Source organism: Delphinus delphis, chromosome 2, assembly GCF_949987515.2.
Source record: "Delphinus delphis chromosome 2, mDelDel1.2, whole genome shotgun sequence".
Classification (NCBI taxonomy): Eukaryota; Metazoa; Chordata; class Mammalia; order Artiodactyla; family Delphinidae; genus Delphinus; species Delphinus delphis.
The window spans coordinates 170,746,208-170,890,386 of record NC_082684.1 but is presented as its reverse complement, the minus strand read 5'-3'; the positions used below and the strand labels follow the sequence as shown (position 1 = coordinate 170,890,386).

At 43.3% G+C, this 144,179-nt stretch overlaps 1 long non-coding RNA gene across 1 annotated transcript; it reads left to right on the top strand.

The window, feature by feature from the left end:
• The first annotated feature begins 27,617 nt into the window (after positions 1-27,617).
• LOC132421100 (uncharacterized) lies at positions 27,618-121,352 on the top strand. Its single transcript, XR_009518499.1, has 3 exons — positions 27,618-29,956; positions 103,729-103,848; positions 120,589-121,352. It is a non-coding gene; the product is annotated as an uncharacterized lncRNA (long non-coding RNA).
• Positions 121,353-144,179: the final 22,827 nt, after the last annotated feature.

Sequence of the window (144,179 nt, the reverse complement as noted above, 5' to 3'; positions counted from 1 at the left end):
TAAGCATGTTCCAGGATGAATAAGTCCTGGGGCTTCTCTGGCAGTCCAGTGGTTAAGAGTCCGAGCTCTCAACGTAGGGGGCATGGGTTCAATCCCTGGTTGGGGAACTAAGCCTGGGGGTCCCCATCTTTCTCATGGCCTCTTGCTGTGTTGATTGCACCCTTTCTTCTCCAGGCTCTACCGTCCAGTTCTCCGCTGCCTACTGGCCTTTCCCAGCCTCACCCTGATGATTCTCAGCGCAGCCTGTGAGTCTCACTCCTGTGACTGGCTCTGGGCGCCCTGATTTCTTGGTGCTGCTCTATCTCCTTCAGTCAGTTCTGCCAGCGTCTCGAGAACAACTCTCTCAAGCCAGGCACAGTGCTGGGGACCAGGGATGCATGGATGGTTTCTGTCTTTGGGAAGCTCAGGGTCCAAGACCCATAAACAGAGTCTCAAGATCAGTAAAATGCTTTGGAGGACAGGAAGGGAATGGGGGGAAGTTCCAGATCTACGGGGATCTGTGTGTGGGGTTAGCCTGGCAAAGACATAGGGAAGAACTTGCTGGCACAAGGCAGAGCTCTCACTGAGGCGACGGGGTGGTGGATACACAGGAGGTCATAGCAGTTGGGGTTCTGGGGTGAGAGGTGCAGGTGTGAGGTTCTGAGACTCAAGGGGGCCGAGAGGGGCCTGGGGAGCAGCGAGGGCTGTCCCAGGACTCGGGAGCCAAGGAAGGGCTTTCAGAAGGGATAGAGGCTGTTAGTTTTGCTTTTTTTATACCTATTGCTCTGGGGATTGAATCGAGGGATTTGAAGGGGTGGCTTTGGAGCAGGGAAATCTGTCGGGAGATTCTTGGGAAAGTCCAGATGAGCATGAATCTCAACTAGGGCAGTGGTCATAGCAATGGGGAGAAGGGAATTATTGTTATTATTATTTTTTAACATCTTTATTGGAGTATAATTGCTTCACAATGTTATGTCAGTGTCTGCTGTATCACAAAGTGAATCAGCTATTTGTATACATATATCCCCACATCCCCTCCCTCTTCCGTCTCCCTCCCACCCTCCCTATCCCACCCCTCTAGGTGGTCACAAAGCACCGAGCTGATCTCCCTGTGCTATGCGGCTGCTTCCCACTAGCTATCTATATTACATTTGGTAGTGTATATATGTCCATGCCACTCTCTCACTTCCTCCCAGCCCACCCTTCCCCCTCCCCATGTCCTCAAGTCCAGTCTCTACATCTGCGTCTTTATTCCTGTCCTACCCCTAGGTTCTTCAGAACCATTTTTTCTTTTCTTTTTTTTTTTAAAATTCCATATGTACGTGTTAGCATACGGTATTTGTTTTTCTCTTTTTGACTTACTTCACTCTGTATGACAAACTCTAGGTCCATCCACCTCACTACAAATAACTCAATTTCATTTCTTTTTATGGCTGAGTAATATTCCTTTGTATATACGTGCCACATCTGTCGATGGACACTGAGGCTGCTTCCATGTCCTGGCTATTGTAGATAGGTCTGCAGTGAACATTGTGGTACGTGACTCTTTTAATTATGGTATTTTCAGGGTGTATGCCCAGTAGTGGGATTGCTGGGTCATATAGTAGTTCTAATTTTTGTTTTTTAAGGAACCTCCATACTGTGCTCCATAGTGGCTGTATCAATTTACATTCCCACCAACAGTGCAAGAGGGTTCCCTTTTCTCGACACACTCTCCAGCGTTTATTATTTGTAGATTTTTTGATGATGGCCATTCTGACTAGTGTAAGGTGATATCTCATTGTAGTTTTTTTTTATATATAAATTTATTTAGTTTTGACTGTGTTGGATCTTCGTTGCTGCACACGGGCTTTCTTTAGTTGCAGCGAGTGGGGGCTACTCTTCGTTGCGGTGCACAGGCTTCTCATTGTGGTGGTTCCTCTTGTGGAGCACGGGCTCTAGGTGCGCGGGCTCAGTAGTTGTGGCTCACAGACTGTAGAGCACAGGCTCAGTAGTTGTGGCGCACAGGCTTAGTTGCCCCACAGCATGTGGGATCTTCCTGGATCAGGGATCGAACCGTGTTCCCTGCATTGGCAGGCAGATTCTTAACCACTGTGCCACCAGGGAAGTCCCCACATTGTAGTTTTTATTTGCATTTCTCTAATGATTAGTGATGTTGAGCATCCTTTCATGTGTTTGTTGGCAATCTGTACATCTTCTTTGGAGAAATGTCTGTTTAGATCTTCTGCCCATTTTTGGATTGGGTTGTTTGTTTTTTTGATATTGAGCTGCATGAGCTGCTTGTATGTTTTAGAGATTAATCCTTTGTCTGTTGCTTCAGAATATTTTCTCCCATTCTGAGGGTTGTCTTTTGGTCTTGTTTATGGTTTGGTTTGCTGTGCAAAAGCTTTTAAGCTCCATTAGGTCCCATTTGTTTATTTTTGGTTTTATTTCCATTTCTCTAGGAGGTGGGTCAGAAAGGATCTTGCTGTGATGTATGTCATAGAGTGTTCTGCCTGTGTTTTCCTCGAAGAGTTTGATCGTGTCTGGCCTTACATTTAGGTCTTTAATCCACTTTGAGTTTATTTTTGTGTATGATGTTAGGGAGTGTTCTAATTTCATTCTTTTACATGTTGCTGTTTAGTTTTCCCAGCACAGCTTATTGAAAGGATGCTCCACATCACTAATCATTAGAGAAATGCAAATCAAAACTATAATGAGGTATCGCCTCACACCAATCAGAATGGCCATCATCAAAAAATCTACAAACAATAAATGCTGGAGAGGGTGTGGAGAAAAGGGAACACTCTTGCATTGCTGGTGGGAATGGGAATTGGTACAGCCACTGTGGAAACAGTATGGAGGTTCCTTAAAAAACTACAAATAGAACTACCATATGACCCAGCAATCCCACTACTGGGCATATACACTGAGAAAACCATGATTCAAAAAGAATCTTGTACCACAATGTTCATTGCAGCACTATTTACAATAGCCAGGATATGGAAGCAACCTAAGTGTCCAATGACAGATGAATGGATAAAGATGTGGCACGTATATACAATGGAATATTACTCGGCCATAAGAAGAAACGAAACTGAGTTATTTGTAGTGAGGTGGATGGAGGGGAAGGGTAAGCTGGGACGAAGTGAGAGAGTGGAATGGACATATATACGCCACCAAATGTGAAATAGATAGCTAGTGGGAAGCAGCTGCATAGCACAGGGAGATCAGCTCGGTGCTTTGTGACCACCTAGAGGGGTGGGATAAGGAGGGTGGGAGGGAGACGCAAGAGGGTGGGGATGTGGGGATATATGTATACATATAGCTGATTCACTTTGTTATATAGCAGAAACACAACATTGTAAAGCAATTATACTCCAATAAAGATGTTTAAAAAAAAAAAAAGAAGTTGCACTCCTAAAGTCTTAGGTACTAAGGAGATTGAGGGCAATTACAGCATCTGTTGAGCTCCAGTTTTTCATAGCCAAGCACTGGGTCATGTGTAGCCATGAACTCCATGGGAGATAAGCACAGATTATGAGCCTGGTGATCAGACCTGGCTTCCCCATTAGTTGCTGTGTGATCTAGAACAAATTACTTAACCTCTCTGGTCATTCTTCCCTTTAAAGTAGAATTAGTGCAGCTCCTGAGGCCATGTGAATTGGGGTATCACATCTGAATTGGGGGAATCGCTATCTAAATTGGAATATTTTTGTTCTTTATCCCTTCAGTCGGGGGAACAAGTCTGGGGCAGAGCTGCTTTCCTTAATATTTGTTCCCTGTTGCTGTCTGGAGCCCTGCATTTTCTTGTTTTGAAAACAGACACCTCTTATAATAACATGCAAAGCATTTTTGTCTTTAAATATTTTGCCTTCACGTTTCCTCTGAATGACATGAGGGATCTCTATGGTTTTGGTTCTTCATCTGATCTGTATGTAAAGAAGAGTCCCCCAAACCAAATGTCTGTCTGAATGTGTTAAGATGCAGGAGCCCTCAAAGAGGAAATAGAATCTTCTACGACCAATGTTTTCGAGTTAAGAGTTAAGGTTCTAGAAGAAGCTCATGTATCTCCGATTTTCCCTGGTTGTGTTCTCCCTGGTCTTGTACATAGGTTATGGGACTGTGTTGGGGTCAGTCTTAAACCATGAGGGCATTATGAAATGAGAGTGGGGTTTGCTTTACATGGACAAGTCTTGGCCGGAATGTCCCTGTGAACATAAATATCCACAGTGTGGTTTCCATGATGTCCAGCTGTCATTACATCAACAGAATTTTCCCTGGAACATTTGAGGCCAGATTGGTTTCAATCTTTAAATTACCCCAGGTCCCCAAAAGTCTCCAGCTATAGAGGTAAGAGTCCTGATGCTTTAACAATGACCATTTGGCAAGCTTTTCAGGGGGATTAAGTGAAGCTTATTACATTTCTGTAAAGGGCTTGGTAGCTGGTAAGTGATAAACAAAAGTTCCCTTTATGGGCTTATGATAATTTATGGTTTTAAAATAATTTCTTTAAAAAATAAAAAATTTAAAGTAGTCATTCCGCTTCCCTAGCAAGTTCAGAGGGTTTATTTTAGGTTTAGGCACAGTATGTAACTCTATATAAAAGATGAATCAATGAACTACGGTTTAGCAGGGGGTCAGGCCGACACAGTCACCCCAAAGGTATTTGAAAACTGACTTATGAAAAATCCTTAACATGATTACAGTATTTTTTTAGTTGGATGGAGAACAAGTCACAAGAAAGTGTGTAAAATGTTTCCCGGAGAAGCAATAAAATCCATAGGGAAGGGTGTCAAGAGGCTTTTCTTTGTCCTGCCAACGAACAAGAATAAACACTAGGGTCTTCCCTGAATCCAAAGAATAGCTTTTGGAAAATAAAGATTTATTATCTGGGTATAAATGGTGATGAATCACTTGGCGATACGTGCTTTCTGGCACAACGTGTCAAAAGTAACGAGCCGTAGTCTGTTCCAGAGTTCATCTGGCTGTAAGCGTTCTTGATAAAATATGGAATAGAGTGGAACACAATTTGTCTGAGTCTCTGCACAACTCTCTCCCAATTACTGTGCTTCTGTCCCTGTCACCAGTGAAAATAAATGGGCTGATAATTACAGCCCCAGATACATTCTCATCGCTTGCACTTCCCTGGGCCTTGCCAGGCGGTGTGTCTAATGGGGTCACATTATGAGTTATAACTCACATTTTATTGTCTCCTACCGATGTCCCCTTGGCTCTCTGCTCCCCACTGACCTCCATCTCAGTGTGAAGTTCTTGCCATGTGTCTCAGGAGCTCCCTGGGGGACGCCTCACTTGCCCTTAAATAAATCTGCTCCTTGGGGTACTGTTTCTGACGTGGGCATGCAGCATCCTCCTGGGCACATTGGATGTCCCACTGTTTTTGCTGGACTTTATGGACTTTTTTCACTGATACTATCACGTGTTTCTCTGAACACCACCCCTAGTTCACAGGGGCCAAAGTTTCTGGGTGCCAAAGCTCTGTGATGGTCTATGCAAGAGGGGGAGAAACCAAGAGCTCTTCCTTTGTTACTCTGTTGCGTGTGTTGTGCATGTGTGTGTGCAATCTGTAATGCTTACACCAGGGAGCTTTACAAATATTTTGAAGAAACAGCCTATCTAATTTTACTGGCAGCCTTCTCTCTCCCCAAGACCCACCTGAGAACCTTGTGTGCTTCCACCCCTGCTCTCCGTGCCTGGTTCCTTCTCCCCGCCAGAAGGAATTCTCTCCCAGGAGATGCCCAGCTCCCCGTGCAAATAGTGAGTCTGTCCCACCAGTTATCCAGAGAAGTTCAGCAAACATAAGTCCCAGCTGAAGCTCCAGCTGGGACCTGAGTTACATTTTCTTTGAGTGAAATATTTGTAGTCCTTTTGCAAAGGTTTTCATGGTTACCCATGAGCCCCCTTCTTGGAAGGTGGAGAAATGATATTGGCTGTCTGGAAACTGGGGCACTGGGGCACTTCTCCTGGCTGGCTCCCAGGCCGTGTTAATGATTTGTGTGAGACCTTGACCTTGGCTGTGTTGCTTGATCTGTCCAATAGTCAGCTGAACCCACCAATGCTGTTCTGTCTCCAGCTGGCTGTGTTACAAGTGCTGTCTGTGTCCTAGGAAAGCCGCTGGGAAAGACCACAGATATAATGTCCCTGCAGGCAGTTCTGGGGAAATGTGAGGATGGAATGCCTCCTTGACATATTCTGATTTATATTGCTCTTTAACTGAAGTACAATTGATTTACAATGTTGTGTTAATTACTGCTGTACAGCAAAGCGATTCAGTTACACCTACATATACATACATTCTTTTTTTAAATATGGTTTATCATAGGATATTTTATATAGTTCCCTGTGCTATACAGTAGGACCTTGTTGTTTATCCATTACAAATGTAATAGTTTACATCTGCTAACCCCAAACTCCCACTCCATCCCTCCCCCACCCTCCTCCCCCTTGGCAACCACAAGTCTGTTCTCTATGTCCATGATTCTGTTTCAGTTTCATAGATAGTTTCATTTGTGTCATGTTTAGATTCTACAAATAAGTGATATTTGGTGTTTGTCTTTCTCTTTCTGACTTACTTCACTTAGTATGATAATCTCTAGTTGCATCCATGTTGCTGCAGTACATTGCTTTTTAATCAATATTTTTAACATATCTAACTTCAGGAAGTAGTCTTTCTAAAAAATATATGGGTAGGGAAGTTGAGAAAAAAAAGTACAGGAAGTTAAAAGACTCTGAGCCATGCCAAAGTATCTTTCTTACAATCTTCAGTGATCCTTCCTGGAAATGAACTTGAAGCAGAGATTGAAAATGCAGAAGACATTAGCACCTGGGCAGACCGATGCCTGTTTCCTTCTCAGGTCTGGGCAGCATTCCGGGGTGTCAGCACGCACTCACTGTCTCCATCCAGGATGACGTCATGTCATACCATTGGTTTTCACGAGCCATGAAGGACCCGAGTCCAGGTCACAGATGGCTGGTCCCAGCGAGTCATGCTTCCACTTCCAAGATCTTGCTCCGTGAGGATGATTGATGGGTGCTCAGGGAAGTCTGCACTTCACCTTTCCAGAGGTTACCATGGAACTGGCTAAACCAAGCCTAGATAAAAAAAAATCACATGAACCATGTTATAATAGCAATAACAGGGATTTCAGAAAAGAAGTACCCAGAATCCCAATATGCCAATAAGTAACTATCATATTTTTTTCTGGGTTCACTTATAGTACAAGAGGTAAAATAGTATAAGGAAAAGGATGTTTGAGACTTTGAGTGAATGAACGCGCTAAATTGACTAGTTAAACAGTAACTAGAGCTACTTTGGTTGAAAAGCTATAGTTGATATTGGATACCCCTATTCAAAATAATTTTAAAAAGGAATGAGAGAAGTCTATATTATTTTCACATACCCTTAGTTCCCTTTTGCCTAAGAGGAAGAGGTATCTTAACTCCTTTTATTTTTAAAGGAAAACAATCAGTTTATTGCTTAAGAACTCAAAAAAAAAAAAAAGCAATATACACTTACAGTAGAAAATCCGCAAAAATAAGAAAGTAAGAATCACTTGCAATTCCACCCCCAGGGATGAAAGTTATATTCTGTTTGTTTGTTTATTTTTAAATTTTTTTATTTTTTGCTTTTTTTTAATTGAAGTGTAGTTGATTTACAATGTCATGTTAGTTTCAGGTGTACAGCACAGTGATTCAGTTATAGATATACATATATTGTTTTGCAGATTCTTTTCCATTACAGGTTATTAAAAAATATTGAGTATAGTTCCCTGTGCTCTACAGTAGGTCCTTGTTGGTTTCTTTTTATCTTTTATAGTGTCTTCTCTGTGCCTGTGTACTCTAAAAACTAAATTTGGTCATGCTCTACTGACAATATTTATTTCTGCTCTCTTCACTTGATATTACTTCCATAGCATTTCCTCAGTGCCATTAAATATTATTTGAGGGCATCATTTTATTATTATTTTATCATTATTGTGTTTTTATTGAGGTTTAATTGATGTACAATATTATGTAAGTTTCAAGTGTACAGCATAGTGAGTCACAATTTTTAAATTGTGTTTAAAGTTTTAAACATAGTTATTATAAAACATTGGCTATATTTCCCTGTGTTGTACAATATATCCTTGTGGCTTATTTATTTTATACATAGTAGTTTGTACCTCTTAATCTGCTACCCTTCTCTTGCCCCTCCTTCCTCCCCCCTTCCCTCTCCCCACTGGTAACCACTAGTCTGTTCTCTATCTCCGTGAGTTTGTTTCTTTTTTGTTATAGAGGGCTTCATTTTAGATGGCTGTAGAACAGTTCATCACAGATAAAGATTCTCTTATAGCTGAACATTTGATTCCAGTGTTTGGCACCAATGTCACTGCAATGAACAAGTTTGTACATTGATCTTTGCTTGAGTTTCAGATAAATTCCTTAGGGAAGATGCTTAGAAGACATCCTGCTGTGAGCTTGAAAGCTGACATTCTTTGTGGTTTTTAAACTTTTACAATTCTTTTTATTGTCATTTTGGTGGTTATCTTAACTTTTACCACATAATCCTTGACTTTTCAAAGCCTAGTTAATTGTTGGTACTTTTAGCTCTTTTTGAATAAAACAAGGTCCTTATAACACTTTCCTAAATTCATATGCCATCCTTGTTGTATACAAAACATATTTTTTCCTTTTAAATTGTCAAAGCATTCATATTTACTCACATATTTACCCTTTTCAGTGCACAATGATTCTTCCTACGACTATGACTTTATGTGGGATAATTTTTCTGCTGTCTGAAGAACTCCCTTAAGTATTTCTTGCAGGGTAAGTCTGCTGGTGATAAATTCTCTGCTTTTGTTTGCTTGAAAATACCTTTATCTCAGCTTAATTCTTTTTTTTTTGCGGTATGCGGGCCTCTCACCGTTGTGGCCTCTCCCGTTGCGGAGCACAGGCTCCGGACGCGCAGGCTCAGCGGCCATGGCTCACGGGCGCAGCCGCTCCGCGGCACGTGGGATCTTCCCGGACCGGGGCACGAACCCGCGTCCCCGGCATCGGCAGGCGGACTCTCAACCACCGCGCCACCAGGGAAGCCCTCAGCTTAATTCTTGATGGATACTGTCACTGGATATAGTTGGCAGTTATTTCATTCCCTTGTTTCCTGTCTTCCATTTTCTTCTATCAGTCAGTCTGAAAACAATTGCTCCTTTAAAGATAAGTTGTCTGTTTTGGGGCAGATTTTAAGATTTAAATTTGTCTTTCTTTTTTTTTAAGTATTAGTTTTACTAATATGTGCCCAGGTGAGGATTTCTTCTTGCGAATCCTGTTTGGAATTTGTAGGGCTTGACTTTATGGCTTGATATCTTTTGTTCATTTTGGGCAGTATTTAATCAAAGATTTCTTCTCTCCATTTTCTTTCCAGTCTCATTCTGTGGCTCCAGTTACACTGTGTCAGACCGTCACCCAGCACCCTTTATGTTTTCTACCTTCTTTTCTACGTTTTCTATCTTACTTCTTCTGTGGTTCATTCTGGATCTTTTATTCTTAGCTATATTTTATTCATCAAGTCTTCCTTTACCTGTCTAATCTGCTGTTAAACCCATCCTTCAAGTTATTTATTTCATTTTTTATATTTTTTCAGTTCTAGAATTTTAATTTGTTCCTTTTCTCATTTCAAATAGTTTCACCCTCTTTGCTGAAATTCTCAATCTTGTTGTTTATCTCCCTGAAAATTTTTATCATAAAGTCCATGTCTGATAAATACAATATCTAGAATCCTGTAGGTCTGTTTCTCTCCTATTTCTGCTCAGTTTCATTCATGTGACCTTATATACTTCATGTGCAAGGTTATTTTTGATTTTGAATTTACAGAATTACTTGTAGAAATGATATTAGACCAAGAAAAAATTTATTTTATTGAAGTCTAATTGATTTATCATGTCGTGTTAATTTCTACTGTACAGCAAAGTGATTCAGTTATACATATATATATATAAATATATACATTCTTTTTTATACTCTTTTCCATTATGGTTTATCACAGGATATTGAATATATTTCCCTATGTAGGACCTTGTTGTTTATCCATTCTATGTAATAGTCTGCATCTGCTAATCCCAAACTCCCAATCCATCCCTTCCCCACCCTCCCTCCACTTTGGCAGCCACAAGTCTGTTCTCTATGCCTGTGAGTTTCTGTTTCATAGATAAGTTCATTTGTGTCATATTTTAGGTTCCATATATAAGTGATATCATATGGTATTTGTCTTTCTCTGACTTACTTCACTTAGTATGATAATCTCTTGTTGCATCCATGGTGCTGCAAATGGCGTTACTCCATTGTTTTTTATGGCTGAGTAGTATTCCATTTTATATATGTACCATATCTTCTTTATCCATTCATCTGTTGATGGAATATCTAGGTTGTTTCCGTGTCTTGGCTATTGTGAATAGTGCTGCAATGAACATAGGGGTGCAAGTATCTTTTTGAATTATAGTTTTTTCCGGATATATGCCCAGGAGTGGGATTGCAGGATCATATGGTAGTCGTATTTTTAGTGTTTTTGGGAACCTCCATACTGCTCTCCATAGTGGCTGCACCAATTTACATTCAAGCCAACAGTGTAGGAGGGTTCCCTTTTCTCCACACCCTCTCCAGCATTTGTTATTTGTAGGATTTTTAATGATGGCCATTTTTTTTTTTTTCTTGCAGTACGCGGGTCTCTCACTGCTGTGGCCTCTCCCGTTGTGGAGCACAGGCTACGGACGTGCAGGCTCAGCGGCCATGGCTCACGGGCCCAGCCGCTCCGCGGCATGTGGGATCTTCTCGGACCGGGGCACGAACCCGTGTCCCCTGCATCGGCAGGCGGGCTCTTAACCACTGCGCCACCAGGGAAGCCCTCATTGTAGTTTTGATTTGCATTCAAGAATGATTTTCTTTTCCTTTGCCAGTAGCTTGGGTGGCACTAACCATTTGAGATTTCCTTGATACAGTTTGAGGGACTGAGATCATTCAGAGGTGTAGGAGGACCTGTATACCTCCTGATCACCCCTCTCCTAGGCCACAGCTCTGTAAAGTCTTAATCTGAAGAAAGGGCGGGCATTCTCTGGAACTTTTTCCTGGTCGGAGTCTGGACCATAAACCTTTTTCTTGGTCAAAAGCAGTATTCGGTCTCTCAGCTATGGCCGTAGAAGTTGCCAGGCACTTCTAGGGGAAAGCAGTCCTCAGTACCAGCTCATCTCTCCTCACCCAACTCTTGACCCAGTAACTCTTCTCTATCTTGTTAGCTGTCTTTTCTCCCATCATGGCCAGGGGAAGAGCTGGGAGTGCCTGCTGCAGATGGGTCCTTCTACCTCCTCTTGAGTCCAGGAGCGGCACCTGGGGAGGACGCCACAGACAAGCCAACGGCACCGTCATTACTCCAGCACCAAGATGCGAAATCCATTGCATTGTCTGCCGGAAATAATTTATCAACTTATACCTTGAATTTCAAGGGTTTTTTTCTGCCTTAAGATGAAACCTAGTGAGATACCATGCTTGATGGCGCTGTGTTGGTGCTTCTGCGTCTGTCAGCTCTGCTTTAAGTTGTGTGCGAAATTTCTTGTAGGGCTCAGTCCTTTTCCAGCCTCACATTTATTTAGGCAAGAATACCAGGTAACAGCCCTGGCTAACAAAAAGCAGAAAGTGTGAGGCCAAAACCACAGCTCCCATTCTGAAAGCCAGTCATCACCCCAGCTGATCTCAGTTCTGATGTGTTTCAACTCCTCAAAATACCACTGCTTTATTTCCCTCCATGCCCATCAGGCAAGCCTGACCTTCAGATGGTCAGGAAACAGCATGTTCTCAGGGAAGGAAGGATGTGAGCGCAGGTCTGCTTGTGGCTTTTCATCTCTGAGGGCAGCTCAGCACACTCCTCAGAAAACCACACTGGTGAGATCTCAGCCAGGGCTTCACAAAGTTTACAAGTGTTACGGCCCTAGAGACCAGGACTGCCCGCGATTCTGGGGAGGGTGCAGTGTGACTTCTTGTCTCACTTGTGCTGGATGAAATATCAGGTTGTCAATGGGAATGAAAAGAAGAAAAGCAGGTCTTTGCCCTTAAGGCCTTCCGTTGATTGGATGAAGCCTGCCATATCATGGAGAATAATTTGCTGATTCTTATCTGTTCCTTCTTTGGCAATATGGAGTTAGGATGGCGTTTTTCTTTAGTTGCATAGTTTGTGAAAGCTGCATTTTGATATCACAAATTCATTTTTCACTTCGGGCCAACTCTTTACACCCACAAAGCCAGCAATTTTCTTTTAACATTTTGGATATTGGGATAGGAAGGAAATACATTCTGGAGGCAGTTCTCTTTCATCATCAGGCTATGCAGACCGAATAAATGTGGCCCCAAAGGCAGCAGATCATAATCATGCCAAGGAAATAATCCATTCTATTAAAAAGACCTGGGCCATAAATAAACCAACACAGCTCCTGTTGCCTTACAGGTTCGTTTTCAATCTGAGACTCACAAATGTGGATGGAAACTCAGGCCGTGGTGAGTGCTCACGATTGTTTGATGAGGGATTTTTATTAAGTCTTCTAAATTTTAAATAGTGATCTGTGAGGGGAATACAATGATGATACTCTGAGCTAGTTCCCATGGATATGATCATTCTGGCATATGGGGACGTTTTCTGGTGATGTTTTTCTTCTGCATGTCTCATTAATTTTCTTTCTTTCATTTTCCTTTTTTTTTTTTTAAATGAAGCTTATTTTAGTTTAAATGACGTGCTCCCTTGGAAAGAGCATGTGCAAATTATCTTTTGTTGGAAATGAAAGGGCACATTATGAATGCTTTTCCTCTGTAGGGTTTCGAAGAATGCATTTGTGCTTCTGGACAGAGAAATAATTGGCTCTGAACTAAGTACACAGTGAAGATTTAAATGTAATTTTCATGGCAGGGGTCCGTCAGGTACCTTACCTTCCCGACCCAGATGAGGCAGGGCTGCCTGGCTTCCTTCTCTCTCGAGGTGCCATGTATTGCCATGGAACACACATAGAATTCTAAGAAGGTGTCCAATTTGGGGTCACGGTGGCAGTTATCAAATGGACAGTGACCTTATTATTTGATTCTTCCACTCATTTGGGATCCAGTTTTGGAACTAACGACCATAAATACCCTCATGTACCATATCTTAGGAGGACTGGTGACATTAGATGCCTCTGTATTGCATTCAGCATTCATTCAACAAACATTTGTCTCGTGCCCACCTTGTGCCCCTCGTGGTGCAAGGGCTGAAGGTGCAATGCTTAAAGGAAGGTTTTCATAAACATCTGTGGATTTAAAAGCTTGGGGTATATTTTTTGAATGGCTCTATTAGACTGAGCCTTGTCAGAACAGTCCTGGGAGTCCAGATGGCAGAGAGGTCCCTGTGTTAGTCAGCTTGGGCTGCTACCACAAAATCCATACACTGCGGGGCTTAAACAGTGGACACTTACCATTTATTTCTCACGGTTCTGGAGGCTGGAAGTCCAAGATCACATGCCAGCAGATTTGGTTCTCGGCAAGGGCCCGATTCTCAGCTTGTAGACGGTTGCCATCTTGCTGTGAGCTCATGTCGCCTCTTCTTTGTGCGTGAGGAGACAGAGAGAGAAATCTCTTTTGCCTCTTCTTCTTCAGATAAGGGCACTCATCCCGTCATGGGGGCCCCACCCTCATGACCTCATCTAAACCTGTTTTCTCCCGAAGGCCTTGTTTCCATAACACCATCATGTTGTGGGTTAAAGCTTCAACATATGAATTTGAGGGGACACAAGCATTCAGTCCATAACAGTCCCCCTTGGAGAGGGAATCAACCCAGGAGATGCCTCTCAAACAGAGATGTGCTCCATCCCTGCCTGAGCTGGAAGGAAACTCAGGAACAGAGGGAGAATCGCTCTGTGGGGAAACACCTTCCTCTCTCCATCCCTCAGACCCTGCCCACCCTGCCCTGGGCATGCCTGCCAACAACTTCAATCCAAAGACGGGGAGATTATTCTGGGCCATATTCCCAGGCTGAGGCCAGCTGATGGCTAAGTGTTCTCTCCCCGTGTTTAATTGGGTGTATTGGGCCACTCTGTACTCTGAGGTCACACGCGTCAGCTACTCACTAATTTCCCCACACTTCTGCTTCATGCCAGCTCATCCCAGCTCGTCTTTGTGGGTAAATCCTTTCACTTCTCTTTCTCCTTCAGCTCTGTTTCCAAAAGGGGAGAGTTATTCTGTTACGTTAGGACGAAGAAGCCCTTGCAGAAACGTGCAGCTCTCCGACCCTGCAGCAGGAACTGCTGGTCCTCGCAGGTCTGGAGCCCACCCTCCAGTGCTGTCCCTCCTGGTGCCCGTCTCCTGGCTGTAGTCTGGCAGCTTCTCCCTCGAGTCTCCCTGAGTCCTGAATGCGGCCGTGGCCACGTGACTGGTGCCCTTCAGAAAAGCAATGGGATCTGTGCTCTCTTGCTCCTTTCCCAGGAGGCTTCCAAAGAGCATTTCAATATGAATGGGAGTCGTCAGACGGAGTAGTTCCAGATGTTCGCCTGCATCAGGGTGCACTCCGATTTTAAAAGCCCTGTGCCCACGATTTCATTCCCTTCTGCTTACCTCTCTAGTCCTCATTGGCAAAGAGAGACTCGGTGGCTGGAGGGCTTCCTGGGATGCCTGGCGTTCCAGGGTCCAGCCCTCATCACTGTTCCTTGTCTCTCCCAGCGCGGCCCAGGCAGAGGCCGTGGCATTTCTTTATTTCTTTCTTTTTCTTTTTTTTTTTTTTTTACTAAACATGTGCTATATAATCCCTTTTTTGTAGGGGAAAAAACAAGGCATAAATTCACATGAATAGAAGAAAAATCTGAAAGGATGTGTACACAAAGAAGTAGAGCTGTTTTGGGGAGACGATGAAATCATGGGTGCTTCATGTGAGCTTTATGCACCCTTGCATTTTTAAAAAAATTTTATTTATTTTTTTATACAGCAGGTTCTTATTAGTTATCCATTTAATACATATTAGTGTATACATGTCAATCCAAATCTCCCAATTCACCACACCACCACCCCCTGCCACTTTCCCCCCTTGGTGTCCATATGTTTGTTCTCTACATCTGTGTCTCAATTTCTGCCTTGCAAACCAGTTCATCTGTACCATTTTTCTAGGTTCCACATATGTGCGTTAATATACATTTGTTTTTCTCTTTCTGACTTACTTCACTCTGTATGACAGTCTCTAGATTCATCCACGTCTCTACAAATGACCCAATTTCGTTCCTTTTTATGGCTGAGTAATATTCCATTGTAGATATGTACCACATCTTCTTTATCCATTCGTCTGTTGATGGGCATTTAGGTTGCTTCCATGACCTGGCTATTGTAAATAGTGCTGCAATGAACATTGGGGTGCATGTGTCTTTTTGAATTATGGTTTTCTTAGGGTATATGCCCAGGAGTGGGATTGCTGGGTCATATGGTAATTCTATTTTTAGTGTTTTAAGGAACCTCCATACTGTTCTCCACAGTGGCTGTATTAATTTCCATTCCCACCAGCAGTGCAAGAGGGTTCCCTTTTCTCCACACCCTCTCCGGCAGGCCGTGGCATTTCTTGCATGATGGATTTCCAAAGCACATGCCTTGTCCAAGGTCATCAGTAGAGGCTGTGGCAGAGCCTGGTCAGGGGAGCTCAGTGCCTTGATTTTAATTTCACTTCTTTTCACTTCATGACACAGAAAGTTGCTCTGGATAGCAGGAGCCACACTGGGCTGATGACCAGAGGTCTGCCTGCCTGTCTTAGCTCAGTTGCCACTAACCCACTGTGGGTCTGGGGCAGCTTCTCTGGGCCTGTGTTCCCTTTAGAACTGTGATGGTCAGCGGGGCATTGGTGTTCCCTTCCCTGCCTCCCAAGACCCTGCCCTTTTCCCACTGGCTGCAGAACCCTCTAGAAAACTGCTCCCAATGACTGGATTTGCTTACAGAGCCAGATCCTGTTTGTCCTGCCTCTCCTCATATAAGACAAGGGATAAAATATATCACTGCCTTTCCAACAATTTTTATAGCAGGATTCTTCCTTCAGATGATATCATACATGTATAAACACAGAGACACATTCACACACAGACACACAGAGACACACACACAAAACACACGCACAAACACAAGTGCACATACACTGCACAAGCATGCATAGACACTCATGCCTGTGCACACACATACACAGAAGTGCATATACACACATACATACATAAACATGCACACACAGGTATGCGTAAATCTAATGACATATCGTATATAAAATTATTTTGAAAACATAAAGGAATAGCTATGGAAGCTATTACCGGTTATTATGATCCCTTCCTGATTCCCCAGATAAGTGAGGCAGAAACAAGGGAAGTGAAATTAGGAGTTTGGGAGTAACATACACACTACTATCTATGAAATAGATAACCAACAAGGACTTACTGTGTAGCACAGGCAACTCAATATTTTGTAATAATCTATTAGGGAAAAGGATCTGAAGAATACATGTATATAGAAATGAATCACTGTGCTGTGCACCTGAAAGTGACACAATGTAAATCGACTATACTTCAATTTAAAGAAAATAAGTAAGTAAACAGGTGTGTTTATCATGTGTGTTTGTGTTATGTGTCTGTGTTTGCATATGTGTGTATGTGTACGTTTGTTGTGTTTGTATGCACTGTGTGTTTATACATGTATGTTTGTTGTGTGTTATATGTCTGTCTTGTGTATATGTTTGCATATGTGTCTGTATTGGAGGTGGGGTGTCGTAAATTGAGCAGGGAAGGCAACCAGCACGAGTGGGGAATTTAAAGGCAGAAGAGAGAGGTGAACTTCCCCAGTGAGGCAGCTTCTGAGGCTAGAACCGACTTAAAAGACGTCAAAATCCTTTCCTATCTCAGGGTTTGAACCGCCGCCCAGATGGTGCCTTCAGCCTGATCCAAACCAGACAGGTGCCCTCCTGCTTCTCATCCTCCCTCTGCTCTCCCCACCACTCCTCTCTCTGCGGCATCCTCTCTCCTGCCCAGGTCACGACTGCATTTCTTTGTCAGTAGTGGTGGCTTTAAAGCCAGCTCCTGCCACGCGTCCCTGCCCCCGTGCCCAGCCTCGCTGTCCTATTTCACTTGTAGGGAAGGGGGAGCTTCGTTCATCCCAGCAGCCCGCTGTGGGTCGTGGGCCAGCAGCACCAGACCCCCTTCTTTCTGTGGCTCTGGAGCCACCACTCAAAACTCACGACGTGGGAGCAAGCGGTCGGCCACAGGGCAGTGCAAGAAAATGAGCACATCCAGCATCCTCAGAGGAAAGCATCCAGAAGTGGGAGGACACCTGCTTCCGCCCCACCGCACGAAAGGACACAGAGGGCGTGGTGCTCTGATGTCCCTTCCTGCATTTTAACGGGAGGATTGGCTCTGAGAGGGGCTAGGGCTCAGGTGTCAATTTGGGGAGTGGGTCAGCACCACTGCTTCTTCAGCACTCACTCATTCGCTCGTTTGTTTATTGGTGGTGGATGGTAACTGGGAGCCTGCCATGCGCCAGGCACTGTTCTAGGTGGTCAGAACCCCCGGACTCTCCCCTGACTCAGCCTCTGGCCTTGGAGAAAGTGACTGCGTGTTTGGGACCCACAAAACACCGTACCATTTGGGGTCCAGACTGATATAGGAGAGCCCCCGCTTACCTCTCCCCCTCCCTCTCAGCTGCCTTCAGGGTCAGGAGAAGTGTCTGGGTTGCCAGGGCTTCAGGGGTGGTGCCCAGTACCCCCTTGTCAGGGACGGGGCTGGGCTGACTGTCCCCAGATCCTCGGTTCCAGCCAGAATCATTCAACTTCCGTTTTATTTGTTAACAATTTGCAAGACTTTGTTGTGCAAAGAGTTTTACGTTTTGTTTTTAAGATCGAAAACCCATTATTCTGCTTACCTTCAGATTTGGAAGGAGGCTTGCAGTTTTCTAACCCTGAGGCAAAGTCTAATCATGGCAACTCACCTTGTTTCTTTTTTTAAATTTTACTTACTCATTTTCTTTAAATTGAAGTGTAGTCGATTTACATTGTGTCAGTTTCAGGTGCACAGCACAGTGATTCATTTCTATATACATGTATTCTTCAGATCCTTTTCCCTAATAGATTATTACAAAATATTGAGTTGCCTGTGCTACACAGTAAGTCCTTGTTGGTTATCTATTTCATAGATAGTAGTGTGTATGTTACTCCCAAACTCCTAATTTCACTTCCCTTGTTTCTGCCTCACTTATCTGGGGAATCGGGAAGGGATCATAATAACCGGTAATAGCTTCCATAGCTATCCCTTTATGTTTTCAAAATAATTTTATATACAATATGTCATTAGATTTACATTTCCTCTCTCTCACGGTTGTAGTCACAATGGACAAAACAAGGATTGCATTTTCTGGAAGAAAGAAGGAAGGGTGCAGAGCACCTCTAAATGATTGGCTTCTCTGTAATGACAGGGTCAGCTGCAAAGACATATTTTTTCTATAGCACAATCACATAATTTTAAAAAGTCTGTATGGATTTGGGTCTTCAACGTATGAATAATTAAACAGGATGATCAAATAAATATTACAGCAATCTCCCTGTCCCTTCTTCCTTTCCACATGGGCACTTGAGTGGTCCATGCTGTTGACATGCCTGACACATCTGTTTACCACTGAGAAATAAACTGCTTTTCTAACCCAAAGGGACAACCAAACAGTGTCCACTCTTACAAAAAGATGTAAAATGTATACTTTGATTAAAAGAAATTGTTAACCAGGGGATATAGTGGGCTTTTCTACTGACTGCAACCAGTAGCCCTCAAGCAAACGTTGAGACCATGAGAAATTAAAAGTGGTCCACAGAAAATTTAGCCCCAAGCCTCACAGCACTTTGTAACACAATGTTCTGAAGGTGTGTTCTGTACAGAAGCGAAACTTTTTTGATGAATCTGAGTTTCGTGGAGATTTATTTCCTCCATTTTAAAGAATATATTTGCTTGCTAATTTAAAAATTATTATGATGTTCAGATATAAGAAAAGATTGATATCATGTGTCTGTGGTTAAGGTATGAAGGATAAGTGATGAGCACATACTCATCCTCCAGTGTAAGAAACTACAAGGATTTTATGATCGTATTCCTCGCCTTTAGCCCCCAGGGATAAATGCTATTCGATTTTTGTGCTCATCCTTCCCTCGCTTTTTATTATAGTTTTACTACGTAAGTATAAATCTTTAGACTAGATGGCTTCGTTTTTGTGTTTTTGACCATTAATGAATAGTATCCTGCTGTTTTTCTTCTTCTGTGACTAACTTTTTGGTGTTCCATGTTTCACAGATGCATTCTTAGAAAAATCTATTAGGATATGTGACTATATTGGTTAATTTTTAAAATCTTTTCTAAAATTGAAGTATAGTTGATTTACAACTTTGTGTTAATTTCTGCTGTACAGCAAAGTGACTCAGTTATACATACATATACATTCATTTTATATTCTGTTCCATTATGATTTATCATAGGATATTGGATATAGTTCCCTGGGCTATACAGTAGCACCTTGTTGTTCATCCATTCTGTACATAATAGTTTGCATCTGCTAATCCCCAACTCCCAATCCATCCCTCCCCTCCCCCTCCCCTTGGCAACCACAAGTCTGTTCTCTGTGTCTGTGAATCTGTTTCTGTTTTGTAGATAAGTTCATTTGTATCAGATTTCAGATTCCAAATATAAGTGATATCATATGGTATTTGTCTCTCTCTTTCTGACTTACTTCACATAGTATGATAATCTCTAGGTGCATCCATGTTGCTGCAAATGGCACAATTTCATTCTTTTTTATGGCTGAGTAGTGTTTCATTGTGGTATATATACCACATCATCTCTAGATTATTTATATCATCTAATCAATATAAATATTATGTAAATAGTTGCCAGTGCCCAGCAAATTCAAACTTTGCTTTTTGGAACTTTCTGGAATTTTAATTTTTCAAATATTTTTGATCTGCAGTTTGTTGAATCCACAGATGTAGAACCCATGGATACAGAGGGCCAAATTTATTCAGTCTTCCCATCTATGAAATAGCATATCTCTTCATTACTTGGATTTTCTTTAATTTTTCTCAACAGAGTTTTTCAGTTTTCAGTGTATTTCACTTCCCAACTGTTTGTTGTATATATAGAGAAATGGAATTGATTTTTGTTGTTGATCTTGTATTTTGCAACCTTATAAATTCCCTTATGAGTTCTAGTAGGTTTTTGGTGTATTCTTTAGAAGTAGATCATGCATTTGTGAAAAAAATCAGTTTTCTTTCTTTTTTCCCAACTCAGTCCCTTTTTTCCTTGCCTTATTATACTGGCTAGGCACAATATTGAATAGAAGTGGTGAGGATGGACATTCTTGCTTTATTCCTAAATGAACGTATTCCTTCTTTCATAACTGTGTATGATGCTAGCTGCAGATTTTTAGTAGATGCAAGGCATTTTCTTCTAGTCACAATTGGCAGAAAGTTTCTTTTTAATCATGAATAGGTGTTGAATTTTGTCCAATGCTTGTTCTGCGTTACTTTGAGGTGATCATATGGCTTTTCCTTTTAAACTCGTTACGTTGATTACCAGTCTTGAATTCCTGGAATGTATCTCACCTGTTCATGATGTATTATCCTTATATACTGATGGATTTTGTTTGCTAAAATTTTGTTAAGGATTCTTGCAACTATGTTGTGTTAGTTTCCTGTTCCAGCTGTAACAAGTCACCATACATTTCATGGCTTAAAACACAAATGTATCTTCTTACAGTTCTGGAGGTCAGAAGTCCAAAAGCCATTTCACTGGGGTAAAGTCAGTGTGTTGGCGGGGCTGGTTCCTTTCGGAGCCTCTGAAGGGAGAACCCACTTCCTTGATTTTTTTCAGCTTCTTGTGGTCCCTTCCTCCATCTTCAAAGCATCACTCTGATCTCTGCTTCTGTCATCACATCGCCATGTTCTCTAATTCTGACTTCTCCTGCCTGCATCCCTCTTATAAGGACAATTGTGACTGCATCGGGCCAACTGGATAATCTGGGATAATCTCGCATCTCAAGATCCTTCATTTAATCACATCTGCAAAATCCTTTTTCCCATGTGAGGTAACATTCAAGGTTCTGGGGGTTAGGACATGGACATATTTGGTAGGGGGACGTTATTCTGCCTACCACATATATTCATGAGAGTATCTAGTTATATTTGGGAGGAAAGTTTTATATAATTTTGGGATCATGGTAATGCTGACCTCGTAAATTAGTTGAGAAGTGCTCTCTCTTCTTCTGTTTTCTGTTAAGTGTGTGGGTTGATCTGGTATAATTTCTTCTTTTAGCACTTAGTAGAATTTATCTACTAAGTAGAATTAGTAGAATTCTACTAATTATCTACTTAGTAGAATTTATCTACTATCTACTAAGTACATGGGAAGCCGTGTACTCCTCAGCAAATTCTTTCCCAAACCTCTTCTAAGTCAGGCCCTCTTGTTAAACTTTCTGAAACACCCTATACCTTTTCCTTGGAGCACTCAGCACAATTTATAATGACACATGTATCTGTGTGATTACTTGGTTCACGTCTGTCTCTCTACCAGGGTATAAGCAGGGCAGACGCCTGTCTCTTTCACTGCTGAGTTCCCAGAATCTACCACTGAACTTGGCACATGCTAGTTACTCAATACATAGTTTTTGAATGCATGAATGAATGATTGAATGCATTCCTGTTCCACGAGACTTCACTGTAGTCTTATATTCCCTCTCCCTGCTTTTCTTTAAAAAATAAGGATGCTTACTTTTATTTATTTATTTTAATAGTTGTCAATGACCTTTTCCACTTTATTGAGGTATAATTGACAAAATTGTAAGCATTTTTGGATTAAGCTAGCTCATGCTGGTTTCTCTTTCTAGTAACTGAAACTGTCTTAGAAATGGTCAGGTGAAGGCTAGCGCTTTGTGGAAGAGTGAGGCTGATTTCCAGGTTAAGTCTAGATAATGAGAAAGCTCCAGGAGCCTGAGGATGGTGGAAAAATACAGTGGTAGGAAGAAGCCAAGTGTTAGGGGCTGGAGGTTTGTGTCCCCCAGAATCCATAGGTCAGAGCCCTAACCTCCAGATGTGACGGTATTTGGAGGTGGCACCTTTGGGAGGTGATTAGGGTGAGATGAAGTCATGAGGGTGGGACCCCCTGATGGGTTAGCATTGAGGAAAGGCCACGTGAGGATGTGGTAGCTGCCCACAAGCCCGCGAAGGAGCCCTCACCAAGAACTGAATCTGCTAGTACCTTGATCTTGGATTTCCCAGCCTCCAGCTGTGAGAAATAAAGGTCTGTTTTTAAGCCACACAGGCTGTGGTCTTTGTTATGGTTGCCCAGGGCTGACAAAGACAGCAAGTCATATGCTGTCTACTCCGTTTACTCCACTCAAGCCTGCCCAGTCTAGTGTCCACCCTGCAGCTGCTCTGCTGGGCATGCAGATGACAGGGCCAATGAAAGGATGCCTCCAGCATGAAGGAGTGGACCTGCAGCAAGCAGTCTGCAGCTTGACTTCTTTAGACAGTCCCACCTCTTCACTTTTGCTTCTGTAGGTCCCTGCGTGCTGCACTCCCTCACCCTAACTTTTCTCCTTCCTTCCCAAAGACACAGGTACACACATACACAGACCCACAAGTGAAAACACCCACACATCTGCAACCTCGCAAACACACCTTCAAACACAATAAATCGCATGGTCATGAAGAAAGTCTCTTTCATTTATATCACCTAAATTTATTCAAATATGAAGAAAGAAGAATCTTTTACTTAGAAATAAGAAGAAATAAGAACTTTTACTTCCAACTTAATGTTTCCTTTGTGGAAATTCGTAGATATCCCAGACATGGCTCTAACCGCGTCTGACTTAGAGGGATTCATAGGATGACTTCAGTCTAAGTAGAATGTGTCCACGGTGCCTGCAGCCAGACTTGCCTGATTGATCGCTGTTGCTCTGAGATCAGTCATCAACTACCAAATCTTGAAAATTTGCATGGAATCAAAAAATCTCTGGAGAAGAAAGTCGAAGAAAATAAATGTGTCCTTGGATGGCCTTTGCTCACTCAATCGGACAAGTGTAGATTATGTCATTTGAAATACTTTCCAGTCTGCTAGGAAGTGTTCCCACATGGAGCCTGTGAAGGGAATTAAGCCTTCGTATTTTTAGACAACGCTCTGCTGTGTTTGAAATGCCATAGATTTGAAATGAAAGGTTATGACGTCATCTGATCCACTGTGCCACGACAGGCTTCTTTCTTTCAAGTCCATCGTTCAGCCTGCAGTGTTTGGATCTTTTACTGCCTGCAATTGCTTACACATAGCAAATTTGTACAATGCCAGGGTCAAGTTCAATTCATCTTTACATCTGCAGTACCCGGCTTGCTAAAGATGCCTTGTAGATGCTTTATCCACTTTTGCTGAATGGAATTAAACTGATATTTCATGTAAAGCCAAGTCTTTGGCATATTGAATGTTTTTTAGAGTGCTTATCGAATTAACATTTTTTATCTGCAGTATATGAAGCACTGGTTTCTTATTTTTTCATACTTTTTTGATATGCACATAGAAACAGATTCATCCATCTTCACAAATAAGATAAAACACTAAAATCTTTTTTTAATTTAAAAAATTGTTTTATTTTTATTTTTGGCTGCGTTGGGTCTTTGTTGTGGCATGTAGGCTCTTCGTTGTGGCACATGGGCTTCTCTCTAGTTGTGGCGTGCGGGTTTTCTCCCTCTAGTTGTGGCGAGTGGGCTCCAGAGTGCGTGGGCTCAGTAGTCATGGCGCGTGGGCTTAGTTGCCCCGCGGCATGTGGGATCTTAGTTCCCCGACCAGTGATTGAACCCGCGTCCCCTGCATTGCAAGGCGGATTCTTTACCACTGGACCACCAGGGAAGTCCATAAAAATTTTTTTAAAGAAGAAGTAAACTATTATAAAATTCTACCAGCAAAAAAAATAAAACACATGATACAATGGAATGCTTAATAACAGACCTTGTGCTGATTCACTAAAAAAATAGAATCAACTCTATTTTAAAAATGAGAGAGAACTGTGTGCCTTTATGGACTCTGTCTTGTCTCGTTTTTCTAAAAGCAAGTCTTAATAGACACCATAGGCAAACAAACAAAAAAGACTAATGAGAAACTGAAAACTACTGAACTTATAAAATGCTCTTTGTAATATAATATGAACAAATCTTACACAGGAATTAGAAAAGATATAATGGGCTCCTCATAAAAGGAAAGATTGAAATAACCAAGGGATTTTAATTTTGTGCCTCACATGCTCAGAATTTCATCCACAGGGGAAAAAAAGATATTTCTTTCGAAAATAAATACATAAACGTGTGCCCCATACAGAGTATTTTTTAAAGAAATGCTATGGGCAATGCCTGCGTTTAGGTACTATGATTCTTGAAGCCTAATCTTTAACAGGCTTGTGGAAAGAGGACTTCTGTGCCCAAGTCGTTACTTAGCATATTTATTCCTCTCTGGAAACTGTGAAAGAAGAGGTGGAAATCTTTATTAGGCCACACTGAATAAGGCAGATGGTAAAATTACAGATTGCAAAAGCACATAGGAAATCTCCTGGAGCTATTCCACATTCCTCTAAAATCTTCCTTGGTGTAAGAAGACATACAGATGGCCACCAGGCACATGAAAAGATGCTCAACATTGCTAATTATTAGAGAAATGCAAATCAAAACTACAGTGAGGTACCACCTCATACCAGTCAGAACGGCCATCATTAAAAAGTCGACATATAACAAATGCTGGAGAGGCTGGGGAGAAACAGGAAGCCCTCCTACAGGGTTGGTGGGAACGTAAGTTGGTGCAGGCACTATGGAAAACAGTATGGAGGTTCCTCAGAAAACTGAAAATAGAACTACCATATGATCCAGCAATCCCACTGCTGGGCATATATCCAGACAAAACTAAAATTCTAAACAATACTTGCACCCCTGTGATCATAGCAGCACTATTCACAATAGCCAAGACATGGAAACAACCAAATGTCCATCGACAGATGAATGGATAAAGAAGATGTGGTACATATATATGCAATGCCATAAAAAAATGAAATAATGCCACTTGCAGCAACATGGATGCAACTAGAGATTATCATACTGAGTGAAGTGAGTCAAAGAGAGAAAGACAAATACCATATGGTATAACTTATATGTGGAATCTAAAGCATGACACAAATGAACTTATCTATGCAACAGAAACAGAACTACAGACATAGAGAACAGACTTATGGTTGCCAAGGGGGAGGGGGCTGAGGGAGGGATGGAGTGGGAGGTTGGGGTGAGCAGATGTAAGCTTTTATATACATTAATAGAATGGGTAAACATACTGTATAGCACAGAGAACTATATTCAATATCCTATGATAAACCATAGTGGAAAAGAATATAAAAAATGTATATATATATGTAAAACTTTGCTCTACAGCAGTAACTAACACAACATTGTAAATCAACTATACTTCAATTAGACTAAATTAAATAAATAAATAAATAAATAAATCCTTGGTATAACAACACCTTCCTTGGTGGTGGTATAAAATGGTGCCATTAGTTTCAGAGAGAATTCTGTTCTCTGCATCAACAGCTGCATCAGAGCCCCTGGAGGAGACAGCACAGAGGCCGCAAGAACCATTGCCTCACCCCTCTCCTGCAATCTCTGAACTCTTCTTTGTTCTTTGAAACTTTGCTGGTTCAGTCTAAAGTCAGCCTTTTCACTCTTGCTGTGATGCCATTTGAAATTTTTGTTGATCTCTGATCCTGTCCTTGGTTTTAGTTAACAGTGCTTGGGAAATCCCGATCGTTAAATCATTATCTCATTTCCTAACTAATCTGAGTTCACACTGATTATTCTGCCATCATCTTGTTTTTCTTTACAATAAGAAATGTGAAGGGAGGAAATGCCTCAGGGCATTGCTAGGGCTAGCTTTATGGGCCATACTCTCTCGATGCTTTTTTTAATGCCATTTTTGCCATCTTGACACTCTTAATACTTCCTGGGCAAGGGGCCCGCATCCTCATTTTGCACTGAGCTCTTCAAATTATAGAGCTGGTCCTGTGGCCACTGCTCTGGTCTGTTTCTCAGACAAGCAGAAAGCTGGAATTGGATGAAGTACGAAATACTAAAGAAGACTGCCTCGATGTGGCTGAGGACACAGTGTGGGTTTTTGCTGTGTTTGTTCATATTTGTTGAACGTAGCATCTCTGGGGAATCCAGATTCTTCCTGGAAAATGGTAGTGGGGGTCTCTCTAGCTGCAGGCTATTATTCCTTAAGCTGTCCCTGAAGCCTAGTATGCGTTCCTGGCAGCCTGAGAGGAAAAAATAAAAAGAGAGAGATGCAAATGAAAACAGGGCAGTGTAGGAGGCAGCCTGGTGGTGTTCATGTTGCCACACTTTTCCCAAACATTTGGCTACCCCAGAGCACAGGATGTAGCCAAGTATTTTAACCTACTTTGTGTTAAATTCTGATCTATCCAAGTAAATGCAATCCATATGTTTCTGAATCATTTTTGTCTGACTCACCAAAATATTCTTAAAGGCCTTTTGAGGTCTAGAAAAATGTCAGAAGCTCATAGAAGTTTTCTAGGCTTCTTTTTGCTAAAATTAAAAATAGAAGTTTGAGGACTGTTCCAAATATTTGAAAACAAGAAGGTGTAGAATGCAGGTTGGAACTCAAAATGTGGCCAAGTGTTTGCAGTTAACCAGGGTATCTGACTTCATGCTCCACTGCTGTCTTCTCCAGCACAAACTCTTGTCATTTTCTGCACAAACACGGCAGCTCTTTGGAGCCCTCACTGACTTGTGCTTTGGGTAAACCAAGATGAACCAGAGACTTAGAAAACAAACTTATGGTTACCAAAGGGGAAAGGTGGTGGGGGGAGGGATAAATTGGGAGTTTGGGATTGACATATACACACTACTATATTTAAAATAGATAACCAACAAGGACCTCCTGTATAGCGCAGGGAACTCTACTCAATATTCTGTAATAACCTAAATGGGAAAAGAATTTTAAAAAGAGTAGATATATGTATACGTACAACCGATTCACTTTGTAGTACACCTGAAACTAACACAGCATTGCATTTCAACTATCTTCCAATATAAAATAAAAATTAGAAAAGATGAACCAAGTCCCCTCCTTCAAGACTGCCTTCTGTCACAAAGTCTAGTCCTCAGTGGTGCACCTAAACAGAGAGAATGATTTACAGTCTCTGATATAAGATGACAGGCAGTGATCGTTCCATTCCTGCCCCTGGAGTTTTGGTGACCGTGGGTGGGTCTTCATCCTGCTAGTACCGTGATTCCCGGGATCAGGCTTAAAGGGCCCTCTGTGCCACCCAGACTACCGTTTGCTCTTTGCTTCTCACTGTGGTTCCCATGGTGTACCTACCTGACCCACAGGGGACTTTTATTTACCAAAGGTAGAGTCAAACTCTATGCTATTTAAACAAGGTCCTACTGTATAGCACAGGGGACTATATTCAATACCCTGTAATAAACCATAACGGAAAAGAATATGAGAAAGAATATATATATATATATATATATATACGTAGTATATATGTATATGTATACATATATATGTATGTATAACTGAACCGCTTTGCTGTACAGCAGAAATTAACACAACATTGTAAAGCAGCTATACGTCAATAAAATAAATTAAAAAAAAGAAAACCCTCTGTGCTGTTTAACTCAGGTGCCATAGATAGCATGACATTGCCCAGCTATTGTAACATAGTAATGATAGTTTGATAATTTTCCTTTGAAACCATGGTGTGGGTGCAACACATCCAAGAATAAGTTTACAGATATGTTTCACACGTGTTTATATCCCCTCATACTTCTTAGCACAGTCTCTTGCCACAGAAAAAAATCTCTCAGTATGTATTTCTGGTATGAATATAAGACTTGAGTAAATATAGTAAGTGGAAGCACAGATAGATTTTTTAGTGATGATTTCTAAGTGTACACCAGAAAAATTTTCAATACTCTTTTCCAGTCCTCAACACTATTGCAAAATTTTCTGATAAACAGAAATAGATCAAATAATTGAGGAGTATCTAAAATCATATTTTAAAATTTCCTCCGGAAAGGAAGCTCCAGGAAAACAGGGATATTTGTCTGTTTTGATTACTGATGTGTTCCAGGAGTTCAGAATAGTGCCTGGCATATGTGGGTTCTCAAGAAAAGTTTGTTGAATGACTATTTGGAATGAATGGTGGACATTTCTAGAAGCCATGGCTCCTCACTAAAAATGAAGGGTATGATTTGCCACCTACCTTAATCCCCTCTTGCCCTCATCCCAATTAAAAAAAGATATCCTCAAAAAAAAAAAATCTCCCTCTGTTGCAGACCACTATAAGTAGGTCAAGTGCGGTCTCCAGACCTGCATATAGTAGTTTTGGAAAACGTTACAGTTAATAATGAAACATAATTACTTGAATTCTTAATTATTTATAGGAAAGTACAGTCAAGAAGGGATTGAGGCTTTGGGAATGTATTTTATTTTCCAACAGAGCCCAAATTATTTTTTACTGATACATTTCCATTCTTGTCTGAAACAGTTTATTTTATATTTTATACAGAGACATTTGCCGTGGTGTCTGAAGCAACACACGTACATTGTCATGTAATTGATGTGGCCATGGGGATAAGAGTTCTTTCACAATCTTTTGACTGGATCTCCATTATTAGCCTTTTCATTGTTTTTCCCCCCAAAAAGGAAGTTTTAAAATTCAGAACAGAATCACAGGACTGTCAAGAGCTCAACTGGATTTCCCCCCTACATTCTTATTGGTTTTATTAAAATAAATTTCACATCATCTAAGTGTGACCTTTGTCCCTAAAATATGATCATGGGGGGTTGCATTTCAGGAGACAGTGCAACAGAGACCCAGAATTTAGGGCAGGGAATGGAAAGATGTTGTTTAATGGGGACAGGGGGACATTTGAGAAGATGGCAAAAGTCCTGGAGAGGGAGAGTGGTGATGGCTGCCCAGCAATGTGGATGGACCTCATGCTGCTAAGCGTACGTGACCTGTACACCGAAAAATCATTAAAACGGGAAACTTTATGTTATGGGTATTTTACCACGGTTAAGGAAAAAAGGAGAGAAAAACAAGGAACAGAGAGGATGACTTAACTTCAGTTAGAGGGAGAGCTCTCTGACTTTTTCACCTCTCTGGGCCGGATAACTCTCTTGTTTTCTCCGTTCTGCTTTCCCAGATTCTCCACACAAGCCTCCCTTGTAAGCCTCCTCTGCAAGGCTGTCTTCTCATTTTTGTGACCAAACTGAAAACATAGGGAGGGCAGGGCCTGGGTCTGTCTTGTTCACTATTGTGCCTCTAGAGAACAGTGCCAAGCAGGACGGAGAACATAGTCCACACTCAGGAAACAAGGCTTGAAGGAAGGAATGTGGGAGGGCCCTTCCTTCCTCGTGCTGCCAGAAACCACCAGGTAGGGGCAGCACTGTGGTAATGAACACCACCTTGACGTGTGTGGAGGTGGGGCTGAGGGCCTTTCCCCGGGGGGCAGGTCCAGCCTGGGACATACAACGATGGAATGATTTGGTGGAATGATGTCTGTTTTCCATGTTGTCAACCTCCAAGAATTAAAGTGCTACCCTAAACATCATTAACCTTCTTTAATTACTTGCTATGTATTTATTATATATTTACCTGTCTGAATTATTCTTCAATCCATCATTCATTCAATAACTATTTATTAAGTGCTTACCATTCTCAATCCCTCTTGTAGGCACTGAGTGAAAAGACAGACCGGAAGTCCTGGCCCTCATGGAGTGTACGTTCTAGCGAGGGGACAGACAAATACATGAGTGAACAAATAGGATCGTAAATGGTAATAAAAGCTGTGGAGAAGAACGGATGAGAGAGGAGGACAAGCAGTGATGATTTCATGAAGGTCAGTTTCTGAGGTTTTGTCTTGCTCTTTCGTTTGGGACACATTCCCCCGTTTCTTCACTTTCCTTGACCCTCTGTGTTGGCTTCTTTGCATTAAACGAGGCACCTCCCCGGTCTGGAAGGAGTGGCCTTGCGGAGGAGATGAACCTTATTGTTCAGAGCTGCCCTGGCTCTTGGTCGTGTCGTCGTGCTTGTCCAGGCGGCCTATGTTATTCTCAGTGGTTCCCAGTGGTTAAGGGTGTGGCAAGACCTGTCCAGGGAGGATCTGAGTCAGAACCCAGATTCAGGCTGATCGGAAGCCAGACCCTCAGGCAGCAGCTTTTAAAGTATGCAAATATATACAGTCTGGAGGGACCACGAGTGTAAGCCCCAGTGGCCACCAGAGCCAGGTGATCTGGAGGTGTTCAGTGGACGGCAGCCACAAAAATTGGGGCCCCAGAGGAAAGTACAAGTTTCTTTCCAGGAGGAGGTGGTGAGCTTCAGTGAAGCAAGGGGACAGTGCAAGGATGGTGCCTGCAGGGAGCTCCTCAGCAGGCCCCTCAGGCAGATGCTTGAAGATAAGTAAATCAGCCTCTTTCACAGCAATTCTGGGCACCTCTCAGCTGGACCCTGGAGCAGGTGAGTCAGTGCGTGTTACGCTTTAAGAACCATTTCTCAGTTTGCTGTAGCTTGATGGGTCTTGCAGAGAGGAGCCCCACTGGCTTTCAATGATAGGTGTTTTGGGAGCTTATCTTTCAGATGCAGGTCTTAGGAGTTGGGGTGCCTGGTATGGGGTTCAAACCCTTTGCTTCTCAGGGAGAAGCTCAGGGTTTTGAGTTCCCTCCCAGTTGTGGGTCTGCACCAGGTGTGGGGTTTAGGGTGCAGTTGTATCTCAGCCCCTCCTACCTGCATCCAAGTGGGTTTTTGGTCTCGTTTGCCTGAGGTGTAGGAGTCACTCAGCTAGTCTGGGGTTTTTCAGAGGAAATTGTTGGTAGGGAGCTGTGGATTCCGTGCGTCTGTGGGAGGATGTGCGTTCAGGATCCTCCTACGTGACCAACTTGATCGAGACCCAGACCGTGATCAGTGCACAGCCGAGGTCACTGTTTCAATCAGCTGGTCAGCCTCACTGAGAAGCCAGTGTCTTCACACAGCCTTGAAGATGATCCTTGATAATCACCCCTGTGATCACCTGGGAGAAGAACACCCTAGGAAGTAGAGGGAAGAACAAAGGCACAAATCTTGATTTTAAAATATGTTTTTATCTGAACCACTGTTTTTAAGGACTTCATGCTACAAAGCAGTACTTGCTTTTATTTGTCCAGGGACTATATAGCATCTTCTAACTAGACCCTAGCACAGTGAGTGATCAAAATATTAGCTTTCAACTATGCTCTTAGCTTTGATATTACAGGATGTGATATAAAAGTGTGTTCACCCTCATTTTTGTCTTTCTGAGGTCATGAACTTTCATAACATCTTCTCCTAGCCCTCGTCTTCAGGCTGAGGTCCAGTTTTCTTCTGAGTGTCTGTCATGTGCCCTTCATCAAAGGCCAACCCTACTATGTGCCTGTTGATTTTTGTTGTCATTACCCACTTTCAGGATTTTGTGCAGGACTAGGAGCGTAATATCTTATGCTTCTTATTCAGTCCTCACAGTGATGGCGCCAACAGCATCATGTTTGCTTTCTGAGATACTGCATATCATTGAGTTGAATGCTTCGGGAAGAAATACAAATAATTCTGCTCTTCTTATTTATTAACCACTGTCTTCATCAGGAATTATCTCATTGCAATGAATGGAAACCAATTTAGCAATGTCTACATCAGTGGTTCAACCATGAGCAACATTCTCCTCCACCCTGGGGGCATTTGGAAATAGTGGAGGGTGTTTTCAGTTGTCACAGTGACCAAGAGGTGCTCTGTCATTCAGTACCCAGGGGCCAGGGATGCTAAACATCCTGCAGTCTGAAGGATAGTCTTGAACAATAAAGAATTGTTCCATTAAAAATGTTATTAGAGTTCTGTTGAGAAACCCCGATCTGTGAAAGAGTCTGGGGTTTGCCAGAACCCAAGTAAAACTGGGCCTCCCTCTGTCCAGTCTCAGAACAGGGTCTCATGTTAGTCTCTTTCCTCAGAAAGCCTGGGAAAGTAAAACCTTTACAAAAACAACTTGAAGAGTTGCAGAGGAGAATTCCATTTGAACTAATAGCAAAACTTTGTAAAATCATTCCCAGTATCTCATTCAGTATCCCACCTGCCTTCAATCTTATTTTATTCTCTCAACATATCTACAACTTCTCCCCAAAGCAGTTTGTCCTTGAGTGTTTGTCCTCTCCTGTCCTCTACCTTGAGCAGCTCTGTTCTTTCCTAATACCAACTGAGTCTCGTTTTTCTAGCTAATTCAATTCTGTACCAGCTGTATGTACTAGTTGTATGAATGTGTGTGTGTGTGTAACCATGAGGCTGCAAATTCTTCTATTCATCACTTTTACAATGACAGATCTAAGGATGGGATTGGCTGTGACCACAGGTATTCTTTTAAAACCCAATGGCCAGAAGCTGTGTATCACAGGAACTAGGAAGCTGCAAGGTGTCAGTTGTTTCTGTACCACTCTTCCTGGATCCACCCATATCTTCTTCCCTCTGCATTTTCCTATATTCCCTACTTGGCTAACCTGCTTTCTTACTCACCTCCTAGTTTCTGCTCTCCATCACTGCAGTAGATCAGATGTGTTCCCACAAAATTCATATGTTGAAAACCTAACCCCCAGTGTGATGGGATTAGGAGGTGAGGCTTTTGAGAGGTGATTAGGTCATGAGGGTGGAGCCCTCATGAATAGGATTAGTACCCTTATAAAAGTGGCTGCAGAAAGTTCCCTTGTCCCTTCTGCCATGTGAGGACACAGCAAGAAGACAGCCATCTGTGAACCAGGAGGTGGGCCCTCCCAGACACCAAATCTGCCAGCACCTTGATCTTGGATTTCCCAGCCTTCAGAACTGTGAGAAATGACCCAGTTTATAAACCACCCAGTCTATGATATTCTGTTATAGCAGTTCAAATGGCCAAAGATGATAAATTTGCCCAGTATCTGGCTTTTGCCTGCCATGTGGATCTAACTATACATGAACCTTCAGCTCCAACACCATCTGCCTGATTCAGAGTGTTTCTCAGTTCCAGATTCCTGCCTGGGAGGAGTGACAGCCCAGTTGAGAGCAGGTTCTGCCTCCCCCAATCCCTGCATTTGTAGTGGATAGTTGTCCCTTCTGAGCTGTGGGTGAGGCAGATTCCTTAAGAAGGGACTGTTGATGGGGAATAAATAATGGATATCTTTGGTACAGCAACACAAGTCCATGTAGTTCATGGTGACACTTAATCAATATCAGGAAATTCCAGCTTTAGGTTAAGATGATATCTTGAGTTCATTATTCCTCTAAAGGAACTACACTAATCCTGCTAGCAGATTAGTGCAGAGAAGCCTACCCCAATATGCTGCATTCATTTCTGGACCTTTATGATCATAGAGCAAGTTCAAAGCTGAGATGCAGTCTAGTTTTTCCTAGTTTTCACCCAGCTTGGTCAAAATATTAATGCTTAACTTATAATGTCAAGGGTTGTCTTATCATAAACTCTAAGAAAATTTTGGGGATGGTGCAGACTCGTAAAATGAAGATGAGCCAACTTTACTTTGTGGTGGTGCCTTAACTCTGGGGTATTGGCGATATTAATTTTATTAGTATCAAAGCCATTAATTAATATTTATTGAGAGCAAATGAGGTATACTCGGGCTTCCCTGGTGGCGCAGTGGTTGAGAGTCCGCCTGCCGATGCAGGGGACACGGGTTTGTGCCCCGGTCTGGGAGGATCCCACATGCCGCGGAGCGGCTGGGCCCGTGAGCCATGGCCGCTGAGCCTGCGCGTCCGGAGCCTGTGCTCCGCAATGGGAGAGGCCACAACAGTGAGAGGCCCGCGTAGCGCAAAAAACAAAACAAAACAAAACAAAAACAGGTATACTCAATATGGCACGATGTAAAAAACAAAGTTCTTTGCTTCTAATATTTGTTGAATGTTCATCATATGAGACAATGGTCACTTCCATCGTTGAATTGGGAAATGAAAGCAAAACCATTTTTATGTAGATGAAAAGTTAAAGAAAAAAATCTATTTCTGTAGTTATTCTCTTAAATCAAGTTGGAGACTTCAGAAGTGCTGCTCATAAAATAAAACTTATATTTCATTGAAATATAGAAAGATGGAATTGACAGTGACCTTGGACCTAATCATAGTGTCTTGTTTTTAGAGAGGAAGTTGAAGCCTAAGGAAGGGGCTGAGTGACCAGTTCAAAGGTCACATGGCTAACGGGGTCTCTTTCCCTAAGAGCACACTCCCTTGGTGACTCTGGTGTGAGGTGGTTAGATGCTCTTTAGGTAGAGTAGAAAGTTGCGTGGAAAGAGGACCCAACAATATTGCAAACTGGGGAGATTGCTTCCACATTATTTTTGGTGCTTCCTCCATTAGATGTCTTAAGAGTCCAAAAAACACTGGGCTAATGAGCAACTTTATATTATATTTTAAAAATCGTATTGTAGTTTGTCTAAATGGGTTTGAAAATTTATGTACTTAAGTTCTTTTAGGTTTTTATTTTGAACCTTCAATTTCTGTTTTTTTTTCCCCAGAAACATAAAACAAAGTCAAGCAGTTATCTAGGAATTATAAATTATTTAAGCAGGAGCTAGTGTGAAATAGGAGGAATATGTAAATACGAATCAAACCACAGACAAACAGGCTCAGGAATAAAGAATCCCCCAAAAACAAAGGTAGAGAAAGGGCCTTCTGAGTGGAGAACAAAACAGATTTTCTATAGATCAGAAACTTCATTCTATAGTCATCTATCTTTTTTAAAAAATTGAGGCTGTCATAGGTACAGTAAAGTGTAACACTGATCTTAAGTGTTCATCTGGATAAATTTGTAATATATAAAAATATTTTTATGTATATGTACATATTACACATATTTTACATACATGTACATATTTACACATATATGTATATATTTTACATACACACATATCTCCATGTAACCACCACCGAGATCAATACCCCCAACATCCCATGAGATATGCCTTTCCAGTATATACTTCATCCCTGCAAAGGTAACTGCTGTCTGACTGCCAACGTCATTGAAGCATTAAATTTCTTACCTAAAACGAATTAAAGTTTTAAACCAGCAATGTTCCATAATTTATTTGCTGTTCATTAATTTTAATAAATATTTAATGACCACTCTATAATGAGTTTGCACAGGCACTGGAGTCTCAGTGATGAGTCAAAACCATTTCTCAGTATTATAGGTGGTGCTAGGATCAGTCTTACTCTATTTTGAAAGTCTTTTTCTCCTTAATTTTGTTCTAATGGTGTATCTTTATGGAATGTATTACATATACGAACTTGTATTATCCTTTGTAGATTTAATATTGGGTTTGAACCTTTAATACACTTTATTGGGAAGTGGAACAGGTTTGCCTTTGAACACAGAACGACTATGTCAACATCAGGATGCAACTATTTCTTACATAACCTATGGGGAACTCTGGCTGTCAGGACCAAGCAGCTGTAGCCGTAGCACCATTATCAACAAGGGGCAGTACATCCTAGTGAAGGCAAAGTGCCCAGATGGGATAAAGCATGTGATCTTGTTGTGGGTTCTGCCCTGAGTCACTGTGGTGAAGAAGGAGAGGGACCAGGCTGATGGTAGGAAGAGGTAGATGGAACGTCCCAGGGGAACACTGCATGGACAGCACCTGGCTGTATGTGGAAATAAATCTCCACACGTCATTTTATTTTTTGAAATATATTAGTTTTACTGTAAGGACAAAATGGGCAGGTGAATCTTGACTGTTACATCAGAAGTGTACCTGTAGTCCCCATATTAAATGATGACTGGATTCTTACTGAGTGCATTTCTTCAGAAAGGAAGACACTCCAAATGTAACTATTTTTTTTAATATTCTTGTTAATTTATTATTAACAGAGAAGTACATTGGATTGATCATGTTCCTTTTTTTTTTATTCTTAGGTGGTTTTTATTTTTATTTTTTTAACATCTTTATTGGAGTGTAATTGCCTTACAATGGTGTGTTAGTTTCTACTGTATAACAAAGTGAATCAGCTCTACATATACATATATCCCCATATCTCCTCCCACCCTCCCTATCCCACCCCTCTAGGTGGTCACAAAGCACCGAGCTGATCTCCCTGTGCTATGCGGCTGCTTCCCACTAGCTATCTATTTACATTTGGTAGTGTATATGTGTCCATGCCACTCTCTCACTTTGTTCCAGCTTACACTTCCCCCTCCCCGTGTCCTCAAGTCCATTCTCTATGTGTCTTTATTCCTGTCCTGCCCCTAGGTTCTTCAGAACCTTTTTTTTTTTTAGATTCCATATATATGTGTTAACATACGGTATTAGTTTTTCTCTTTCTGACTTACTTCACTCTGTATGACAGACTCTAGGTCCATCCACCTCACTACAAATAACTCAATTTCGTTTCATTTTATGGCTGAGTAATATTCCATGGTATATATGTGCCACATCTTCTTTATCCATTCATCTGTCATTGGACACTTAGGTTGCTTCCATGTCCTGGCTATTGTAAATAGAGCTGCAATGAACATTGTGGTACATGACTCTTTTTGAATTATGGTTTTCTCGGGGTATATGCCCAGTAGTGGGATTGCTGGGTCGTATGGTAGTTCTATTTGTAGTTTTTTAAGGAACCTCCATACTGTTCTCCATAGTGGCTGTACCAATTTACATTCCCACCAACAGTGCAAGAGGGTTCCCTTTTCTCCACACCCTCTCCAGCATTTATTGTTTCTAGATTTTTTGATGATGGCCTTTCTGACTGGTGTGAGGTGATACCTCATTGTAGTTTTGATTTGCATTTTTCTAATGATTAGTGATGTTGAGCATCCTTTCATGTGTTTGTTGGCAATCTGTATATCTTCTTTACTCCAAAGGTAACTATTAATTACAGGTACTATTCTGGGCAGGTGTTCCTGGATATCTCAGCCCTATCATAGACAGTCAGCTCTGTTAGCACTGAATTTAGATGTTTTTAGAAAGTAGAAAAACACATTTTCAGTTTTTTGTTATATGAAAAGAAAAAGAGATGTCTACTTCCATTCTTTCTGAAGAAAACAATGAGCACAGCTGAAGACAAACTCATTTGTCTCCATGGTAAATGGCTTCTGGAAAGTGGGAGTTGATGCATAAAGCTGTACGGGATCTCTGAAAGTGATCAACAGACTTGCCATTTATCATTTACCAAAAAGGCTTGGGAAGGAAATAGTGGAGGAATTCACAGACTAATGTTCCAAGGAGCTGTTGAGAGTTTGCTGTCTCTCTTTTTTTTCTTGGAGCGAATGGGAGGCTGCCCAGATGAACGTTTATTTCAGACAGTTAATAGAGGGAGTCATGATTGACCTGTTTTCATGTTATCCTTTCTTGGTTTGACATAGAAAATCTCCTGGAATTGGGCTAATTTACAAATGAAGGGGTTTATTTTCCCTTTGGTTTGTGGACATAATTGTCCCCATTAACTTTAATGGGACTTCTGGGGCCCTTTCTGAAGGGAGAAGGATGGCTTAGCATGCAGAGCTGGTTCTCGGCTATTAAATCCATAGGGAAGAAATGCAGGGTGCATTTCCACACCCAAAGTCTCCACTGTGAAGAAAACAGAAGCTGTTTGAAAGCATTCACATTTTGCTCTATCGATGCCTTAAAAAGAAATAAAATGAAAGCCCGATGTGCACAAGAACAATTTATGTGGCCATTGAAAAGATTAAGGATCATCTTAAAAACACCACGAACATTTCGTCGTGAGTAATGGGGATGCATGTAGCCATAAATGCGCACCAACGATGGGGAGCCCAGCTTCTGCATCTTGTAACCAATGTAAGGCCATATCCAAAAGATCAGGTTGACCGATAAAAACTTCCATAAAACTCAGAGAGTGGCAATCTAATCTGCTGAGAAGTGAATATGAGATATTATCAGGGAAGTAGTTCACAGTGAGGGTCTCTGTTTTTCTCTTTTGAAGAATATACATCAAAAGTGCTATATGCATCTGGACAAGATAATGGAGTTTCATTTAATTATGAAATTGGCTTTATTAATGATGTAGGCATCACATGACATTGTGTACTATGTGAAAATGACAAAGGGCTCAGGGAGAAGAGAACTCTACTTGGCTTTTAATTCATTTCTGCAAATGTTAATCGTCTTGTTCATTGCCAGGCCAGGTTAGACACAATAGCTTTTGTTTAATGAAACAATGAGTGAGTGGGTGCTTACGACGTGCAGTGCACTATCCTAATCAGGACAGTCAAGTGTGATCCTTGCTTTCAAGAAAACACAGTCTAATAGATACACATATACAACTAGAGTGTCCTTTTTCCATCTCTACTGTTTTAAATCCAAATACAAAGCATATTATCCTAAGTGCAGTATTTTAAAGAAGAATCGATTAGATATAATGGGAGAATGCAGAAGGGAGTGATGAATTCTGTCTGAAGGTGATCTGGGGAGGCTTCCCAGAGGAAATACCAGTTGACTTAAGACATCTTGTGATAGGGAGGAAAAGGAAAACATGAGCAGAGGATCAGAGACGAGAAGATGCACATCCTTTTCAGAATATAGCAAATAGTCTAAGCTTTGTGGGCACAGCTAATTGGGTCTGTGTGGGGGAACAAGGGTAGGTAGAGGCAGGTGGAGGATGGTAGAGGCATAAGTTCCAGTCAAATTGCAAAGGATCTTGAATATCACATGAAGGACTATGGCTGTTTTTCTCTTTTTTAAATGATGGAATAATTGATATTTTTTAAAGGAAATAAGGTGATGTCAGGATTTAATCTGAGTTTTAGAAGGATGACTCTAACATCAGTGTAGAGAACATGTTGAGAGGGGAAAAACAAGACTGTAGACAATAATGTTCATTATAGTGGCAATTATAATAACTTTGGTGATGATGAGGATGATTTGAACAAGAGTAGGATTATTGGCAACAGGGATGGGAAAGTATTCTGCCCAACTATTCATCCACCCTTATACCCATCCATCCATCCATCCATCCATCCATCCATCCATCCATCCATCCACCTATCTATCCATCCATCCACCTATCCATCCATTCATCCATCCATCCATCCATGCATGCATGCATGCATCCATCCATCCATTTGCTCGATCAACAGGTATTTATGAAGTGCTATAGCCAATACCAATGCTTCCTAAACAGCCATTTTCTCTCCTTCATTTTCCCAGCCAAACTTGCTTTCTTTCTGATATTGGGTGACCATGTACTTTTAGAGAGGCTGAGCTTTTTCTCAGTTCCAGGCAGTTGATCTCAATGAGTCTAAATGATTCATTCATTCATTCAGTATTTATTGGGTACCTTTTAGGGTACACGCACCGTTTTCAGAACTGGGGCTACAGGAGTGAGATGGATAATTATGATTCCTACCTCCAGTTAAGATGCTCGCACTCTGTCGTTGGAGATATTTACCTTGACTAGATAGACTGCATCAGAATTCACTTGTTATGTTCACCCATACCTTAAGCTTTTCTCCTGAGTGCATATTTGCAGTTAGGCAGGACCGTAGTGACCATTTCTGGCCAATGCGCTGTGGATGGAACTTCACTTCTGGACAAGTGTTTTCCGCTTCAGTTATTCTGAATGAATAGACCCCATGCTCTTGTTGGTACAGGTATAAGAATCACTGTTAGCTGGGATCTCTGAGTCTGCATGGAAGACAAGTGTCCTGGAGGGTCACCATTACCTGAGCAGATTTTGCTTGAAAGAGCAATAAGCCTTTGTTTACAAATAATTAAGATTTGGGGAGTTGATTGTTACTGTAACATAACCTAGCCTAATCTGACTAATAGGGTGATTAATGCTGGCATTCAGGTGTGAGCTGAGTGCCATAGGAGCCCCAGGAAGGGAGTAACTCACTGTCTGAGGGAGTCAAAAGGATAACTTTGGAGGTGATAACTTAATCTGGATCAGGAAAGATGACCAGGAGTTAGCTAGGCAGATAGGCAAGTGAGAGACTCCCATGTAGTGGAAACATCCTGGGCAACGGCTTGGGGACTTGAAATAGATGTTGGGAGAACCATGCATGGATTTCTTTAGCTGCATGTAGAGTGCGTGGCTAGGAGAATGGCCTCTGTCAGCCCAGGAGTTCAGTTCATTACCACCCAGCGCCTTCCCAGCAGCTGGGTATAGATGGTGGAAGACAGCAAGAGTCCCGAGTAAAAGGAGCTAATCAAATGTCAGAGCTTAATCATGAAAATTAGGAGAATTAAGGCTTTCCTTTCCACTTCAGATTTTCAGCCTTTGCTGTCACTAAATACCATTAAATGAAGTGATACAACCTATTAGGGTCTTTCAGACAGTTCTCTCTGGACTCATGGAGATCTCTTTAGGGAGATTAAACTTTGGAACCAATGGTGTAAATAGGAATTATCCAGGCAGAATTAACAAGAGTAGGTGGATGCCATTTGAGTTGTATATATTTATAGTCTATAAAAGGAAACCTAAAAATACCCTTAGAACAGTGATATGTTCTGTGGCAGATTTAGTTCTATAGAAAGGGACAGTTACACCATTCACCAAGCATAATTATTTTTAAAATGTCTTCTCTAGGCCTCACAAACTTTATAATAAAGAAGTACATGCTGTCATGCAAATTGTTAGATGTCTCAAGGAAATGAATTGGCTAGAAAGTACTCTTTAGTCACTTTGCAAAACTAAGGAGAACTTTGCTCTTCCATCTTTTATTTTTCATGGTATTGATTAATTTATTTTTGAGTTGACCACAAGCTAGGTGTAATCTAAAAAGTAATATACAAATGCAACAAATTGGGTTATCCCTCTTTTTTTTTTCTCATAAAAAACAAACCATCAAACATGGGAACTAATAAGTGATTTCCCAACACTCAAGATTACAAACTTTTGTACTTGAAAGCAGGAATGTGCTGGTAATTTTTATATTTCTCCCAGAGCCTAGTGCAAGCCAGTAAAATAAGTTAATTTATTTAATCCCAACAAATATTCACCAGTGCCTCCTCTGAGCCGTGCAGTGTTCTAAGTGCTGGGGGTACATACAATGGTCAACAAACTGGACAGAAATGGTGCCTTAAGAAAGTTGCAATTGAGTGGGGGGAAAGAGATGAAAGATAAATGTAAATAATGTGGCTATAAAAATGTAAATAATGTCAGATGGTGGTGAGGGCTATGGAAAACCATACATCAGGGAAGGGGTAGGGTTTACTGGGGGTTGTTTGCTGTTATATGCAGAGTGGTTGGGGAGGCTTCACCTTGATAAGGTGACATTTGTACAGAGACTTGAAGAAAATGAGCTAAAGACCATGTGGATGTCTGGGGAAAGAGACACTCAGGCAGAAGGAGCAGTTGTGCAGAGACCTTGAGATGGCATGTGCTTCGCATGTTGTAGCAACAGCAAGGAGGCCAGGGGGATGGGAGTGGAGTGAGCAAGTGGCAGAATAATGGGATATAAGATCAGAGCGGTCTTGGGATCAGATCCTATAGGGCTTGTAAGTCTCTCTAGGAACTTTGGTTTTTATGCTGAGTGTTAAGGGGAGCCACTGAAGGCTTCAAGAGGAGTGTGTGCTCTGGCTCTTATGGGCTGAAATGTGTCCCCCTGAAATTCACAAGTTGAAGTCCAAACCCCCAGTACCTCAGAATGTGACTGTATTTGGAGATGGGGCCTTTAAGACCAAATTTAGGTAAAATTGGGTCATATGGGTGGACCCTAATCTAATAGGACCGGTGCCCTTATAACAGGAGGGGATTAGGACACAGACATGCGCAGAGGGAAGACGATGTGAAGACACAGGAAGAAGACAGCCACCCACAGGCCAAGGAGAGAAGCTTCAGGAGGAGCCAACCCTGCCCACACCTTGATCTTGGAGTTCTGGCCTCCAAAACTGTGAAGAAATAAATATCTGTGTTTAAGCCCCCCAGACACTTGTCCTTTGTTATGGCAGCCTGAGCAGACTAAGGCACTGACCTTCCTTTTCAAACAAGGTCATTCTATCCTCTGCGTGAGTGCAGAATGTAATGGGCAGGGCAAAAGCTGGAAGAACAGGTAGATGCTATTTTGATTATCCAGGTGAGATTTGCTGGTGCTTGGTTCTGAGAGGTAGAAATGGAGGAGGTATGAGGTGGTTAGATTTGGGATCTATGTTGAAGGTAGAACAGATGGAATTTGCTCTTGGCTGAGGTACTGGATGTGAGACCAAGAGAGGACACAGGATGGTCTCTAAGGTTTGGGGTGTGAGCAGTTGGGGTGTGAGCAATTAGGAAAACGACATTACTGTTTTCTGAGATGGGAAGGACAGGGCGAGGAGGGGGTTGGGAGGGCAGTGTGGGAATCAGGACTAAGGTCTGGTTGTGTGACTCTGACATGCCTGTTAGAGACCCAGTAAATGCATTGCCAGTGCCAGGTAATAGGAAATAGAGTTTCAAGAGCCTTTGTCTACCGAGTACCCAGTAGGCGATTGTACAGTGCCCATTGGATAAGTGAATGGATGAAACTGAAGATGAGGATTCTAGCTTTGCTCCTTTTTGGTCTTTGGAAAAGCACATTATCTCCCTCTTTGCATCTGAAAACAATTTAAATCCTACTGCAGAATTATCTTGCTTCAAGCTATATTTTTACACATTATGATGTGATGGCAGCTCAGGGGTTCATGTTGTAAAAATATGTTGCATTACTGTTTTGAGGGAATTTTCCAAATGTAGTAAAATAGGACACATAATTTGAATAACAAAACATTGGATGTCTTATCATTTCTGGAACATGGTCCTTCTCTCCCACTAAGCTTTTAGTTCATCTTGTCCCCTTGGGTCTGTCCACATCAGAGCCTCCAAGGGAAGTACCCTTCAAGTGTTACCCTGTGCTGACAAGGCTAATGGTGGCCACTTACATGACTCTGCCCATAACATTGTGAAAATTTGCTTCAAAATAATGCATAGTGTCCTCTAAAGGAGTTAGAACAGGCTAGAGAAATTTCAAAATTCTACCCAGCTGACACACTGTGACACAAATATTTTATGGATGAATTTTTTTCCAGCTGTGATTTTTTTCCCTTGATACTATTTGAATACCATTTAAAACTTACAGAAAACTTCCAAGAATAGTGCAGGAAACTCCTGAATACCCTTTACCCAGAATCACCAATTATTTACCTTTTATCCTCCTCTCTTTCTTTGTACACACATACACACATTTTTTTTCTGAATTATATGAAAGTTGGAGACATCATCCCCTTTTAAATACTTTGTCATGCATTTCCTTAAAATATAAATATTCTGTTATAAAATCATACTATCATGATCAAAATCAAGACATTTACCATTAATAAAATGCTGTTATTAAGTCTACAGTCCGTATTTAGTTTTTTCATAGATGACAATAATGTCCTTTCTAGCCATTTCTTTTCTGATCATTTTTTTTAAATTGAAGTATAATTGACTTACAGTGTTGTATTAGTTTCAGGCATGCAGCAAAGTGATTCAGTTATACATACATATATATTTATTTTTTTCAGATTCTTTTCCCTTATAGGTTATTACAAAATACTGAGTATAGTTCCCTGTGCTATACAGTAGGTCCCTGTTGGTTATCTATTTTATGTATAGTAATGTGTATATGTTAACACCAAACTCCTAATTTATCTCTCTCCCCTTCCCCCTTTGGTAACCATAAGTTTGTTTTCTATGTCTGTGGGTTTTCTGATCATTTTTAATCTGATGATCCAAGATCACAGATTACCTTTGTTCTAGCTTGTTTTCCTTTAATCTAGTTTCTCAGCCTGCCTTTATGTTCTTGATCTTGACATTTTTGAAAAGTAGAGGCCATTTATTTTGTGGAATGGCTTTCTATTTGACTTGTCTGCTATTTCCTCGTAACTAGATTTGGGTTCTGCATTTGGCAGGAATAACATGGAAGTACTGTGTCCTTCTTGGTGCATCGTATCAGGAGGCACAGGTCTGTTTGTTTTAATTTTGGTGATGGTGACTTTGCTCACTTGGTAAGCATAGCATTTCCCAGGTGTCTTCCTTGTAAAGGTACTATTGCGCCCTTTGTAGTGTCTGAGAGATTTGTAGGGAGATACCGTGAGACATGTAAATATCCTGCTTCTCATTAAGCTTTCCCCTGCTGGTTTTAGTATCCCTCCATGAGTTTCTGTCTCTAGGTTGAATGACTTTTATTGGTTATCTTTGATGAGTTTCTGTCTCCTGATTGATTAAAGTGTATGACATCTCTTGAACTCAACATTTGCAGGATTATTTCTTCCTAGATCTGTGTGTAGAGCTCAATGAATCATAACTGAAGTACACATGTAGTCACAGCCTTCATTACTTATAAAGTTCATGATTAATTAAAATATCTGACAAGGTGTCATAAAATGAATGGACCCCCTGGGAAGCCAAAGGGGTCTGTTGCAAGCCTTATTTAAAATTTGAAGACCGTCTTACAGCGTTGACAGTTCTGTATATGTAGGATGTGTATGACCTACCTATATTCTGGATGGTATAAAAGAAGTTATTAAAAGTTATAAAATCAATTCCTGATATGGGTTTGCTTTGTTTTCTTTGATCTTTTCCACTCAATAGTAGAATGAGCAATATTCCATTTAAGTTTTAGTAAATTGAAGTGCTGCATAGCTAAATGTAAAAATGCCACTTTCTAAGCAATTTTAAGAAACTTTACTTCTTATGACAACACAGAAATTACATAAATGCTGTCACCGCCCACATGCATATATGATGCCCTTTTCCTCCTCTTCCTGTTACATAAGTTTTATATTATAGGGAGCACACATTGCACTTTTTTTCCTCCTTGGTTTTTTTCCTAAATAACAACTATGCCATACCATGAAAACCAAATTGAGGCGCAAATTATTTATGTGTTTAAATGATAATTCCGGCAAAACAGTGAAGATTATTGACCCAAGTATATTGAATCAATTCACAAACAATGTCTTATAAGTAATAAAATTACTTTGTAAATATTCAACAAAATGAAAAAAAAATCTCAGTTCTTAGTTCTCCTGTGTGTCTCCCTGGCTTCCAGGTTACCACGTTTTATCAGGCGGCTGTAACATTTCATGTTAATTCTGCCCTAGCATGGGGCCAAATGGTTGGAGCTCTCCTGGCCTTGGCCATCTAGGATCTGTTCACCAAGGGCTGGCCCTACCCCCAGCCTCTGTTCAGCCCACCTAGGTACCCACACAGACTCGGGCTTGCGTGAGAGGTCTGAGGAAAGGAAAGAACAGAGCAGGGACTCACCTACCTGGGTGGTGAGTACAGAGCCACGGAATGCTCTCACTGTGCTGTCTGCCCGGGGTTTTTGCAGGACCACAGGCTGAGTGAGGCAGAACCGGGTTTTTGTTTGCATGCTGTCGCGGGGTTTGTAAGCCAGTGTCGAGCGTCACTTCCAGCGAGGAACGTCAGAGACTGAGAATTTTAATGTGCTCTTCTATTGCAAGACTGAACTCACAGTCTGTTAGCAGACAGCAAGAGACAAGTTATTAGACTCTGATCTTTGTTGTATGCATTTAAAATGGGAACTCCTGGGTTACAGTTGGATTATAGTGGAAAGGATGGGGGATGCAGAAACAGACCAGAGTAGGGGAGCGTTTCATTATGAGGACGGCCCAGAGTTAAATCCTTTCGTAGGATGTGAGATCCAGTAAATGTTCAAGGGGAGTGCAGATACACAGGCCTTCACACCTTGTTCTCGGGCTGGGATTATCATTTTAAGGAACCTGTAGCTTCCTTAATGCGGACTGAATGTCATGGTACCACAAACGGCTTCCTTCCCGGTGTGTTCTGAGCTTACCGCGCTTTAACGTGTAGGAGCAGCAAATCCAGCACCACATGAGTGAAATAATTCTTTTATAATATTTGGCCAAAGGCCGGGATGTTGAATAGTCCATACGATGTATATGCTCTCTTGACATATGTGTTTATCTACTTGGTAACATGTACAGCAGTGTTCTTAAAGCATTCAAATATTCACTGCTCTTTAGAGGAACGAAGAGTTCAGTCACGCAATAATTTCTTTATGCAAAATCAAGCAAAGCATCTATAGATTCAAAGTGAGATCCTTGCCCTCTTTGGGAGATCGCTCACGGAGCCAGCAGTGTCTGGCTGCCTGTGTTGGTTGCCTCCACCGATACTGTTCCCCTTCAATGCCTGTTTATTGAACTAGTGGGCTAATAGGTCACCGTTTTGTTAAGTGGAAGGGTTTATGGGCAGCTGGATGGTCAATAACATTGACCATTCATAAATCAAATAATTAAGTCAAAGGAAGCCCACACAAGGTAAGCTGACAGTCGCATAGAAAGTAACTTCCCACAGACACTTAACTGTACCATTTATTTTGCTAGACTCCAGGGTATTCTGGGATTAGTTTGGAGTGGTAGCTTTGGATTTTGGAATGTGGAGTAATACACATCACAGCTGTAACTAGGCATTTGTGTTGCTTCTGCCACTAGAGTGACATGGGGCTGTCACATTTAGTGAGCTGGTCATTCCCCAGGGGTACTCCACAGGGTACTTCTGAAGTTGCCAGGACTCAGACAGGAAAACCGAAACCACTACCGTATACCTTACGTTCCTACAGAGCTTTAGAAGTTTTAAAGAAGAGTTCTTAGACTTCCCTGGTGGTGCAGTGGTTAAGAACCCAAGACACAGGTTCGAGCCCTGGTCTCGGAAGATCCCACATGCCATGGAGCAACTAAGCCCACGGGCCACAACTGCTGAGCCCATCTGCCGCAACTACTGAAGCCCATGCACCTAGAGCCCGTGCTCCGCAACAGGAGAAGCCACCACCCACGTGGAGAAGCCCATGCACCACAACGAAGAGTAGCCTCTGCTCACTGCAACTAGAGAAAGCCCACGTGCAGCGATGAAGGCCTATTGCAACCAAAAATAAATAAATAAATTTATTAAAAAAAAAAAAAAAGAAGAAGAGTTCTCTGCTGGCCGTATCTGCTGGGGAGGGCAGGAATGTTCTCACAGTCTTTTCTCACCTTCTCTCCATGGCAAGACCAAGGGCAAGGAAGCAAAAAAACCATTACTGAACAGAGGGAATCGTTGCTGTCAGTGGGGCTTGGAGAACACAGACCTTTAATTGTAGCAAAGGGAACATCACTCCATACGCTCTTGATAAAAACTGATTGTGTCTCGGAATTCCCCGGTAAAAGATGTCTGAGGGAGACTCAGAAGCCAGTAGCAGTTCACCTGCCAATAGATTTAACAATGAAGTTATTAATTCACATCAAATAACATATAGTTTAGAATAGAACATCGCTGAAAACAATCACAAACATCTATCTTCCCCCAAATTTAGATAGCATATAAGCTATCATAAAATTATCCACAATTTTCTTACTATGGTCCAGTAAAATTTAAAAATCGAAACAAACAAGAATATTTTTTTTAATTGTCCATAATCCCATGACTCAGAAAAAAATCATTGGTTGTTGTTCTTTATGGTTTTATTTCCAAGGACATCTGTGTTTCTCTGACGCAGACTAGCAACCGTGTGAGCCGTGTGATTCCGCTTCGGCTAATTTCTCTTGCTAGTAAGGAGCTATCCAGATTTCTAGTTACTTCCAATGATCTCCCTGCTGAGGGTGGCTCAATGGAAGGTAGGAGGATGGTACCATTTTTGGCCAAATGGTAGGAAAGAAAATGAGAATAATAAAGGTATTGGTACTTAAAGATGATCTCTTTCAGCCAGAGATAAACTGCTGCCTATAATATGACACAACAAACCTAGGACAAAGCTAGAACACAACCAGGGCCCGAGACTTCATATCCTTCATTGTTTGTTCTTCATCCTCTTGGCCGACACCGGGAATTCTGGCAATGGCGGACGTGTTCTTCAACTTGGCTCAGTCTCTCTTTGTCTTCATCTCAACTCAAAGCAGTAACTTTCTTGCTTCCTATGCTGGTCCTCAGAGGAATGGATTTTCTGCATGGGAGCATTTCCACTTAAGTCTTTGGTGGTTTTTTTTTTTTTTTTTTTTTTTTGCGGTACGCGGGTCTCTCACTGTTGCGGCCTCTCGCGTTGCGGAGCACAGGCTCCCGACGCGCAGGCTCAGTGGCCATGGTTCACGGGCCCAGCTGCTCTGCGGCATGTGGGATCCTCCCGGACCGGGGCACAAACCCGTGTCCCCTGCATCGGCAGGTGGACTCTCAACCACTGCGCCACCAGGGAAGCCCGAGTCTTTGGTGTTTTAAGCAGAGTTTTAGTTGAAAATGTAGCCTGTGTTTGTATTTTGGCATTTAGTGTTCAATTCAGCTTAATTCTCATAATAACAAATGAGCGGCAGAGGGGTCATTTGAGAGGACAAGACTAAAGGGGCAGGTAGAAAAGAGACCATCACCCACTGGAGGTCAGGTGGCCATAGACAGGGTGAAGGGCAAGCAGGTGAGAGGCATTCATAGGGATGGTGTGAGGGTAGAAGTCAAGGACATGCAGAAATAAGAGGGATCAAGAAGCTCAGTGAAAGGGTCTGGGCTCAAGAGAATCCGGGTCCAGACATTTCTTCCATCTAATTTTGTAATTTAAAAATCGTGGTAGGGGGCTTCCCTGGTGGCGCAGTGGTTGAGAGTCCGCCTGCCGCTGCAGGGGACGCGGGTTCGTGCCCCGGTCCGGGAGGATCCCACATGCCGCGGAGCGGCTGGGCCCGTGAGCCATGGCCGCCGAGCCTGCGCGTCCGGAGCCTGTGCTCTGCAACGGGAGAGGCCACAACAGTGAGAGGCCCGCGTACCGCAAAGAAAAAAAAAAAATTCGTGGTAGGGTGTGGCAATGCCCTGGCGGTCCAGTGGTTAGGACTCGGTGCTTTCACTGCTGGGGACCCAGGTTCAACCCCTGGTCCGGGAACTGAGATCTTAAAAGCCTCATGGTGCGGCCAAAAACAACAACAACAAAAAATAGCGGTACGGTATTGATTTTTATTGAAATGTAATTTCTTCTTTTTTGAGGCTATTGAAACACACCTAGGACTGACCGTTGTCATCATTTCCCTGGTCAATTAACCTTTATAATGAACAAATCTAAACTTTGTATGATATTTGTAGTCTTCAAGCTTGTTCCTTGAGGTGTAAGTATATTTAATAATATTCGAATTTTATAATAATCCACAGAAATAGGCTGACACTTTAGAATTCAGCATGACTGTGTCAAGAGTGGAAAATATGTTTTCGGTTAAGTTAAGAAGAAAAAGGAGTTCATGGTCAAATGAGTGTTCAAATATAAATAAGAGTTAGAATGAAGAAAAAAATCCAGAGAGGGGTATAAAATGTACTCTGTTGGCAGTGGTGCTAATTATGACTTTGACGGCCAGGAAAAATATTATAGTGTTTCCCATGCCATCCAGAGGCTCATATCACAATTTATGGAGCATATAAAATGTTGTATTTAAACTCCTGGGAAATTTTAAAACTGTATATACCAAGGTAATACTTGAGAAAATAAAGAATCTTGTGTTTTAATTCTACGAGACACTATAAAAGTTGTTAATGTGAAAGAGTTCACGGCTCCTGTCGGTCCCCTTTGCCTCAGCTTCTCCTCCAACCCCGCTTCTTCTGAAGTAAAAAAGGACAAAAGCCACATGCACAGATTCTGGGAAAAGACAGTTTCCCAGGGGTGGAGGGAGTTAGGTGATGTGAATGGAGCATCAACAGGTGTGGGAGGCAAAGATAGGACCAGAAATGGGTGGTTTGGGGGATGAGGTTAGAGGGCAGAAGAGTGAGCGAGCCCTGGGGGTGGAGGAGGCAGAGAAGTCTAAAGGAGAGAAGAGCCCAGCAAGAGCTGCAGGGGTTTTTCTGACCTTCCTTAAACGTCTGAGAGAGAAATGAGGATGTTAATTCCCATCTGGGCCATTCTTCTTTGACTGGGACCCTGATCTACCATGGTATAGTGAGGGTCAGGGCCATATAAGGACTGTTAGATCCAAGGGACAGGAGACTGGCGCCACCCTAACTAGGTCCACGTTGGAGGACAGAAGCCCGCTGGTTCCAATGTATGTTGTCTTATTTAACCCTCATAATAACAGGCATTCCTGGGCCTTTTGAACTGGTGAGGGAAACTGTTCATTTCAGTCACAGGGTTCTTCTTCTTCTTCTTTTAAACGCTTTGGAAACTCTCTCAACGGGAAATGTTCTCTCCAAGCCCAGAATTGTTAATCCTTTTGCAGGCTGACTTTGTGCCTTATTCTAAGAAGAGAACATTGACAGTAAATTCAGTGTCCCCTTAAATTACCCCTTTATTTAAACCTTTAAATGTGTTTCATTTGTTATCGTTGTTTGTTGTTCTTTTTAAGCCAGGATGCTTACCCATCCTTACACCATCTATATTTGGGCATCCATGAGACAAAGAGCTGAAATCAATGCTGGCTATGGCTTTCTCAATTAGTTCAAGGGTTCCAAGGGTCCCTATGTGCCCTAAGCATTGTATGCTAACTCGATAATAATAACTTACACACATATGTAATGTTCACCGACTTTACTGTAAGGAATAAGATACAAACTTGTTTATAAACATTATTAAATTTGTAGTAGCTTTTGCTTCATTCAATGTGTATTAAGAGTATAGTGATTGTCATGACCTTGTTTTGAAAAGCACAAAGGGATTCTAATGTTGAAAAAAGATGGAAGTCAGTGGGGCAGAAAATGTGATTCAGAATAGCACCTAGCTCTCCAGACCCTCCATCACTTTATTTGGTTCCTGACAGAACTTGTTCCCCTTACGGGAACCAGCAAGAATGGACCATGGAATCAAATGACTTGGATATGAATTCCAGCCCTGTTCCTCCATTCCTAGCTATGTAACCCTGGCCAAGTTCCATGGCTTCTGCTTGCCTCAATTTTCTCATCTGTACTATGGGGACAATAATAGGGCTACTTACAGTGTTTACCATAAAGACTAGAATACAGTTAATATCCAACAAATAATGACTATTGTTTTTTAAAGTTAACAGTAACTGCAACTTTTCTTTAAGAGGCCAAGGCTGTGCAGTTTCAGTTTGATTGGACAGAACCCCTGTTTATGGTGAGTGTGCTTTGCCTGACCTCTGTAATGGGGAATTCCATATGTAGAAAAGCCTGCCTTCCCACGAAGGATAAGATGATAAAATGATCCCCAGTAAATGAGGCTGATGAAAATGTTCAGTTTTGCTAAAAATAGAATTACCATATGATCCAGCAGTCCCACTCCTGGGAATATACCTGGACAAAACTATAATTCAAAAAGATACACGCACCCCTATGTTCATAGCAGCACTGTTCACAATAGCCAAGACATGGAAACAACCTAAATGTCCATCAATAGATGAATGGATAAAGAAGATGTGGTACATATAGACAATGCAATACTCCTCAGCCATAAAAAAGAACAAATAATGCCATTTGCAGCAACATGGACGCAACTAGAGATTATCATACTAAGTGAAGTAAGTCAGAAAAAGACAAATATCATATAATATCACTTATATGTGGAATCTAAAATATGGCACAGATGAACTTATCTATGAAACAGAAACAGAACTACAGACATAGAGAACAGACTTGTGGTTGCCAAGGGGGAGGGGGGAGGGGGAGGGATGGATGGACTGGGAGTTTGGGGTTGGTAGATGCAAACTATTACATTTGTAATGGATAAGGAACGAGGTCCTAATGTATAGCACAGAGAACTATATTCAGTATCTTGTGATAAACCATAATAGAAAAGGATATTAACAAAGAATATAATATGTGAATAACTGAGTCACTGCTGTGCAGCAGAAATTAACACAACACTGTAAATCAACTATGCTTCAATTAAAAAAAAAGAAAATGTTTAGTTTTGTTCAGAATGAACAAACCCGGCACGTGTTTAGTAGTTCCTTTTATTTAGATTAAAGGGAAAATAAAGAAACCGAAGGCTTCCAGGTAAACCTGCCTGACAGCCTGGGACCACTGACCAAGGGTGTCTGCCGAGCATCCAGGCTCCCCCTGGGCTGCCTGCCTGCGTGCTTCGACCTTGACGGCAGCTTCTGGAAGACAACCTGGCAGCCTTACAGTCCATTAAGACAGCAGATGCAAGCACACTCGGAAGCCAACTGCTGAAATCAGGTTAACGTCAGCCCCGTTCTGTGGCTGCCCGCTCACAGCCAATGCCAGCTCAACCCAGAACTCTCAAGGTTAGGTCATAGTAAAGCTCCTGCTAATGGACATTTCTCAGTAGGATCTGTGCTAAATAAATGCAGAACTGGGCGGCTGTACGGCTTCTGTTTGGAATAGAAGTTGCCAGCCTATCATTAGGAGATGGGAGTGTGGTCGCGCATAGAAAATAGGAGACAAATGCACAGAAGCAGAGTCGTGTGAACACTAAAGTATCTGAGACTGGATCTGTGTTCATTTCCTAGAAGATGAAATTGTTTCAGTGGACTTAATTGGGTTATGTGGTTGAAATTTTTATGAAACAGTAAGGTTTATTTGTATCTTGCCATTGCGACAGTAGTGTGGGTCCGTGGGGAGAAACAGGAAGGGAGAGTTGAGTAGTTCAAGGATCATTTGTCTTTATCTTTTTTCTCTGCACTCTCTTTTGCTTACTTGCTTACTCAAGTTTGTACTTACACTGAGAAAATCTGCTGTGAGGTTTTCCTCTTGTGATTCAGAGTCAAAATGATTTGAACTTAAATTTTGGGAAGAGGAAAGAATTTGAAGGCCGCCATCTTTATGGTAACAGTACCATTGCCCCTGAGGGGAAATGCCTTTCTGTTAGTCTGAAAGGAAAAATGATGTGCTTTTTCTCCCTCACCACTGCCTTTCTGGTGATTGTGTTCCTCTGATGGGCTGATCCTCTGTTCACCCTCTGCTGTTTTCCTTGGTGGTGCCCCTACTTCTCTGTTTTCTTTGCCCCAGCACCCAGTTCAGTGTAGCCCCACAATGGCCGTGTGCACCTGCTCTAGACTGGGCACATAGCTAAGCATTGGGGTAAATGAGATAAATAACTCTGATCCTTGCCCATAAAGGGTCCATACATAGTTCTAGTGGTATAGGACTTGCCTGCCCCTGGCAGGAAAAGGCACAGCAAAATGAGTGGGGGGAATCCCAAGCAAATGCTCTTTTCTCTGCAGTTCTTGCCTAGAACGTGCCCTAGGTTCATTTGGGTGCACGGCTGGGAATGAAGGTGAATAGAAGCTGGCTTAACTGGGCATTTCCGGAGGGATGGTTTAAGTAGCAGTGCTGCCGATAGTTAAGTGCATGGGCATTGGAATTAGACAGGGCTGGCTTGGAATCCTGGCTTTGCCATGAACCACTGTGTGACCTTGAAAAGTGTACTAACCTCTCTGAACATCAACTTCTGTATATGCCAGAATGGGATAATAATGAGTTCATAGGGCTGTTGAACGACATATTATAAGAAGTGCAAAGTGGGTAGCACATAGCAGGGGCTTAATAAGTGGTAACTGCTATTACTTTCTAGTTGTTTATGTTTGTGGATGAGTTTGGGAATGTCTCTGTGAAGGGTAGGACTGCAGTATTGGGAGGATAGGATAGCCAGAGCAGGCGACACGTGAACTGTGAGTGCCTGGGAGTCAAGGTGGGTCTGAGGAGGTGGGGGCAGGGCCGACCTCTTAGCTTTGGCAGCAGTTGGGTTTCCTCCGGTGGAAAGGAAGTGGCCCCTTCAGCCAGCCAGATAGCCAAGCTCCTAGTGTCAGGGAGCCTTTTAAACGGAGCCTTGCGAGTGTGTGCCACGCAGCCTACGGTAATAAGATTCATGCTTCTTCGCTGGGAATCTTCCCTCCAGACAGCATTTTAAATCTCCTCCTATTTGGTACACAGAACTGAGGTTCAGGACATATGTATTTCCAAGTGTCATTTTTAATTTAATGCATGATTGAACATATTACCACTGGCACAGCTAAATAGTTAAACTAGAATCCATCAATTTGTCCTGAACCGTTGACACGCAAGGTAATGCTATGGTTAAATTAAATTTAAATATAAGAAGGAGAGGCAGCTTGGCTTCCTGGCAGCCCTGGGGCCTGCTTTGTCAGTGAGGCCTGGCTGCAGGAGGAGAAGGACATTTTAAAATACGAGGTGCATCGCTCCCCTCCCCTCCGTATGGCTTCGGGAATGTGCTGATTCTCTTGTGTTTCTGGTTATTCTCCCTGACTGAGTGACAGAGCAGACCAGGTGTCCGGATTCTGGCAGGAAGGCACTGTGCAAATGTAAAAGCAAATCACTGTTAATGGGAAAAACCTGGTTTGCCAATCATAACATTTCAGAACGAGAACAGATTCAGGAGACCCCAGAATGTCAGAGTTGGGGAGACCGGCCAGAACTTCCATCTAGCTCAGAGGGGCCGGGAAACCTCCCAGGGACATCTGAGTTGAGAACCGATCCCTCCAACTCAAAGCAAATGTTCTCTTCTCTGCATTTTACTTCTCTCTATGCGAAGACGTGGCCAAGTGTGCCCCGCTGCTCCTTTCTGTGAGAGCCTGGGCAAGTGCGTGAACCACTTGGAGCTCCATTTGCTTGTCTGTAAAATGGGCATAAAATCACTAGCTGTCTCATAGAGACATATAGATTGGAGTATAGTTGATTTACAGTTACTTTTATTATTGACCCGACATTTTCTCTGAACTGTTTCTCTGGCAGTGGGGATGCTCAGGCCCCCGAGTGTGTCCTCTGTAGCCTGGTCCTCTCGTGTCCCCTTGTGGAAGGACCTGAGATGCCCTGTGCATCAGTCTCCTGGGGCTGCTGTAAGGAGCTACTGAAAGGTTGGTGGGTTAAAACCATAGACATTATTCTCACATAGCTCTGGAGGCCGGAAGTCCAAAGTCAAGGGCTCGGCCGGGCCGGGCTCCCTCTGAAGGCTTTGGGGGAGGACCCTTCCTCACCGTTTCCAGCTTCAGGAGGTTCCCAGAAATCCTCGGCGCATGCCTGCAGCACTCCAGTCTCTGCCTGTGTCTTCAAATGGCCGCCTTCTCTTCTCCATGTGTCTGTCATCTTATAAGGACATGTATCGTTGGACTTAGGACCTACCTGGGTAACCCAGGATCTCATTTCATCCCTGATCTCATTGTGAGATCCTTACCTTATCTGCAAATAGGGCCATGTTCACATTCACAGTTGCAGAACATGGCCATACATTTTGGGGGGCCACCACTCACCTCATCTAGCTATTGTTGGGGTGAGGCCTGGGTATTAAAGGAATTAGGAGGAATTAAACTAGAAGGAATTAAACCCATAGACTTGGCTTTGGTTGAATGTTGTACTAACCCACCATGGTCTCTAGTACTTAGAGAGGTGGAAATGGTAGAAAGAGAGAAATCTGACTGGAAAGACATCATTCAACTGATCAAAATGAAACATGAATTTTGACTGTAAATAAGGTGGGCCCTCATTCATTCATTCATTCAATTCATTCATTCATTCAACAAATATGGATTGAGCACCTACTCTGCCCCTGGCACTACTGTGTGCTACATACCAGAGAAAGAACGAAGAAAAAGACACTGTTTCTATCCTTATGGAGCCAATAGTGTGGGGAGGAACAGACAGGGAAAATTTTTTAAATTATAAAACAATATAGTGAATCCAAAGCTTGAGCATTCTCAAAGTATTTTGAGTGCAGAGAGGAAGCCTGCAGCCCCATGTGGAGTGTGGTACAGGAAAGAGAGGGGCTGAGTGGTGTGTCAATTCAGGTTTACTGAGGGAGGTGACAGTCACTCAAATCTGACACAAAGTATGTCCATGGTGGAGAGGGTAGGAAGAGGGCAGAGGCTTAGCAGGCACAGGGAACTGACTGCATGAGCAAGGGCACTGGGGCGTGTCAACCAATGTAAAGACCTGAAGCTAATACAGGCTTCTTATGTCGCAGAGAGGGAGGTGGGCGTGCTTGATGAGTCTATAGCTGTAGGCAGATGATGGAGAGCCTCTCTGTGCTAAGTATAGAGCACAGCTCTTGTCCTGCAGGGTATCCTTGAGAGGTCTTCAGAATTATAAGCATTGTAGAGTCAGATTTGCTCTGTGGAGGATGCTCTCGGCTATGTAGACGAGATTTGAGGGAGAGGGAAGGAATGGGGACAGGAGACCATTTAAGGAGGAGTTTGCAGAAACTCACTCAAGACATGATAAAAGCCTGAATTTAGTTACTGAATACTGTGAGAGTACAGGAGAGAGAAAAATTGCCCTCCAGAACCCCAGATTGGATGACTGGGAGAACAGCGATGGTACCAAATGAGTGAGGGGGCATAGGGAAGCAGATTTTGAAGAGGAGAGCCTGATTTCTGCTGTGGGTGTCCACATGTAGGACATCCAGGTAGAGGAACCGGGTGGAGACACCAGTTTGGGGCTTGGGGAGAGGGCTAAGCTGGTGATAGGGATTTGAGAGTTATCAGCATCCGTATCAGCTTCCTAGAGCTGCTCAACAAAGGACCACAAACCACCAAGAGGTCACAAACCACAGTGACTTAAAACCACTGAAATTTGTTCTCTCACAGTTCTGGAGGCAGAAGCCCCCAATCAAGGAATCAGCTAGGTTGGTTCCTACCAGAAGTTCCAGGGAGAAGCTGGTCCCTGCTTCTGTGATAGCTTCTGGCGGTTGCTGGCAATCCTTGGCATCCCTCGGCTTGTAGACTCATCCCTCCGACCTCTGCCTCCATCTTTACATGGACTTCTCCCTTCTGCCTGTCTCTGTGCTTCGTCTTCTTTTATAAGGACACCAGTCATATTGGATTTAGGGGCCACCCTACTCACTATGACCTTATCTTTACTAATTAAATCTGCAAAGATGCTATGTTCAAATAAGCTCACATTCTGAGGTTCCAGGAAGGATGTGAATTTGGGGGCACACTGTTCAACCCAGTGAAGCATCTACGTGGTATTTAAAACAAGGGAGTAGATGAGGTTATTCAAAGACACAGGTAGAAAGTTGAGGACAAAACACATACTTTTGAGGGCAATGTGGACGGAGGAACCCGAGGATGAGAGAAAGAGAGCTGGAGGACAGAACTGGGAGAGGATGCATGACAGGGGCCAAATGGAAAGTATCAAGAGGACGATGGGAGTAGATGTTTATTAGTGGACAGGGCTGTCATCTGGAATTGACACTAAGGGGAAAGGAAACTGGCCAAGAGTAAAAGACCCATGGCCAAAGCTGAGGACCCTTTCCAGGTGTAGACCATGACTCTGCAGACGCGCTGTTCAACCTTCCTTATCGTGGGCTTTCCCCATTTGAGTTCAGGAGCCGAGAAGGGGCTGAGACCAGTGATGCAAGGATGAGGGTTTGGTGGGTAAATGGGCAAGAGGGACTGGGTGTAAAAGAATTAAGTCAAAGAGAGGAGAGGAGCTCAGGTAATCGCCCATGGAATTGGGGGGAAGAGGACTAGGAGCCTCTGATTGATGGGGAGAGAAAGGTAGCGATTGATTAGATGACGAAATGCAGCAAATAGTGCCTGAATACGGGGTGTTAAACAGTGATTAACAAGGACTTACATTTTCTCATTTCAAACGAGATAACTTCACATTTCATGAATTCTCCATCAGCTTCACTTTGGTGAAAGGGAAGCACATAAGCTCGGTGAAGGTGTTAGGGGTGAAGAGATGTAGCTAAATGGAAGTTTAGCAGCATAAGGAAACTGTGTGAATCCCCAAGGATTATTGATGGCTGGGAAAAGCTTTTCCTGGAACGGAACTGATTTATCCAGAGTCACACAGATGATCAGTGGCAGAGCAGGGTCTCCGTTAATATCAATCATCCTGACTCACACGGACCATCCATTCCCAAACTTGATGACTGTTTCTTCTCAGTACACCTGCCACCATCCCTCCTTTTCCACCACTTCCACCTTAGCTCACAGCCACATCACCTGGGCTGGACTTCACTGGGAAAGGTGTAGGTGTTGTTCACACTTCCAATCCCCTCTCTCCCCGATCGTGTTTCATAAATCATAGAATGATGGCGTTTCCAGAGAAGAATAATGAGACTTTCAACGGGTTAGAATGTTTCTATAGATACTATACCTTTCCCCTGTTACAGTGTGCTTCATTACTGATTTTCTTTCACTCGTTTGCCTGGTGCCAGGAAGTATAAACAGAGCAGCTTCTCATTACATACCTTACAGAGAGAAAGGAAGTGTCACAGAGAAAGGAGCCTAGAAACCACTCTGATCACACTCTTGTGGACCAGATCCCCTGCTTCTCCTCTCCAGCTGTACTTGTCCTACACATTTCAGCCCCAACTCCTGTCCTGTATCCTTTGTGAATTCTTCCCTCACTATTTCAGGCCTCCATCAGCTTTTTTTTTTTTCTTCTGACTTCTTCTGGCTTTTGTTAACTGTACTGTTCATGAGGCATATTTTATAGAATCCTTTGCATTAGTTATTTTTTTGTATTTCTTTTCCTCCTGGCTAGATTGAAGAATTCTTGCGGGAGCCAACTTGGCATGGCGGTCATCTGCAAGAAAGAGTAAGAAAACCTGAGTACAAACCTAGTTTCACAAGTTATTGACTCTGTGATTTTGTTGTTTACTCAGTGGTTGTGAGATGTACCCTGGTCTCTCCCAGCTTCATCACAAGCCTCCTGAGGTCAGGTGAGGTAGCCCACGAGAACGTGCTGCTCCGGTAACGTGCCTGCACATGCTAGGGGCTCAATGCATAACTAGCGCTTTATTCAGAAAGCCCCCTTGAATCATCGCAAAATAAGTGACATCCAGGGGTGAGGGGCCGCTTCTGTGTCCTACGTGGCTCAGAACACAGTGGCTGCTTAAGTGGAATTGTGGCCAGAATATATCCACAGAGATGGTCTGCTTAAAAATTTTAAAAGGAAATTGTGTGTTTCATTACTGATTTTTTTTTTTTGCCCGTTTTTCGCGTGCTGCCAGGTGCTACAAACAGAGCAACCTCTATTTACATACCTTATCTAGAGAAAGGAAGTTTCAGTTACGTGTTTTTTGTTGTTGTTGTTGTACATTCTTTTTAAAATATTCTTTTCTATTATGGTTTATCCCAGGAGACTGGATATAGTTTCCTGTGCTCTACAGTAGGACCTTGTTGTTTATCCATTCTAAATGTAATGGTTTGTATTTACCAACCCCAAATTCCCAGTCAGTTATGTGTTTTCATAAAAACGAACCAGAAGTTTAACAGGGTCCCTGTAGGATGCTTCAAGCCCAAGTTCCTTCTGGACTGTCCTGCGGGAGGGTCCAGTATTGGGTTTGTGGAGGAAATGCTGCTTCATTCCCTAGTTCCTGCATTGTTTGGATTTGCATCTTCCGTTGCTTTTGAAGCCCAGACTTAATGGGTAGGGGAAGAAGAAAGGTAAGGTCCATCTACATCAGTGACATCAGACACAGCTGGATGGCCAGCCCTGCCAGGTCCACTCAGCCTGCTGCCTGCACGGTCAGAGCAGGGGAGGTAGCTGGCCAGCCGCTGGTGAGACCTTACCAGCTGTGCAGCTGTGGGCCCTGGCACGTCACTGCTTGGGCTTGGCGGTGGCCTGCCAGCGGCTGACCCGCTTGTGATTAGGCTGGAATGCCCAGCAGATGGGGCAGGTTTAAGCCACGCTGCTCTGGTCAGGAGCAGCCATTTTTATCACTGTCCTGTTGAAGGAGATCGAGGTGCTCAGGTGATTCCTTAATTCCTTTGGCCCCTGGCCTTTAAAACGACGATCAGATTTTACGAGCTCTTGGACACTTTTCTTTTTATAGTCCCAATTTCCCCAAGCCTGTGCCATTGATGCCAGCAGTTCTGGGACAGATCGTGCTGTGATTAGAATCCAAGATACTTTTGAAGCTGACCTTCATTCCCTGTTGTTCTTAGATGATGCCAGAACTTGGAGCGTTCTGCATCTTAAAGGGAATTTCGAAGCTGAGATAAATACTAAACTTGTGAGTTGGGGTGCTGGACAAGTCAACAAGCAGGTAGAAGAGTATGGGGGTCTCCTGAAATGTCATGTCAAGGTCACCAGGATGTCCATTCATGGCCACCAAGTCGATGAGTCCTGGAATTGGAGACCATCAGGGAATCATTCTTTTGACTTAAACCTGTCCTTTTATTGAAGAGCAAGTTCTCCTGGGAGGGGTGGCCAATTCATCTGTTTTCAGACCTGTCTACTTAAATGTGCATGTGTTTATCAGATCATTTGCTGAGATTAGATTTTGTTGGAAGGGTGCAGGATGGAGAGGGAGGACAATGGAAATCTGAGTGGGGTGAGGAATCAGGAGAGGGGCCACAGGTAAGAGAGGGGAGAGGGAGTGAGGCTACCTTCCTGTATTTTGCTAGGCTTGGCACCATTGAGGAAGAGAGTGATGGAATATCAGGGTGTCTTGGATGACAGTGACAGTGAGAAAGAAGGCATGGTTAGAATTCTGCTCTCCTAGAGGGAGACGGGGCAATCCAGCCGATAGCTTAAAATACAGCAGAGTGTTACTTAGGGTCCAGGGGCTTTGTCTTATATAATTTTTTTCTGAGTGTAAAACACAGCCTGATACTTTTTAATAGATTCTCCCTCTCTCTACTTCCCCTGACCCCCACCCAACACAGCATTTCATAGACCACTGCTGGAAGCTTAGTCCCCTTCCTTGGCTCTCCTGATGTCATATTGGAAGTAGGACAAGGGCTTTCCCACAAGGTCATGCTACGAGGGCTGATTAGTGGAAAATACGTTACATTTATATTTAAAATAACAGGTATGGACTGTTCTATAGCCCTTGGGTTGTAAATATTATCATGTCTCTTTTATTTCCCCAAATTAAATTAAAACTAGCCTGTGAGAATAAAATATGGTAAACCTAAAATTACATTTTTGCGGTCTTGGTTAAAACTGAAAGAAATAAGGTTATGGTGGTTTTGATGGGGTCAAACCTTGAAATAGAATAAACTTTGCTGATAAAACTAGTTCAAGAATTCCAAACGCAGGGCTGAACAATTCTGTAACTCAGCAAGATGAGAAAGATTAAGTTAGGCAGGCTTGTACTTGGTGGTTCATAAAATACAATGGACCAATGACCCTCAGCCCAAGGAAGGAACCTCATCTTTTAAATTTCTACATGCTCCGACTCTTGTAGATACAAAGGTGATTCTTCCTAACTTTTGATTAATGAAGGCCATAGAATCCTTTGGATGAGATCTGGCCTCTCCTTTAGAGATTATTTTTGGATAATTATCACCCAAGATTGGAACCTATAATCATTGGTCTCTGTTAACCTCCATGTTTGTTTAAAAGTAGTTGTTAAAACTGTATATTCCCTTAAACTTATCAACCATGTTATGGGAAACTGAATTTACTCCCTAATAACTAAATTTCTGTCTATGATTTTACTGGCCATAATAATATAAACTAGGTAAGTTTCTCTGTTCAGAAAAATATTTCAGAATCCAGAATTTCTTCCTTTAGAGTCAGCATTACAAGTAAAACAAGATTTTGTTTATGTCCAAAACCATAAATTCTCATTATTTCATAGCTCACCCCCCTCCCCAAGATAGGGAGAAGTCTAGTCTTTCTTGGGATCTATCCTCTAAGAAATAGGACAATAGAACCCCGGAGAGTTATAAGGGCTAAAGTGAGGCCTTTCAAACCCTGTTCTTAAGCCTGCATGAGAGCCCTGTACTTCCAGGATGCACTCAGCCATCAGAGCCCTAGACCCTGATACCTGGTTCCATGTCTGCCGTTGAGCAGACGTGGGGGACTGAGAAAATTCAAATACTCCCTCTTAGATCAGACACCAGAGCCTCACCGAACTCAATGAGATTAATGTGTGTGGATGGGTCAGTTGTCCATCTGCATCCAACTAGGACTCTGATTTTACCTAAATTCAAGTAGAAAGTCAAGGTTATGTAATGAATTTAGGGCACTCATTACAATCACCTAACATGTTCAGGGCAACCATGTTCCAGACTTTTAGCATCAAAATAGCCTGTAAATAGTGTGTATGTGTGTTGGGGTGAAGTGAGTGAAGGTTCCTTCCAGGATTCGTGTGTCCTTAGAGCTCAATGCCATTTACACACTGCACTGCACATTCTGAATTCTTGAATGATACCCAGTAGGCTTCTTAAACCCACAAGTGATCATTGTTAGAAGTGATACCTTCATTCTCCCAAGGTATCCAGTTCAGCAAACCAATTATATCAAGACACTTTTTGCTTATTTTGAGCTGCTGAACTCTACTAAACTGGAGAAATATGCATTTGACAACCATTGAAGTTGAGTTTTTGGGCTCATTACCTTCACCTGAGGCTCTTGTTGGACTTTTTCAAGGTCATTGACCCCATCCAGTCCAACCAAGTTCTGCTTACATTTTTGGGACCTCATGGTATATGACCAGGGGTGTGTATCATATCTCTTTACACTAAGCGCTCTCCTATTTGAAAGAATCTCATAACCTCTCCTCTGTCATGAAATGCTGTTGATTAATTGATTCTATTCATTTATTCATTCAGTTCTTTTATTTAATAAATAATGCCTGCACTATTCTTGACCATTAGTCCAGAGTTAGGCAACATATACTTTTTCAGCTCTAGGGATAAAACAGCAAGAAAAATAGGCATGTTTTCAACTGTCACAGAGCTCACAGTCTAGCAGGAAAGACAGACATTAAGCATATAATGACGACTAATTAAATGTATGATTATAGGTAGGTGAAATGCTGTAAAGGACAATTGGGCTACGGGAACATTTAACAGGGAGACCTAAAGGTCGGGGAAGTCAGGGAAGGTTTCTTTGAGGAAGTTGAAGCTGAAATAGGATGGAAGCATTTATATATCAGTGTGTATGTAGCATGGACGCTATTTTTACTGGGTTTTAAGATGTGCCTGGTACCCTGAGTCCCTGTTACTGTGCTCTAGTGGCTGAGTTGGCCGTAAAGCTGTTTCACTTGTCTCTGCATTTCTGGAGGCAGTGATTCAATGGGCCATGCATGAAACTATGAGGCCTGTGCCCAGGTCACGGGCTAGAAGTAACCCTAAAGGTTTCCTTCAACGTTGAGTCATGGCCGTTATGAGTATCCCTGAGTATTCTGAGTTTCAGGATAGTCAATGAATTAATCAAGAGCCTTCTTTTCTAGCCTAGTGCTAATGATTAGGGTAATTCGGGTTTCTACTCCACTATCAGTCCAAAGGGGAAAATCGAGTAAGTGTTTGTCTCATTAACAATGGCTTCTAGTCAATGGCTCCCTCTTCCCAGCCCAGCCAAGGATTCTTGGGGTCTCCTCCATCTACTGCTGAGTGGCTCTGAGCATCCTATCCTGGCTGTCACAGAATGATCATTTCGTTTTGCTCACTCTGTGGTTTCTTAACTGTGCCAATACCTTTGCTAGAGTGCCAGGTGGGGCCTCTGACTCTTTGGACATGAACCTGGATCTAGGTTCTCTTGTTTTGTTGAAACAAGGTGGCCGTGTGCTTTGGGTTACTGAGAGCATCCAAACTTGTCATCTGCTTTTCCTTGAGTCAAGGTTAGGGTTCAGGTTTGCCACCATCAACACACTGCTTCTCCAGAAATTGTACAAGGCCCCTGAAAGGAAAAGAGAGAATTAAGAGGCAATATAAATGATCACACCCAGCGCGGCCCTCCTGTGGTCCCCTTCCCCACTCCTGCTGCCCCTGACACACTTTTTTTTTTAACTTTTTATTTTATATTGGCGTATAGTTGATTAACAATGTTGTGTTAGTTTCAGGTGTACAGCAAAGGGATTCAGTTATACATATACATGTATCTATTCTTTTTCAAATTCTTTTCCCATTCAGGTTGTTACATAATATTGAGCAGAGTTCCCTGTGCTCTACAGTAGGTCCTTGTTGGTTATCTCTTTTAAATATAGCAGTGTGTACATATCAATCCCAAACTCCCTAACTGTCCCTTCCCCCCCAACCCTTCTCCCCTGGTAATCGTAAGTTCATTCTCTAAGTCTGCCCTAACATACTCCTTGGGTGGCAGTGTGGACCCTTTAGCTTTGAGGAAGAGGTTTTGACCCAAATGAAAGGACCTCATGTCTCTGAACTCAGTGCAGATAATTTGAGGGAGGGTGAGTCCGATCTATGACACACAAGTTTAAAATTTCCAAAGCTGTGTGTGGGAGCGGCTGTTATAAATCCTGTTATCTGTTGATGGGATCTGAGCCTGTAACACCCACATGCTGCTTTGAAATTTTCCTCCATCTGTTCATTTCTGCAAAGCTTATTTATTTATTTAGGACAAGAGAAGTGGCCTAGTAATGTCCCCAGCTGAACAATTGGGATGGTTGCTGTGAGGAGAAAAGAGATAAACTGTTCGCCGGGGGCTTCCTGATATGTGTCTTCTTAGGCCCCCTCCTCTGGTGTCTTCAGGTGAGAAGGTTCTGGTAGACGTGGACTAGATTCACAGTTGATTAGTGGTAGGAGTCACCATGCGCGACTGGTGTGTCCTCAGCATGGGGACTCCTACAGATTAACAGTGGGGTGTCAACAGGGGCCACTGGCAAGCGAGGTAAGTGGCCTTCAGATCACAATACTGCGTAGACTGAAAAGTGATGGGCAGGGGCTCTCCACTGGGCTGTGGAAAGTAAGATCAAATAAACACTTAGAGACTCAGCTGTGACTTCACCCAACTTAGACCTACTTCAGGGAGGAATTTCATCCTTAATTCGCCCTTGAGAAATTTCCCCATAATTTTTTTTTTTTAATTCAACTTCTGGAGTTTTCCTCTTATCTCCTTTTTTGGTTATGAGTCAAGTACATCCCGAGGCATCCTTTCCCAGAATCACTTCCCTCTCCTTTGATGCCAGGTGGGGTTTTGGTCCTGATTGCCATTCAGGCTTTTTGACCCACGTCTGCTGTGGACAAAATGAGGCCAAAGCTCTCCGAGCCCCGACCCTTTCCCTCTCCTCTCCGCCACGCTTGGCCACAATTCTACAGACCTGGCTTTCTTTCCAGAAGAAGTTGGAGCACTAAGTCTTGCGGTTATTTCACAATCATAAAGCACTTCTTGGATGTTTATTTCCTTTAGCAGGTATTTACTGAGTGTCCAATATGAACCAAGCACCTGGGGATACAGAACTGAAAATATAGCCAGGGCTTTTGTTCCCAAGGAGCTTACAGCTCAGTGGAAGAGACCTATATTAAACAAGAAAGTATACCCACGCTCTGTGATTTCCATTGTGGAAAGTGTTGTGAAGACGCGTGAAGGGAAAGCTATCAGAACTAGGGGCCGAATGAGATGAGGGCTTCCCAGAGAAAGCGACTTTTCTGGCTCCAAAGTTGTTACTTCTCCATTTGCGTTATGTTTAGATTCCACTTCTGTTCAGGGCCTGATTGAGATAAAACAACGCTTGTCGCTATTAAAAATGAATTTGCTTGGGTATTTTTCTCTATCCCTGTTCCCTGTGGTGCTTGATTACTGAGACCATGAAACTACAAAACATCCAAAAATAGATTGTTTTTTAACATCATTTTTACAGAGTCTGAGCAACTCATTTGGAAAGTGCTAGATTTGTAGCCCTGCACATAGTCTTTTCTATGATGGGGGTGAAGCCCCTGGGAAGGGAGTGGAATAGGTAGAAAGGTAGGAAAGACTTTGCTGACAGTTAAGACTCCAGGCAGCCAGCAGAGGTACCGTTCTCTGCCGTCCCTTTAGGTAATTCCAGCTGCCCTATGGGGGGAGGGGGAAGGGGCTGATGGATCAATAAAAGAGAATGTGTGACAGTAACTGGCTAGGGGATATGCCACGAAAATCTCTGAGATCGGCTCCTTGGAAACCCCAGGCCTGGATGACTGTTTTCCCAAGACTCCATGAAAAGTCCTGGATAGGAGATGAGGTCCCTGTTTTGACCACTTGGGATGAGCCCAAGAAGCTGAATTTCCATCAAGTTCCCAGGTGATGCCGATTTTACCGAACCTACCAACTAACTCCATAATCACTCCCCTGGTTTCTCTTCCTGGTCCCTCTCTGCTTCCCTCAAATGCCTCATTTCTCCTACGGACACTGATGTTCACCCACACTTCTCATCACTGTTTCTCCTTTCTGTAATTCTTCCAACCCTGACACCAGCTCAGCGCACACTTTGGTCATTTTCAAAATGAGTGAAACAAAGAAAAGATATTCTTTTTGCTTTGCCACTAACACAGATATTACATCTGTGGCTTAGGGGAGCACACAGGGCCACCCCATGTCTAGAAAACATACCCTTTCTTCTGTGTCTTCCATTGTCTCTGTTAAGAGCGCTTCAGCCTTAGAGTTTTTCATTGCTGCATCTGCTTGGTTTCTTACTAACAGTTTCAAGCTAAAGCAAACTGGTTACAAAACAAAATTGCATGTCTCCGTGGGCACACATTTATAATGAAGTTTCATTACAGAGAATTCCACTTTAGGGAACCATTTTTGGATTTATTTGACAATGAATTTGGAGAACTCAGAAGAGGATTTAGAAGCAATGATTTATGCATTGTAGTTTGGTTACGTAGCTGGATTACAGTACTGATGATGTCACACAATGCTCTGTGTTAATTTTTACATTACTGGTAACCACATTAAAGAAAGTAAAAAATGGATAAAGTTAATTTTAATAGTATATTTAACTTTATCTAAAATATTATCATTTCTGCATGTAATCAATATAGAATTACTGATATTTACATTTTTTTGTACTAAGTCTTTGAAATCCAGTGTGCCTTTCATATTGATAGCACATTTCAATCGGGACCAGTCACATTTCAAGCACTCCGTTGCCATGTGTGGTTAGTGGTTTCTGAATCAGCGGAGGGATAGTATTGTTCTCCATTTCCTCTTGGGCTGCCTGGGTTTATATACAGTCAGCCCGCTGTATCCCAGGGTTTCACCTCAGCAGATTCAACCAAGCGAGGATCAGATCTGCAGACGTGAAACCCGCAGGTGCGGAGTGCAAACTGTACACACCATTTTATATGAGACTTGAGCATGCATTGAGTTTGGTATCCATGGGGGTCCTGGAGCCAATCCCCTGCAGATACCAGGGGATGACTGTAATGCCATTTAAAAATTAGAAGTCTTTCACTATTGTTTAGCCCAAATCCCTATTTTATAGGTAAGAGATTTGAGTCCACTTGAGGTAAATTGACCTGCCGAGGGTTCGTGGCGAGCTGAGGACTGTGGGCTCTGAGCTCGCACCCCCTTCCTCCCTGGTCCTGGCTCTTTGAAGATCCTACTCCAGCCCCAGGGGGTGGTGACTCATGACACTTGTCTAGACAGGAACACGCCAGACTTTGCAAATGGTGTATCCTGCTCTCTGCCTCTGGCTTGGGATAGGATCAGTGTCATATCTTTCTCTTGACAGAGTCACTTGCTCATTCAATTTACTTGACTGCGTGCTATATTCTAGAGATTAGGAATGCAGACACACCCTGGAGAAACTCCTTCTGTGGGGGACCGAGGCTGTTACAGCATCAGTTGCAGCATTAGAAGACCCTGTGTTAAAGGGCTCGACATAACTGTGTGGAAGTTTCAGAAAGCTCTGAGACCATCAAGGAGAGGATGGATGAAGACACGTTCTGTAAAATCATGAGTGTGGGGGACAGTCTAACAGAATGGACAGATGCCACTGATACCTAGGCTGAAATTTAGACCTTTGCTCATTCATGCAGGATGTGTTTATTAAGCTTGTATTAGGCACTGGGAAATATAGAGACAACCTAGACACATGGTTTGCAAATCAGAGAAGGTTACTATCTCGTGGGAGAGACATACCAAAATCAATATGTTAAAATGAATAAATAAGTTACAAACTATGAAAAGGGGATAAGAAAAAGCATGGTGACACAGTGAATGAGGGAATGGGGGAAAGCTTTTTGACACTGGTGGGAGGGAGAACACCCCGATCTGAGATTTTTTTTTTTTTTTTTTTTCGGTACGCAGGCCTCTCACTGTTGCGGCCTCTCCCATTGCAGAGCACAGGCTCCGGACGCGCAGGCTCAGCGGCCATGGCTCACGGGCCCAGCCGCTCCGTGGCATGTGGGATCTTCCCGGACCGGGGCACGAACCCGTGTCCCCTGCATCGGCAGGCGGACTCTCAACCACTGCGACACCAGGGAAGCCCCCCGATTTTAGATTTGTGTTAGAGTGAGACTAGTGTTTTATAAGCATAATTGGGACACCCCAAAATATATAATGGCTCAAAGACAAGTTTTTTTCTCACTCACATGAAATCCAAAATGAATATTCCTCATCAGCAGGTGGCTCTTTTCCAGGCAGTGATTCAGGGAGCCTGGCCCCTTCCATGTTGTGGCTCCTCAGTATTCAGTATGTAAATTTCACCGTCACCATGCTCTTCTGCATCATGGTTTTTTCAGCAGAGGGTAGCAAGCCTGTGAGTGATGCATGTTATTTTTGTTCACCATCACTTGACATATATGACTGCAAGGGAGGCTGGGAAGTAAGGTACAGCTGTGTTCCCAGGAGGAAGGGGAAACAGGTTGGTGACCATCTAGCTAGTTTCCGCCATAGATTCAAAGGATTTATCCCTGCAAAGAAAAGAGGGAAGAATATTCTTGACAGAGGAAAAGATACACACGAGTCTCTGAGGCAAGAAAGAGCTTGGCACATTTGAGGAACTGAAATAAGAATCGGGTGGCTGAAGCATGGTGAGTGGGGCTGGAGCAAATTGAGAGAGTGGTGAAGAAATGGGTAGGGGTCTGCTTAGGAGAGGGGTTTGGGGTTTGAATTATTTTTGTTGTGGTCAAATACACATAACGTCAGATTGACCATTTTAACCATTTGTAAGTATATAGCTCAGTGGCAGTCAGTACATTCACATTGTTCTGCAACCATCACCACTCACCATTTCCAGAACTTTTTCATCATCCCAAACTGATACTCTGTACCCAGTTCCCCCTCCCCCCAGCCTTTGGCAAACACTAGTTTACTCTCTGTCTCTATGAATTTGCCTACTTTAGGCACCGTGTGTAAAGAGCAGTCATACAGTATTAGTCCTTTTGTGTCTGGCTTATTGTACTTAGCCTGATGTCTTCAGGGTTCATCCATGTTGTAGCACATATCAGAATTTCATTCTTTTTTTTAAAGACTAAATAATATTCCATGGCACGCATATAGCGTATTTTTTTAAAATAGATCTTTATTGGAGTATAATTGCTTCCCAATACTGGGTTAGTTCCTGTTGCACAACAAAGCGAAACAGCCATATGCATACACATGTCCCCACATCCCCTCCCTCTTGAGTCTCCCTCCAACCCTCCCTATCCCACCCCTCTAGGTCATCGCAAAGCACCGAGCTGATCTCCCGGTGCTATGCTGCTGCTTCCCACTAGCTATCTATTTTACATTTGGTAGTGGATATGTGTCCGTGCCACTCTCTCACTTCACCCCAGCTTACCTTTCACCCTGCCCATGTCCTCAAGTCCATTTTCTATGTCTGTGTCTTTATTCCTGCCCTGCAACTAGGTTCATTGGTACCTTTTTTTTTTTTTTAGATTCCATATGTATGTGTTAGCATATGGTATTTGTTTTTCTCTTTCTGACTTACTTCACTCTGTATGACAGACTCTAGGTCCATCCACCTCACTACAAATAACTCAGTTTCATTTCCTTTTATGGCTGAGTAATATTCCTTTGTATATATGTGCCACTTCTTCTTTATCTGTTCATCTGTCGATGGACAGTTAGGTTGCTTCCATGTCCTGGCTATTGTAAATAGTGCTGCAATGAACATTGTGGTACATGAATCTTTTTGAATTATGGTTTTCTCAGGGTATATGCCCAGTGGTGGGATTGCTGGGTCATATGGTAGTTCTATTTTTAGTTTTTTAAGGAACCTCCATACTGTTTTCCATAGTGGTTGTATCAACTTACATTCCCATCAACAGTGAAGGAGGGTTCCCTTTTCACCACATCCTCTCCAGCATTTATTGTTTCTAACTTTTTTGATAATGGCCATTCTGACTGGCATGAGGTGATACCCCATCGTAGTTTTGATTTGCATTTCTCTAATAATTAGTGATGTTGAGCATGTTTTCATGTGCTTCTTGACCATTTGTATGTCTTCCTTGCTGAAATGTCTATTTAGGTCTTCTGCCCATTTTTGAACTGGATTGTTTGTTTTTTTGATATTGAGCTCCATGAGCTTTTTGTATATTTGAGATTAATGCTTTGTCTGTTGTTTCATTTGCAAATATTTTCTCCCATTCTGAGGGTTGTCTTTTTGTCTTGTTTATGGTTTCCTTTGCTGTGCAAAAGCTTTTAAGTTTAATTAAGTCCCATTTGTTTTATTTTTGTTTTTATTTCCATTTCTCTAGGAGGTGGGTCAAAAAAGATCTTGCTGTGGTTTATGTCAAAGAGTGTTCTTCCTATGTTTTCCTCTAAGAGTTTTATAGTGTCTGGTCTTACATTTAAGTCTTTAATCCATTTGGAGTTTATTTTGTGTATGGTGTTAGGTAGTGTTCTAATTTCATTCTTTTACATGTAGCTGTCCAGTTTTTCCCAGCACATTTTGTTTATCCATTCATTTTTCCATCAATGGACTTTTGGTTTGTTTCCACCTTTCAGCTATTGTGAATGATGCTGCTTTGAACCCTGGTGTACAGATATCTGTTTGAGTCCCTGCTTTCAGTTCTTTAGGGTACATACCGAGAAGAAGAATTGCCAGCTAATATGGTAAATCTATATTTAACTTTGAGGAGCCGCCATAGTGTTTTCTGCCATGGCTGCACCATTTTACATTCCCAGCAGCAATGTATAAAGGGTCCATTTTCTCTACATTCTCCCCAACACTCATAATTTTTTTTTAAATAATAACCACAGTAATGGGTGTGAAGTGGTATCTCACTATGGTTTTGATTTGCATCCCCCTAACGATTAGTGATATTGAGCCTCTTTTCATGTGCTTATTGGCCATTTGCAAATCTTCTTTGGAGAAATGTCTATTTAAATTCTATGCCCATTTTTAAATTGGGTTGTTTGGTTTTTGTCGTTGTTGTTGATGGGGTTAGGATTTTATTCACAGTGCTGAGGAAAGGCATCGTGGCACTCAAGCAGGGAGTGACATTTTAGGAAGAACCTGTGCCTTTTTCTGAGGGATTGTGTGATATTCTCCAGCAACTCTGGTCGCTGAGTCCAGAAGCATTGTGGGTGGATACAGATGACATCACTAACCACAAGAGTCTTTGTTCACTATGAGCTAAAAATGTAGTGTAATATTATTTAGGGCAGAAGGCTTGGGTTCTATTTTTCCTTCCACAAACTTCAGCAATGTCCTGTATGTCTATGCTGCTCCCCTAGTGTCCCATATTTTCCATAAACTGGGGCTGAGGTGTGGGGGCAGGCACAGACAGCTCTGAGCCTGTGAAAGGTGATTCACTCTCCAGGGCCTGTTTAGTCCTGCAGGCTTTTTTTTTGAATTCAAGTATAGTTGATTTACAATGTTTCAGATATACAGCAAAGTGATTCAGTTACATATATATATATGTTATATATATAAACACATATATGTTATATATATAACATATATTTATATGTTTTATAGAAAACATGCATGTTGTATATGTTATATATAAAACACACGTTATATGTAAAACATGTGCTATATATTAAACATATGTTATATATAACACATGCTACATATAACATATATGCCATATATGTTATACATATAAAACATAGATGCCATATATACTCTTTTTCAGATCATTTTCCATTGTAGATCATTACAAGATATTGAATATAGTTCCCTGCGCTATACTATAGGCCCTTGTTTATGTGTTTTATATATAGTAGTGTGCATGTGTTAATCCCAGACTCCTAATTTCTCCCTTCCCCTAGTTCTTCACTAAAGGGAAACCCAGTTAGTACAGGCCCTGATCTTGGGTGCTGCGATTATGGCAGAGACACCTGTTCCTCGGGGAGCTGGTGACGTTGCTAATTCACCTCACAGCAGCCCAACGGGAACAGCAGAATCTGAGTAAGAGATCAGTGATGGGGAAGTGATCGGGTTTCTGCTGTCCTGGGAACCAGTTCCCCTCACCCCTGAGGTTGCTGGTTTTATACAGCCCAATACATTCACGTCAGAGCTCGATATTAGACTTAACAGAGCACTTGACAGTTTCACCAGTTTTTCATACTTTGTTCTTCCCGTATGTTCTTGTTTACCCACTAAGGCAGTGGTCCTCAAACTTGAGTACATTAGAATCACCTGGAGGGCCTGTTCAGCTACAGAATGCCGGGCCCAATCTCCCCAGCCTTCTGACTCAGTAGGTCTGGGGTCGGCTCAAGAATATGCTTTCCCCACAAGTTCCCAGGGCTTGCTTGCTGCCGCCGATCTGAGCCCCCTCTTTGAGAGCCTCACGTGAACACACTAAGCCTGGCTTTGTGGGGTCGCAGAGCAGCCGATTTGGAGTCTTCAAATTGCCGTGATTGCAGCTGCTGTTTACCACGGCCTGGAGATAGGCTGCTGCCTCCTCTGGGGAGGTTCCCACTGTTTTCCTGTGCAGACACCGTAAGTAGAAAGCCCCAGGCCAGGCCCTGATATGGCTGGGAGAAAATCACTCACTCTTTTCTGCTGTTTGTTTCCCGTGATGAAAAGGAATAATGCTATTGTGTCTATCGCTCAGGAGTACATGAACATTTATTAACACCCATGAAAACCTTCGATCTCATTCAGACAATTCATTAAAAAAATATTAATCGAACATCCAATTTATGATACCTTTGTTCTACATGCTGGAGCTACAGCAGTGAACACAACAAAATAAGTACCCGATCAAGTGGCAGGGATACGAAATAAACAAATAGAAAGGTAAGTAGGTTGTACGTCCAATGGCAATAGCTGCTGTGGGTAAACAGGGTAGAGTGTGGGAGGCAGGGTGAGGTGGGAATGGAAGCATTTGCCCTTTATGTGTGTGTGCACGCGTGTGCGCATACGGGCACACACATGCACACAGTGGTCAGGAGGCGTCTCTGAGAAGGTGGCATTTGGGCATAGATGTTGAGGAAGTGAGGGAGTGAGCCACATGGAAATCCAGAAGAAAAGTGTGCTAAGCAGAGGGAACAGCATGTGCAAAGACCCTGAGGCAAGAGCACCCTTGGCATTTCAGGGAGTAGCCAAGAAGCTAGGGTGGCTGGTGCAGAACCACGTAAAAGAGGAGAGGGTAAGAGGAAAAGTCAGAGAGAGAGCCAGGACCAGTTTGCATAGGACCTTGTAAACTCCTCTAAAGATTCGGTGAACTGGGCGCATCATCATCATCGGAGGGTTTTGAGCAGAGGAAGGGTACAGTGGGATTTACATGTTAAAAGGCTCTTCCTGGCTGTCAGTGGAACATGCACTGTAGGGGAGTTATGGGCAGGGGCAGCAGAAAGACCAGTTAGGATGCAGATTCAGTAACCAAGACAAGTCTTTTTTTTTTTTTAACACCTTTATTGGAGTATAATTGCTTTACAAGGTTGTGTTGGTTTCTGCTTTATAACAAAGTGAATCAGCTATGCATATACATATATCCCCATATCCCCTCCCTCTTGCATCTCCCTCCCAGCCTCCCTACCCCACCCCACCCCTCTAGGTGGTCACAAAGCACCGAGCTGATCTCCCTGTGCTATGCAGCTGTTTCCCACTAGCTATCTATTTTACATTTGGTAGTGTATATATGTCCATGCCACTCTCTCACTTCGTCCCAGCTTCCCCTTCCCCCTCCCCGTGTCCTCAGGTCCATTCTCTATGTCTAAGTCTTTATTCCTGTAACCGGGACAAGTCTTAATGGTTGAGGGGATCAGGTTGCAGAGGTGAAGGTGATGACGAGTGGTGGGGTTTTGAAGGAAGAGCCAACAGGATTTACTCATTTAGTTGGGAGGTGGGAGAGGGAGGATCCAGGTTGACTCCAGGTTCTTTGGCAACTGGAATAACAGTTGCCAGTAATTAACTGAGCCGGGGAAATCTGCACGAGAAGCACGCCTGTGGCCTATCTAGCTGAGCACCCAGAAGAAAAGGAAAATGGAACAATGAAAGGAAAACAATATAAATATAAAGGGAAATCACCCAGATCCTACCACCTCAGCAGAGCTGGTGTTTTTATTTTTTTGTGATTCTTTCCATTTCCTATTCCTGTTCATTCCTAGTTTGCACATAGGGGTGGTTAACATTATTGAGCAGTTAATATATGACAGTCACTGTAATAAGCCTTTCTCATGCATTATCACATCAAATCCTCCCAACAGCCCAGAATAAAGATCACAAAAACTTAGACTGGTTGAGTAACACCCAGCTAGTAAGCAGAACTTACTGGAACTAGAATTTCACCCAGGACTGTTTGACTTCAAAAATCCAAGTTATTCCCTACTATGCTACATTTCTTTATTATGTACATATATATAAAACCCAGAGAACCCTAAGTCTTACATCTTTTGGAGCCATCCTTTCCTTTCTCTGGTACTGATGGAATTCCTCACCTTCCACAAGAGTCTTTTCAGGGATCACTTTCCTTGGAATGTCTGAAATAAAGCGGAGATCTCCAGGGATAAACGTGTAATCTGCTGTGAGGCTTATTGACTTGTTACAACAGAGGAGAGCATTCCGGGGGAAACAGGGTGTCTCATCACACAAAGGAGGTGATGAGGTTATCACAGGACTGGGGGAGATGGTGGGATTTAGCTCAAATTCAAATAAATCAATGTGATGGGTTTGAAGCAAAGTAGAGCTGTGTGTAAAGGAATTAACATCAGCCTGGGCTAAGGGGCAGACTCAAGTTTCCTTGGAAATGACAGGGTTAAGAGAAACGTGGGCGGTTGTATCCAAAGCCCCTTATTTGAGGCTCTGCACCTGGGTTGGAAATCCGGGCTTCTTCGTCTGCGTCCAAGATGGCTGGGATCTCCCAGGTAGGAGAGAGGGGTTCCATTCTTATGGAAATGATTTCGAACAGGAAAGTTTCTGGAAGCTTATAATTTTAGAGAATAAGGTTTCTAATGGCTATGTCTTTTTGCTCATTAACAAAAGTGGTTTTTCCCAGATTCTCAGAAGGGAGCTGGCTTTGCCGCTCCTTGCCCTTGTTCCTGGGGCTCGTGTATTTTCTTGACAACCAGGATCGCCCTGCTGTGGTCCTGTGTCTCTCCATCCCATAAGTTCCACTCACATTGGCTGCTGATGCGTGTCTGTGTGTTAGGGGTCATGGTGTGGGATTACGGGACCATGAAATGACGCTGCCAGATTGCACTACCAAGATGACTGTCTTAGAAATCGTTTCCTGCCTCAAGGAAATTGTCCACTGGCAAGTCTTGCCTACTACCCCTTTTCTTAGGCTTCTCTGCTCTCCTTGGGTTTCTGCGTCTCCGAGCTTTCCTCTTCTCTCCTGTTCTGAGGCTTCCACTGTTCTGCTCAACACAATATCCCCAAAAAAGCGGTGCTCTCTTATGCAAAGCAGTTCTACCCTGTCTTTCCCTTTTCCTTCCAAATCCTGGCCTGGTGGCTGATGGTGGAAAACTTTAGCCAAACAACTTTCAAAGGTAAAGCGACTCCCCGGGATGGTGGCACCAGAGCCCAGCTGCAGGGGCTCAAGAGAGCCCAGGAGATGCAAGGAAGGGAGGCTCCGGGGGGGTCATCCACATAGAAAGTTCATGCCGTGAAGATGCAAACGCAGGTGCAGCCTGGTTTATTTAAAATGCAGGGGCTTTTCTCCGCGTTACAGTAAATTACGTTAACAAGATTCACCTGCTTTAGAATCGGTGCGCCCAGAACGAGGGGCCGGTGTCCTGTACCTTGAAGACAGACTTAGGAGAAGCGAACTGGAAGGAGATGGCTTGAGCGACGGGGTTACCCACGGTGGGCGGGAGCCGGGACCTCTCTTGGGCACATGCTTTAGGTAATTGAAGAGCTCCAGCTGGGCGGCAGAGCAAGGAAACCAGCCCTGAGTCATTTCGCAGAGCAGCCGCTTATTTCCTGGATACAATGTTGATTGCTTACTGCCAGGCACCGTGCAAGGCTTATAGGTAGAAGGTGAATTGCATGTAGACTTGTCCTCAAGGAGCATAACCCAGTAGGGGAGACGGAGAGAAAATAAATGATTTAAATAAAATGCACAACGAAAGCAACGGGAAAAGAACTTTAGTAACATGATACCCAGGAATAACTAGACATCAGAAAAGGAAGGGAGCTTAGTCTGGATTAAACAGTCGGTACAATTAGGAGATGAAGTTTGGGCTGAGGCTTTATGGATAAAAAGGGGGCAGTGTGGGAGGGAACAGAAAGTGCAAATGGCCCATGTGCCTGGGGTGGGAGATTCAAGTGGGAAATTGGCTGGCAACCAGGCTGGATAAATGGGCAGGAGCTGCTGGCGGAAGTGTTTGCGTGGCTGAAGAGCCGGCAATTGTGGGGAAGCCATTAAGACTCCCTGAGCTGCCCTCCTTGAAGACGGGATGTCTCTGGTCCCCCTTTCATATGCACGGTACTTCACTCAATGCATGTAAACAGAGGTGAGTGAGGGCATCCCATTTGCCCTTTAGGAAGGACATCTGGATGCATGCAGATGAAATACCAGAGGCAGGGAGGCCAGTTAGGAGGGTTTGGAGGCGATGTGGACAGTCCATCCCCTGGGAGAGCCCGAACTGAGGCAGCTGTGGGAGGATTGAAGGGGAGCAGAAAATCACATCCCAAGGAAGCCTGGAGGGTGGCTGGGAGTGACCACTAGAGAATCTTGTGAGGTAACCAGGGTCTCACTGAGGACAAGAGCCGAGTGGAGGAAGAGACCCAAGCTCTGTAAAGTTTGGGAGCAAATGCCACAACCTAGGGAGCCCCTAGAAGACACTCACCACTACCCAGGTCACAGCTGGTTCAGGCACACGGGAGAGACCATTTTAGGGTTGCTTTCTGTTTTTTGGGGGCTTGTGCCTATGACTTGGTAGGTGGACTGGGTGGGTTATTTCACCCTCATTTCACATTTCTACTTCACCTGCAAAGTGGCTGTGCCCCTCAGGGTGTGACTGATGCTCTCCCTTATGCTGCCTGGGGCCATGAGGGGTGTTCAGTGGTATGTAATTAATAACTGCTAACAGCTCTATTATAATGTACGTTCAAGAGTAAGCTGTCGCATTTATCTTCACCACATGAGTAAGAAGCATCAGTTGATGAGATATTAGAGGAATTTGCTGGAAGAAATGCCCGTGATATAGAGTGAGGATGAAGAACAAAGGAAGACCTGGCTTCTTTTAAGGTGACATCGCTGATCCAACAAGTATTAACTGAGGACCTACTATGTGCCAGGAACTGTACTAGGTGCGGGGGATAGAGCCTAGTAAATGAAGGAAGCAAGACCCCTTCTGATAGAGCTGAGCTTGGTGGGGGAGGCAGGCAATTAACAAGTAACAAACAAGCAAGGTAATCAGATGGTGGTTCAGTGCAATGAAGAGAGGGAATTCCTGTGACTGAACTCAGGTTGGGGTGCTCGTGGCTCAAGAATCCGATACTGAGAGACAAGAGTTGGGTAAAAGGAAAGGAAAGATAGCTTTATTGAGGAACCGGCAATGCTGGGGAGAAGGCAGACTCATGTCCCAAAGAACCAACTCCCCCTTGTGGACCCGGGAGCAAGAGCTTTTAAAGGGGAGTTTCAAGGGTATGTGGGGAGGGGCGTCCGTGCAGAGCAGCGCAGGCAGCCCTGAGCGTCGTCTTGATACTGGTCATCGGTGGTCTCACCAGCGTCATCTTGATCATTTTAAGTAGAGTTAGTCTTCAGTTCCGGGGTCGGTTTCTTCCCATTTCCCTGAGGGCAGTTCTTGGAACTGTGGCAGCCTTTGTCTCAGCTGCAGTCTGCTCATCGTGTAGTGAGCTTCTTCCACCTGGTCAGCGTTTCAGGATCTACAAAATAGCTCGAAGGATATGGCTCAGAATGTTATCCGCAGCCCTTGAGGAGGAACTACAGGTCCTTGACTTTGTTTAACGGCTAAACTATTATCGTTTTGTCTTGTTGGACGGTTTTCCTTTGCATTTTCTCATTTCTCTGCTTAAATTCGTTCTTTGGCTGAAGTTTTCTTTCAGACAAGAGGCAGGGGGAGGACGTGGTTGGGAGGCGTGGTCTGTCCTGAGAAAGTCCCGTAGGGCCCTGCTCCATTACGTTAACATGGCAACATGATGGAGTGTGTAAGACAGGTTGGTCAGGGCAGGCGAGGCTGAGGCCGGAGGGTGAGCTGCAGTCAGCTGGTGGATAACAAGTGGTGGCCAGATGGGGGACACTGGAAATCCAGAGAGCCTGGGTAGAGGATGGGCTTGTGCTGGAGCAGAGCAGAAGGGGAGGATAAACTGGGGGTGGGGGCCATGAGCAGGTGGGCTGCAGATCCCAGAGCCCTTAATGTGGTCACGAATGTTCGCTTTGTTCTCAGAGCAGCTGGAGGCTGCAGAAGGGGTTAAGTGGAGGAGAGACTGGTTTGCACTGCGGGAACGTCGCCCCACCACTGAAGGGAGGAGGAAGTGGAGAAGGGTAGGGGTGAAAGCAGGCAGCCCAGCTGGGAGGCCGCAGCGGCTTTCAGTAGCTGTAAACACGGGGAGCACAGGGCGAGGCTGGGAGATATTCTTGAGGCAAAGTTGATGGGCTTGGCGTGTGATCCAGTGTGTGGTGTGAGGGAAAGAGGGATCCAGAAACACCTCTGCAGTTGGACTCGAGCTCTTTGGGTGGAGAATGGGCATCATTTACTACCATAAAGCATCCAGGTAAGGCCAATATGCCACGCTGCACACCTGGGGTCTGAGAGACCCCTTGGCCATCCAGATGGAGACATCTAGAAGGCAGAGCTGAGCTCTGAGTCCATTGCCCAGAAGCCAGGCGTGGGATGGAGATTTGAGAGTCACCCATCTATAGATGGTTTCATCCAGACTGTAAGACAGGACAAGCTCACACGTAGAGGCTGGGAGAGGAGGTTCCAGCCAAGGAAATGGCGGAGGAGCAGCAGGTCGGGTAGAAGGGAAATCTGGGGCAGACAGCACCCAAACAGGTGAGAAGGAGAGACTTCCGGAAGGAGGCACATCAAATGCTGCTGACCCGACAAGTCTGCGGAACTGAGAGCAGTGGATGAACAACCCGGGGCAGCTGGTGACCTTGACTTAGTAACACACTTGAGCCATGGCACCAGTGCTTTAAGATAGCAGGAGATGGCTGAACTGAGAACTTTTATTACATCTCAACTTAATAAGGGCCCTCCAGTCTCCCTGGGCCCCAGATCAGGTTGATACAAACAGTTAAGTAACAGTGATCATGGTAAGAGCTGAGGATGGCTAGTTGTTTGTATTGTCAGGAAACAGCCGCAGGCTTTTATCCTCAAATCTATCCTTTCTTTAAACAAGTGTCAGAGCAAAAACAGCAAAATCTGACTTCAGAATGGGTTCCAGAGACTCACTGCCACATGTTCCTCCAAAAAAAACAGTCCAGGGGACTTCTCTGGTGGCGCAGTGGTTAAGAATCCACCTGCCAATGCAGGGGACATGGGTTCGAGCCCTGGTCTGGGAAGATCCCCCATGCTGTGGAGCAACTAAGCCCGTGCATCACAACTACTGAGCCTGCGCTCTAGAGCCTGCAAACCACAACTACTGAAGCCCACATGCCTAGAGCCTGTGCTCTGCAACAGGAGAAGCCACCGCAGTGAGAAGCCCGTGCACCACAACTGAGAGTATCCCCCGCTCGCTGCAACTAGAGGAAGCCCGCATGCAGCAACGAAGACCCAACGCAGTCAAAAACAAACCAGTCCATATCTGACTCAGAGCTCATGTAACTGCCTTCTTGCAGTGGCCTCTCCATGTTCCTGACTGCCTTGGCGTACAGGCTGCTTTGGCCTTGATGAGACATAGAAGTTTTGAGAAGAAATGAGAGCACAGAGGGTGTGACCTCCCCGGGTCTCAGGGCCACCGTGGGAGGAAGAAGACTGGAGTGGAGGGCTTTGGACCCCCAGCCTTGCGTTCTTCCTACTCTAGCCGGGGACCCTGAAAACTGCTTGTTGGTACTTCCTTTACCCACGTCATCTTAGGGGCTTCCGAGTCATGTTAACAGCCGTTGTCATCTTCTCCCCTTTCCTACAACCTACAAGCCCCGAAGAGAAAATGTACCTAGGGCTAGAGAGAGAGTTTATTACCTTATGGCCTTCTACTTTCTAGAAAGACCATGCAGGGATCAGCCTCAAAGACGCAAAATAAAAACAGTTATCTATGTGTGTGTGTGCGTGGACCCTCTCTCTCTCTCTACATATATATATATATATATATATATGTAAAATATATACACACACATATCTTTGTGTGTATATAAATATATATGTAAATATATTTTATATAAAATTTTAAAATATATTTCATTATATATATCTTTTTTTTATCTTGTGATAAAATTAAAGTATCAGCCATTAGGTCCCTATAGGAATGAAATATTTGAATGTGACTGTCCTTTGGCCTTGATGTCCAATACAAACTCACTAGAACAGGATGGTTTTGGTGGAAGAGGAACAGTGTCCTCTGCTCTTTGTTCAGGAAGGTCACAGCCCTCGAGCGGTGGTGGCCAGGTGCTCAGGTCACTCTTGGCCGACGCGCCTCAGGATGCCCAGTCCGAGGGATCCGAGCCCATCTCCGGCGCATGGTTCATCTCCATAACTGCTACACGTCACGGGGCCCCATGCTGGCTGTGCTGGCCTGGCGGAGACCGCTGAGAACGCTTTCATGCTGTCACTCCCCGAGGCTGGCTGGGAGCAGATGATGTAGGTGGGCCCTGGACATCAGGGGACGCTCTCTGCCTAAAATGAGCCCCCTCACCGTGGCATGAAACACCCTTTCTGTTAAAGACCAGCAAATCAATTCCTTAATGTGTTTATATTGAAGTATAGTTGCCTTACACTATTAGTTCCAGGTGTACAGAATAGTGATTCAATATTTTTGTAGATTATACTCCATTTAAAGTTATTATAATATATTAGCTATATGCCTGAATTATACACTATCCTTGTAGCTTATTTATTTTATACATAGTAGTTAGTACCTCTTAATCCCCCACCCCTATCTTGCCCCTCCTCTCTTCCCTCTCCCCGCTGGTAACCACTAGTTTGTTCTCTATATCTGTGAGTCTGTTTCTGTTTTGTTATATTCATTCATTTGTTTGATTCTGTATATGTGATCACATATTACAGTATTTGTCTTTCTCCATCAGACTTAGTTCACTAAGCATAATACCCTCCAGGTCCATCCACGTTGTTGCAAATCTGTATTCTTTTTTAGGGCTGAGTAGCATTCCATTGTATACATATACCATATCTTCTTTATCCATTCATCTGTTGATGGACCCTTAGGTTGCTTCCATATCTTGGCTATTGTAAATAATGCTGCTATGGACACTGGGGTGCATGTATCTTTTTGAATTACCATTTTTGTTTTTTTCTTTTTTTATATATACCCAGGAGTGGAGTTGCCGGATCCATTTTAAGTTTTCTGAGGAATGTCCATACTGTTGTCTATAGTTGCTGCAGTAATTTCCATTCCCACTGACAGTGCAGGAGGGTTCCCTTTTCTCCACATCCTCTCCAGCACTTGTTGTTTGTGGTCTTTTTGATGATGGCCATTCTGACCGGTGTGAGGTGATAGCTCATCACGGTCATTTCTAAAAGTGCTGGGTGGGGAGGGGGCAGTTTCTAGACAATCTTCTTTTCTTCTGTGCCCAGGGAGACGAGGTCACTTAGGGGGAATGCATCTCCTCTTTCCTGTATTTATTCACCTGACAAATATTTGAGGGAGCACTGTGTGTCAGGCACTGTTTAGATGTGGGGATATAATGGTAAACAAAACAGATTGAAGCCCTCAGTCTCACAGAGCTTATATTCTAGCATGGGGCGGGGGGAAATAATGAAGAAATAAATGAGTAGAATGAATTGTGTATGTAGTTGGTGGTAAGTACTTTGAAGGAGGATAAAGCAGAGCGTGGCAAGGTATTCCAGAGGGAGGGGGATTAATGATGCCCTTTTAAGTAGGATGGTCAGGAAAGGCCACCAGGAAGGAGGGAGGTTATGCAGCTATGGGGGCTGGGAGGTATTCCAGGTAGAAGGAACAGCAAGGGCAGAAGTCGGGAGGTAGGATTCTGACGGTGATCGAGGAGCAGCAAGGAGGCCCAGCGGCTGGAGTGGAGGAGGTGGGGAGAGTGGAGGGGAAGTGGTTAGAGGCTGGAGGGCAGCAGCTCACGCACAGCCCTCTGCTCTGAAAGCAGTGAGCACCATTGCAGGCTTTTAAGCTGGGGAGCTGCATGGTCACGCTTACAGCAAAAGTATCACTCTGGCCACCGCGTTCAGGATAGATGGAAGCGTAAACCGTAGGTCAGCTGGGAGGCTCTGACCACAGCCCAGGTGGGAGATGACAGTGGGGACCCTGCAAAGGGAGGTCTGTACCAGGGGTGGTTCAGGGACCCTGAAGACAAGAGCTACTTTCTCCATAACTTGGTCTGTTGTGGAGTCTGCCCCAAATCCCCCTGGCAGACACACGTGACTCCAGAATCACTGATAAGCCCACTGGAGGGGGCGTCCACTCGCCCTGCTGTCCCAGGCCCCAGGGTTTGGACCGTGTGTCCCCACTGTCACGCGTGTCCTGGCCCAGCCGCAAATTGTGCTGGGGCGCGGGGCACCTCATCGCCCCCTGCGCAAGCAGGATGGTTGAAGGCTCGTTGGTGGCGGGGCTGAAGGCACCGACACTCCTCACGTCTTCCTCGTCCTCTACGCCTGTTCAGGTCTGGTCTCTGTGACCTTGGACATGCTGCTAAGTGTATAATCTCCCTGAAGACCAGCTTTTGTTGGGGGGCGGGGCATGTTTGAGCTCTGACTTCTGTGTTTATTCAGACAGGAGGCAGGAACCCTGAGTTCTTGGAAGGGCATCTGTTAGACGGATGCAGATGGATATGGTCACGGCCTGGCCCTGGCACGTTTGCTATCCAGAAAGGCAGCTCCTGCCTCTCCCTACCCATGGACAGGAAACCACAGATGGCCGGGCAGTTTGATGTGCTGCGATGTTTTCAAAGCTCCCAGAGTGGCGTGTGCGGCCACACTGCTTGCTTCCAAGAGAGTGCCTCCAGTGCAGGGCATTTGTCATTTGTCTACAGCTCCATCAAGAGCTTTGTAGTAGCACAAACCCCCAACAGAAATGGCCTTTCTCTAAATGCCAAGAAAATCACTGGGTTCAGATGCACTGTGTCTGTAAAAAGAGCTAAGCCAGAGTGATTTTTCACACCTAGTGCTTCCCCTGGTTCACTGTGAACGTGACAAAACATTCCAGTGTTACTGAGATCATTTGCCCTATTTTCATGGTCTATTTCCTTAGAAAAGATGATTCTTTGTTGCTCTTTTAAAATTTTTATTATTAGTTATTTTGAAAAGATGATTTTGTTTTTCAATGTGCAAAAGATACCCTTCTTCAGACTTGGCTTTTTTAGGTTTTGTTTTAAGTTTAGGAATGCCATGCCATAATAGGTACAAAATGACAAATACATTGGCCTCTTCATGCGGAATTCCCACTTTTGGAATTTGTAAGTTCACTGCCCTGTATATGAAATAACATCTCAGCATTGTTTGTAAGCACAAAGAGAAAACTCATTAAAAAAACAATGCCACACCTTCACAGTGGGACCCTATGCCATATAAAGAGGGACCAGGATGTGCTCTTTTTATCAACATGGTAAGGTTTCTAGGTATGTGATTCAGTGGACGAGAGAAAGAAGCCAAACAGCATTAACTTCTGCATAAGAAATGGAGGAAAGTAACATATATTTATATTTGCTTACATATCATAAAGAAACACTGGAAAGGAAAAGAAATTGATGGAAATTATTCCTTCAGGGCAAGAGGAATGAAGTGGATGAAGACGTGATGCAGGAGCCTTCAGTGTATTTTTCTTTTTTTTTTTTTGGCCTCGCCATGCGGCATGTGGGATCTTAGTTTCCCGACCAGGGATCGAACATGTGCTTCCTGCAGTGGGAGCGTGGAGTCTTAACCACTGGACTGCCAGGGAAGTCCCCTCAGTGTATTTCTTTATTAGAGTCACTCAAATGTTTTTTCCCCGCAATTTTTTTTTTTAAATAAAGACAGACACACCCGACTACGTCCAGGCCCCAGTGCCTCGTCGCTTGACTTCTGACAGTGGTGCAGGGAAGTGCAAAGAGTTTTGATAATCATGTAATTTTTGAACACCAGCCAGTGAAAGGCAGGGGTTGAGAGGGGGCTCCAGGGGGAGGGACTAAGACCCAGGACCTGCCTGGAGGTACTTGCAGCCTAGTAGAGGGGGCAGGTGAGTAAACAGCTGGTGATAACACATTGCACTGAGAGCCAGGTGAGAGGAAAGGACAGGATGCAGTGGTGCTGGGAGGGGAAGGAGAGGGTCATAGAGCTCCCACAGGGGATGGAGCTGGAAAGAGAAACAGAGAGGCTCAGCCCAGCAGAGAGAAGAGGACTGAGTATGGAGGTTTGGTGTGCTTGGGAAATGCAGGTAGTTCAACACAGCTGAAATGGAGGGGGTGTGTGTTGACAGGGGATTGATGGGAGGTCAAAGGCAGGAGAGAAGTGACCTAATCTTAAAGGTCCTTATTTGCAAGAGATGGTGCTTGTTGTACTACCAACACCCTTCCTCCCTTTATCCAATCTGCCATTTGTGGTTGGCATGTGAGCTCTTGGAATTGAGACTACATTACCCAGCCTCCTTTGCGAATGGGTATGGCCATGTGACTAAGTCCTGGCCAATGGGATGTAAATGGAAGTGATATGTGCAACTTCCAGGAAGTGCCTTTCAAGGGAAGGAGTGTGCCTTTTTTCCTTTTCCCCTTCCTCCTGGAATGCAGATGTGATGCCTAGAGCTAGAGCAGCCATTTTGGCCCCAATGGAAGACACTTGTAGAGATGAGTAGAGCACTGAGACTTAAGTACCTACATTTATATAAGAGAGAAATAAACTTGTGACCTAGTTTAAGCCACTATAAAAGTTTTCTTTTACTTGTAGCTAAATCCAATACTAATTAACCTGGGTTTTAAATTTCTACTGCATGTATTCCTCAGTAGTTTAGGATTATGTTTCCAGTGTATCCAACTTCCCTTTAATAGCTTTATCTCAAGCTAGGAACCCTGAGTTTAGCCTGCGAATATTTTTGGTCTGCACAATGTCTTTGAGTGAACATCTCTTTATTCTCTCTACCCGTTCAGCGTGTGTTTTTTGAATCATTGAAAACCCATGTCCTTCTAGCTTGATGTCACATGTTTAAGTTAAGTCAGTGTTGCAGAGTGGCTGAAAGGGTGGGCTGTGACACCAAATTGCCGGCATTCAAATCCTGCCTCTGTCACCTACCAGCTGTGTGACTTCAGATAAATTGTTTGTTCTCAATAAATCCCAATTTCCTCCTCTTTAAAATGAGGAAACAGATAATCCTTCCTTCATAGCCTTAAGAGGATCAACTGATAAAATGCAGGAGGAGCAATTAGCACAGGGCCTGGTGCTTCTGACTGCCCGATATATACTACCTGCTAGTACATTTAGGGTCTCCCATTCTTGAGAATCTTTAAGCACGTTTCAAACAGTCTCATCAACATACCCCAAAACTCCCAAGAGTTATATGAGTAAATTAGATTCACCCTTTCTATTTATAGGTACAAAGAGGTGAAATTGTCTTTTCTGCAGAGCATGGGCAAAGTAGAATCCAGATCTACTCATGTTCACAGATTAAAGTTAATATGCATGAAAAGAGTTCTGTTAGTTCAGAGATTTATAAAGGGAAGAGTCTGGCATTATTTCCTTGTCCATTTTAATCTAAATGCTAACATGTAGGCATCCTAGTGCTTGCCCCTTCCCTCTTGCATTTATGTTCCCATCTTCCTCTTTCCATCTGGCTCCCCTGGATGACAGAAGCCTCACAGGAGGGGAGGGACGTCCTTTCCCCCCAGTCATCACCACCAGACACTGAGCTCCCATTCTGTGCCTCTTCTTACCTGCCACCCCCAAAACTTGTGCAATAAATGGGAAAAATTATTCCTTCGGGCATCTGCTCTCATACGCAGGAAGAATGAGGTGAGTATAAAGTATTCAATGTGGAATTACAGGGCTGCTCCTATGGGGATGTATCTCACAGCTGACAGGCAGGGCACAAGATGGCCCTCGAATTTGCATGTTGGATTTTGCATATATTATTGCCTGTGAATTTAGGAAGACTATCTGATGCAGGCTGTGTTCTGCAGAGAGACTGCCTGGATTCAAATTGTGGCTCGGCCACTTTCTACCTGTGTAGATTTGGGCAAGTTCCCTAACCTCATCTGCAAGTGCGGACAGCAACCCAGCCCTGCCATAGGAGATGCAGAGATAGGAGAGTACCATACATGGAGCTCGCATGACGTAGCACCTGGCCCCGCGGAACACATGACAAGTGTCTGCTGGGTTGATTAAGTGATGTTTCTCAAGGAGGGTTAAAGTTTCCTCCTCCCTGAGAACTTGTCTCTCATTTGACTCTTAGCTGTAACTCACTGGGTTTCTTTGTAGGCAAAAGTCTTTCTTCTCAACTAGATTATAGGCTCTCTAGTTTCTTTCTCTTTCTTTTCAGGAATCCTTTGCCAAGTCTAGCGTGCACCTGTATCAGCTTTTGCTGCATAACAAACTACCTTAAAACTTACTGACTTGAAATAATAATCATTTATGTAGCTCATCATTTTGTAGGTTGGCAACTTGGGCTGGGCTTAGCTGGACAGTTCTGGTCTCATCTGGACTCACTCATGTGTCTGTGGTCAGCTGGAGGGCCAGCTAGGGGAGGGCTGGTCTGTCACAGGCCCACCTTGGATGGCTGGGTGCTGGGGCCTCTTTCCGCATTGCCTCTGATGCTCTAGCAAGGTAGCTTGAGTGTGTTAACAGCTTGGCTCCAGGGCCCAAGAGCACCATAGAGACATAAGCATTCTACAAGACCTTCCTACTGTCCTAGTAGCGAAGTCCAGGGATCCATGTTTCAGAATCCCAGGGGGTGCCACTTCATTTTTTTGTTATGAACGCACTCTGTTAATTGTGCAGTGCACGGCCTATGCAACCATGTGTGCCAGTGCTGAGGCCCCAAGCAGAATCTCTCTCTGGTGGATGGGAAGGGTTTCCAGCTCTACTGGGGTGCTAGGGCCCTGTGTGGTCCAGAGGGAGGGGGAGAGGTGGCACAGCCGTATATTCCTCCATGTTTTTGGAGGGGGTTCACCTCGGCCTCATCTTCGTTTGTAAGTGAAGCAGCTTGCACCAGAGTCCCTCACGTAAGTTTTCTTCCAGCTCTAACTTTCTTAGAGGTTCACAAAATACAGTGTTAATGACACCAGTTAGTACCATTCTAGCTGAGGGGAAGGGATGGCAAGGGAACTAGCATTTATCTAAAGCCTCTTAAGTGCCAGGCACTTTATACATATGCTATCTCATGTAATCCTCACACCAGTGATGAGGATGGTTAGCCCCGTTTCTGTAGAAGCAGAAACTGGAATTCAGAGAGGATAAGTAACTCGCCTGAGGTCACACAGATGATACACAGTGGGGCTGGCATTTGAACTCTGGTCGGCCTGGCCCCAAAGCCCTTTACCCTCTGCTGTGCTACAGCAGAACCTGGGAGAATAGCAGACAACTTGTCTGTAACACTCGCCCCCAGTGTTCCACTGACGGTCACCTGTTGCCGGCATCAGACCTGGCAGGGGAATAGGGGCCTCGGCAGGTGACAGGGCGCTCCGAATGGCATCATGAGTGAGGAGATAGAGCAGCTGATCCCCTAGGCCGGAGGGCAGGTCATTGGCTGACTGCCGACTTTGGGGAAAATCAACTGTTTACCGGAGATAATCAAACAAGGAATCTTCCAGCATCAAGGTACATGAGTTTTGGCAGGGAAAGATTTGATGACTTAATGGTGAGCATCGGAAGCTAAGTTGAAAGCGGCAGATCGCTCCATCTATACCTAAGATGGTAGGCTGAGCTATTAAACTGGAGTGCCCGCGAGCCTGGAGGCAGCGTTATTTAAGTTGGATGGGATAGAGGCTGCTCGGTCCCAGAGGGCGGCTTCTTTTGCTCTTTAGGGTCTGGGATGTGCTCGGCCTCTTCGGGGCAGCGGCCTGGCTGCAGGTGTGGCCCCTCTCGAAGGCAGTTGACTGGAAGCAGCTGTCAGCCCTGCTGGATGTGTCTTGTGGCTTCAGAAGGGGACGTGGGAGAAGCTCACAGCTGAGCGTCCCAGCCCCTCATCTGCCTCTGGGCTCTCTGCAGCCAACGCCTTACCGGAATTGAGGACGAGAGCTTGGCTAATTTGCAGATAACTGTGCGTTTCGACCACGACTGCCGACGCACCCATCTGGGCTTGGTGCCGGGCTGTGAAGGTGAATTAACGTTTCCTTCTCCTGGCCTCACCTGTGGTTACAGGCGGAGGGCAAGCAGGCAACTTCAGTGTGACACGCTAAGTGATCGGAGAGCGTGACATGGGCAGCCATGGATGGGGGCATGGGGGTCCAAATGTGTATCGGCCTGGCAGGTATCCTGAGGAAGCTCCCGTTCCCAGGTCGGACAGGGGGAGGTGATGCTGATGGAGCCCTGGATGCCAGTGGGTGGCTACCTCCTCAGGGGCCATAGGGGCCCCTAGCAGGATGCCATCGTTGTCGTCAGGCTGGTCATCTCCCTTGCCACTGTCCAGCCCCACTCCATCTGAGGAGGCCGTGTGGGGAGAGGGACCTCAGGAGGGTCAGGCGGGGCTACTTGGTGGTCATACAACAGTACCTCTTTACCAACTGGACAGTCTGGGTGGGCTGTGCGTTCCTCTTTTCACCGTGTTGCAGCTGGACCTGTGTGTGCAGGGTCCATGTCACACAGGAAGAGCAGCTAGGGCATGGGGAAAGGCTTCCTGGAAGAGGAACATGAAAGGAAAAGGCGAGATGAGGACTCCAGGAAGAGCGAGTGGTTTATAGAGCCACACAGTTGGGCGGGGCTTGAATTAATGGCAGACGTAGAATGAGGTGACAGGGCTGAAGACACGAGGGGAGATCTTGAGTGCCCTTCTCGGCAGCTTAGAATACTTTCTGTTGGTGACGACATGTTGTTTAAGGGATTTAAGGGGCCATTAGTAATGATGATAATAGCTATTTAATGAGTACTTACTATGTGCTATATTTATAGAATATGCTAAGTGCTTTACAGACTTAATTCTGGAATTCCTAACCTTAAGAGTTAGGAATTACTGTCCTCCATTTTACAAAAGAGGAAACCAACGTATAAGTTGACTTTGCACGGCTTGCACACCCAGTGCCACTTGCAACATGGATGGCGAATTGAACATGGACAAGATTGTAAGCCCTTTTCCACTGAGCCTTGTACCTGGCATATAGTGGGAACCCACAAGGAATTCATTAAATAAAGAAATGATCGGAGGCGGGGTGGGGCTGGGGAGTGAGGAGACTACCGTGCTCGTGCATGGGCGGGAAGGCGTCCTGAGCTAGAAGATGGTCTCATGCGTCTGGAATGGTTTGAAAGGAATGGAAGAGGTAAATGTCTCACGCGTAACTGAGTGGTTTGTGAGAGACCTGTTCTGGGCACAGCCAGGGTCGAGTGGGACAGCCAGGGGAGAAATGTCTGTTGGGTGTGTGTGTCCAAAGCTCGTGGGGAGGTTGAGGCAGCAGATAGAGACTTGGGGTCCGAAGATACAAAGTTAAAACTCTGTGAGTGTCCACGGAAGGCCAGGAAGATGGGAGGGGAACCAGGGGAGAGGGTGAGAAGGAGCCTGGGGACTGGGGGGACAGACCATGGGTGTGAGAGGCCACCCTTTGTTGCCATGGAAAGGATAGGGATTCCCATGTGTTGTGCTACCCGCGTGCGAGACCCACACTGGCCCTGCTGTGGCCTCTGCGGGCTCTGCTAGGCTCTTGGTGGCCCCAGGGGAAAGGTACTGGGTGTTGAAGGAGAAGCAGGAAAGTAGAAAGGATGCAGAACTGTTTTTAAGCATCTCATTTGGAAGCCACGTGTGGGTGACTCTGATGTATACGGCAGTTCCCGAGGGTCTCTGTAGTGTGGTGTTACTACCATGTCTCAGATCTTTTACAGTTTAGCACGCTAAGATTTAAGTGTAAATATTTAAGTGTAATTGTAGCCTTTGTGTGTGGGGGGGGCGTGGATCTTAAAATGTAACAATAGTGTATTTGTCATGTTCTCTTAACATTACGGGAGGTGCTAGCAATCTCCCTTCCACAAGGGTGCTCTCTAAATCGCATCCTACTTGGCTGCTTTCTCTTGACTTCATATTTGCACCTGATGATACAGAAAAAGAGCAGGGGCTGAAAACACCTAATGTGCCTTGTGGTTAAGACTTGGGTTCAAAGCCTGCCTGTCACTTTCTATCATTGTGACCCTGGGCAAATTGTTTAACCTCTCTACCCTATCTCCTCATCTACACGACGGATGGGTATAATAATAGCAATAGCTGGCGTGGCTAAGTAGAAGGCATTTCACACGAATTTCCTAGTGAGTCTTTGCAACAACCCAGGAATGTTTATTATGTTTTTGGATTGAAAAACAGAGTCATTTGGGTGATGGAAATGTTATTATTTTAAATAAATTAATAAGTGGCTATTTAAAAAATCTCAGTTTTAAGTTCTCTTATGGAAAATATAAATAGATAAAATCCACATAAATGAAAACTCCTTGGGGCCCTCAATCAATCAATCAATTAATTAATTAATTATGGCTGCATTGGGTCTTCGTTGCTGTGAGTGGACTTTCTCTAGTTGTGGCGAGCGGGGACTACTCTTTGTTGCAGGGCATGGGCTTCTCATTGCAGTGGCTTCTCTTGTTGCGGAGCACGGGCTCTAGGCATGCAGGCTTCAGTGTTTGTGGCGCGCAGGCTTCAGTAGTTGTGGCGCGTGGGCTCAGTAGTTGTGGCGCACGGGCTTAGTTGCTCTGCAGCATGTGGGATCTTCCCGGACCAGAACTCGAATCCATGTCCCCTGCATTGGCAGGCGGATTTTTAACAACTGCGCCACCAGGGAAGCCCCGCTATTCTACCTGTTAAGAAGGCAGACGTCCCCTAGCGTCTAGTACAGGACGTGCGCATAACCAATGAGGCTCTGGTCCCTAGCCACCCTGTAATCCCAAATGCCTATACCATCCTCAGTTCAGTTCCTCCTAGCACCCAGGTCTTCATAGTCCTCGATCTAAAAGGTGCTTTCCTCACTATCCTTCTCTCCCGAGGTTCTCAAGGCATATTTGCTCTTACGTGGATGGACCCTGACACCTACCACTCTCAACATCTCACCAGGACCTCCCTCCCCCAGCGATTTAGGGATAGCCCGCACCTCTTGGGTCAAGCCCTAGCCTCTGATTTATCCACCCTGTCACTTCCGGGCAGCACTCTTATTCAATAGGCTGATGACCTCCTCCCGGCAGCCCGGACCACAAAGCCTCCCTTCCCCAAACCATAGCCCCCGTCACTGACTTGGCTCTACGAGGCTACTGAGTCTCTCCTTCCAAAGCACAGATTAATCAGGTCACAGCCAAATGTCTAGGATTTGTCTTGTCCCCAGGACAGTGAACAATCACTACTCAGCACAAAGAGCTTATAGCCGTTCTCCTTCCGCCCCATAACAAAAAGGAATTAAGGGCCTTGCTGGGCCTCACTGGTTCCTTTTGCATCTGGATCCCCACTATGACCTTACAGCAAAACCTCTGTATGTGGCCCTCTGAGGACCCGAAGACGAGCCCCTGGAATGGAACTCCTCTCTCCAGTCAGCCTTTGCCTCACTCCTGACAGCCCTCACCTCTGCCCCTGCCCTGGCCCTCCCAAACTTAGATAAGCCCCTCTTACTGTACACCCATGAATGAAGAGGGATCGCCCTGGGGGTCTTGAGACAAAAATACCACCCAGCTTTCACCTCTCAAATTACCCAACAGGTGTCTCGAGCTTTCGATGTTAAATACAAACTACATACAGCCTGACATCCGCAATTGCAGGTAAAATGGAAAAGGCTCACTCTTCTCTCAAAAAGACAACTCACCACGTTTGCCTTTGAACCCAGTCAGAGCTGGCTAGAGCTCCTTCCCTATGCCCTTTTCCGACTCCAGGCTGCTCTGATGGCCCCTCATACCTCAGTCCCTTTGAACTCACATACTCTTCTTATTCCCTTTTCTACCGTGAAACCTCCTCCTCTGGGCTCTTACCTCCAAGCCTTAGAACTAACTTGCAACCTTTTACGGACCCATACTAATAGGTACCTACCCCAGCTTCAGGACTTGCCCATCTACAATCCTACAACCTGGGGAATGTGTCCTATTAAAGGACCTCACCTAACAGAACCAATAGTGTGTATCTGTATCTCTCTCTCCCCCCTGTTCCCGCCCCATAGATAGATAGGTAGAGAGAGAGATGTATGGATATACAGATATAGATATATAGGAGGAGATTTCTTATAGGAATTGTCTCATATGATTATGAAGGTTGAGAGTTTCCATGATCTGCCATCTGTAAGCTGGAGATCCAGGAAAGCCAGTGGCATAATTCAGTGCGAGTCTGAAAGCCTGAGAACCAGGAGCTCTGATGTCCGAGGGCAGGAGAAGATAGATGTCCCACCTCAAGAAAAGAAAGGGAGAGAGAGAGAGAGAGAGAGAATCAATGAATTTGCCCTTCCTTCACCTTTTTGTTCTATTCACACACTCAGTAGATTGGATGAAGCCCACCCAGGCATGCTGGGGAGGGTGGTCTTTCCTCAGTCCGCCAATTCAAATGCTCATCTCTTCTAAAAACACCCTTACAGACACACCCAGAAATAATGTTTTGCCAGCTATCTGCCTTTGCTTTTTCTGGCCTTTTGTATTTTCTTATGAATTTTAGGATCAGTTTGTCAATTTCTTAAAAAAAAAATTCTGGCATTTCGATTGGGATTGCATTAAACTCGTATATTAGGAGAACATTTAATTATAATATCACATCCTACAGTCCTTGTACATAGCATATCCCTTGATTCATTTGCTTTTTCTTTATTTTCTCTATGTAGTGTGTTTTTAGTTTGCATTATAGAGTTCTTGTATACCATAGTGGTTATTGAAGCTCTGAGATGTTTCAAAGGCAACAAAAGGATAAATTGAGAAGGCTAGACACATTCTATTGAGTGAAAGTTGAAATATTTTTCAATTAACTCAGCAACCACCAAACTACACAGCCATCACCACAGCAAGAATCTGGAATGAACTTCAGTCCTCCTTTCCAAAGGAAAAAGAAGACTGCTGTGGTTGAATTGTGTCTCCCTCCCCCCTCCCCCAAAAGATATCTTGAAGTCCAAGCCCCCTTTGCTTGGATGCGGGAGAGTCTGAGAAATATAGTTTTTGACATTTGAGTCTCAGGAATGGGTGTTGAGTGAGCCAGCTCGCAGCACGGAACACGAGGTGGAAGGGTGTTTCTTTACTGCTTGGCTTGTGTCAGGAAGAGAAAGTCCTCCAGGTCAGTTTAGAGGGTCTTCCCATCTCTGAACTTCTCCATAGTGTCTTCTTTTGGCATACTGTTCAGTTCTACCTATGTCTCACTCCTTGACCCCTAGTCATCTTGGGTTTTGAGATTTAACTCTTTCCTTCATGAAGGTAACATTAGCACCGGTTTCAAAAGCTCTGACAAGTCACAGCATCTATTTCCCAGTCCATAGGAAAAACTACCAGACAGTTGGCTAGTCTGCCTTTCTAACACGTTTGAGGCAGAAGGTGATTCTCGAAACCTCTAAGCCCCTCCTCCCTTTGCTATCACTTTTGTTCTCACAGTTCTATTCCTGGGACAGGCTGCAGCTCTGTCCAACGACAGCACCGCATGGCATCCTGCCTCTTAGTCTACCTCTGATCGGCAGCGCAGCCTTCTCTCCCCTGGTGCAGCTGACTGTCGGGCGCTTTTGAAATAGGATCAACAACACATGCTGCTAACTGGCACCAGTGCGCACTCACACATATGTAATGTGTGTGGTCTAGCCGCTCTCTTCCACTATGGCAACCGGGGCACAAGCCTTCCGAGATTGCCCTGGCACAACCCACAGCAGCCAATGGCGTGTGGATGGGCTCTGGCAACGGCACCTGTGTGATCTGGTGAGGAAGAGTGTGACGTTGCCATGGTGCCCAGACCCAGGCGCCATCTTGTCCCTTCTTCAAGTGTGAGAATGGCAGTTGAGCTGATTGCACTTGTATTGCTTGGGTGGGAGGTAAAGAGCGGGGCTTTTCATGGGCTCCCGTGACGGTTGGCTCCACATTCTCCTGAAAAGCAGGCTGCACTGAAAGCTGCCCTCTGGTCTTTCCTGAGCTCTTTGACAGACATAAACTTGCTGCTGCAGCTGCTCAGATCATTTTTAATCTTGGGCAAAGGAGAGGCTGGCTCTTGTACTTGACAACAGGATGTGATTGGTTGAGTCGGGCTGGCTCTCGCTTCCTTGATTCCTCGACTTGAATTCATTTTTACTATGTGTATCAGGCAGGGTCCAGGCAGGAAACAGATGGACTCCTCTAACTGGTGAGTTAATTAAAGCGATTTTTATAAAGTGGAGGCGAGTGGTATAGGGGTCCCAACAAGGAATTGTTAAGCATCTTTTGGTGAGATGAAGGGGCCAGAGGAGGGAGCAGTGCTGCGAGCTCTGGGGAGAGGGATTGTGAGGTGAGGCTGCCTGGCTGGAGCTGTGACCTTCAGTTCAGAGAAGCAGCCACCCCGTGGCACCCAGCAGGGAGGGGCTGGGGGAAAACACCCTAACCTCAAATTCTTCCTGCCCCCCAACCTCTTCCCCTCATTGAGCCAACCCAGCCAGAAACCACAGGGCAAGGGGCTCACATACAGCCTACATAGGTCAGCCTCCTGGGGTTCAATGAAGGGTACAAAGTGGAAGTGGAAAAATAAGTAGAAAATCACCAACAACTACGCTGGAACGTACTAGAATGAATTCCCCCCCCACTACGCTTGGGCACAAGAAATGTCTCATTGCTTTATTTTTCTAAACTGAGATAAAAATGGCTCAAGATGCCGTTATTGTCATAGATCACAAGTGAATATGATCACTAGGAAGCACCCCTGTATGACAGTGGGTGAGGAAATACCCTGGCTCTTATGTGGCTGTGGGAGAAATTAGAAGGGGCTTTTCCTTAGCTCCAGGGGCCCCTTTCTGTAGCAGACACCTGTGTTTTTGCCGGTTTGTTCCTTTGTTTCAGCAAACAGCCTCTCGTGTTCATTTGGGAAATCACTCCCCCTTAGTTGTGTGCATACTACCTGGGGGGATTGTGAGCGAAGTGCCCTGCCCTTCCTTGGCCAAGGGGGCAAGGCAGCCACCCCACCAAGCCAGTCACCCTCGATTTTGAATTGAGTGTGATTTTGAAAGTTTGAATTGAAGCTGAGTACTTGATACCTGGACAGAAAATAGTTGAAACCAAATCACCCCAACAGTGGAACCCCGAGGAGAGTGGACATCACTGGTTACCTTGATACCCTGAACTTCCCTGATTTCTGTCCTTTTGGAGACCTCGGTTTTCAGTTTTCTCTTTGGTTCTGTGAGACGCCCTTTTTAATCACTGCCATTGCTTTTTTTGCTTACAACCACAGCATCCTTATAGCTACACAATTGTTGCCATGGCAATGCCTGCTACATTGGTACCTTTGCTGCCCTGGTCCCTGATCTCCCAGCTGCACTGGGAGAGCTGCAGAGAGCTCTTTGCTAAGGTCTTCTCCCAACCACAGGCTTGGCCAGAAGGGACCCTTGTCACAGCTTGTAAAGCTGCAGGCTTGGTGTCCAGCCTGTCATTCTGTCTCCAAGGAGCTGCCTGGGGACAGAGGGCATGTCCCTACCACTTGTACAAAGAACTGTCCCTGCACGTCCTGTTCGCCTCGTTCATTCCTGAGGAGTCAAGACTGGGTTGGGCCAGTTCCCTCTCTTCCAGTCCTCAGCACTCTCCTCTTTTGGACAAGTGACCTCTCTTATCTTGGTAGCCCACAATTTTAAAAATAAAATCTAACTCCTCCCAGGCAAGATAAGTTTTGATTTCTAGAGTTCAGAGGCCTTGGACTATCTTCTTAAATGGTGGAGTGCTGGGAAAATACATTATTTTGTTGTGAGAAAACTTCAGTACAAAACCAAAACAAAACAATACAAAAAAAAAGTTCACTTCTCAAATAGCTTATCCTGTAATATTACTTTCTATATCTTTTGACAGAATGAATCTAAGCCTACAATGTGAGTATCTGGGGGATCTTCTCTCTTTCTCTCTCCTCAAATATAATTGTCATGAGTATAATTTACTACTAAACTATAAGGGATTTCTGTGTTTGCAAGTAAATTATATTTATCCATAATTGAATATATGCCATTATATATAAACAGTATCTCTTCTGAAACTGCTGGAAAAATGAATGAAATAATACCTACAATAAATGAATCCCTACTGATTCACTGGCACTGATCTTTAATGATCTTAGTCAACATAATTAAGACTAAAACTCACTGTTTGGCCCTGACTTCCCTCACTGTATCCCTTTGTCATCACTCACTCATGCATCAAGGCTCATCACTCTTCCCTCCACAACCCTTCCTGTAAGCCTCTGTCTTTGGTGGGTAATCTCCCTCTGGTAAACCTTTTGTCCTTCCATGTCTAAGTCATATCTCACCACCTGTAAGAAAATTTCCAAAATTGATTGGAATTTTGCCTTTATATAATATGAACATATAATATAAATTCAAATACATGTTCACTCTCTTATGCTTGTATGTATTTATATCTATCTCTCTACCCATCCATCCATCTCTGTGCTTATATAAGCAGAGATTTTGTTCGTGTATTAAAACTTAATTATGGGGCTTCCCTGGTGGCGCAGTGGTTGAGAGTCTGCCTGCCGATGCAGAGGATGCGGGTTCGTGCCCCAGTCTGGGAGGATCCCACATGCCACGGAGCAGCTGGGCCTGTGAGCCATGGCCTCTGAGCCTGCGCATCCAGAGCCTGTGCTCCGCAATGGGAGAGGCCACAACAGTGAGAGACCCGCATACCGCAAAAAAACAAAAACAAAAATAAAAAAAAAGCAAAAAAACTTAATTATGAACAAGAACCCATTTATATATAAAGCAGAAGAAGCAAATGGGGGGAAAACTCTTCTTTGGCTTGAATATGTCAATTTGCATTTATTGAGGTTCAGACAAATAGAAATAATTTTCTCTAATTTGCTTCTTGAAGAAAATGAATTTAAACCATCTATAATAACTTAATGGTAACAGATTAGGACTCTGTACTGACATGGGAGTCATGAGAGTACAAAAGGGCACAATGCTAAAGGTAATAAAGTAGGGGCGGAGTCAAGATGGCGGTGTGGGAAGACGCAGAGTTAGCGTCTCCCAACAGCTAGGGTGCCTGCCGGCTGCTGGTGGGGGACTCTGACCCCCAGGGAGAGGAGAGGAACCCCAGAGTGAACCAGTAGGATGTAGGGGGACTGAGGCGGGAGGAGAAGTGGAGGCCAGACAAGATTGGTGCCCCTGAGGCTGGGGAGACCAGGAGAGGCAGGTGGGAGGGACACTCCGGGAAGAGCAGGAGAGGAGTGGAGGGCGATCCCCTGGCCCACGTGGGCCAGGGAGCCTGCTGAGCTCCCAAGCCAGTTCCCCCGCCCTCCAAACCCCCCTCTAGGCCGCATGGGTCCTTGAGGGCATAGGAGGGAGGCTGGGGAGATCAGGAGAGGCAGGCAGGGGGCCCTGCAGGAGGAGCAGGAGAGGAACAGAGGGCGTTTGCCTCGCCCACTCGAGCCCAGGAAGCCTGCTGGGCTCCCAGGTGAGGTCCCCTGCCCTCTGAGACCAGGGATGGGGGGCACGTCTGGGCCCATTCTGTACCTTGAGCCTAAGCCCCATCCCCCAGAGCCCCCAGGGCCTTTTCCAGCCCTGTGGGTCCTGAGGATTGGCCCCACCCACTGCCCAAACCTCACCCTTGCTTAGGTCCCACCCTCCACAGCCAAGGCCTTCCTTTTTTTTTCTTTCTTTTCCCTCCTCCTCTTACTATTGTGGTACTGATGTACCTTCCAGTTGTTGATTCATCTACATTTTTATCTTTACATTCTTTCTAACATATCTGTTAGTTTCCTAGTCTAATTTTATTTTTTACTTTGTTTTCTTTTATTTTCTTTGCCACCCCACGCGGCTTGCGGGATCTTGATTCGTGAGCCCGGGGTCAGGCGGAGGCTCCTGTGGTGGGAGCTCCAAGTCTGAACCACTGGACTAACAGAGAACCTCAGACCCCAGGGAATATTCATGAAAGTGAGGTCTCACAGAGTTCCTCATCTCAGCACCAAGACCAAGCTCTACCCAATAGCCTACAAACTGCAGTGTTAGAAACCTCAGGCTAAACAACCAGTAAAACAGGAACTCAATCCCACTTATAAAAAAAAAAAATGAGATGTCAGAAAAATATGTCACAGGGGAAGGAGCAAGGTAAAAACCTACAAGACCAAATAAATGAAGAGGAAGTAGGCAGTCTACCTGAAAAATAATTCAGAGTAATGATAGTAAAGATGATCCAGAATCTTGGAAATAGAATGGAAGTGCAGATTGAGAAGATACAAGAAATTTTTAACAAAGATCTGGAGGAACTAAAGAACACACAAACAGAGATGAACAGCACAATAACTGAAATGAAAAATACACTAGAAGGAATCAATAACAGAATAATGGAGGCAGAAGAACGAATAGGTGAGCTGGAAGACAGAATGGTGGAAATAACTGCCAAGGAGCAGAATAAAGAAAAAAGAATGAAAAGAATTGAGGACAATCTCAGAGACCTCTGGGACAACACTAAGCACACCAACATTCGAATTATAGGGGTTCCAGAAGAAGAAGAGAAAAAGAAAGGGTCTGAGAAAATATTTGAACAGATTATAGTTGAAAACTTCCCTAACAGGGAAAGGAAATAGTCACCCAAGTCCAGGAAGCACAGGGAGTCCCATACAGGATAAACCCTAGGAGAAACACATCAAGACACATATTAATCAAACTAACAAAAATTAAATTCAAAGAAAAAATATTAAAAGCAGCAATGGAAAAACAAAAAATAACATACAAAGGAATCCCCATGAGGTTATCAGCTGATTTTTCAGCAGAAACTCTGCAGCCAGAAGGCAGTGGCAGGATATACTTAAAGTGATGAAAGGGGAAAAACCTGCAACCAAGGTTACTCTACCCAGCAAGGATCTCATTCAGATTTGATGGAGAACTCAAAAGCTTTTCAGACAAACAAAAGCTAAGAGAATTCAGCACCAAACCAGCTCTACAACAAATGCTAAAGAAACTTCTCTAAGCGGGAAACACAGGAGAAGAAAAAGACCCACAAAAACAAACCCAAAACAATTAAGAAAATGGTAATAGGAACATACATAACGATAATAACCTTGAATGTAAATGGATTAAATGCCCCAACCAAAAGACACACACTGGCTGAATGGATACAAAAACAAGACCCAAATATATGCTGTCTACAAGAGACCCACTTCAGATCTAGAGACATATATGGACTGAAAGTGAAGGGATGGAAAAAGATATTCCATGCAAATGGAAATCAAAAGAAAGCTGGAGTACCAATACTCATATCAGATAAAATACACTTTAAAGTAAAGACTGTTACAAGAGAAAAGGAGGGACATACATAATGATCAAAGGATCAATCCAAGAAGAAGATATAACAATTATAAATGTTTATGCACACAACACAGGAGCACCTCAATACGTAAGGCAAATGCTAACCACCATGAAAGGAGAAATCAACAGTAACACGATAATAGTAGGGGACTTTAACACCCCACTTACACCATGGACAGATCATCCAAACAGAAAATAAATAAGGAAACACAAGCTTTAAATGACACAATATATCAGATAGATCTAATTGATATTTATAGCCTATTCCACCCAAAAGTGGCTGAACATACCTTCTTCTCAAGTGTACACGGAACATTCTCCAGGATAGATCACATCTTGGATCACAAATCAAGCCTCGGAAACTTTAAGAAAACTGAAATCATATCAAGCATCTTTTCTGACTACAGTACTGTGAGATTGGAAATCAATTACAGGAAAAAAACTGTAAAAACCACAAATACATGGAGGCTAAACAGTGTGTTACTAAATAACCAAGAGATCACTCAAGAAATCAAAGAAGAAATTTAAAAATACATAGAAACAAATGACAGTGAAAACGCGAAGACCCAAAACCTATGAGATGCAGCAAAAGCAGTTCTATGAGGGAAGTTTATAGCAATTCAATCTCACCTCAAGAAACAAGAAACATCTCAAATAATCTAACCCTACACTTAAAACAACTAAAGAAAGAAGAACAAAGAAAACCCAAAGTTTTATCCAGTAGAAGGATAGAAATCATAAAGATCAGGGCAGAAATAAATAGAAATGAAGAAAACAGTAGCAAAGATCAATAAAACTAAAAGCTGGTTCTTTGAGAAGATAAACAAAATTGATAAACCCTTAGCCAGACTCATCAATAAAAAAAGGCAGAGGATGCAAATCAATAAAATTAGAAATGAAAAACAAGAAATCACAACTGACACTGCAGAAATACAAAGGATTATAAGAGACTACAAACAACTGTATGCCAATAAAATGGACAACCATGAAGAAATGGACAAATTCTTGGAAAGGCACAATTTTTCAAGACTGAACCAGGAAGAATTAGAAAATATAAACAGACCTATCACAAATAATGAAATTGAAACTGTAATTAAAAATCTTCCAACAGAAGTCCAGGACCAGATGGCTTCACAGGTGAATTCTATCAAACATTTAGAGAACAGCTAACACTGATCATTCTCAAACTCTTCCAAAAAATTGCAGTGGGAGAAACACTTCCATATTCATTCTACGAAGCCACCATCACCGTGATAGCAAAACCAGAAAAAGATATCACAAGAAAAGAAAATTATAGACTAATATCACTGATGAGCATAGATGCAAAAATCCTGAACAAAATACTAGCAAACAGAATCCAACGGCATGTTAAAAGGATCATACACCATGATCAAGTGGGATTTATCCCAGGGATGCAAGGATTCTTCAAGGTATGCAAATCAGTCAATGTGATACACCACGTGAACAAATTAAGGAATAAAAACCATATGATCATCTCAATAGGTGCAGAAAAAGCCTTTGACAAAATTCAACACCCATTTGTGATAAAAACTCTCCAGAAAATGGGTATAGAGGGAACCTACCTCAACATAATAAAGGCCATATATGACAAAGCCACTACAAGCATCATACTCAATGGTGAAAAACCGAAAGCATTTCCACTAGGATCAGGAACAAGACAAGTATATCCACTCTCACCACTCTTATTCAGCATAGTTTGGGAAGTCCTAGCCACAGCAGTCAGAGAAGAAAAAGAAATAAAAAGAATACCAATTGGAAAAGAAGAAGTAAAACTGTCACTATTTGCCGATGACATGATACTATATATAGAAAATCCTGAAGATGCCACCAGAAAGCTACTAGAACTAATCAGTGAATTTGGTAAGGTTGCAGGATACAAAGTTAATGCACAGAAATCTCTTGCTTTCCTATACACGAACAATGAAAAATCAGCAAGAGAAATTAAGGAAACACTCCCATTTACCATTGCAACAAAAAGAATAAAATGTCTAGGAATAAACCTGCCTAAGGAGGCAAAAGACTTGTACTCAGAGAAGTATACAACACTGATGAAAGAAATCAAAGATGACATAAACAGATGGAGAAATATACCATGTTATTGGATTAGAAGAATCAATATTGTGACAATGACTATACTACCCAAAGCAATCTACAGGTTCACTGCAATCCCTATCAAACTAACAGTGGCAGTCTTCACAGAATTAGAACAAAAAATCTTACAATTCATATGGAAACACAAAAGACCCCGAATAGCCAAAGCAATCTGGAGAAAGAAAAGCGGAGTTGGAGGAATTAGGCTACCTGACTTCAAACTATACCAGAAAGCTACAGTAATCAAGACAATATGGTACTGGCACAAAAACAGAAATATAGATCAATGGTACAGGATAGAATGCCCAGAGGTAAACCCACGCACATATGGGCAGCTAATTTATGACAGAGGAGGCAAGAACATACAATGGAGAAGAGACAGCCTCTTCAATAAGTGGTGCTGGGGAAACTGAACAGCTACATATAAAAGAATGAAATTAGAACACTCCCTAACACCATACACAAAAGTAAACTCCAAATGGATTAAAGACTTAAATGTAAGACCAGACACTATAAAACTTTTAGAGGAAAAACACTCTTTGACATAAACCACAGCAAGATCTTTTTTGACCCACCTCCTAGAGAAATGGAAATAAGAGCAAAAATAAACAAATGGGACTTAATTAAACTTAAAAGCTTTTGCACAGCAAAGGAAACCATAAACAAGACAAAAAGACAACCCTCAGAATGGGAGAAAATATTTGCAAATGAAACAACGGACAAAGGATTAATCTCCAAAATATACAAAAAGCTCATGGTACTCAATATCAAAAAAACAAACAATCCAGTTAAAAAATGGGCAGAAGACCTAAACAGACATTTCACCAAGGAAGACATACAGATGGCCAACAGGCACATGAAAAGATGCTCAACATCACTAATGATTAGAGAAATGCAAATCAAAACTATGATGAGGTATCACCTCATACCAGTCAGAATGGCCATCATCAAAAAAGCTAGAAACAATAAATGCTGGAAAGGGTGTGATGAAAACGGAACCCTCCTACACTGTTGGTGGGAATGTAAATTGATACAACCACTATGGAAAACAGTATGGAGGTTCCTTAAAAAACTAAAAATAAATAAAAAATAAAAATAAAAATAAACTACCATATGACCCAGCAGTCCCACTCCTGGGATATACCCTGAGAAAACCATAAATCAAAAAGAGACATACACCACAATGTTCATTGCATCACTATTTACAATAGCCAGGCCATGGAAACAACCTAAATGCCCATTGACAGACAGATGGATACAAAAGATGTGGTATGTAGATACAATGGAATACTACTCAGCCATGAAAAGAAACGAGATTGAGTTATTTGTAGTGAGGTGGTTGGACTTAGAATCTGTCATGCAGACTGAAGTAAGTCAGAAAGAGAAAAACAAATACCATATGCTAATGCATATATATGGAATCAAAAAAAAAAAAAGAGGTACTGATGAACCTAGTTTCAGGGCAGGAACAAAGAGGTAGACATAGAGAATGGACTTGATGACATGGGTTGGGAGGGCAAAGCTGGGGCGAAGTGAGAGTAGCATCGACATATATACACTACCGAATGTAAAATAGTTGGCTGGTGGGAAGCAGCAGCATATCACAGAGAGATAAGCTCAGTGCTTTGCAATGACCTAGAAGGGTGGGATAGCGAAGTTTGGAGGGAGACTCAAGAGGGAGGGGTTATGGGGACGTGTGTATGCATATGGCTGATTCACTTTGTTGTGCAACAGAAACTAACATGGTATTGTGAAGCAATTATACTCCAATAAAGATCTCTTACAAAAATAATGGTAGACAAAGTTGATCTACAAGGGCTTATTGTCTAAAAAAGTTAACTATCTAAAAATAAACAATTAGTAATAATTTTGGTAGTCTGGAAGATGAAAATTTTTATGAATTACTGAAAATTCAAGTTACTGTTGGGAGAAGACAAAGAATACTGCACTGTGATTTACGATTATGAATCATAAAATGTCAAATTTCAGTGTAAAAGAGAAAATTCTTTATTGTTTATATTTTATGTTCCAGGGAGCAAAGAGTGATTTCAGTTCCTTGGTGGTTTACGTCCCTCAAGTACCCTTCAAAGAATGCTTACAAGTTTACGCATGTCTGCAGAAGCTGATGAGTCCCACAAGAAAAGACTTCTAGGTACAAAAAGTTTTTCTTTACTATACTCAGGTGTCACACAGATTGGAATTCTATTAGAGACAATTCGTTTGTATGATATGTTGGCCATATTTTCATGATTTAAATAAATTTTGCAAACTTTTATTGAGCATCACCATCTTCAGGGAACTGCAGAAGAACATAAAGGGGCTGAAGACTTGGTTCTGCCAAAGGATATATAGGTTGGTGGGCTCCCTAGGCATGATATGTGGTAAAACAGGAAATGTGCTCCAAGAGGATATAAACACAGTGGTGAAGGAGGGAGCTTGAGGGAGGAGTGAGGGTTTCCCATGGAAAGAGGTGTTCAGGGGTCCTGAAGCTGATGGTCCTTAAGCCTGCGTGGGGACTTGGAGAACAATGGAGTCCCAGGACCAGAGAGTCACTAGAGCACTGGGGACACAGACTCAAGCAGACTTTGCTTAGGATTGGCTCTGTCTACAAAATCACTAATGGAATTCGAACTCGCTAGGAACACATCCCCTGACATTTGAAAGCTGGCCTTCCAGGTGGATTTCTATGGACTCTCACTATGTATTTTGAGCCTCTGAGTCCAGAAGTAGAGGTGTCAGCAGGCAGTCTGACTTGTTGAGTTGGAGTTTGCTCTAATGCCTCCCTCTTGTTCCAGGTCCCCGCTCCTTCCTTTTAGAACCTTTTTGAATTCTGTCTGAGTGCACTCTTGCTGCCCCGCCTCTTAGACTTGTCCCCATTTTATTCAATAAGATGTCAATGCACTGACTACCTAAGGACCCGGGAAAGTTAACAGCATCCCAGATTGATTTCATTTCATCTCATTGGTCCCAACCGCTTTACAGATACTCCAATGACTTTCACCTCCTGCCCACTGTATATGCCCCTAGAATTTCCCTGTCTCTATAGGAATCCATGCCAACAAAAAGGGGTGAATCAGAAAGGAAACATCAATTATATTACATTTCTGATAAGCTCATTGCCCAAAGTCTACCAGGCCATCACTTGTTCTGGTCCTTCGGGCTGTAGACCTTCAGGCCAGTGTTTCTTTTTATACTTGTGTTAAGGAGTTAGGTTTGGATAGGAAGGAGTCTGAAGTACAGCACTGGTTGTGCAGCAGCAAAAAGGATGCTGCCTGAGTTTCCACACTACCGGCCAAGATTGATGACTCAGCAGTACTGATGCCTGCCTTCCATTCAAGGTCGTAACAAGGGATTTGTCCTGGGCAGAGAGCCAGTACACCACCTGACTGGCAGATGCCTTTGCCCAGAGCTCTTAGGTTCTCTTCCCACGCAGAGGGGCCCTAGTGCTCCTGGGAAGAAGCAGTCCTGTGACCCAGTATGTAAATGAACTCCTCGCAATGGATTTTGGGGACTTGGCAGTGCTGCCCTTTTGCAGGTTCTAAAAGAAGGGCTAATCTTCCTTACAAAACTCTTTTAGAAATTGTGCCAGCCTGGGAATGGCATTATAGGGCCCTAATGAGCAGATAACTGGGACATCAGGAGACCTGCCTGGTCACTTTGATGTAAAATGAGAGAGGCGGATAGATGTTACGTATAATTAGTCTTTGTCTTAATCACATTCCAGCCACATAATCAACACCTAGTCCCAGCAGCAGCTACAGATGAAATGGACAAAACTCTAGTAATTAAGGTAGACTTCCCAAACGTTTATATATATATTCTCTCATTCTGTGTGAACACGTGGTGCATAGGAGCATTAATATTTAACATAGCTGCATGGCTGAGACCATTTCACAATATGTGGCTGGAGGAGTCTGAAATTACCATCTACTTATTGACTTTTTGGGCATTTGGTATTAATTATTTTATGTTGAACATTCTAGGCATTTTTTTTCAGGGACTAATTAGGTTGTATTTCTGTTTCCATTTGGGAAACCTCAGAAGGGGAGGGAGGCTTACCTCTGTACATTGTGTAATTAATTCTTTTTTAGCTCTTATTCCAGCAAAAGTAAGGAATGAACATATCTCTATGGCTTTCTCATTCTAGCCTGAACTGTCTTTTGTTCTTGTGTTGGGCCCAGCTCAGGGGCTCCTAGGTCCCTCCTGTTAGCAACGAAGAGAAAGAATGAGGTGCTGGCTGCCAGCATCTGGTTTCATTCTAAAGTAGAAACAATATTTAAATTACATGTGAATGCTGGCCCTGCCCATATGCAGCCCTGGGAGAAATCATTACTAAGACAGGAATTAATGTGATGAAAGAACAAGTGATAAACATGGAAATAAAGTAGTTAATGTCAGCTATTTCATAAGATAGTGTAATAATATTTAGCAGAGACATTGCATTTTCTCTCCTACATTATTTATATTTTTAGGTTAATTTCCTTCTGGTTTCTATATTACATGACTTGTATAATTTTGTTTTTAAAAATACTCTGGAATGGAAAACTTTCCTACATTGCATATGGTGAATTTAACTACTTTATCCTTTAATATCTTTAGTATTCTTAAGTAGACTTCTTCCTGAGAAGGTGATTAGAAATACTTAGTACATTCCTATGAAATGCTAATATTGTTCTCTTTTTTACATTAGTAAATATTTGAAGTATAAAACCATTTTTTAAAAATAGCGTGTTAGTGGTGGGTTTGCTCATGGTCATAGAAGCTACACCTTTGGAAATAATTCCTGAGATTCATTCCCAAACCCCTTTGCTCTCTCTCTCGTATTAAAACACAACGCTAGGGAGTGTTTGGTCTCCAGTCTCCTGTGAGGGAAAAGTTGGAAGTCAACCCTGAAAGGTACATCATGCAGGGGTTTGTCTACTCAACTTCACAGCAATGCTGAATTTATAAACCCCAAATTTTCTTTGCTCCCAGCTCTTTGCTTGACTTTTCCATCTTGACAGTAGCTCAGGGTGAGGAGTAAAGAATGATGACTTTCAAGTTGTGAGTTGTATGTCTTCAACTTGTTGACCTGATAGGGCCCAATCCTGTTAGTTCCTATGGGATGACAATGAATTGATCATTTATTGTCCAGTTGCAGGAATTTTTCCTTCTGCCTGATGCTCTGATTTCAGTTGTACAGTTAGGGCTGAAACTCTCTGATCTTTGTGGTCGTTGCTTGGCTGGCTGACGCCTGTGTTCTAGGGTGATCTTTGGTTTGACACAACTGGATAGCACAGTTTGCTGTTTGTAGAAGTATGCATTCCTTTAAACAAATATAGTGCACAAAAATCAAGATTTGAAGAATCCACTGGTAGTATACTTTACAAAGAGATTATTAGTTTTGAAAAAATTTTTATCATAGCACTCAACTTTTACAAAGTGGGATCTATCCATATCTGTTCTTTATCTAACATTCCATTTGTCAATTAGAAGCAGTGTTGCTACCTTATTTGTTTGGATTTTTGTAAAGATAGGCTACTTTCACAAATATAAGCATCAGGGGATATTAAGACAATCATCTAGCTAATTCAAGCCAAAATTACTTTGACATCATCATAAAATTATAGGAAGAGTATACCTGAATCCATATTACCACTTATCTTGAATTTTCACATATAGCTTTGGAACTTTTTTTCATCATCAATTATGAAAATAAATCACATAATAATTAATATTTTTGGCCAAATTTCAGCCATGTTCACAGTTCTATTTTTTTAAATAAACTTAAAAAAATTTTAGACCAGAGTTATATTTGTAGAAAAATTGAGAAGATAGCACAGAGAATTTTCTTTTATAGTCCACACACAGTTTATTCTATTATTAATGTCTTATAATGTATATGTATGGTACATTTGCCAAAATTAATGAATCAATATTGATATATAATTATCATATCAATAATAAGATAAAGTCCATACGTCATTCAGATTTTCTTAGTTTTTACCAAATGTCCCTTTTCTGTTTTAGGCTCCCGTCCAGGATAGCACATTTTACTTAGTTGCCATGTCTCCTTAGGGTCCCCTTGGCTCTGACAGTTTTTTTAGACTTCTCTTATTTTTGATGACTTTAACATTTTTAAGGCACACTGGTTCAGTATCTTGTAAAATGTCCCTCAATTAGGGTTTGTTTGGTGCTTTTCTCATGGGTAGACTGGAGTTAGGGGTTCTGGGGAGAAAGATATAAGTAGAAATAATCTACCACTCTCATCACAGCGTGTCAAGGGTACATATGGTCAGCATAGCTCATCACTGTTGACATTGACCTTGATCACCTGGCTGAGGTGTAGTGTTTGTCAGGTAGAACACTCTTTTAATAGGCAGATTCCCACTGCATATTTAAGAGATGACGAAGAAATTTCTTCATGTGCCACCTGTTAGGACATAGCTTTTAACTGGAAGAAATTACACCCATAATGTTAATTTTGGGCAGTGAGAGATTGCATGGATATGGACTGAATCAAAACTAACCTAGAATTGACCAAACAGTTGGATTTCTGATAAAGTTAAAATTTCATTTGATGTTTAAATATTTGCAAGTATGAATAAAACACAAAAATTGCTTTTAAGTATTCTGAATCCTCTACTGTAGTAAACACCAGACTTTTTACTATCCAAAGACAAAGGTTAATTGTAATTTATTCATTAAAATGTTTGAATACTTCTCTGTGCTGGTATCACAGATAGATATGTTAGAATTAAAACCTATCTTTTACTTCTTCTTACCTGTGGGCCTTTTATTTGTAGGAAACAGTAAGGATTAGGGAAACGGCTAGATGTTGGTGAATGAGTTAGGTCATTAAGGAGGTTAAAAGAAATTATAACTCGTGGGCTATGTAATATGACTATGAAACATTGTCTGCATAAAAGTAGTTGTTGATAACTGGAACTCCCGTCAACTAACCCAGACACAGTCATTAATCAATATTATATACACAAACAAAGAAGACATATTCACAGGGGTCAATTTGAAATATGTCAGTGAAGCATTTTCACTTCATCTTGCTTAGTTTCTTGCTGGCCAAATCATTAGAATTTCCTCTTTTTTGCTGTCTAGTGGATCAGCTATTGGTCTGTATCCATGAGAAGGCAAAATGCCCAGTTGAGCAATATTTCCAGTACTTTTAGGAATATCCCTGGAGATTAATTTTATTTGACCATTTAAGGGAGACATGTTTAGTGAAATACATTAACACTCTGTAGGATGACACAGTATATAAAATTACACCTGCCTGATGAGATGTTTAATAAAATTGAGCACCAGTTCTCAAACCTATGAAAAGAAGGAACAAAATATTGTTCTTTAACATGATAAGAAGTTCTACTTATAATATCTAGGTAAAAATCATGCTGAATTTACATATATTCAGAGTTATTCACCCTCAACCTGCTACAAAACAATTTCATCCACTACCATACAATTGAATACAATTATGTACTGAGCACCTACTTTCTAATGCTCAGGATACAGTGAAGAGCAAAACAGGCTTGCTCTCTAAAGCTTACATTTTAGTTTAGGGGTGTATGGGAGGGAGATAGGTAGGGAGATGAGAAATAAATACATGTTTGCAATGTCACATGGTGAAAAGTGCAGTGGAAAAAAATAAAGCAGGGAAGGCTTAGGAAGCCCAGGGGAAGAGGATGTAATTTAAAACAGGGGAGTCAGGAGAGACATCACTGAGAATCTAGCACTTGAGCAAACTCCTGGAGGAGGTAACAGGAAGAGCTATCCCCATACCCGGGGAAGAACTTTCCAGGCATCCACAGTAGCAGGTGCAAAGGCTCTGAGGCAGGAACATATCTGATATGTTCAAGCAATAGTGGAGTCTCCGTAGCTGGAAAGAAGCTAATGAGGAACAGAGTTCCTCATTAAGTTGCAGAGACAGAGGAGGTAGATCATTTGGGGCTTTGCAGGGAACTTTCAGCACTTTGGAAGATTTTTGAGCAGAAATATGACAATATCTGACCTAAGTGCGCAAAAATTATTCTAGCTTCTCTTTTGGATTGTGCTAAGGAGGCCATTGCAATAATGCCCGTGAGAGAGCCGGGTTGCTGACGCGGAGGAGTGGAAATGGTAGGAAGGAGTGGGACTCTGGAGGGGTTTTGAAGGTAGGGTCAGCAGGTTTTGCTGACATATAAAGGTGGATGTGAGTTTCCTCTCAGCATTGGCAGTAGGCAGGATGGAGTGGCTCTCACAGTGACTATTTTATAGAGATTTCTATTTTCTTGTCCACATAATAACGTACAAAAAAGAAATGAGCTTTAAAAGGAAGTCCAGGGCTTCCCTGGTGGTGCAGTGGTTGAGAGTCCGCCGGCCGATGCAGGGGACATGGGTTTGTGTCCCGGTCCGGGAGGATCCCACATGCCGCGGAGCGGCTGGGCCCGTGAGCCATGGCCGCTGAGTCTGCACGTCCGGAGCCTGTGCTCCGCAACGGGAGAGACCACAGCAGTGAGAGGCCCGCGTACCGCAAAAAAATAAAAAATAATTAAAAAAATTAAAAAATTTAAAAAAGGAAGTCCATTAGAAAACTATGATTATATACCTACAAGAGCTAAAGTAATCAAGCAAAGCTATTAGAGATAATAGAACAGTGGAGAAAAACTGCTGGTCAAAAGATAGGATCACACGAATAAGTCCTATACTCAAATGCCTTTATTATCCAGCTAAAAAATATAATAAGGCTTCCAATTTATGATAGCCACAAAATTGGATTATATTACACTTGTATGACGGTATATAACACATATCAAAAAATCTACAAAATTTTCATGGTGAAAAAAAGGACTGAATACATAGAGAAATATGTCCTTTTTCTGGATAAGAAGATCGAATGGAAGCGACAATTATTTTCTGTTTAATTTGTAGTTTTAAGACAACTTCAGTTGAAATACCAGTGATGTCACTGGTGTTTTGTTAAAGAATTCAAAATAATTGGTTCTGTAGTCCACTTGGAAAGACAGACAAAAATATGAAAGTGTTAATGAAGAACTAATAATTGTGGAATAGACTGTTTAAAAAACAACTGAGCCAGTGTAGCCCTGGATTAGAAGGAAAAATATAGACTGTTGAAATAAAATAGGGCTTGCATAAATATTTTTTAGTATGTATGAAAAGATAATCTATGGCAAGTGAGTATAATAGAATTATACAGAGCATAATTATTTCATACATGCTTCTAGAATAATTTGATTTCAATGTGGCAAAAAACAAATTCACCTGAAAGAATTAAAATAGGAAATTAAGTCATATGCAAAGGGTTTATTTAAGCAAAGACAGAAACCATTTTAGATGATTAGAGAAGTTATGAAGAAAAAATGGGCAAAGGTTTTAAAATAAAATTCAAACATCCATACAATTAAAATGAAACAAAGATAAAATAGCAGCAAAATAAAGAAAATATTTTTAAATTCTTGCAGGAAGTCCAGGTGTCACATGGGCAGTGTTGTTAAATGTTCTTTAGGGTTTCTGATGTCTTACAAATATATTTATGCAGCAGATAGAAATTCAATAGATAAAATATATAAAGAGCTTATAAAATCTCTAAGACTACCACCACATCTCCCACAGACAAGCATATATATCTACATCTATTTACAAATATTGTGTAAGCAAATAAGTCACACAAAAGAAAGACTTCTTAACCTCATTTGTAAGAAGGTAAATAGAAATTAAACTAGTTCCAGAGTAAATTACACACCTATTAAATAAGTCAACATCAGAGAAAGTGCTGATGAATCCTGAAGGTGCTGCGTGCAGTAGAGATGACACTATAAATTGATTCAGTTCTTCAACAGGGCAATATTTTAGGCACCTTTTGCATGAAAGCTTTTGTATGAAAATAATCTAAAGGAAAACAAATGTTATCTGTACAAAGGTGAATTATAGTGGTATTACCTGGGATAGTTACAGCAATAACTAGAAACCAAATAACTGTTCAGCACTTGAGAATAGTGAAGTAACCTATAGTTTAATAATCCGATGCAAGGCTGTTTATTATGAGCTTAAGGTGGGGAATTAGAAAAATAATTATCAGATAAGGATTATAGGGAGAAATAGCAAAAGACAAAATTTTGATCATGATCCACGTATCACAGAATGTTTACCTGTGGTTAAAGGTGAGAGATGTTATCAAGAAAGGTAGTTGAGACTAGATGAAAGAACTTGGGATGTAATTTGTGTAACGTTTTAAAAAATCAGCATTAAAGAATTAACGTGAACATCTACATATAGCAATGCATTAATGGGAGGTATTTGGGTGTTACAAGAAATATATTGGTTTGCCCATTTCCTATGCTTTGTCTTCCTTAAGCAGTATTGCTCATTGCATTTTGGAACTGGGGTGGCAAAAACACCAAGACTGTCAGCACCTTCATTCTGTGGACGCTTGGGGAGGGGAGTCCTGGAGTAGGTGGGGCTGGGGGAGTTGACCCAGGCCTCTGTGCTGCATGGAAGATACATGACCTAGGGTTGGGGACAGAGTTGGAGTCTCTTGTGGAACTGGAATGCTGGGCAGAGGACAAAGGCAGAGCCAGCCACGTGGATCCAGCCAGCCCAGCAAGGATGTGGCAGATGAAGGCTGTGCGTACATCTTGGCACAATATCGGATGCCACTGGGCTCCTTGCTCTGGTTGAGAGCTAAGAAGGACTGTGTTTGCTGGTGAGAGGCATTTGTAACCCCCCTGGATGGCCCAGGGAGGCGAGGGGTGGGGCTACCATCCGCAGCTGTGCTTCAGAGGAGCAGGTAGAGACCTGGTGTTTGAGCCTGGATCTGGGCTACAGCAGGACAGGGTAGGTTTTGGGCCGGGGTCTCTGAAAAACATTACAGAGAGTGTCCAAGAGAAGCATGTCCTCATGTAGGCCTTGTAGTGGGTGGTCATCCACTCTGGAACCCTGTGCATTCATGTTAGGCAACAGCTCTGAGTGAGGGGCCTGGCATGGGGGGCGGGGTGGGGAGAGAGGACGTGTGAACCATCCAGGGACCAGCGTCTCCCAGGGCATTTTATCCTGGTGAAGCAGAAACATGAGGACTGTCTACTGAGATCAAGACCATGGAGTGAAGGTGCTTCAAGCCCTCCTTAGCAGATTAAAATATCTGTTTCCACTCTTCCTTCACATTTTCTCGACATTTCTGTGCATTTCCACCTTTCTCTTCATCTCATGGGAAGACGCAGCCCTCTTTCCGGTGAAAAGTAACCCCTCTGTCTGGGATCCATTCTCCCTTGATTCCTTTGGGATTTATAGCACCCTTTGTCTTTTCATCTTGCTGGCTTCTTTTTATGTGCCTTAAGACACAGCCGGGGCTCTTCTGCTTTCCATAGCCACAAACAAACAGCATTGTCTTCTCTTGATCCTACTAGCGCCTCAGTCTGTGCCTTCCTTCTTATTTAGGTATTAAGTGATTTCTAAAAACATCATTATTTTACGTATTGAAAATATAACGTAAGGACAATTCGAAAAGTTTTAAACAGGAAATAAATCAATCATACCATTCTAACAGAACTAACTTAATTCTGGGGGTAACTATCATATCATCACATTCCTTAAAAAACAACTTTATTGAAGTAAAATTAACATGCAATAACCTCCTGCAGATATTTGAAGTACACAGTTTGAAAAGTTCTGACACATTTCTACATCCATGAAGCCACCACCCTAATGAAGATAATGACATACTCATCACCCCTCAAAGTTCCTCCTGCCCCATGGTAATCCCTCCCTCCTGCCTACCCCTTGTTAGGCATCCACTCCTTCCCACCCCATCCCTATTGCCCAGGCAACTAGTGATCTGCTTTCTGTCACTGTACATTAAATTTTCTGATCCATGAGGCCAGTATATCTCTCCATTTATTGTCTTTAATTACTTTCAGCAATGTTTTATAGTTTTCATTGTAAAGACATTTCACATCTTTGTCAGATTTATCCCTAAGTATGTCACGTTGTCTGATGCAATTATAAATTCTATTTTTAATTTAAATTTCCTATTGTTCATAGTTGGTGTTAGAAATACAATTGACTTTTGAATATATCTTGTATCCTTCAACTTTGCTAAACTAGCTTATTAATTCTAGTAGGTTTTGTGTGTGTGTGTGTGTGTGTGTGTTTGTGTGTAAATTCCATAGGATTTTCTACATGAGAGATCAAGTTGTTTGTGACTAAAGATCATTTTATTTTTTCTTTTCCAAACGGAAGATGTTTTCTTTCCTTTTCTGGTCTTATTGCACTGTCTGGTATCTCTAGTTTGATGTTGAAGAGAAGTCCAGAGAGTAGACAACCCTGCCCTGTTTTTGATCTTAGGGGGAAAGCATTTGGTCATTCTCACTAAATATGATAATAGCTGTAATTTGTTGTAGATGCCTTATGTCAGGTTGAGAAAGTTCCCTTCTATTCCTGAATTTTTAAAAAAATCAGGAATAGATTTTGAATTTTGTCAATTGCTTTTTTATACGTCTGTTGAGCTGATTTTATGGTTTTTCTTTTTTAGTTTTTTATTATGATGAATTATACTGGTTGCTTTCAGAATGTTAAATCAACTTTGTATTCTTAGGATAAGCCTTGGCTGGTCATAATGTACTATCTTTTTAATATATTGTTAAGTTCTATTTTCTATAATTTTGTTTAGTTTGCATCCTTGTTCATGAGGGATAATTAATTTTTAGTTTTCCTTTCTTATATTGTCTTTGTCTGATTTTGATATCAAGGTAATGCAGGCCTTATAAAATGAGTTCAGAAATATTTCCTCCTCTTCCATGTTCTCAAAGAATTTATGTAGAATTGTTGTTTCTTCCTTAAATATTTGCTATAATCAGTGAAGCCATCTGGGCCTGAATTTTTTTTTTTGGGGGGTGGGTAGTTTTACTTCTTTCTTTCCAATCTGTTTGCCTTTTATTTACTTTGTATTTCAGAAAAAGTCTATATTTTGCTTTTGTTTTTTTGTTACTTTTGTTGGATTAAAGAATCATTGAATGATGTTTTTTCCTTTAAATTTTTTAAAGGATGTTGCTCCACTGTCTTCTTGCTTATGTTATCAGTATTTCTGATAAGAAATCTAATGTTACCTTTACATTTGTTCTTCTGTGTGTAATATATGATTGTTTCCCTCTGGTAGCTTTCAAAATAGTTTTCTTATCACTGATATTGTGCAATCTGATTATGATGTGCCTTGGTGTAGTTTTCTTCTTGCTTCTTATGCTTAGGGTTTGTTCAGCATGTAACATGGGGAAGTTCTGGCTGTTATTTCTTCAAATATATTTTCTGTGTCTCCCTTTCTTCAGGGATACAAATTACACGCACATTAGGCTGCTTGAAGGTACCCCACAACGCACAGATGCTCATTCTGTTTTGTTTAAAAATTTTTTTTAAATTTCTGCCTTTCAATTAGAATAGTTTTTAATCTCTGAAAGTTCAAATTGGTTCTTTTTTATATCTTCCATGTCTCTACTTAACTTTTTGATCATATTTAATAAGATTATAATAACTCTTTTCATGTTCTTTTCTGCTAACTCTAACAGCTGTGTTAGTTCTGGATGATTTTGATTGATTTGTCTGTTATTAAATGGTCATATTTTACTGCTTCTTTCCATACCTGGTAACTTTTATTAGATGCCAGACATGGTAAATTTTACCTTTTTGGGTGCTGAATATTTTTGTATTTCTATAAATGCTCTTTAGCTTTGTTTTGGAACACAGTTAACTTACTTGGAAGTAGTTTGCTGCTTTCATGTCTTGCTGTTCCGATTTGCTAGGCAGACTCAGGGGAGTGATCAATCTATGGCCAATTATTCGTCACTACTGAGGCAAGAACTTTCTGAGTGTCCTACCTAATGCACCGTGAATTATGAGGCTTTCCTGGCTGGATGTGTGGACAGGTACTATCCCTGGCCCTGTGTGAGCACTGGTCACCAATCTTTCTTATCCTTTTAGGTGGTTCCTTCCCCAGTTTCTGATAGTTTCCTCTCAGTGGTCAGTATTCAACTGAATACTCAAAGGGCCCCTTCTATAGATCTCTGAACTTCTCTCTCTCTGTACCTTTCTCATCTCCGGTACTCTGCCCTGTGAACTCTATCCATCCTGGTGTCCCCTGACTCTCAGCTTGGTCTCCTAAATTTGGGGAATCTGCTTGATTCCACTTGGGATCCCCTCTCTGTTCTGTGGCCTGGAAACACTCTTAATTCAATAATTTGGGACAATTAGAAGGTGTATTGTAGATCATTGTCCTTTGTTGTCCTGCGCCCAGTATCTTGAAAAGTATTGGTTCATATAGTTTGTCCGTTTTTTTGTTTGTTTTAGGTGGGACGGTAAACTTGTTGCCTGTTACTCCATCTTGGCTGAAAGCAGAAGTTCATTCATATCCTCTTAAAATACAACTATTTACATGGTTCAGTTAGACTATATGTATCATTTTATGGTCATATAAACATTATATCTCAGACAGACAGTTTCCCTATTTCTAAATAGTTTTCATAATTGCCCTTTTAGTAGCTGCAAAATATTCCACCGTGTGCCAAATTTATTTGAGAGCATTTTATACATGAAAGAATGATTGATTCCAAAAAAGAATTTCAGATGGCTTCCTGACAAAGAAAAGCCTACTAAATAAGAGTAATACATTATGAATTAAAAGGAAAAACAAGGCTGAGAAAAACCAAGGAAGTGATAATGTCAACTATGATAATATCTGCTCTAATTGAAAGTAAAATGAGGCTTTGCATATTCTGGCAGCCAAATGTGCCAACTGTGATTAGTCCCATTATTTTCATTATCTGAATGTAAAGGAGTCGTAAGAAGAGCTAACAGTTACTGAATGCCTACTATGTGCTGCTTAACCTAAGGTATAATAATATTTGATTTGATTTTCACCTCAGTCTCCTGCTACCCACTGGGGTCACAGAGCAAATGACAGGATAGCTTTCTGATTTCCAAGAGTAAAATGGCACAGCAGGGATTCTGAGGCTAAAGCCATGGGTCACACAGGCTGACTCAGGAGGCACAGACATTTTCCTTGTACTAAATTCCAAGAGAAATTTCTCACATGGGGCAATTTTTACAGGCAGCAGTGAGTGACCCAAACATCAGAGTCTACCCAGCAGTTTCATACTAAATACAGAAGAGGTTGTTATTGGCTATTTTTTTCGCAACAGCTTTTCATTGGTGTGACATTGAACTGTCCTTCAACTGAGGAGCTTTTAGGAGGAGCTACACGGAAAGGAATTATGTAGCTTTCGTGGTATGTAACATTAGCCAAGGATGGGACTTAGTTACTTAGAGGACAGGATTACTGTTCTCCACACGTCCTAGTTCTGTGATCTTGATTGCTCTTGGACAAGGTTTTGAAAAGACCTAGATAGCTCATATCTCTCTATTTGTTTGTTTGTCTGTTTGAGTCAATTGTTTAATTGACTCCTCTTCCTTACAGATTGCCCCACAATCCTTCCACTTTGATTTCTAGGTCTACAGCTCTACTAAGAGCTCTGGACATCTTTGTTGAGGGACCATTGTCACTGGACTTCTGGGATTCTCTCCCTCCTCCTCTGTCAGACTGCTAGTTTTCCTCACAAACTCCCCACGTTCTCCCCAACCCTTCCCGGGTGTTGTCTTTGGCCCTTTCTTCTTGTATTTAACATGTCAGCATCTTCCATTGGTGCCCAGTTGAATATTATTGAGCACCTACTGCTCTGAGCTTGATGATCAGAGCTATAGGGTTTCACAGAGAGGAATGGTACCTAGTTCTAACATCTGGTTATCCTAGTAGGATATCCTCCTAGTAGGAGGATAATAAAAGAAAGTGAATGACTGTCATAAAAAACAGTATCTTAAAAGTTGTACAGACAAAGCAAATTTGAATGCCCAAATGGAAAAATTAGGAAATATTGCATGGAGGATATAGCTTTTGACATTGAAAGTTTTGTAAACATACACACTTCCACCACACTCAGTTTATGTACCTCCCAGCCTTGCTTGGTCCTGCCATGGCCTCCGGGATTCAGCTGTGTGCTCAGTGGGGAGCCCAGCTGCTGTCACTGTCCCTTCCCTCCTTCTAGCACTGCCGGCCATCCCAGCCTCCTTCAGGGTGTGGGCCAGGCTGTGGGCCAGCTTCCATCACATGCACTGAGGAAGGACCTTCAGCAGTTCCAGTGCCCGTGTCCCATCTGACTGACCCACAAAGGCTGAGGGTGTCCCTCTGTTTCTGGGCTCAGATGCCATGCCCTTCTGTTCACAGCTACCTGGAGGAGCTGGTCGGGTAACTCTGAAATGTAAGGGAGCTCATGACCTGTGGAGTCCCTTTGGCCAACCAGAGTCAGCTGATGGGCAGGAGCAGGCAGGTGACCCCCCCCCCACTTCCTCTCTTTGATGTCCTGTCCCAGGGAATAAAGTTCCTTGCCTGTCTGGACACCCTTCCTCACCACCGAGCATCTATACTGTGACCAGCTGCGTAGGTGCCACCTGGTACCCACTCTCATCCCCTCCCACCTCCTTCACTCTTGCTGCCCTGAGGTGACACCTCCCAATAATGTCTTCATGTGTGCGATCTGCTGCAGGCTCTGTTCTCTAGATTCTTTCTTCTGGGGCAAAGATTCAGGGTGAGGCTTTGCAAGCAAAGGACAGAGAGAGGAAGGCAGGTGTGCCAAGGTCCAGCATTGGTAGCTGACATGGAATCTCTCACCCTAGTGTGTTTTAGGCTTCTCGACATCCGGAACTTCTTGGGCTGGGCCCTCTTCGGGGTACACCCTCCCTCTGCCCACATCCGCCAGTTGCAACAGCACCGATATTCACTTTTTCATTATGCTTTCTGTATTTTCCAAATACTTAGTCCATGTGGAATCATAAACGAGGAGTCATAAAAAAGAGGTTCTGTTTATTCCTTAAATTCCAGCTCAAAAACGAAGACGTTCTTAAAGCTGAAAGTAAACTCTCTCTGCTCTGTGCTGCCTGAACGGTTTTTAGGTCACGTTATAGCATTTATCACATAATGTCTTGTACCGTAAATGATTCTTGGGTATCATCACATCTGCCAGATAAAAAGTGCCTTGAGGGGAGAGATTATGACTGAGTTTTGCACCTTCTACAAAGCCTATCATAGAACACAGCACACAGTAGGCACTCAGCAAAGATCAGCTGAATACACTTAGCAACCTATCCATGAGGTTAAGATAACCCTGTAGATACGTTCCTTAAATCATTACTATTATTATGGTTAATTTTGAATTTTTTTATGAAACCCACCAGCAAATCTAGAATGTTCTGACAGCTTGGTGCAAAGCCACACTCACGTGACTCAGATCATGCTGTGAATTTCCAAGTACCTGACAGTGGGGAGTGATTCTCAGAAGTTCCTGAGGTCAAGGGCATTAAAGTCCAATCCAACAACATGGAAGGGAGTTTTGACCCATTGGGCCACCATAGGATAAACAATGAGAGAAGAAACTTTTCATTCACTCAATATTTTTGAGCACTTACTTTATGCCAAGCACTGTGATGATCAAATAAATTGCTTTTAAAAGTATAAATTATATAGGGGTAACAGCTATACCCATCCGTAGGAACTTTTAAAAGTTGTTAATTTCTTACCCCCAGTTTTTATTTAGAAAATTGTTTTCCATGTTCATATACTTCATACTGTGTAGTTAATTCTAAGGAGTTTATGGAGTCATTACAGCAGGTGAGTAAAGGGAGAAATCAGAAAACGACATGAGAAACTGTTACCAGAAGTATTAGTAATTGCTATTTTTAGTTGAAAAAGTGGACTCCATAATAAGATATAAGCTTGGCAGTGCTCATAAAAAAAGATGCTTTAATTTTCTTAAATCTTTGACTCTGGGAAGCCTTTGGAGCCACTCATTATATAACAAGACTGGGCAGGCTTCCTTTTTTTTCCTTTGACATCTTCCCAGGAAAATGCTGCATGATATGATTTTCAAAGCTAATTTCCTTTTTTGCTTGTCTTAAGCAGTGTCCCTTGCTACAAATTAGCCTCCCATGCCTCCCTAAGCTAGAGAGTCTCCTTCAAAATTCCTAACAGGCAGCCTGGTGGAGAGATGGGAGGGAAGGGAAGGGAGGGAGCAGGGCGGGAGGGAGGGAGGGAGAGAGAGGTAGAGGGTGTCTGTCTGCCGTGTACATGTGGTGCAGGCAGGGAGATCAGAATGCTCACAGAACAGGCAGTGTAATTACATGGTCCTTGGAAGTATGTTAGCCCCACGGGGAACTTGGCTTGCCCTTTTACTTAGGGAGGAAAAGTAGATTTGGGGATGGTGGAAGGGGTCAGTTCATAACTGAGTTCCTGCTCGGTAATGATGAGGGCATCTGCGGATCTCCAGTGACTGCCTGATGCTCGTGGCCAGGCTCCACTCTCTTGCTCCCAGATACTTGATTTTGCAAGAGGAACACACCTTTCTGCAGGAAAGAAGATACTGACCAGATTGCGAGCGGTAGGTTGCTATCCAGCGTGTTTATGCAGCAGAATTGCTGAGAGAGGCAGAGAACGCGGGGCGTGGGTGGGGTGTTATTCGGGCTGATTGATTTATCTCCAATAGGAAATGATTTGTTTTAATTGTCAGTTAAAAGAAGAGTTGCTGCCTAGGCTAAGGTATCAGTTAAGCATCCTGTGTTCTAAGCTTTTATGTTTGTGTTTCGTGGGGCTTCTGTGCTTGTACAGCTTAGGGAAGCTAGGCAGGGCTCACCTTTAAATAACCTGCAGCTTCCTCTTTTTCCTTTTTTATTTCTCTCTCCCTAAGCACCATTCCCACCCCTTCTTGCCAACATCCCCCTGACCTCCCCTGCCAGCCCCTGTGAGATGCGGCCGCTCCGCATCCCGAGCCCTTTGCACCCTGAGTCTGGATTTCTGGCTGTTTTGCTGCAGGTTCCTGTGGACGCTCTGCAGTCACCCAGGGCCCAGGCGGACTGACTGTGCAGGAGGCTTGTGCGTGGGAATCGGAGACCATGGCAGTGCAGCTGGTGCCAGACTCCGCGCTCAGCCTGCTGATGGTGAGTGCTTGCGAGGTGGAGCCCACACCCCGCACACCGTGGTCTGCTGCTGCTGCTGCTTCAGTGGCTGCAGGCGCGTTCAGACTCGCTCTGCTTTATCCCACATGCTCTTCTGAGATGATTTCTGGGGTAAGAGTCTCAGCCATGACAAAGCATTCCCAGGGAAAAGAAGCGTTAGATTCGCCGTTTTAGAAACTTGTTGCTTAATGCTATTTTGAGAGATGTGCTGGCAAACAGGTGCTGAGAGCCCCTGGAAATAGATTCCCACCAACGCCTCCCCCTGGCTCTCTGCATCCTTCCCCCCCTGCCCCACCCGCGCCTCTTTGTATCTAAATAGGGGTAATCATGTTTGTTTACATCTTCTGTGGCAACTGTGGAATTTTTCTGCCCACAGGGCGATGGAATAGGCTCTTCTTTCTGGGTACCCGTGTGTCTGCTTAGATTTCCCCGCAGAAGCAGCCCAGGAGGTTGGCTGTGGCCTTTTGTGGCACTTGGGCTGCAGAGCTGGAGAACGCTTATCTCCCAACCACCATTGCTGGGGAGACCCTGGCAGGCCTTGTGTGGATCACTGACCTACTTTGAGCTGCTCTGTGGTTTCCCTCATGTTAAGAAGGCCTCCTCTCTTAGTATATTTAAGCAAACAAGGTCAGTGGCATCACCTTGTTTGAACCCAGTCGACCTTTTGCTTGACCCTAGGTTCAGGGTTTGCTTTTGCTGTCCTGTTGCTACACCCTCATCCCCACCGAGTAGCCCACATGCCCTCAGAGATGCTGGCGGAGGCAGCTTGGTGTGTGAATGGGTGTCACAGTGACCCAGGAGATCTTACACACAAAGCATAAGTGCTTCTGCTGTGTCTGTTGATCTGTTTTCCCACTAAGAAGGGGAGATGCTGCTTTTTGAGACCTGGGGAGTTTATTAAGTTCGCTGGGAAGGGAAGCCAGCTGGGATCCTGTCTCCTGCATGGTGAGCCAGGTCAAGCTAAGAGACAGATACCTTGGTTCTGTGTTACCCCGGGTGTGGTTTCGGCCACAGAGGTATTTGAAATGATTGAGATCTCACAGGTCTCTGCTGACTTCCGATGTCACTGGGAGAGAAGGATGGGAAAGAATGAAATTTGTTTTTTGGGGAAATTACCCTTTATACATCTTCCGTCCCTCATGAATTCGTTGTCTGGTAATGCTTTAGCCTCCATTGTCTGCCTGTGGCCACATAAATGGATGGTAGGAGTATTGGTGACTGTAGCAGGCACGGAAGTGGCAATAACTGTGAGGACCAGGGGACTCCCAGGAAACTGGGAGTCTGGGTTATGTGTGAAAAAAGAGATGTGTACACTCACATGCAGGTGTGCACGTGTGTATTATCTAATACTGTTTAATAATACAGAAATAAATCCTGCGTTACGCTAAGGCAGAGAAGAAACATGTTCTTGAAAATGGCCTGCTTGCCTCCAGAGTTCTGCTCTGAATTCTCCCCCGTGCTTCTGAGCACTTGGACTTGTGTCTGTTTTACTGGGATCCCTAAGGATACATCCTCGGTGCCCAAGCAGCTCAACATCCTGGTCCAGCTGCTCCGGCCACATACACACCCAGGTTCTACTGTTCCTGGGGCTCCCAAATATTATGGTTGCCACCCTGGAGGTCTCTGCAGCCCAGACTTTATCCTCTGTTTGTCAGCAGCCTCTGCCCTCAGACCTCTCCCCAGCGCTCACCTCCTGCCCGGATTAAAGGATTGTGTGCACGTCTTGCTCGGAAGCAGGGGGAAATAGCTCTTGACACTGTGATGGACCATTAGATTAGAGAACCCTGGAGCATTGTGTGTAATTGGGGTCAATGCCTGTTTTCTGGTTCACATGTGGTTTGCGGGAATTTTCTGCTACGGACTTCATTGCTTTTTTCATTTTTAAAGGGTGAAACTTAAAGTAATTGCGTCCCTGACCAACTACATGATGAGTCTCAAAATTTATAAGCAAGTCCAGGAGGAAAGAAAGGAGGAAAAGAGGCCATTTAGCAGAGTTGCTTTGGCTGTGAGTTCAGGAAGGAAGCTGTAAATCTCATTATTTATTAGCTAATCAATCAGCCAATCAGTTCTCAGTATTTATGGAGCGCTCACTGACTGAGGGAAGCAGCATGGTGTAAGACCAAGAGCGCGAGCCCGAAAAAATACCCAGTCTGGGGGAAGGTCAGTATCAGGGTGCCTGATTGAAATTCTGGTTCTGTGCCATGGAGTCATTGGGCTGCAGGGAAGGCCAGGCAGGGGGATACAGCCATGTCCCTTGCTTTTGGATAAGGAGGCAGCCAGAGGTTATATTCAGTGTAGATTCTAAATGGTTCAGGGCAGAAGATGTTTATTTGGTTGTGAAATGGCAGCAGAGTCCAGAGTTGGAGAGCCCTGTGTTCTGTTCCTAGCTCTGCCACTCACTGGGGGATCCTGGGTATGTCACATCCTCTGTTCCTTAGCCATTTGCTAACTGAGGGGGTCATACTCATCACTAGAGTCCTCTTCAGCTCTGTTAAGCATGATTTGAGACCTCTAGGGATGATATCTAGAACAGAGCTCCTAATGCTGTATTCGGCATTGTGTCTTATTTGCATCCTTAGCACATGAACAGTGGTGCTTTTGGAAATGTGTTTCCATCCATGAGGCTTTTATGCCAAGGCAAGTATGTTTCATCATATTTGCTGGAGTGGGTGATCATTAGGGTTCATTCCCACTCTGCTATCAAGAGTCCTACCCCACAGGAGCTTCATTTGTACTATTGAACAAGAGCAGGTGACTTTTGAGAAATACCTAAGGTGCCTTTGCAGCCTGGTGCTGGTTTTGGGCATCTGGGAGGGGTCCTGGGTTGTGAGCATGCTCTGACTCTTTATGGTGGGGGGATTTCACTGATGCTTTCAGTGGGGAGCTGCCATGGGGGCTCTGAGCATCCGTGTAACATGGAGCCCCTCAAACAACCAAAGAAGTGTGGTCTCGGAGAGGATGAGTGCCGGCGGTGGAGACAGCCTCCCATGGTGTGGAAAAGCCCATCTTTGCAGAAGCCTTGGGAAGCAAGAAAAGATAATGCTGTGTTCACCACACTGTTGGGAGCCTTCAGCCTGATGTGACTAATTGTAGAGCAGGGAGCTCTTGGCTGTCTGTCATTTTCTGAAGTCATGTGAGTTTGGGGGACACTGCAAGGACTGGAATGTACTAGAGCCAGGGATTCGTTGATTACTTCTTAGTGACAGGATAGAGGTTCATAACCAAGGGCATACCGAGGTGGTATTATACATTTTGCCTCCTAGATTCTGAAAGCTCAGACGCTGATTAAGATAGTCTTAAATGTAAGTTAGCTGGCTAGGTAATAATGCACATTATGCTTATCTACAAACAAAATTTCTTTATATACATTATCTCACTTAATCCCTTCAACAATCCTATTTTTAAGACAAAAAAATTGATAATCAGAATTAGGGAAACTGTCAGTGGTCACACATCAGAATTTGATGATGCAAAGTCTCAAAAGTGGGGTCCTCAGACTCTCAAGCCTCTGATACTATATCACAGCTTGAGAACTTGGCTACTAGGATCTTCTAACACTTTGGATCAGGCCCTCAGGGGGGGCCTTACCTCAGAGCCCTTCTGCATTTTCCATGTTTCTAGGTGGGTAACCCTGTCTTCTTGGTTACCGTTATTCTTTTCCATGCAGAAATGTAAAATCAAAAATTGATACCACAAGTATGGCTCAAGACATGTGGTTTGACTCTAGCCAGATGAAGTATTTTTATATCCATAAGAGACTTGCCATGTTTTCAAGGTCCCATTCTTTGGACTCTGTTTCTAGGAAATTGCCAAGAGTCATGTTTTACAATAGGAAAATTAATATGTAAAAACGCTAACTCATAAGTCAGAGAAATTAGTAGGTGGTTATTCACAGTGAATGAAGGGTGTGAATTAGACTATCCTGAAGGTTCTTTCCATTCCAAGAAAAATTGGTTCCATATTTCTGGGATTTTCTCTAATAGAGTCACTCCTTGATCTGTTTTGAATAGATTCCAGTTGATAACCTGCTGTCCTGTAACTTTATCTCTCTCATTTCATTTCATTTCATTATAGATTCTTCTATCATCAGCCACTTTCCTCATTTGGACACTTTCCTTTTTAATTATCCAACAAATATTTGCTGAGTATCTACTCTGTACAAGAAGAATATAAGGGGGTCACTGGCTTTAGTGGACTTACAGTCTAATTGGAGAAACAAGATAGAGACACATGGAGACTATGTTAGGAATTCACAGGACAGCTTCAGAGAATCACAGAAGAACTGTAATAATACAGTGCATACCATCACCAGGCGAGCCCTGGGGTGTGCTGAGTTCAGAAGTCCTGGTGTGCACTGATTCTTAGAATGGAGGAACTGGCAAAGCTAGGCAATATGTTGAGGAATGGATGTGTTAAGAGAGCAGATTTGAGGTGAGGAGAGTGATTGAATTACAACAAAGTCTAGATTGTGTTTGCGAGATGGAAAAGTCATCTGGTTTAGATAGAGTGGCTGTAGGTAACACAGGGTTACATGGTCAGAAGGGCAGGCTGGGGTGTGACCAAGGTTCTCGTTCTATTACTATAACCCAGTTTTCATCTAAATTCGACAAGTGACAGATCTCTATTCAGAATTTCTGATAAGACCACAGATTTTTCTCCAGATCCCCATTGGCAAAGGGCATAGAATAAAATTCAGTTCTGTCTCGAGGGATCTTGCTCTTGAGTTAATAATAATAATCCTTATGTTTTTTCAAAGTGCTTTTGCATCTGTTGTCTTTCCAGATGTCCACTGCAAGCCGAGTGGGACAGGCACTCTTTCTTTTATATAATGAAGCTGAGACTCAGAGAAGTTAAATGACTTGCCCAAGGTGAAATTGAGATATTACCCAGGTTTCCATGATGGCTAACTCATAAGTTTGAAAATGTGATATTGACAACCCTTATGGAAATTCAGAGAATATTGCAGAGTGTAGCCATCTAAAATACTGTACACCGTGTGGGACCATCCAAACATGGGGCTTGGGACAGGGACCCTGGATGTTCTGGCCTACAGGGGTGACTGGTTCTTAATATCATTTATCTTTCTGGTTTAGTTAAAGTAGAATAATTATTCAGAAGTCTCTGGGAAATCTCATGTCATTGTTACAACTAAGGCAGTAGCTAAAATCCTTCTTACACGCAATTATCTAGTTTCTAAGGTGCAATTTTCTATGGGTAAATCTGAAATCTTGATATCAACAGTTTTTGTCATTAGTGTTTAATGTATAAATTTATCCGTCTCAGAGGGTGAAATTTGAAATCAATGACAGTCACATCACCTCTCTTAGATCATTTTTTTTTGCTAAATATATTTTTATTTCATTTTATGTCAAATCTGTCTCTCTGATTGAGGCAGAGACCTACTCAAACTAGCATTAGTGAAGAGAGAAAGGTATTGACCGATGTAATTGGGAAGTCCAAGAAATGACACAGCTTCAGAAAAAGCTGGATTGAAGACTTTGAGTGACTGCATCAAGACCCTGTTTCTCTGCCTCTCCCTGTGTCTTGATTCTAGTTTGCTCTCTGTCAACTTCAGGCTCTGACAGATTCTTCCCCCAGCAGCTCTGGGGTTACTTGTCCTTAGAGTTAATGAACCCACATAAATGAGCAAGACTTTGCTTACAAGTTCCTTTCTTACCATCTGTTTGGCCCTGTTGGATAATAGCCTTGTCCCAGGCAAATCACTGGGTCCAGGGGTGGGTCCTTTGACTAAGCCGGTTGGCTTTTGTTTCTGGACTTGAGGTGAGGAAGGAGGTGGGTCTATTGGCTGATAAGTCCATCTGAATCACATGGAATGGGAAGGGCAGGTTCCAAAAGGAAAAGGACCTCCAGAAGAGGGGAAGGGATATAGCAAGGCAAAAACAATAGAGGTCCCTCACGGTGGTCATTGCACCTAGTTTACCATTATGGGGCTCCTACAGAACTAGTCAGGAAGGTAAAGCATCAGTGAACCCTAAACCATAGGTTCAGTTTCCCTCAAAGTAAAGATAAATGGGAAAGCCCAATTGTCTAAATAGTTTATGTTAGGATGAACTAGTCCTCCCATCTCTAAAGTGGGATAATAACAGCTACGACATAAGATTTGGAATAATTCAACGAGATGTAAAGTACTTAGCACTCTTCCTGGACCAAAGCCAATTCATAGTGAGTACAGTCGCACCTCGGTATCCCTGGGAGGTTGGCTCCAGGACCCCCATGGACACCAAAGTCCTCAAGTTCCTCATATAAAATGGCATAGTATTTTAATATAACCTACACACATCCTCCCATGCACTTTAAATCATCCCTAGATCACTTGTAATACCTAATACAATGTACATGCTACGTAAAGAGTTGTTACACTGTACCGTTTAGGGAATAAGGACAAGAATAAAGTCTGTACAGGTCCAGTACAGGCACAACCATCATAGGCCTAACTACTTATACATGTCAACAACAATGTAATATTATTAGGGACTGCTTTCATTTAATGACCTGAAAGAGAAATACATAGAATAAAACACAGAATATTTAAAATACAAATAGAAAATATAATTATAAATAGAAAAATATAAATTTAAATAGAAAATATAAATTTATTCTCTCTCTCCCTCTCTCTCTCTCACACACATACACACACACACACACACACACACACACACACACACACATATCCCAAAACCCTGGTTTTTCTCTCTTGGTGACCCTCATGTGATGATGGTGATGGTTGCTGTATGACGCCTACAGTGTGGATGTGATGAGGTGACAAGGCATGTGGGCTCTAGGTAAGTGGTGAGACATCAGGCTAACTTGAACCTTCTCACAGGACGTCAGAAGGATCCTCTGTCAATATGTGGGAAGAACTGGGTTCCGACTGTAGAAACTGATGCTTTGGAGGAGGTCAGTGATGTAGCATCAGGATCTGTGGAGGTTGAGGGCTCAGGATCTTCAAGCGTCGAAGGTTGAGGCTTCTAGGTCGCAGATGCTTTAGTTAGAAGCATTGTTACAGGAAGCTGGTTCTTCTTTTTCTTTGCATCAGCAAACACATCTTGTGGTGGTTGTAGGCATTTTGTTATCCCTCTGGTGGCACAGAAGCCTCCTTCCACGGAAGGATCGTGCTCAAGAATCATAACCTTTAACAGTTGTGCATGTTGAAAGCCTGCTTCAAAATTTTCAAGTGTCCAAATTGATGGCTCTGCCTCCTATAATTTTCTGCATCACCATCATCTTCATTATCATCTGCAGAGAATTTCAGCGTTGGTAAGGGTTTCTCTATGCTTTTCTACACGTTCCGCAACATCATCTTCAATCATGTCAGAGAGTTCTTTCCCACCAATTTCCCTTGCAGCACTCAAGGTGTTCCTGACTTTTTTATCAAGAGCAGGGAAGCTCCTGAAATCACTGACTACCTCAGTCCATAAAGGCTTCCAACGTGCATTGAGCGTCTCCACTTGATGGCATCCACAGCCTCTGTAACTGTGAAGTGCTGCCACCGATCCGTGATGCTGCTGTCAGGTTGGCATCGAGGGCAGCACAGATCCTCCTGAAGGTGAGGGGTGTAAGTCACCTTTGTGCACTCGATGATTCCTTGATCACGGGGCTGCAGCAGTGATATAGTGTAGGAGATGGGAACGTCACTTCCACATCCTTGGCGGCAAAGTAGAGAGATTGGAGGTGGCTGGGAGCATTGTCAGTTACAAGGAGGACCGTGAATGGCAGCTCCTTCTTTCCAAGGTATTTCTTCACTTCAGGAATGAAGCGTTGGTGGAATCATTCCAAGAACAAGATGGCCATTACCCAAGCCTTCTTGTTGTGGTGCCAGAACAAGAGCGGGAAGTTTTCATTTTTGTTCCTAAGAGCCTGGGGATTGTTTGTTCATTTGCTCATGTGACCTGCTGTGTCATCACACGGCACCAGAGTAAGAAGATCTTTCCAGGCTTGGAGCCCCAGGGCTTGCTTGGCACTGGCACTCAGGGATGTAGATATGACTGGGCATCTTCCTCCAGAACAAGCCCGCGTCATCACAGCTGAAGGCTTGCTCTGGAAGGTAGCCTTTCTTCTGTGAGTTTCTTGAGCTCTTCTGGGAGCTCTGATGCTGCCTCGGAATCAGGCGATGTGGATTCTCCCGTGATCTTTAAGTTCTTGAGGCTGTAGCACTATGCATAGCTAGATGGCCATCTCTCACTGAGTCTAAACTTCTTCCTCTTCTCGACCCTCTCACAGTAGTGCTCATACAAGCTAAGTGCATCTTCACACATAATTTTGCCATCAACAGGGATATGCTTCTGTGACATGTCCTCTAGCCACCCACTTAATGTTTTCTCAGTTTTGTAAGCACTTTGTCACTAACCAGAGAGACCCCGTTTGTTGTTGGAGGAGCACAAACTCTTCCATGAACTTCAGATTCTTCCTGGTTTATTGCTTGAATGTTGGATTTGAACTCACTGACTCTGGCCCTTTGGCAAGTGACACGACACTTTTCAAAAGATCTATGATTTTAACTTTCCTATCAAGAAATAGCCCTTCATGCTCTCTCTTAGCCTTTGAGGGATGGCTTTGACCACTTAATTGCTTTGTAGGAGCCATCTTTTCACAGAAAGAAAGGGTGCACGCAGCACAAACAATGAACAAATAAGGCAGGAGGTTAAACATGGTTCAGCCAGCAGTGCTGTGGATGACTGAGGACCTGAGAAGCTGGAGGCTACAGCAGGGCGTGCCTACACATCACTTCATATGCGCGGATTCAGCAGAGTGCTCAGCACACAGCTAATTTAAGCTCCACTTTTTGGAACTTTCTGGAATTCTTTTTCCGCGTATTTTTGATCTGTGGTTGGTTGAATTTGCAGATGCAGAATCCATGGATCTGGAGGGCCAACGGTATTAACAGTTGCTTGCTTTCTCTTAAAACGATATGAAACGACCATCCCTCTGAACTCATCTCATTGGGTTTCCTGTATGAACCAGAGTCAACCTAAAAGAAAACGTTGCCCAGTTCTCTCTTTCTGCAACCCAGTCTCTGGACGATCAGTGACCACTTTTGGACAATCAGCCAATGGTTTTAGAAAAACAGATGCTCCGAGAGTCAGGTGAACCATTCCAGTCGTGAGCACATTTAAATTTGCATTCCTGTCTTGAATAGCTAACAAAATTTCCTTACCCTCTGAGGGGAGATGACTAAAATATGGGCTGCAATATGTTCTCTCTGGCAAATGCAAAATGCACGCCATCCAGGCCTGGTACACTTGACTAGACAGCTATTAGTGCATCTCTGCTAAAAATTAACCGTGTGGCTGCTTTGCAAAGTTTAATAGCGGCGTGGAGAGCGTATACTCCTGCTGCAGGTGGCAGTTTCTCATTGAATTCTCTGCCAAAATAGGAAATTGGGCCATATGATATGTAGTCTGGTCGTAATCAAAGGTCCTGGAAACATGCTCCACTAAGACCATGTGGTACATACTGAGTGAGACACAATTCCAATGTCAAGGTAACATTAACCTGCATCTCAGTGATGAGTGCTCTCTATAACCTTGGATATTGAAATCTTAGTCTCACCATCTGGACCTGGAGACCTAATTTTCCTGAGCGGTAGATGCACTTCCTGTCCCCAAACAACGTCACGCACACCCGTGATTTTAACTTTCGTCTTACATTCTCCACTCTCTGATTATGTCTGTGGCTCAGGCTTGCCCCAAGCTCCTGGTGACGACCAATCTAAATGCTTATCTATTTATCCTCCTGCTTATCCCACACGTACCTCAGACTCAGCACACCCCAAAGAGGTCTTAACGTTCTCCTCATTAGTCTGCATGTCTTAGCGTCATTGGTGAAAACATCATTTTCCCTGTCATCCCAGAATTCACCTTCAACTATTTCTTCTCCCTCATCCGCCTTGACCAGTTATCACCGGGTCCTGGTGCTTCTGCTTCCTCCTCTTCTCCCTCATCGGGCCCCTCCTCCCCGACCCCTGCCCCTGCCATCATTCAAGTCTATAATCTCACGCACCTGGGCTACATGAAGAGCCACCTGCCTGGTCTTCTTCCTTCTACGTGTGTCTTCTGTACATTTTCCAGAGTGATAGTTATAAAAGGAAGGTCTACTTTCTAGACCTAAGATCCTCTGGTTACACCTGATTACACATGGAATAAGGCTCAAGCTTTTTAATATAACATATATCGCTTCTAGCTCTGGCCTCTGCCCGCCTGCCTGGCCTCATGTCCCACTGTTCCCTCCACCAGCCCTCAAAATTCCTATTCTAGCGCTTGTACGATTCCTACCCCTCACCCCTCACAAATGCCGTGACGGCTCAAGCCCATGCACCATTGGATGTGCTCTTTCCACTATCTGGATTATCATTCTTTAAGTTCCTCCTTTATTTCATTCATTCATGTATATTTCATGCATATATTTTTGTCTGTCTCACTTATTGGTAACACTGCTTTATGATATTTGACTTTTATATCTACTTTCCTTAATAAAATGTGAGCACATCAAAAATAGAGAGTATGTGCCGTCCATTCATTCAGCAGATATTTACTGAGTGTCTACTATCTTCTGGACACTGTTTTAATGTAAAGGATGCAACAGGGAACAAGCTGGATGAGGCTTCTGCTGTGCTTGAGCTCACGTTCTCTGGGGCAGAGATTGAATATTAGTAGAAATATCCAAGAGTCATGAGTGCCCTGTCAGGAATTTAAGACAATAGTGGGGACACAGTCCTCTAGCTTTAGCGTGGGGGACCAAGGAGGCCTCCTCTGAGGAGGTGGCATTTAGGCTGAAGGGTGATTGGTAAGAAGGAGATCTATGGCCTGGGCTTTCTAACCAGGGAAAACGCTGTAGGACCGGAAGGAGTTTAGCAAGCCTCAGCTCCTGGCACTGCACTCAGTAGATTGGGTAGATTGAGGTCTGGCTTGAGCATTTCCAAGCTTTTGCACTGGACCAGGCTCTGGGAGGAATTTGAGGTAAGTCCAGCACATGGCCCTTACCCAGAGCTTCAATCTCATGAGAGAAATAGAATTGCAGACAATGTCGAGGTACCACTGCATGAAAGGAAATGGCCCTGCATTAATGGGTGTGGTACCAACAATGTGCAGGAAGGAGTTCAGAGGAGTGGTGGTGGTTGTGCGGGCAGGGGGGATGGGAGGGAGGCTTAGAGACCTAGCTAAGACAGTCTGCAGGATAAAAGGACATCAACCCATTTCAAAGGGTGCATTTCCCCCAGTTTTATTGAGATATAATTGATACATAACACTGTGTAAGTTTAAACTGTACAACATGTTGATTTGATACAGTTATATATTGAAAAATGATTACCACCATAGCATTTGCTAACACCTCCCTCATGTCATATAATTACCAACTCTTTTTTTTTATTTTGTGGTGAGAATATCTAAAATCTACTCCCTAGCTACTTTCAAGTGTGTAATACCTTATTAACTATATTCACCATGCTGTACATTAGATCCCTGGAATTTATTTATCTCCTAACCGGAAGTTTGTACCCTTCAACCAACATCTCCCCTTTTCCCTCACTCCCCAGCCCCTGGTAACGACCATTCTACTCTCTGTTTCTGTGAGTTTTGCTCTTTTAGATTCCATATATCAGTGAGATAACACAGTATGTCTTTCTCTGTCTGGCTTATCTCACTTGGCACAATGCCTTCAAGGTCCATCCATGTTGTTGCAAGTGGCAGGCTTTCCTTCTTTTTTATGACTAACTAATATTCCACTGTATATATATTCCACATCTTCTTTCTCCATTCATCTGTTGATGGGCACTTAGGTTGTTTCCATGTCTTGGCTATTGTAAATAGTGCTGCTGTGAACATGGGGGTGCAGATATCTCTATGATATCCTGGTTTCATTTCCTTTGGATAAATACCCAGGAGTGGGATTGGGGTGTGTTTATTTTTGATGGGAGAGGGAAGAGAGGAAGTGTTTTCCCAGCCAAAGGAACAAAGTGATAAGGGAGATTCAGGAGGAAATGATTATGAACAGCTGAGCGTAGAGAGGGGACGAGGGCAGAGGCGGGGCTGTGAAGGAGGGATTGGTCGGGAGCGTATGGGGCTAAATGAAGGGCAGGATCTGGAGGAGGAAAGCTGGCGGAGCAAGCCGCGACCAGATGAAGGAGGAGGCTGCAGATGCTTCTGTGAGCACCTGGAGGGGAGCCAGGGGCACTGAAGGGGAGCTTGTCTTGAGTGAGGACTGACTTAGTGGGTGTGGCGGTGGAGGTGGCATGCAGGCTGCACTGGGGGGACGGAAGGGAGAACACCAGGTCAGAGTCACTTGCACACTTTCGGGTGGGAGGTGAAGAGGCAGCGTAGTGGTGGCTGTGAGCGAGGATCAAAGTGGATGAATTCAAGGAGCGTTCTGAAGGCAGAAGCGTCAGAAGGATATGACGGATTGACAACAGGGGACCGTGCACAGGGAGGAATCAGTCAGGACTGCAGCAAGTTGGCTATTGGAGCTGCAGAGAGTGGTGACAGACAGGAACAACTTCAGGGTGGGAAATACAATTTGAAGGAGAATGGGCTGCCATTCACGTAGGATCCTGAGTGGAAGGGGCTGAGGTAATAACAGGATTTCCTAGAAGAGATGTTTGATGGGCAGTTGAGATGCTGGTCCCTTTAGGTCCATGATTAGATTTGGAGAGCCAGAACCGGAAGTTAGTCCAGAAACTCAGGAATCCTGAAGAAAGATCATAGGGAGAAAAGAACAGGAGGCCAAGCCTGCGAAAGGGGAATTCCAACAGCTGTGGTTAGAAAGAGTTCACAGTAGCTTGGTACACAAGGCCACATTTGGACCAGATCAATGTCACCTTGACTGTGGAATTAATTTTCCTTACGTTAAATGCACCGCATGGCCTCGCTGGAGCAGCCGCGGAGCTCTTTTGCTAGACGTTGGTTACAGATTGCTGTAGTGCACGGCTGAGCTAGGAGTGTACATAAGGAAACTATTACTGAACTTCACAAAGCAGCTGGAGTTATCTATCCTGTGTGTGTGTGTGTGCGTTCCAGGTAGTACTACTGCATAGCAGCTGTCCCACACTTCGTGACTTAACACAACTGTTTTATTGTGCTCACTAATTCTGTGGGTCAGGAGTTCCAGCAGGTGACAGTGGGAATGGTTGTCTCTGCTCTACAGTGTCTGGAGCCTCAGCTGGGTAGGGTCAAAATCTGGGCTCACTGGACAGCTGGACACTGGCATCTCCTGGAGGTGTCTCCACTCACATGCCGAGGTGGTGGTGTGCTGTCAGCTGGACCACAGCTGGTTCTGTTGACCACAGTGCTTCTCCAGGGCCTCTCCCTATGGCTTGGGCTTTCTCACAGCATGGCTGCCTCAAGGTATTACACTGCTTCTGTGATGGCTTAGGGCCCCAAACCGAGTATCTGCGCTAACAAGGCAGAGCTGTATGACCTTTGGTGACCCGGCCTCAGCAGTCACGCAGACTTGCTTCTGGTCTCCAACAAGTCACTGAGGCTGGACTCAAAGGGAGAGGATTAGCCCTCACCTCTCGATGCAAACAGGTCAACATATTTGAAGATGTGTTTAAAACCACCACAGTATGTATTCATTCTTTGTAACCTAATTTCATGGTCCTTGAGGGTCTTTTACTTGTTGAATTACTCACAACTTGTCTATGGGACTTTGCTCAGTGGAAGCATTCCATAAATATTCATTGATGGAATGGTAGGTTGATATCTGAAGAAGCCAATTTTTATTTATTTTTTCCATATTAGCAAAGAGTTGCATTAGAGTTTTCAGGTTTTCATCCAAACTCCAAATATCATGTGTTTAGTGCTTCTATGTTATACCTTCAGAGAATGTCCAGAGAATGTATGAGTCATGAAGAATGGCGTGACCTGCCAGATCTGTGACCTCTAAGGTTCCCGGGTTTAGTTCCCCCTGATGATTGGGAGCTAATAAAGCAATAGTGTTGCTTCCTTTACATGCTTGGTATTTGGACTCCTGATTTGTTTCATGTCTTTATTGCCCATGTGTCAGGGTAAAAGATGGGACATAGCTTGGTGTTAGGACTGAAATGCTTTTTTTTTCCCTCTTGAGGTACGTGAGCAAAATTGAGCTGTAATGAACACGGCTGAACACGGAGGTCATTTCCCAGGGATTAATGACAGGGAGGATGTGTTCATGGCCTGAGGCTTAGTCTTCGGTCATTAACCTAGCTGCTCATTAATATTGTCGAGGAATGCTTTATGTTGGGCCATTACAACCACTACCATATGCTGCTACAATCGGGGACATGAACATTACCCATTGTCAACAACTATTTGTTTCCTCTCCATTCCCCACGATTACTGAGCCAGGCAGCCCTTTAATACACACTCCGAAGGCATGAAGCGCCAAGGGCAGGAAAAGTGGAAACTTCCCTTCCCTCCTCTTCCCTTCTCCCTCCTCCCTTACCCTTCTTCCCTTCTCTTTTCTTTAAAAAAAACATTTATAGGGGGTAGCACTCAGACATACATTGTGGTAAAGCACTAGGATATGGGAATAGATTTATTAATCTGGTCCCTGCTCTCAAGAAGTTTAGCATTTCCATTGGAAAGGTCAAAAAACAAAGAATTCCAACACAGCGAGTTAACGTTATGCCAAAGAAATCGTCAACATCTGTAGAACACAGGAGCATAGAGCAGCAACCTCCAAAGGGCGCTGATGTTTCAGGTGAGTTTTGAAGGATCAGGGTTGGGAGGTGGGGAGTTCCAGGTATAGGGAAGAGTAGACACAGATGCAAGTGAAAAAGTTGTATGTTTCAGCAACCATGTGACATTTGGGTATGGGAAAAGCAAGAGGGAATGGCAGAGGTGAGGCCAAAATCCTGGCTAGGGGCACACACAGACTGTTTTCTGAACAAGTGGTAAGGAGTTTGAACTTGAAGCTTACTAACGTCAAGTCATTAATGATTTTAAGCAGGGGATGATGTGCTCAGAGCTGAGATGCAGAGCTATCACTCAGGAAGTAGTACGGAGAATGGATAGAAAGGAGGAGTGACCTGAGGGGAGGGAGGCAAGAAGACACGGAGATCATTCTGTTGACAAGTTAGCTGGACTAATGCCGGGCCAGTGGGGATGGAGGAGAGGAATGGACTCGTGAGCCACTGCCGTGGGAGACAGAGGTGGGTGGTTCGTCATGACTCCTGTTAATAAATAAACTAAATGCCTGCTCCAAGTAGCTTTAAAACGGAAACTTCTTTAGCTCATATATCAAGTCCAAAGGTAAAGCCATTGCCAGGCTCTGGTCCCACCCACTCGCACCCACTTTGATCTCTTAGCTCTGCTCTGGTCTGTGGGCTCTGCCTACAGTCTGGCTTCCCTCACATGGTCACAAGGTGGCTGCCGGCAGCACCTGTTCAAGCCCAGGTGGAGGGAGGAAACATCTCTCCTCAAAATAGGAACGATAAATTCTTCCTTTCTTTTTGAGAGTGCCTGCTCGGACCATCCGCTCTCCCCAGGGGAACGTCAAGCACCAATTGCCTTAAGCCTGGGATTCTGAACCGGCCACTAGCCCAGAGGCACGGAGTCACCCTGCTCGGCTTGGATGTATCAGTATTTACTGCTGCAGCTGGGAATGGGGTCAGTTTCCCCTGTCTCACATAAAAGGGAGGGAAGAAGGTGGGTGTGGTTGCTGCAGAGACAACCAACAGTATCTGTGACTGGAGCACAGAAAAGGACACTGAACCCACCAGGGAAAAAGCTGGAAGAAGAGGGAGGTCGGTATGTGGACTGTAAGTTTTTTGAGAGCAGGACCTATGTCTCATTCACTTTTGATTCTTTAGCTCTTAGCTCAGTGCCTGGCACATAGTAAGTGCTCAGTAAACATTTTTTGAGTGAGTAAAGGCATCTAGGGAGAGGCAGTACCTGAGCTTGAAGATACAGACCGTGAAATGAAATAGACTAAGGGTTTCAAGCAAAGTGAAACAGAATTGGGGAAAGTAAAGAATCTTACAGTTGCATGATACCTTTCAGAGAAGTCAAGGAGTTCAGAATCACTGGCACAAATGTCCAAGGCAGGGAGAGGCCAAGGGTGAGGCTCGAGAGGTAAGGAAGGACCATACTCTGCTGAGGAGCTTGGGTAATGACTTATAGAGAATGGAAGACACTTGAAAACTTTTAGGCAAGAGAATGAAATCATCCCATCTGCATTTGTATAGATCACTCTGCTAAGGGAGTGTGGCAAACTGCTGTAGGACCACGAGAAAGACATGATGAGGTGAAATCAGCAGTTGATTAGCTCTTGCTTGGATATGCTAGGCAGAGGGAAGAGTCAAGGACGACCTCAGGTCTTTATGTTGGGTGAGGGGGCAGGTGGAGATCACAGGGAGAAACCGATTTTAAAGGACTCATGATACCTTCTTTTTGGACAGGTTCATTTCAGGAGCCAGTGAAACATTCTAGGGGAGGTGTTTAGCTCTGGTCAGATGTTATGCGTGTGAAGTTGGGGAAGAGTTCTGGTTAAGACATGTATATTCAGAGTCATCAGTATTCAGGGGATGGTTAGAACAACACAAACCACCCGTGGGGGTATAGACTGGGTGGAGCTGTGAGCCCTGGGTGAGGCACTGAAAGGGTAGGGAGTGGAAGGAAAGCCCATAAAAGAGGCAAAGAAAGAAAGTCAGGGAGGTGGAAGGAGGTCCAAGAGCATATACTGTCTTGGATGACCAGAGACTGGAGGGTTCCAAAAAAGACCGAGGTGTGATGATCAAGATTGTAAAGTGCAGCAGAGACTAAGGAAAATAAACACTGAAACATTGGATTTGCCAATCACGATGGCAGTGGTGACCTTATGGTGAGATGCTTCATGTATGTGGTAAAATCAGAAGCCAGTTTACAAATGAATGAAGAGGAAATAGGAGGTGGGGAGAAGAGATGGTAGCCTGAGGAGTGGGAGGAAACAAGGGAGGTGTTTCAGAGACGGGGAAATCACAAGCACTGTTATAGACTCAAGGAGAGAGGCTCAGAGAGACTGCAAGGTTAAAAGTGTAAGGGCTTTGGGGGGAATGTTGGCAATGCTTGCCCTCACAGTTCCAAGATGGCTGCAGTTCCAACCATCACGTCCCTCACTCCTGTGTCCAAAAGCAAAAATAAGAGGAAAAAAAGAGAGCTCTCCCTGTGTCTCTTAATTTCTATCAAGGAGGAAAATCTCTCCCCAAATCTCCCCTTATTTTCCTTGGTCAGAACAGAGTCATTTATGTGACATGTTGCAGATTGGTTCACTCGGCCCCCTCTCATAGCCCTTCCCCAGAATGCCCTCTTAAACTATTGGCTGGGGATCTGAAACATGCATTTCCCAGCCTCCCTTGCAGCTGGGGTTCTGCATGTGATCTGGCTTCCACCAAGCTAGCTCTCTGGCACCAGACTTGGAGAAGCGAAGTGAATGAGTAGAACTGGCTGTTGCAGATTTTCTTGCAAGGAAGATGGCAGAGTGTTAGGTTCTTTGGGACCAGCCGTTGTGGAGGTGCTGGTGTCCAATCTCTGATGTCAGGAGTGGTGGCTGAGTGACACTCTGGGGTCTGGAGGTATGCTTTGGCACTACTCTTGGCTCGGTGGTGAATGACCTTGATCATCTGGTTTTCCCATATATTCTTTTTTTTTTTTTTTTTTTTTTTGCAGTATGCGGGCCTCTCACTGTTGTGGTCTCTCCCGTTGAGGAGCACAGGCTCCGGACGCACAGGCTCAGCGGCCATGGCTCATGGGCCTAGCCGCTCCGTGGCATGTGAGATCCTCCCGGACCGGGGCACGAACCCGCGTCCCCTGTATCGGCAGGCAGACTCTCAACCACTGCGCCACCAGGGAAGCCCTCATATATTCTTAAACTACCTAATACCCTGTAATAATTTCCTGTCTGCTTACACTAATTAGAGTGGACTTTGTTGTCTGCAACAAAGAACCTTGAACAGCACGCAAGACTGCTCCAGCTGTAAGGGAGGCTGGGAAAGAGAATCACTGACTTTTCTAGGCTCTTCCAGTAGAGATGAAGGTTCAGGGTAATGGCTGTTTTGTAGGGAACCAAAAGGATCTGCCATAGATAAGCATGGACCTAGATAGGTCTGCAAATAGAACAGACTAGGTGAGTGTTTATTTGGTAAATGATGTTTTTAGGGGACCATCAAAATATTTAAAATATAACCATCATTCTGTGACAGTGGCTTATGTGAAAGGGCTATTAGTACAAAAGCTAAACCTATTTCATCTCTGTTGTCATTGCTGACAACAGCCTTTGAAACACTATTCAGGCCACCATCCAAATTTGAGGGATGACAGTTACAAAATAGAATCCAGGGATGGGAAGGGAGGAGGGAAGAAAGATTGTCTTTTTAATAAATATTATAATTTTAATTATGATTATGTAGACAAGCAGACAATATGATTTTTGAAACTCTTGGTAGATATTTAGCCATTTGAATCTTAGATCCAAATCCTTTTGACTACTAATACCATTTTTTGCAAATTAAAGTTTTTGGCTAGTTTTTAAAAATACAAATACCTTTACATGATATATGTAGCTGTTGTATATATATATTTTTTACCCTCTGGAAAAAAATACATATAACCTCCCATCCTAGTTCCTTAATCCTTTAGATTATTGTGTATCCTTCCAGAAATTGTCTATACATATGCAACATCTTTCTTTGTCAGTCCCTATAGCGCTACCTCATTCTTTTTAAAGAATATATGTTGGTAATATTATATTGTATAAATGACTCATAATTTATTTAAACAGTCCATTACTGATGGACATTAGGCTATTTTCAATATTCTATAATTACAAACAACCCTACAGTGAAGATTCACGTGCATCCATCTTTGCAGATGGCTTGAATATGCTGCAGGACAAATTCCTAGATGTGGAATGCTGAATCAAGGGTATATCATTCAAAATATTTACGGATGTGGTCATATTGCTGTCTTCAAAAAGGCACCGTGCAAATTTGTGTTTTAAAATTACACGTTCAAAGCTCTAGGTTTATAAGAACCCATTCCTGGGACTTCCCTGGTGGCACAGTGGTTAAGAATCGCCTGCCAGTGCAGGGGACATGGGTTTGATCCCTGGTCTGGGAAGATCCCACATGCCGTGGAGCATGAAAGCCCATGCGCCGCAACTACTGAGCCTACGCTCTAGAGCCCACGAGCCACAACTGCTGAGACTGCATGCCACAACTACTGAAGCCCATTTGCCCTAGAGCCCTCATGCCACAACTGCTGAGTCCACAGACCGCAACTGCTGAAGCCTGCATGCTCTAGGGCCCACGTTCCACAACTACTGAGCCTGCATGCTGCAACTACTGAAGCCTGTGTGCCTAGAGCCTGTGCTCTGCAGCAAGAGAAGCCACCACAGTGAGAAGCCCGCGCACCGCAACGAAGAGAGCTCCTGCTCGCCACAACTAGAGAAAGCCCTTGCGAAGCCAAAAAAAAAAAAAAAAAAAAAAAGAATCCATTCCTGTCTGTTGGTACAGAATAGAGGGACTACAGGAAAAGTGGGCTATTCTCCAGAGGGTATTTAGAATCTTACTGTATAAACAATTACTGCATTAAATGTCTATAAAATTCAAGTGGCAAATGAGCAGTGAATATCAATTACACATCTGTTCCATCTCAAAGGCGAATGGCCTTTTAATTTTATATCCCAAGTATTATACTCAAATTTCATCTCTTCCTCAGATTGCTCCTCTCTCTTCTTTTTTCACTGAGAAAATGGTTTATTGCATTTTTCACGTATTAAATTAATCTTAACAGAAAGCACAATGGAGCTTTCCTACACATTTTAGTAAGCACATATCTTGGATTAGGATTTAATCCATTAACATATATAGGGTCCCAGTAATTAAACACTGAGGAGTGCCATTCAAGAAAAGTTATAAGGTCCCTACCTTCAGTGATCTTACAGTCTGGGTTGAGAAATCGACATATAAAATGTAAATGATTAAAGGCCAAATACAAAGTAGTATCTAAGTGCTATAATGCGTAATTTAACTATTCATACTTAGCAATGCAAAGAAGGAAGAGGTTGCTTTGCGTGGGGGCCATTAGGGATTCTATGAGACAGATGGGTGTCGGTTTGGTTTTGAGGGGTTGGAGGGGAAATGGAAAAGCTCTCCCCAAAGAAATGGGGAGCAGGGTGTGGTTGCCATGAGCCAGTGGAACTGAATGAGGTCTGGGTTTGGGTGGATGAGGTGGGATGTCGTAACAAAAGGCCATGCTTATTGGTAGGAATATATAGGAAATAATAGAAACTGAGTGTGATCCACTGGAAGGAGCCTTTGGGAGAAAGTTGTGTAGTGTGTGCAGAATGGTCCCCGAGAAACAAAGTGGCTGGTGGTCTGGGCCCTCACACTCAGCCACTTGAATCTGAAGTGGACCCTTCTTAGTGTCCCACATATAAATGCCATCCTTCTTTGTTCCAGCACTTGGTGAATTTATCTAAATTTGTCCAACAGCCTTTAGAGAATGAGAGAGCTGTTTTCCAGGACCTGATGTTCAAGAAAAGATTAAAGACAGGGACCAGTGGTGGGAGGAGAAGATGGAAGCTGGGCAGTGTTCCAGGCATTCAGCTAAAAAGGGGCTGAGCTGGTGGTGCACGGGTGGGAGATGGGCAGTGCGGGTGGAACTCAGAGGAAGAGCAAAGCCAGAAGCCACTGGCCTTGGTGCCACATGCAGGTAAGGGGCGAGTCTGTTCAATAGCCCAGTAAGTATCTACTGCTGGTCTACTGTGTTGAAACCCCATGCTAGATGCTAGAGGGCAGTAAAAGCTGACCAAGAGAGCTCGAAGGAGCTATACATTGTGTGCATAGAGAAAGAAACAGGCCAAATAAGGTGAGAATGCAGGAGAGGTATCAACAAAACGCTGCAGAGATTCAAGGAAGAAAAGATCCCGGGTGGCTAGGGGTCAGGGGGACATCTGAGGTGGCGGCCCTTGAGGACACATTGGAATTCCGCTTGTAAAGTTGAAGAGGGTCTGGGAGAGCAGGTGCCCAGAAGAAATGAGCAAGAACAAAGGAAAGCACGTGAAACAGTGGTGCACCCTGCCACTGATGCACTGGAAGAGTAACCAGTCGTTCTGGGGGGTTACACAGATGGAGGATGGGGGCGCAGGCAAGGGAGGGCTAGGGAATCAGGCCAGAAAGGGATCTTCTTTCAAGCTCTGAATTTGAGGCTGAGGAGTTTCTTTTGAATTAGGTAATGAGGATCCACTACAGATTTGTGAGCAGGGACGGGTGGGGATGTGTTCACGGGGAGGGGCCATGGTGGTGAGCGGATGAATTGGGAATGGTCACAGGAGTTCTGGAGGACATGGGTAGCCTGAGTGGTGAAAGTGGTATTCCCCCCAGTTGGACAGGGAGTCAGGAACAAGGACTAGAGTGGTTGGAGTCTGAAATGCCCACTCAGCCAATCCCTAGTGACAGTAGACCTTGGGCCACCTTGGAGGTTCTCAGAACTTTAGATAACCCAAGAACCGCCTTGGAAGTTTGTTCCAAATTCAAGTTCCAGAGCCACAACCTCCAAGACTAATTCTCTACTTCTGGCATGGCTCCATGAATGAGTGGTTTGTAAAAAGCACTCCAGATGATTCTGTTTCAGGTGGCCCGAGAAGCACACGTTGAGAACTTCTCTGCTCCCTAAATGTTTATCTGTGAACTGACTGTGGTTTCAGTGCAGGCTTGCATAAAGCATTTTCCCCACCAAGGAAGAAGGGGATGGAAGGAAAGGAAAATGTCAAAGAGGAAATACCACTGAATCCTTGAATAGCTCTTCAAATACATTAAAAAAGTTGGCATCTGCTCATTGAATTTTCACAGTTCTTCCCAATATTAGCTGACTTATAGATGATGTCTTATAAGATGATTAATCAAAGGGTGATTTGATAGCTTGCGTTTTCAGTTTCTGTGAAAATGATTTGTCTGGTTCCTTCAATCCCAACCTGATTTTGTCAGTACCGTGTAATTATGGGGTGGTGGTTTTTTGCCTGTCTCTGCGGGGAAGACACCAGCCTATCAAGGTGGTATTTCATAACAATGGCAGCGATGGTCATGAACATGCTTCCCATCAGTGCTTGAACCTTTTTAAAGAGCGTGCTTATCTTTCAACCTGAAAACGGACTTAAAAGAGGCACAGTAACTACTCAGAGATGAAAGATATTTGCAGGGAGAGAAAAACCTTTGAATTTATAAAAGAGGTAGCTATTTCATACGAAAGCCGAGCTATATTTCTCCCTCAATCTGCTCCTGCATAATTTTATCCGACTTTTCTAATTATGGTAACAGAACAAGAAAAATCCAGACTGCTGTTCACATTCTCACTACTTTCCTCAAGGGAAAAAAAAAAAATTGGTAGTCAGTATCTATGCCAAAGAAAGGGAAACAAAGACAGCGTGTAAATTTTCTTTGTGTGAGTTATCCTTGGCATGTTTCTCCCTCTTCTCTTCCCAAAGTCATTTAAAAGAGTGTCACTTAAGACCAATTAAAAGGATTTGGATGAGAAACTTAGAGTTTACAGTTGGTACCAATCAATAGTACAGTTTGTCCATCAGTAGACTCTGAAATGCTCTTCAAAAATGACTACATTTAACTGTGGCTAAATGATTAGAAAGTGAAATTTCATTGAGCAGGGTCTCCTTTGTTTGAAAGACTGAGCTTCAGAGCACTGAAAATCAGTTTCTTTTTGTTTGTTTTTTTGTGTCAAAGGCTTTCGATTGGGTAAGGAGAAACTGATGTATCTTAGATACTTTCCAACACAAAGGTTTTGCCACTGACTCTTCAATACATGCCTTGTGATGAATCCTGTGGAGAAAGGAAGTGAGAAACTGGGAATCAGGACCCCAGTAAAGACTAGGAACCAGGACTAGAGTCGGTTCTAAGATGAAGGCAAATATGTCTTTCTCACCGAGAGAGTATGTTTAAACTTAAAGCTCTGTTAAGACTAATTCCTTTTCTTCTCTGGAGTTTGGGAAGGCAAATAAATGTTGCTAAACAAAAATTGTCCATGGAATCTTCCCCCTGTTTTCTCCTCGTTTCTGAAAGAACCTCAGTGGAGTTGATGATCCCTGTCACAAAAGATGTCTCTCTGGGCAGGGAATACTTTTGTTTCTTCCCTTTTGGTTTTCTTCTGCAGTTACCTGAACAGCGTAGCTGGTGAGAGAGGTGTTTTCTCACCCTCAACAGGAGGGACAGTGGGTAGGTTAGTAGTTCTGACTCTGGAAGATGTGGAATTAAAAGGAGAAGAAACAGGTTTAGCCTTTGCATTTCAAGATAATCTTTTAAAAGCATTGTGTAAATGTCACTACTGGCAACCTCAAATCAGACCAAGTAGAACGTGTCATGTGATCATGTTCTTTTTCTTTTCATGACTCATTTTTGGGGAGAGTGATTTATCAGTTGGGGACATTCTCCTTGATTAGTATTGATATATGTATTAGTCAGTATAT